This window comes from Haematobia irritans, chromosome 1 (genome assembly GCF_050003625.1).
Source record: "Haematobia irritans isolate KBUSLIRL chromosome 1, ASM5000362v1, whole genome shotgun sequence".
Classification (NCBI taxonomy): Eukaryota; Metazoa; Arthropoda; class Insecta; order Diptera; family Muscidae; genus Haematobia; species Haematobia irritans.
In genome coordinates, this window is record NC_134397.1 from 25,452,499 (window position 1) to 25,596,677 (window position 144,179).

General features: G+C 29.3%; 1 protein-coding gene across 1 annotated transcript; it reads right to left on the reverse strand.

Moving 5' to 3' along the window:
• Nucleotides 1–6,801: 6,801 nt before the first annotated feature.
• On the reverse strand, nt 6,802–107,971 carry TkR86C (Tachykinin-like receptor at 86C). The gene is made up of 8 exons (XM_075309349.1): nt 107,200–107,971; nt 55,614–55,759; nt 34,577–34,790; nt 27,897–28,031; nt 14,699–14,779; nt 14,053–14,400; nt 13,848–13,978; nt 6,802–7,522 (listed from the first exon to the last, which is right to left on the reverse strand). The coding sequence occupies exons 1-8, from the start codon at nt 107,379–107,381 to the stop codon at nt 7,263–7,265; spliced, it is 1,497 nt and encodes a 498-aa protein (XP_075165464.1). The 5' UTR covers nt 107,382–107,971; the 3' UTR covers nt 6,802–7,262.
• Between the last annotated feature and the right edge of the window lie 36,208 nt (nt 107,972–144,179).

The following is a 144,179-nucleotide window of genomic DNA, read 5'->3' on the forward strand; positions in this document are numbered from 1 at the left end:
GTAGCTGAAGCGGTGAGAAGGATACTGTAGCTGAAGGTGAGTCCGACCGCCGCCCATAGCACCGGAGGAGAGAGACCTCCCACGGCAGACAAGGGTAGTTTTGGCCCAACTAAGATCAGGCAATTGCAGCTGCCTCAATTCATACCTATCAGTGATTGCTGGCAGCGTAGCTGTCGGGTGTCCCATCTGTAATCAAGGGCCTCATGACACTCGTCACCTTTTTGCTTGCCCAGCTAAGCCTACCCGTCTCACTACCAGATCACTCTGGACACACCCCATCCTTGTCACAGAGTTCCTTGATCTGGCTACCGGCTGAACTACACAGGCATAGAACAAAATGGATGAAACTACATTAAAAACTGTTACAACAACAACAACTCGTTTAGCTTAATTCTGGTAAAAATTTTGTCGTAAAAGTTTTACGAAATTTGAATATATTTTGAAAAAAAAAAAAAACATTGCAGCACAAATTCCAATTTTCGCAAATGCCAATACGAACTTCGTGGACATAAACACATTAGCTTTGTTCGTGTATCTAATAATTTTTGATAGTTATTACAAATTGTTGCTGGAAGTCGATCGACATTTGAGAAGTAGAGATATTTTCAAAATTTCGCAATTTTTCTAGAATGAATTTAGATTTTTTTTCGACAAAATTTTAATAATTTATACCATTTTATTAATCCTTACCCTGTTTTTAACATATTTGAAACAAAAAATTTTAAAATTGCCCTTTAAAAGTATAAAAAAGCTAGTTATAAAAAATTGAATTAAAAGAACTTCCTGAGTAGTTAAAATAAAGAACATCTCTGGAAGGACATTTTTGGAAGTGCTTTTGAAGTTGTGCCTTTAGAAGTACTTGCAAATTTTTTGCTGGGTTGTTACTGCAATTCGATCGACATTTGAGAAATAGAGAAATTGGAAATGTTTGCTGGAGATTTTTTCCACAGCCAGAGAAGATATATGATCACCACAAGCTTGTTTCAAAATCAAAATGTTATTTTTGCACGGGGAACATGTAACATGTTTGTCGACAAAATGTACTTTTTATCGAAAATTGTGTGTCTGATTTCGACAATCATGTATAGTTGGCCGAAAAAAGAACATTTTTGTTCTAAAGGGTGATACGGTCAATTTTGTATTTAAAAAACCTGAACACCCCTCATTTTGAAGGTGTGTGTGTAGAATGTTGCTCCTATTTTGATTTGGGAATTCACTCTTCAGTTGTCAAAATGCCGTCCAAGCAAGAAGAGCAACGTATCAAAATTTTGCTCGCGCATCGCGAAAATCCGAGCTACTCGCACGCAAAGCTGGCAAATCAACCGTTACAAATGTAATTAAAGTGTTTGGGGAACGTTTGTCGACAGCCAGGAAGTCTGGATCGGGGGGAAATCGAAAACCGGAAGCCGCTGAGACGACAAAGAGAGTTGCCGGTAGTTTCAAGCGAAGCCCTAACCTCTCTCTCCAAGATGCCGCAAATAAGCTGGGTGTATCGTCTACAACCGTGCATCGAGCCAAAAAACGAGCCGGACTATCGACTTACAAGAAGGTAGTGACTCCAAATCGCGATGATAAACAAAATACGACGACCAAAGCGCGATCCCGGAGGCTGTACACGACGATGCTGAAGAAGTTTGACTGCGTGGTAATGGACGACGAAACCTACGTCAAAGCCGACTACAAGCAGCTTCCGGGACAGGAGTTTTATACGGCGAAAGGAAGGGGAAAGGTAGCAGATATTTTCAAGCACATAAAACTGTCAAAATTCGCAAAGAAATATCTTGTTTGGCAAGCCATCTGTACCTATGGCTTGAAAAGCAGCATTTTCATAGCTTCCGGGACTGTCAACCAAGAAATTTACGTGAAAGAGTATTTGAATAAACGTCTGCTGCCTTTCCTGAAGAAACACGGTTGTTCCGTACTGTTTTGGCCGGATTTGGCATCTTGCCATTACGGTAAAAAGGCCATGGAGTGGTACGCCGCCAACAACGTGCAGGTGGTTCCCAAGGACAAGAACCCTCCCAACACGCCAGAGCTCCGCCCAATTGAGAAATACTGGGCTATTGTCAAGCGGAACCTAAAGAAGACAAAAAAAAACTGCTAAGGACGAAGAAGGTGGACAAGGTGGACAAGGTGGCTGTACAAAATCTGATGGCAGGTGTCAAGCGCGAGGCCCGGCAATTCGGATTTGGAAAAGCGAAAGCCTAACTGAATATTTTTCCTGAATTTTATACTAATTGAACTTGAAAAAGAAATTTAATTTGATTTTTACAATAAACGATTTCACCGATTTACACGCGTTTTCCCTTGACCGTATCACCCTTTATATTCACCGTCAAAAAATAACATTTTGCCTTTGAAACATATTTGGTGTGATCATATTCCTTTTCTGCGATCGTTAAAAAAAGAGGTACAACAAAATTTCTGTAATATACAAATCATAAGCGACACATAACAGGTTGGCTGATAAGTCCCCGGTCTAACAAAGAAAAATACATTTTTTTGTCAAAATTCGTTTTTATTATTCAACATAGTTCCCTTCAAGAGCGATACAATGATTATAACGACCTTCCAATTTTTTGATACCATTTTGGTAGTACTCCTTCGGTTTTGCCTCAAAATAGGCCTCAGTTTCGGCGATCACCTCTTCATTCCAGCCAAATTTTTTCCCTGTGAGCATCCTTTTGAGGTCTGAGAACAAGAAAAAGTCGCAGGGGGCCAGATCTGGAGAATACGATGGGTGGGGAAGCAATTCGAAGCCCAATTCATGAATTTTTGCCATCGTTCTCAATGACTTGTGGCACGGTGCGGTGTCTTGGTGGAAGAACACTTCTTCTTCATATGGGGCCGTATTGTCGCGATTTCGACCTTCAAACGCTCCAATAACGCCATATAATAGTCACTGTTGATGGTTTTTCCCTTCTCAAGATAATCGATAAAAATTATTCCATGCGCATCCCAAGAAACAGAGACCATTACATTGCCAGCGGACTTTTGAGTCTTTCCACGCTTCGGAGACGGTTCACCGGTCGCTGTCCACTCAGCCGACGGTCGATTGGACTCAGGAGTGTAGTGATGGAACCATGTTTCATCCATGGTTAGCCCGATGTATCAGGCTCACTTAGACTATTCAGTCCATTGTGATACCACATTGGTGAACTTCTCTCTTATCACTGAGTGCTGCCCGATTCCATGTTAAGCTCAATGACAAGGGACCTCCTTTTTATAGCCGAGTCCGAACGGCGTTCCACATTGCAGTGAAACCACTTAGAGAAGCTTTGAAACCCTCAGAAATGTCACCAGCATTACTGAGGTGGGATAATCCACCGCTGAAAAATTGTCGGTGTTCGGTCGAAGCAGAAATCGAACCCACGACCTTGTGTATGCAAGGCGGGCATGCTAACCATTGCACCACGGTGTTTCATCCATTGTCACATATCGACGGAAAAACTCGGGTGTATTACGAGTTAAAAGCTGCAAACACCGCTCAGAATCATTCACACGTTGTTGTTTTTGGTTAAATGTGAGCTTGCGCGGCACCCATTTTGCACAGAGCTTCCTCATATCCAAATATTGATAAATGATATGACCAACACATTCCTTTGATATCTTTAAGGCCTCTGCTATCTCGATCAACTTCATTTTACGGTCATTCAAAATCATTTTGTGGATTTTTTTGATGTTTTCGTCGGTAACCACCTCTTTCGGGCGTCCACTGCGTTCACCGTCCTCCGTGCTCATTTCACCACGCTTGAATTTTGCATACCAATCAATTATTGTTGATTTCCCTGGGGCAGAGTCCGGAAACTCATTATCAAGCCAAGTTTTTGCTTCCACCGTATTTTTCCCTTTCAGAAAACAATATTTTATCAAAACACGAAATTCCTTTTTTTCATTTTGTTTTCACAATAACAAAAGTTGCTTCACAAAAGACGCTCTATCTCACAAACTAATTGACTTACAGACGTCAAGTTTTGACACGAATCATTTGAAGGTTGGTACTATATAAAAACAAGTATATACAGCAGTAAGTTCGGCCGGGCCGAATCTTAAATACCCACCACCATGAACCAAATATTAGGGTTTCCTTTGAAATTTCAGGAGGGCTTGAGGACTTGAGGACACAACCCGAAGATAAATTTAAAGATTTCACCTATGAGGACTATATCAGATTCTGAATTTATAAGAACCATTTTTGTTTGAGGTTTAAAGGAATCATTAACATCTCTTGTAAGTGTGCAAGAAAATTATAAAATAACGTCTTGATTTGAAATCTTAAATCTGTAGAAGTAAAATCTGGAAATTTTACATTGAGTTTCAAACAATTTTCATGATCAGTGCGCCTTCTACACCCTCAAGAAGTGAAGTCGGTCTATATGGAGGCATTACCAAATGGACCGATAAAAACTTAATCCGATACACGTTTTTGTGAGCCTAAAATACCAGAATATTTACAATTTCAGGCATATCAGATAAAAACTACGGTTTCTAGAAACCCAAGGAGTTAAATCGGGAGATCGTTCTTATGGGGGCTATACTAAAATATGGACCGATACGCACCATTTTCGGCACACCTCTTTGTGACCCGAAAATACCTCTAGATTTCCAATTTCAGGCAAATAGGATAAAAACTTCGGATTCTAGAAGCCCAAGAAGTAAAATTGGGAAATCGGTCTATATGGGGGCTATACCAAAATATGGATCGATACTCACCATTTTCGGCACACCTCTTTATGGTCCTAAAATACCTCTAGATTTCCAATTTCAGACAAATTGGATAAAAACTACGGTTTCCCAAGACCCCAAATCGGGAGATCGGTCTATATGGGGGCTATCCCAAAATATGGACCGATACTCACAATTTTTGGCACACGTATTTGTGGTCCTACAATACCTCTAGCTTTCCAATTTCAGGTAAATTGAATAAAAACTGCGGTTTCTATAAGCCCAAGAAGTAAAATCGGGAGATCGGTCTATATGGGGGCTATACCAAAATATGGACCGATACTCACAATTTTTGGCACACATATTTGTGGTCCTACAATACCTCTAGATTTCCAATTTCAGATAAATTGAATAAAAACTGCGGTTTCTATAAGCCCAAGAAGTAAAATCGGGAGATCGGTCTATATGGGGGCTATACCAAAATATGGACCGATACTCACAATTTTTGGCACACGTATTTGTGGTCCTACAATACCTCTAGATTTCCAATTAGAGGTAAATTGAATAAAAACTTCGTTTTCTATAAGCCAAGGAAGTAAAATCGGGAGATCGGTCTATATGGGGGCTATACCAAAATATGGACCGATACTCACAATTTTTGGCACACGTATTTGTGGTCCTACAATACCTCTAGATTTCAAATTTCAGGTAAATTGAATAAAAACTGCGGTTTCTATAAGCCCAAGAAGTAAAATCGGGAGATCGGTCTATATGGGGGCTATACCAAAACGTGGACCGATACTCACCATTTTTGGCACATCTCTTTATGGTCATAAAATACCTCCAGATTTCAAATTTCAGGCAAATTGGATAAAAACTACGATTTCTATAAGCCCAAGACCCCAAATCGGGAGGTCGGTTTATATGGGGACTATATCAAAACCTGGACCGATATAGCCCATCTTCGAACTTGACCTGCCTGCAGACAAAAGACGAGCTTGTGCAAAATTTCAGCACGATTGCTTCATTATTGAAGTCTGTAGCGTGATTACAACAGACAGACAGACAGACAGACAGACAGACAGACGGACAGACGGACATCGTTATATCGTCTTATAATTTCTCCCTGATCAAGAATATATATACTTTATATAGTCGGAAATCGATATTTCGATGCGTTACAAACGGAATGACAAACTTATTATACCCCCGTCACCATTCTATGGTGGTGGGTATAATAATATGTATTTAATACTAGCGACGCCATCTATGTGTCAGACCGGGGACTTATCAGCCAACCTGGTATTTCACAAAGTTAATTAGAAGTGTAATAAAAAATATAAATACAATTGTTGCTTTAATTGATTTAGAAGCTGTTCGTCGAAATGTTTGCTAATTTTCGCAAAGAGAGTACAATCCATTCTCACTCTATTGCAAGAGTTTATTGGAAAAGTATGTAAGGGCATCTATTCTATTATTTCAAAAGGAGATGGATTTGCCAAACCTTTTATCATTTGCCTAAAACATTTTGTTCATTTATCGATAACGCCTAGAGATATGCAAATGTTTTTAAATATTACCAACTAATTGGATTTGCCAAATTCATCTGCATTGCCAACACACTTAAATGACTTTCCAGTAAATGATTTCCTTTGTATTGTAGAATTTTGAAAATAAATCATGTTTTTCAATTATAAATATATATATTTATTGAAATATTTACATTTCAAATAGTTTAAAATTTATAGATTACAATCGAAATTGAATTTATTTACAAACGAAATAATAAATTAGTTAAAGTAATAGGATGAACGCAAAACAATAAATAAATACATTTTCAATTAACTAATTACTATTTATTATATAAATATTATATATAGTATTTTAAATAGACTCATATAATTATAAACAAAGTACATCAGCATTTTTTTATTTCTCTTGTAATTGTTCAATATATTGTACAATATTTTATGAATACCTTTATATGGAAATGTAAATATAATTTATTTTATTATTTATATACATATGAGTACAAACAATACATTAGTGTACATAAACACACAAACACATGCTGCAAACATTCCCTGACTGATTGGTTTTATAACCACATTACAATAAAATTAATTAACACTCAAAAGAGCTATTTAAAATTTAAATAGCTTATAATATATGTATCTCTGTATGGAATTAAAGCTTAAATTACTGTTATTTATTTAAATTGTCTTTTACAAAGAATATCGTTTGTTTTCTTATTTCATCTCTACATATACCTATAGTTACTATTTTAAAACTTTAGTTTAAAATCTCTATGTAGAAGTCCCATTTAAAATTCTTAAAATATTCAGTTCCTCAGGAAATCTGTTTTTACAACTTCATCATGTTCCATATCTTCCTGATTTAATTTCTTAAAAAATAACAACAAAAAATGTTTGTTTCCATAATTCTTTTCATGTAGAAAATATTCGATGTAATTTTATTACAATATCAATTGTTTGTCTAAGGTGAACGAAAACATAAATGGAATCAGCAAGTCGTTATACTTAAGGAATAAGTTTTAATGTTTTGTTTTTAATCTCTAATAAAACTATAACAGAAATTTATGACTCTATGGGATTATTGTCTTCATCACATGATATATATTTTATCTGTAATTTCTTTCTTTCCAGTCCATTGTGCACTGATATACAAATGGGTGACCCTCCGGGAGTCTTTACCGTAGTCTCAATACTGTTGTTGTGCTGCAATATATGACATGTATTGACCATACTATTTGCCCCATATTTTTCCTGCAGTGATGAATTTGGTATTTGAATTTGTGTCTCAATTGTACTGCGTTTCCAATACGGTTTGGTTTCAACTGAAAGTAATAGAAAAAGAAAAACAACAATACCAAGTTAGATGTATACATTGTAACTGTAATTCTAGATTCTTATAAGATAGTGTATTTGAGGATAATATCTATCTTATATTAATCAATCAATAATTCTACACAATCTAAAAAAAAAACAGTAAAACTATATCATTTTATGGTAACCTTTTCTGCAGCATTTTTTTCAAAAATTTCTTGTGTACAGAAAACTTTTTCAATATTTTTTTCAATAGAAAATTTTGTCAAAATTTTATTTCAATAGAAAATTTTGTCAACATTTTATTTCAGTGGAAAATTTCGTCAATATTTTTTTCAATAGAAAAGTTTGTCAAAATTGTATTTCAATAGAATTTTTTTTGGAAATTTTTAATTCTATAGAAAATTTTCTCTAAATTTTATTTCTATTAAAAATTTGCTCAAATTTTTATTTCTATAGAAAAATTTCTCAACATTTTATTTCTACAGAAAATTTTAATAAAATTTTATTTCTATAGAAAATTATGATACAATTTTATTTCAATAGAAAATTTTGTCAAAATTTTATTTCCATTGAAAATTTTTGCAAATTTTTATTTCTATAGAAACATTTGTCAACATTTTATTAAGGAAGCCATCATGGTGCAATGGTTAGCATGCCCGCCTTGCATACACAATGTTAGGTTAGGTTAGGTTAGGGGACAGCCCGATGTTTCAGGCTCACTTAGACTATTCATTGTGATACCACATTGGTGAACTTCTCTCTTATCACTGAGTGCTGCCCGATTCCATGTTAAGCTCAATGACAAGGGACCTCCTTTTTATAGCCGAGTCCGAACGGCATTCCACATTGCAGTGAAACCACTTAGAGAAGCTGGCCGTATATACTTGTTATACTCTTCGCCACACTGTGGAACAGGGTATTATAAGTTAGTGCATATGTTTGTAACACCCAGAAGGAGACGAGATAGACACATGGTGTCTTTGGCAATAATGCTCAGGGTGGGTCCCTGAGTCGATATAACCATGTCCGTCTGTCCGTCCGTCCGTCTTTCTGTGAACACATTTTTGTGATTAAAGTCTAGGTCGCAATTTAAGTCCAATCGCCTTCAAATTTGGCACATGTTCCTAATTTGGGTCAGAATAGAACCCTATTGATTTTGGAAGAAATCGGTTCAGATTTAGATATTGCTCCCATATATATCTTTCGACCGATATTCACTAATATGGACCCAGCAGCCAGAGTTTTATACCGATTTGCTTGAAATTTTGTACAAACATAACACTTAGTCATATAGTCAAGTGTGCAAAATTTGATTGAAATCGGTTCAGATTTAGATATAGCTCCCATATATATCTTTCGCCCGATATAGACTAATATGGTCCTAAAAGCCAAAGTTTTGGCCCAATTTGGTTGGAACTTTGCACAGGGAGTAGATTTAGCATTGTAGCTATGCGTGCTAAATTTGGTTGAAATAGATTCAGATTTAGATATAGCTCCCATATATATCTTTCGCCCGATATGCACTTATATGGACCCAGTAGCCAGTGTTTTATCCCTATTAGCTTGAAATTTTGCACAAGGAGGACAATTGGTAGTATAGTCATGTGTGCCAAATTTTATTGAAATCGGTTCAGATTTAGACATAGCTTCCATATATATTTTCGCCCGATATGGACTTATATTGCCCCAGAAGCCAGAGTTTTGGCCCAATTTGGTTGAAATTTTGCATTAGGAGTACAATTAGTAATATAGTAATGTGTGCCAAATTTGATTGAAATCGGTTCAGATTTAGATATAGCTTCCATATATAATTTTTTCTGATTTCGACAAAAATGGTCAAAATACCAACATTTTCCTTGTTAAATCGCCACTGCTTAGTCGAAAAGTTGTAAAAATGACTCTAATTCTCCTAAACTTCTAATACATATATAGCCAGCGATAAATCATAAATAAACTTTTGCGAAGTTTCCTTAAAATTGCTTCAGATTTAAATGTTTCCCATATTTTTATACCCTCCACCATAGGATGGGGGTATATTAACTTTGTCATTCCGTTTGTAACACATCGAAATATTGCTCTAAGACCCCATAAGGTATATATATTCTGGGTCGTGGTGAAATTCTGAGTCGATCTAAGCATGTCCGTCCGTCCGTCCGTCTGTCCGTCTGTCCGTCTGTCCGGCTGTCCGTCCGTCTGTGGAAATCACGCTAACTTCCGAACGAAAATAGCTATCAACTTGAAACTTGGCACAAGTAGTTGTTATTGATGTAGGTCGGATGGTATTGAAAATGGGCCACGTTTACGTATAGCCCCCATATAAACCGATCCCCAAATTTGGCTTGCGGAGCCTTCCGGAGCAGCAAACTTCATCCGATCCGGTTGAAATTTGGTACGTGGTCTAAGTATACGGTCTCTAACAACCATGCAAAAATTGGTCCATATCGGTCCATAATTATATATAGCCCCCATATAAACCGATCCCCAGATTTGACCTCCGGAGCCTCTTGGAGGGGCAAAATTCATCCGATCCGGTTGAAATTTGGTACCTGATGTTAGTATACGGTCTCTAACAACCATGCAAAAATTGGTCCATATCGGTCCATAAATATATATAGCTCCCATATAAACCGATCCCCAGATTTGACCTCCGGAGCCTCTTGGAGGAGCAAACTTCATCCTACCCGATTGAAATTTGGTACGTGGTATAAGTATATGGTCTCTAACAACCATGCAAAAACTGGTCCATATCGGTCCATAATTAGATATAGCTCCCATATAAACCGATCCCCAGATTTGACCTCCGGAGCCTCTTGGAGGGGCAAAATTCATCCGATCCGTTTGAAATTGGGTACATGATGTTAGTATACGGTCTCTAACAAGCATGCAAAAATTGGTCCATATCGGTCCATAATTATATATAGCTCCCATATAAACCGATCCCCAGATTTGAACTCTGGAGCCTCTTGGATGAGCAAAATTCATCCGATCCAATTGAAATTTAGTACGTGGTGTTAGTATATGGTCTCTAACAACCATGCAAAAATTGGTCCATATCGGTCCATAATTATATATAGCTCCCATATAAACCGATCCCCAGATTTGACCTCCGGAGCCTCTTGGAGGAGCAAAAGTCATCCGATGCGGTTGAAATTTGGTACATTTCGTTAGTATATGGCCTCTAACAGCCATGTAAAAATTGTCAAATTTTATTACTATAGAAAGTTTTGTCAAAATTTCATTTCTATAGAAAGTTTTGTAAAAAGTTTATTTCTATAGCAATGTTTGTCAACATTTTATTTCCATAGAAAATTTTGTCAAAATTTTATTTCTATAGAAAATTTTGTAAAAAATTTATTTCTGTAGAAAATTTTGTCAACATTTTAGTTCTATAGACAATTTTGTCAACATTTTATTTCTATAGAACATTTTGTCAACATTTTATTTCTATAGAAAATTTTGTCAACATTTTATTTCTATAGAAAATTTTGTCAAAATTTTATTGCTATAGAAAATTTTGTCAACATTTTACTTCCATAGAAAATTTTGTCAACATTGTATTTCTATAGAAAATTTTGTCAAGCTTTTATTTCTATAGAAAATTTTGTCAAAATTTTATTTCTATAGAAAATTTTGTCAAACTGAATTATATACGTATTTAATCGGCCTTTTTTTTGTTTAATATATACCCCTTATGGACTAACTTACAATTTAGAAGACAGTGTTAAAAAGTTTTACGATACCTTGCCATCGGCAAGTGTTATCGCAACCCAAGTAATTCGATTGTGGATGACAGCCTTTAGTAGAAGTTCCTACGCAATCCATGGTGGAGGGTACATAAGATTCGGCCTGGCCGAACTAACGGCCGTATATACTTGTTTTTACTAAAATTGTGTTCCACCCTAGTGCATTAGCCAACTTAAATTTTGAGTCTATAGATTTTGTAAAAGTCTATCAAATTCTGTCCAAATCGAGTGATATTTAAATGTATGTATTTGGGACAAACCTTTATATATAGCACCCAGCACATTTGACGGATGTGATATGGTATGGAAAATTTAGATCTACAAAGTGGTGCAGGGTATAATATAGTCGGCCCCGCCCGACTTTAGAATTTCCTTACTTGTTTTTCTATAAATTTTTTTTCTTTCTTTTTCTTATTCTTTTCTATAAATTTTTTTTCTTTCTTTTTTTTCTATAGAAAATTTTCTCAAAATTTTATTTCAATAGAAAATTTGTGAAGAACTTCTTAGTTGAAGAGGAATATTTTGCAATACATAGACGATTTTATCAAAATTTTATTTTTATAGAAAAAATTGTCAACATATACAATTTTTATATAAAATAATCTTTTTTACAGCAAAGTTTTCAAAACTCTTTTTCCTTTTTTTTCATTTTGTCAAAATTTTATTTCTATTAAAAATTTTGTCAACATTTTTTTTATAGATTTTTTTAAATTTTATTTCAGTAGAATATTTTTTCAAAAATTTATTTTTTGGAGAAAATAATTTTTTCTAAAGCAAATTTTTCAAAATTTTTGTTTCTATGGAAAATTGTGTCAGAATTTTCGTTTCTATAGAAAATTTTGTGAAAATTTTATTTCTATAGAAAATTTTGTCAATTTCTTTTATAGAAAATTATGTCAACATTTTATTTTTATAGTAATTTAGTATTTACAAAATTTTATTTCTATAGAAAATTTTGGCAAAATTTTACTTTTATAGAAAATTTTGTGAAAATTTTATTTCAGTAGAATGTTTGTTACAAAATTTTATTTCTAAAGAAAAAAAATCATTTTTATAGAAATTTTTGCAAAATTTTATTTCTATAGAAAATTTTTGCCAAATTGTATTCCTATAGAAAAATTTAACAAAATTTTATTTCTATAGAAATTTTCTGCAAATTTTTTATACCAAAAGAAATTTTCTCAAGATTTTATTTTTATAGAAAATTTGCTCAAAATTTTATTTCTATAGAAAAATTTTTTAACATTTTATTTCTATAGAAAAAATTTTTCAATATTTTATTTCTGTAGGCAATTTTGTCAAAATTTTGTTTTTATAGATAATTTTTGCAAAATTGTATTTCTATAGAAAAATTTAACACAATTTTATTTCTATAGAAACTTTTTGAATTTTTTTTTTCATAGAACATTTTGTCAAAATTTTATTTCTATAGAAAATTTTGTCAATTTTTTTTATAGAAAATTATGTCAACATTTTATATCTATAGAAAATTTTGGCAAAATTTTCTTTTCTATAGAAAATTTTGTCAAAATTTTACTTTTATAGAAAATTTTGTGAAAATTTTACTTTTATAGAAAATTTTGTGAAAATTTTTTTCTATTACAAAATTTTATTTCTAAAGAAAATGTTAGCAAAATTTAATTTTTTTAGAAATTTGTGCAAAATTTTTGTCAATCTGTATTTCTATTGAAAAATTTAACAAAATTTTATTTCTATAGAAATTTTCTGCAATTTTTTTATACCAAAAGAAATTTTCTCAAGATTTAATTTTTATAGAAAATTTGCTCAAAATTTTATTTCTATAGAAAATTTTCTCAAAATTTTATTTCTATAGAAAAATTTTTCAACATTTTATTTCTGTAGACAATTTTGTTCAAATTTTATTTCTATAGATAATTTTTGCAAAACTGTATTTCTATAGAAAAATTTAACAAAATGTTATGTCTATAGCAACTTTTTGCAATTTTTTGTTCATAGAAAATTTTCTCAAGAAAATTTATGGAGTACTTTTTAGTTTAAAAATTTTGTCAATATTTTATTTCTATAGAAAATGTTTTTGCAAAATCCATCTGATTTTGTCTTTGCTCTTGAATTTGTCTATCATCTGTCAGATGAGCGGGAAGTTAGTTGCAATACATATCAGCCACTCCATATAGTCTTATATACGTATCTGCACGCAGAGAAGGAATATGATCACCTCAAACATATTTTAAGAGCAAAATGTTATTATTGTATGGTGACCATGTAACATGTTTGTCAATAAAATGTTATTTTCTCGTCAAATATAACCTGCTTGCCAAATCAGATACATGATTTCCGAGAAAATAACATGGTTGCGAAAACCATTTTACATGGTCACCTCCCAAAAATAACATTTTGCTCTTAAAATATGTTTGAGGTGATCATATTCCTTCTCTGGGTGTGTATTGATGCAATGACTCGCCAACGAAGCGATAATCAGAACAACATACATATTTCGTTTTAGATTCAGTATAAACTGATTTTCGGATTCTAATCCTTTAACATTTAGACATAGATTTTGACCCGCCAAACGTGGCCTCTATTTTATATATATTTGTCTTCAACTTACCTTTCCTTCTGGAGCTATTTTGAAGTGAGTTGTTTTTAGTCATTGTCATGCGACTCCTCGGTGAGTTTATTTGTATGGCACCAGCATTAAAGCAGAAACAGCATATAGCCTTCTGGAAATACAATCGAAACCTGTGAAATTTGAAACGCAGGGGAGAAAAATATTTTATTAGTTCTCATCCAATTTGCATACAATTGCTACTCACCTCTTATTCATCCAATAGTATATGATTGGATTCACCATAGCATTGGACATGGCCAACCAATAAAATGCCAAATACATATGCTGTACATATTTGGCCGATGTCACTTGGTTGTTGTGGTAGGCATAGATGAAGAACAGATGATAGGGCAGCCAACAAATGGCAAATATCGAAACGATGGCTATGAACATTCGTACCACTTTCCTTTTGGATTTCATCGATTCCATTTGGCGTTCCGTTGTCTCACCTATAGAACGGCTACCCCATAATACACGACCCATCAGAGTGTAACAGATTAACATGACCACCATTGGTATGCCATAGGTAATAACCAAAATGATGATGTTGTAACTATTCCAGATGAAAGATAATAGATTAGACGGGTAACATGTGGCAGTGTCAGATTTGTAGCTATTACGGTATAGGAAGAAGATCCTTTGTAAAATTTGCCAAATATTTACAAATAATGATTATGGAACTCGTGTTCCAGCCGCCCCCCATCCTAATCAGTTTTACTTACTAAAGGATCTCCAAGGTATATATCCTTTGTGTATCATTGATATTTGCTTACTGATTATGATGTATGGGCACGTAACGTAATGCTATCTTGTGTGAATTTACAGAATGCCTTGGGTGTCTCGATACTTACGCATAATCCAAAATCGATGTGGGATATCGTCCATCCGGCCACAGCATGTAACAAACGGTCCGTTGTTTGCCATTGTAATACCTGTTGTGTGAAGAGAAGGCACCAGATTGTGAAGATATTTAATCAATGTTAGTTTGTTTATTCATTCCTTTGTCTTTGTCATCATAATTTTAAAAGGATGAGAATGTGGCTGAATGAAATCTTTATGTCATTATGTTATGCAAATGTTGTCACAACATGAGTGTGTACATTTAGGCTGATTCAATGCGAATATGTGATGAGATTTCCTGCTGGTATTTGAAAAGCCTAGTCGAGCATATGAAAATTTAATAGAGATTTTGTATGGAAACTAAGTCTACATCCAAGTCTTAGAAATATTCAATGACAAAAATACCTTTTAAGAATATTTTGTTAGAATTAAAATTGCAAAAATATTAAGGAAGGAATGCCTGAGGGAGGTAGGGCAGAGCTGATTTTACTTTATCATATACCAGCCTTGATAATGGCTGTTCTAATACATTTGTGATACTTTTTATTTATTTTTTTGTAAATTTTAATCCCGTAATCGCAATACTAAATTTGTGGTTACTAGTTTATTTTCCCTCCAAGTTAGAGGTGTGCACGTGACACGAAATTGTCGTGACTCACGAAAATTTTCGCGATTCGTGAGTCGTGAGTCACGCGCATGACAACAGCGTGAGTGTGCGTGAGCGTGATTAACAAACCAAAATGTCGTGCGTGAGTCACGAAAATAATATCTTCGTAAGTGTGCGTGAGTAACGAATTACACTTACGAAAATATTCCTGCTCACCAACATAAAACGCTTAAGAGTTAAATGCAATTACAATTTTAGTGACACCTAGGATGGTTTAATAACACTCTCGACTTTAATAATGCTCATGTTTTCAGATACTTCGGTTAAGTAAATTAATCATAAAATTATTCGTGAGTCACGATATTTTTCGTGAGACACGGTATTTTTCTTGAGTCACGACGTTTTCGTGCAAATTTTCTTTTCGTGAGTGTGCGTGAGCGTGAGTCCTACCAAAAAATATCGTGTGTGAGTGTGATTTTTCAGTCGTGAGTGTGCGTGAGCGTGAGTAAACTATTACTCACGTGCACACCTCTAGTCCAAGCAAACAAGTATGCATACGCCTAGAAGTATGCAAAGAAAAATTTCTATAGTACTTAAACTGGGTTACTCGCTTAAATTGTTAATTTTATGAAGACATTTTCATGAAATGAAGACAAAAGAGATTTTTGAAATTTTATCATTGATGTGGAGATACCCCAAGTAGTTTTCGGAAAAGGTAGATGGATGTCTTAATCTGCTATTTTTTGACATTTTAGACAGAGACATGTATTCTGATTGGTTCCAGGATCAATTAATTCTATATATTCTTGGTCGTGGTTAAATTCTGTGCAGATATAGTCATGTCAGTTCGTCTGTGTGGCGAAATAATGTTATTACCCGAACGAAAGTAGTCATCGGCTTGAAACTTGGCACAGATGGTTGGAATAGATATATGTTGGATGTTATTGGTATTGTAATTTAGGTATAGCCCCTATATAAAAATTTTGTCAAATTTTAATTTCTATAGAAATTTCAAATGCTTATTTCTATGGAAAATTTTGTCAAATGTTTATTTCTATGGAAAATTTTGTCAACATTTTTTTCTATAGAAAATTTTTGCAAAATTTTATTTCTATAGAAAATTTTGTCAATATTTTATTTGTATAGAAATCTTTTGCAAAATTTTATTTCTATAGAAAATTTTTGCAAATTTCATTTCTATAGAAAATTTTGTCTAAATTTTATTTCTATAGAAAGTTTTGTCTAAATTTTATTTCTATACAAAATTTTGTTAAAATTTTATTTCTATAGAAAATTTTGTAAAAATTTTATTTTTATAGAAAATTTTGTTAAAATTTTATTTCTATAGAAAACTTTTGCAAAATTTTATTTCTATAGAAAATTTTTGCAAAATGTTATTTCTATGGAAAATTTTGCCAATATTTAATTTCTATAGAAAATTTTGTCAAAATTTTATTTCTATAGAAAATTATATAGCCATGTCAATTCGACTGTATGGTGAAATTATGTTATTCCCCGAACGAAAGTAGCTATCGGCTTGAAACTTGGCACAGATGGTTGGAATGGATGTAAGCTGGATGTTATTGGTATTGTAATGTAGGTATAGCCCCCACATAAAAATTTTGTCAAATTTTAATTTCTGTGGAAAATTTTGTCAAATTTTTATTTCTATGGAAAATTTTGTCAATGTTTTATTTCTATAGAAAAATTTTGCAAATTTTTATTTCTATAGAAAATTTTGTCAAAATTTTATTTCTATAGAAAATTTTGTCAAAAATTTATTTCTATACAAAATTTTATTTCTATAAAAAATTTTTGCAAAATTTTATTTCCATGGAAAATAATAGCAAAATTTTATTTCTATAGAAAATTTGTGAAGTACCTTTTAGTTCAAGAGGAATATTTAGCAATACAAAGAAGATTATGTCAAAATTTTATTTTTATGGAACATTTTCTCAAAATTTTATTTCTATAAAAATTTTAGCAAATTTTTATTTCAACAGAAAATTTTGTGAAAATTGAATTTCTATAGAACATTTTTGCACAATTTTATTTCTATAAAAATTTTGTCAAAATTTTATTTCTATAAAAATTTTGTCAAAATTTTATTTTGATGGAAAATTTTTGTAAAATTTTATTTGTATAGAAAATTTTGTCAACATTTTATTTTTATAGAACGTTTTGTCAAAATTTTATTTCTATAGAAAATTTTGTCAAAATTTTATTTCTATAGAAAATTTTGTCAAAATTTTATTTCTATAGAAAATTTTGTCAAAATTTTATTTCTATAGAAAATTTTGTTAAAATTTTATTTCTATAAAAATTTTGTCAAAATTTAATTTCTATAGAATATTTTTGCAAAATTGTATTTTTATGGAATTTTTTTGTAAAATGTTATTTAAATAGAAAATTTTGTAAAAATTTTATTTCTATAAAAATTTTTGCAAAATTTTATTTCTATAGAATAGAACATTTTTGCAAAATTTTATTTCTACAGAAAATTTTTGCAAAATTTCATTTCTATAAAAAATTGTGTCGAAATTTTATTTCTATAGAAAAAAGAAATAAAATCGATGATTTGACAGTGGCAAAGGAAAAGAGACATGTTTGTACAATATTTATTTAGGCAGAGACCAACGATCACAAACTTTTTTTCGAAAGGTTCGAATGTGGTTCACTTTGGGTTTGGTGAACTACCCGAATTTATTCTGATAATTGGTTGATAGTTTTCCTGCAAGTAGAGGATGCTGATGAGGAATGTGGTAATTCCGAAACGTGCGTCCATCCAACCATCTTGCAGTCTATAGAGCAACATTCTTTTCCTCTGTTGGTTAAGCTACTCTAAAGCTACTAAAGCTGATATCAAAACAACAAATATGATTGAAGTACAACCAACAAAAACAAAATTTTTTTCTTTGTGAAAATTGAATTTCTATAGAAAATTTTTGCATAATTTTATTTCTATAAAAATTTTGTCAAAATTTTATTCCTATAGAAAATTTTGTCAAAATTTTATTTCTATAGAAAATTTTGTCAAAATTTCATTTTTATAGAAAATTTTTGAAAAATTTTATCTCTATAGAAATTTTTTGTCAAAATTTTATTTCTATAGACAATTTTATTTCTAAGAAAATTTTGGCAAAATTTTATTTCTATAGAATAGAAATTTTATTTCTATAGAAAATGTCAAAATTTGATGTCTATAAAAAATGTTGTCAACATTTACTTCAATAGAAAATTTTGTCAACATTTTATTTCTTTTTCTGGTTGATTATTGTTGACTTTTTTATTTAATTTTAAGCAATATTTTTCATAGTTTTGGCTATAGGTCGATTAAAAGGCATTAGATTGATGTTTTTTTTTTTGGTTATTTCGGTTGACTTCGTCAAAACTCTTTTCATGGAATTTACATGTATTCTGGTGTGCACAGTATGTATTCTTTTGATTTATACTTAACATTTTATTTCAATAGAAAATTTTGTCAATAGTTTATTTCTATAGCAAATTTTGTCAAAATTTTATTTCTGTAGAAAATTTTGTCAACAGTTTATTCCTATAGAAAAGTTTGTCAAAATTTTTTTTAAAGAAAATTTTTGCAAAATTTTATTTTAAATAAAATCTTTGCAAAATTTTATTTCTATAGTCAAAATTTTACTTCTAATGAAAATTTTGTCAACATTTTATTTCTATAGAAAAGTTTGTCAAAATTTTATTTTAAAGAAAATTTTTGCAAAATTTTATTTTTATAGAAATTTTTTACAAATTTGTATTGCTATAGAAAATTTGCACAACATTTTATTTCAACATAAAACTTTTGTGAAAATTTTATATCTATAGAACATTTTCATGGCATTTTATATCTATAGAAAATTTTGTCAAAATTCTATTTCTATAGAATTTTTTTTGTCAAAATTTTATTTCTATAGATATTTTTTTGTCAAAATTTTATTTCTATAGAAAACTTTCATGGCATAAATTTCCACAAAATTCAAAAAATATTTTTTTACATTTTATACTTTACTTCTCAGGACTTTCCACTAACTCAATTTTTGATAATTAAATTTCATATTATTCTAGGTTTTAAATTTAATGAACATATAGAATCTATAGAAAAAATTTTAAAAAACTTTGCCTCAACTTTACCAAGAATAGCACCACAATTGTTATTTTTGTTTTCAAAATTCCAACAAGTTTCTAGTTTCAAGTTAATTGGACATCACCATGTTAGCGATATCACTTCATGTACAATATCACAAGGATGTCATAATGAAATGGTGACACCATACCCTCTGAAGGTTTCAATGCTATGATATGTAGATATCATCGACAAAAAGAAGAAGACGGCCATAATAATTACGTATATTGAAGATGATATACCACATCAATGACGAATGACGAGGTTATTTATATGCGATAAAATCAGGGGTAAGGGATGAAGCGAAGATGGCAAATTAAAGAGAGAAATTTTATTGGTGAATTGAAGATGACAAAAAAATATTTGAATACTTTATGTTTGCTTTGAAAAACAAAGCCTAGACAATAAATCATAAAGGCACGTGTGTGTCTGGAGTATACAAAATGTATGAGGCCATATTTCAAAGGATACAAAGTCAAAAAGATCAGAAAGTCATGGTGTGGATTGAAAAATACCAAAAAATATTATACGCAATTAGAGGATCATAAAATAATTCACATTACAGCTCCAATTTCGATACCACAAATGAAAGGTTTGTGGAGTCACATATGTAAAATTCGCTTGTACATGTTTGTAAACTTGTCTCAAAAATGTCTTAAAGTCGCTAAACCAGGATTGAAATTCTATGAGCTGCTACTTACGTTAAAAATTCCTCAAGGAAGCAATCGTCAGTTTCCAATAGAAGATGAATTGTGTTAAACAGAGGCACATATATCGCCTGCCGACCACGGTTGCCACACTAGGTAGAATTCTACCAAAAATGGTATATTTTTTACTGTTTGGTAGATTGGTAGAATTCCTGATGACTTGGTAGATTTTGCAAAATATTACTCTCCAACTAAAAGGTACTTCACAAACTCTCTATATTTTTATTTTTCTATAGAAATAAAATGTTGACAAAATTTTCGATAGAAATAAAATTTTGACAACATTTTCTATAGAAATAAAATTTTGACAAAAGAATAAAAGAAATAATAAATAAATAAAGTTTTGACAAAATTTTCTTAAGAAATAAAATTTTGATAAAACATTCTATAGAAATAAAATTTTGACAAAATTTTTGTCTAGAAAATTGTGCCAAAAAAATTGGTAGAAATAAAATTTTTACAAAATTTTTCTCTAGAAATAAAATTTTGCCAAAATTTTCTATAGAAATAAAATGTTTCCAAAATTTTCCATAGAAATAAAATTTTGACAACATTTTATATAGAAATAAAATTTTGACAACATTTTCCATAGAAATAAAAATTTTACAAAATTTTCTTTAGAAATAAAATTTTGACAAAATTTTCTATAGAAATAAAATTTTGAAAAAATTTTCCATAGAAATAAAATTTTGACATTTTCTATAGAAATAACATTTTCACAAAATTTTCTATAGAAATAACATGTTGACAACAAATTCTGAAGAACTAAAATTCTGACAAAATTTTCTATAGAAATAAAATGTTGACAAAATTTTCGATAAAAATAAAATTTTGACAAAATTTTCTACAGAAATAAATACTTGACAAAATTTTCTATAGAAATAAAATTTTGACAAAATTTTCCATAGAAATCAAATTTTGAAAAAATGTTCGATAGAAATAAAATTTAGACAAAATTTTATATAGAAATAAAATTTTGACAAATTTTCTATGAAATAACATTTTGAAAAAAAATTTTGACAACATTTTCTATAGAAATAAAATTTTCTATAGAAATAAAATTTTTACAAAAATTTTTGAGAAATACAATTTTGGCAAAATTTTCTTTAGAAATAAAATTTTGGCAAAATTTTCTTTAGAAATAAAATTTTGACAACATTTTCTATAGCAATAAAATTTTGACAAAAGTCTCTACAGAAATAAAATTTTTACAAAATTGTCTATAGAAATAAAAACTTGACAAAATTTTCTGTAGAAATAAAAACTTGACAAAATTTTCTATAGAAACAACATTTTGACAATATTTTCTATAGAAATAACATGTCAACATGTCAAATTCTAAAGAACTAAAATTCTGACAAAATTTTCTATAGAAATAAAATGTTGACAAAATTTTCGATAAAAATAAAATTTTGACAAAATTTTCTATGGAAAGAAAAACTTGACAAAATTTTCTATAGAAATAAAATTTAGACAAAATTTTATATAGAAATAAAATTTTGACAAATTTTCTATAGAAATAAAATAAAAAAAATCTATAGAAATAAAATTTTGACAACATTTTCTATAGAAATAAAATTTTGACAAAAGTTTCTACAGAAATAAAATTTTTACAAAATTTTTTTGAGAAGTAAAATTTTGGCAAAATTTTTTTGAGAAGTAAAATTTTGGCAAAATTTTCTTTAGAAATAAAATTTTGACAAAATTTTCTATAGAAATAACATTTTGACAACATTTTCTATAGAAATAAAATTTTGACAAAAGTTTCTACAGAAATAAAATTTTTACAAAATTTTTACAAAATTTTTTTGGTAGAAATAAAATTTTGCCAAATTTTCTATAGAAATAAAATTTTGACACATTTTCTATAGAAATAAAAATTTGAAAAAAACTTCTATAGAAATAAAATTTTGACAACATTTTCTATAGAAATAAAATTGTCGCAAATTTTCCATAGAAATAAAATTTTGACATTTTCTATAGAAATAAAATTTTGACAAAAGTTTCTACAGAAATAAAATTTTTTTGGGAAAAAAATAGAAATAACATTTTGACAAAATTTTCTATAGAAATAACATTTTGACAACAAATTCTAAAGAACTAAAATTTAGACATATTGTTCTACAGAAATAAAATGTTGACAAAATTTTCTATAGAAATAACATTTTGACAAAATTTTCTATAGAAATAACATTTTGACAAAATTTTCTATAGAAATAACATTTTGACAACAAATTCTTAAGAACTAAAATTTAGACATAATTTTCTACAGAAATAATATTTTGACAAAATTTTCTATAGAAATAACATTTTGACAAAATTTTCTATAGAAGTAAAATTTTGACAAAATTTTCTATAGAAATAACATATTGACAACTAATTCTAAAGAACTAAAATTTTGACAAAATTTTGTATAGAAATAAAATGTTTACAAAATTTTCTATAGAAATAAAATTTTTACAAAATTTACCATAGAAATCAAATTTTGAAAAAATTTTCTATAGAAATAAAAATTAGACAAAATTTTCTATAAAAATAAAATCTTGACAAAATTTTCTATAGAAATAGCATTTTGACAAAATTTTCTATAGAAATAACATTTTGACAACAAATTCTTAAGAACTAAAATTTAGACATAATTTTCTGCGGAAATAAAATGTTGACAAAATTTTCTATAGAAATAAAATTTTGACAAAATTTTCTACAGAAATAACATTTTGACAAAATTTTCTATAGAAGTAAAATTTTGACAAAATTTTCTATAGAAATAACATTTTGACAACAAATTCTAAAGAACTAAAATTTTGACAAAATTTTCTATAGAAATAACATGTTGACAACAAATTCTAAAGAACTAAAATTTTTACAAAATTTTCTATAGAAATAAAATGTTGACAAAATTTTCGAAAGAAATAAAATTTTGACAAAATTTTCTATAGAAATAAAAACTTGACAAAATTTTCTATAGAAATAAAATGTTGACAAAATTTTCTATAGAAATAAAATTTTGACAAAATTTTCTATAGAAATCAAATTTTGACAAAATTTTCCATAGAAATCAAATTTTGAAAAAATTTTCTATAGAAATAAAACTTAGACAAAATTTTCTATAAAAATAAAATCTTGAAAAAATTTTCTATAGAAATAACATTTTGACAAATTTTTCTATAGAAATAACATTTTGACAACAAATTCTTAAGAACTAAAATTTAGACATAATTTTCTACAGAAATAAAATGTTGACAAAATTTTCGATAGAAATAAAATTTTCTATAGAAATAACATTTTGACACCATTTTCTATAGAAATAAAATTCTGAGAAAAAATTTTAGCAGAAATAAAATTCTGGACAAAAATTTCTATAGAAAAAAATTTTGACAAAATTTTTTTAAGAAATAAAATTTTGAAAAAAAATATGTGTTTTTTTTTTTGTAAAATTTTCTTTAAAATTTGGTAGATTATTTTTGACTCGAGTGGCAGACATTCTGCCGACTCTGATGTGTTCTCATACTTATGTTGGGTCTATGTATCTATATCTTTTAAATTACCAATATTTTATAGTAGCCCTCCCCAATATACTCATTTGTGTTCTCGTACATACAATACGCATAACCATACAACGAGTGTGTGCATATAAGTCGTCTTTTATGTTCGAGATGTTATTTTCAAATTTCCATGTAATTGGAAATTTGAAAAACAGACATATGAACTCAAAAATGGAAATGTATTTTGCAATAAAACTCAATCATATCATCTAACATAATAAAATCCATACTCAAATAGATATGAATGAATGAATGATGCATGGATGGATGCATAATAAAACCAACATCAAATTGCCTAGCCTGTTGATTATATATGTTGTACATATGTGAAATTCCAAGTATTTTAAATTTTCTAATATGGAATTGGCTTTGTGAAAGAATTTAACGAGTATCATAAAAATGATATATGAATTACACAATTCCTGGTAAGACTTTGATTTAATCGATTGTGTCATAGACTCAAAAAAAAGTTTGTGCATGTGCAAATTATATTGATATCTTAATACCTTCAAAAGTTGCAGAATTATTTTCAAACACAAGTGCGTAAAGTAGAAAGTTGAGCGGGGTCGACTATATCATACCATAAACCACCCCTATTGAATTAGTATACATAAGCATTTGGGGTGTATCATTGATATAGATTTGGGAGATAAACTGCATTTTCATATTTAAGAACAATAAGGGGGTACATGTTTATGGAAGCTTTATCTCAATTTTAATTTTTGTTCATATTTATTATATTTAAATATGATTGTGCACCTACAGATTTAGTATGCCATTAATATTGAGTCCATTATTGAAGACGAGGAAGTCCTCAATTAGCAAATAAGGCTTTTATGGCGAAATTTTGGAAACTCGGGCGATACATATATATGAGAGTTATATCTTAATCTGAGCCGATTTGCATGATGTTATGCAGATTTGGTTGACATTACTTTGTGCTAAATTTCTGTAAGATTGGTTAATAAATGAGGGTATTACGATCAAAAATAAGGTTATTAGGGGCAACATTTGGAAACTCGGGCGATACATATATATGAGAGTTATATCTTAATCTGAGCCGATTTGCATGATTCTTTGCACATATAGTTAGTATTATACAAGATAATATTTAGCCAACTTTAAATGAGATCGGTTAAAAAAATAAGAGTTTTATGGCCAAATATGTGAAAATTATTTGATACATATAAATGGGAGCTATGTCTAAATCTGAACTGATTTCGATGAAATTTTGCACACTTAAATGATGGTAAATGAGATTGTACGACAATCGGTTAGTAAAAAGCGCAGTGGACCCTTTTTATCGAATCGGGCGGTACATACTATATGTATGAGCTATATCTAAATTTGATCCAATTTTTTCCAAAATCAATCGTTTTTGGTCTTGTGTCAAAAAAACATCATGTACCATTAAAATCATCAAAATCGATTAATAAATGCGACCAGAAATCTGCGAATACCAAATACATGGAATGACGAACAGATGCTCAACAAGAACTAGACCAACTCAAGAGGCGCAGTTGGGAGATTCCATTAAAAATGGTAGATTTTTTACTGTTCGGTAGATTGTTTTGGTAGATTTTGCAAGACGTATTTCACAAATTTTCTATAGAAATAAAATTCGGGCAATATTTTCTATAGAAATAAATTTATAACAAAATTTTCTATAAAAAAAATTTGACAAAATTTTCTATAGAAATAACATTTTGACAAAATTTTCTATAGAAACCAAATTTTGACAATATTTTCTATAGGAATAAAATTTTGACAGAAATTACCATAGAAATAAAATTTTGACCAAATTTTCTATAGAAGTAAAATGTTGACAAAATTTTCAATAAAAATAAAATTTTGACAAAATTTTCTATAGAAATAAAATTTTGACAAAATTTTCTAAAGAAATAAAGTTTTGACGAAATTTTCTATAAAAATAAAATTTTGACAAAATTTTCTATAGAAATAAAATTTTGACAAAATTTTCTATAGAAATAAAATTTTGACAAAATTTTCTATTGAAATAAAATTTTGACTGAATTTTCCATAGAAATAACATTTTGACTGAATTTTCCATAGAAATAAAATTTTGACAAAATTTTCTATAGAAATAAAATTTTGACAAAATCTTCTATAGAAATAAAATTTTGACAAAATTTTCTATAGAAATAAAATTTTGATAAAATTTTCTATAGAAATAAAATTTTGACAATATTATCTATAGAAATACAATTTTGACAGAGTTTTCCATAAAAATAAAATTTCGACAAAATTTTCTATAGAAATAAAATTTTGACAAAATTTTCTATAGAAATAAAATTTTGACAAAATTTTCTATAGAAATAAAATTTTGACAAAATTTTCTATAGAAATAAAATTTTGACAAAATTTTCTATAGAAATACAATTTTGATAAAATTTTCTATAGAAATAAAATGTTGACAAAATTTTCTATAGAAATAAAATTTTGACAAAATTTTCTATAGAAATAAAATTGTGACAAAATTTTATATAGAAATAAAATTTTCACAAAATTTTCTATAGAAATAAAATTTTGACACAGTTTTCTATAGAAATAAAATTTTGACAAATTTTTCTAGAGAAATAAAATTATGACAAAATTTTCTATAAAAATAAAGTTTTGACAAAATTTTCTATAGAAATAAAGTTTTGACAAAATTTTGTGTAGAAATAAAGTTTTGACAAAATTGTCCATAGAAATAAAATGTTGACAAAATTTTCGAAAGAAATAAAATTTTTCTATAGAAATAATAAGTAGTTGGAGTAAGAGGCATTACTAAAAATCTGTTGGGTGGTCGGAAGTTGTTGAACAGTGGTTTATTTTGCTAATGATGAGTTAAAAATATTCTGAAACAAGTGAGTAAAGTAGAAAGTCGGCCAGGGACGACTATATCATACCTTAAACCTTAATTTATACAATAGAAGATGATAGCATTGCGCCAACTTTGAATAATATCGGTTAGAAAATAAGGATATTATGGCCAAATAGAAATAAAATTTTGACAAAATTTTCTATAGAAATAAAATTTTGACAATATTTTCTATAGAAATAAAATTTTGACAACATTTTCTATAGAAATAAAATTTTGACAACATTTTCTATAGAAATAAAATTTTGACACAGTTTTCTAGAGAAATAAAATTTTCACAAATTTTTCTAGAGAAATAAAATTTTGACAAATTTTTCGAGAGAAATAAAATTTTCACAAATTTTTCTAGAGAAATAAAATTTTGACAAATTTTTCTAGAGAAATAACATTTTGCAAAATAAGATTTTTTGTTTGGTAGTGTTTTGGTAAAATTTAATTTTTTGTGGCTCGGATGGCAACAGTGCTCAGGATTGATTTTCAGTCAATCGGTATGAGGTCTAAAATCAATATTTTTGCATATCAAAGTTATTATACCCTTACATCTGAACGAAACAAGGATCGACTTGATACTAGTTGTTGCTATTGATATAGTTCGAATAGTCAAATAGGCCATATCGGAACACATTTCGGTATAGCCCTGCTGTTAGCAGACTCTTAGAAGAGCAAATTTCATCCTATCTCATTTCAAAGTGATAACTGATGTCATTATAAACTCTCCAACAACGTATGTACATTGTTTTTAATTAATAGAACATTTTTGAGTATGAAATATCTGTATAATTTAGATTTTTAAACTGACAATTATATGACATGGAATCAATACCAAAATCCTTAAAGGAAGATTAAAATCTTTGGATACCAAAAATTTTTTTGAATGTATAGAAGATAGGAACATCATTTTATTAGACCTTTGTATGAATGGTACAAGTATATGTCGTTATTTGTCCACATGGATCCAACTCATAAAACCAAAAGACTAATCATCTCTGTTTCCTACATTTCCTTTCAACCATGGATACAATGAATATTTTTTTCAATAACCACTTACGCTTCTGTTTTCCACCCAAAATATTTTCAATTCTTAACCGATTTCTCTCTGGGAAATTGTAAATCCTATTGGAAATAATGCAAGTGTAGAGTATCAAACTTAATAAAGGCGTGACAATTTTCCACATCGAAATAAAATTCCCTCTGAGATGAATGGAATTTTGTATGCAACAGATGGTGGGTAAATTCTTCTTTATGTAATTGAAAGAGCTTTTCCGTCCAGTCCCAAATGGAATGAATGCTTGCAATTTTTGTTTTCATTTTCGTGTTTTTTGTTTACTTACCTCTTTGTCATGGTATTGGAATATAGTAGACATGGCGCCGATAGAATGCAGCTTAAAATCCATATTAAAGCCAATATGATGCGTACTTTCCTCCTTGAAGTCCTTCGCTTTAATGGATGCACAATGGCAATATACCTGCGAGGGGTGTGGGGGGAGGTAGAAAAAAAAAACAAATGGATTTTATGTCACAAACTGTTTACATGATTTATTGCAGGTTCCCTATACGGGGTCTGGGAGTTGAACAAAACATAAGTAATCAACTGTGACTCCATAAATTTCGCACCGCAAAACCGACATGAGTTGATTTGTGTGCTAAGGTGATGATGTTAATGTGTGGTTGGAGTATGAGGCATTACTAAAATTCTATTGTATGGTCGGAAGTTGTTGAACAGTGGTTTATTTTGCTAATGATGAGTTAAAAATATTCTGAAGTTAGTAGAAAGTCGGCCAGGGACGACTATATCATATCCTAAACCTTAATTTATGCAATAGAAGATAACATTGCACCAACTTTGAATATTATCGGTTAGTAAATAAGGATATTATGGTCACATTTATGCAAATCGGGTCATACATATATATGAAAGCTATATGTTAATGTGAACCGATTTGGATGATATTTGGTTAATTTTTTTTTTTTTTTTTTTTTTTTTAATATTATTTATTCATGATAATTCAATACAATGTTAACAATTTATTGCCCCAGCGCCTTATAGGCTTATAGAGGCTAATCTGACAACTAACTAAAGCTCAACTATTATTTATTAATTATCTGAATATTCAAATTCACAAAAATTCTTCTAGATTTTCTCTAATATACTTTTTCAATTTATCTTTAAAAGTAGATATTCCTGAAATATTCTTCAGACTGCGAGGTAAAGTATTGTAGTGACTTGGTCCAGCATATCGAATTCTTTGCTTCGTTACTTCCAACCGACATCTTACTGTTTTTATATCATTTGACTGCCTTGTATTTCGTCCACTACTCATAATTGTTCTTTGAAAAATGTTCGTTCTTCCACCGACTCCATTCATTACTTTGAACATGTAGAGCAATAATCCTTGCTTATATAATCCATATACCGGAATTACATTTTTAGCTTTATACTTTTACAAATCATATGAAGAGTATCTCAAAGACAAGTTATATACAAGCTTCAAGGCCTTATTTTGAGAACGTTGTAGTGCTTGTAACGCATTCGTATTTTTGCAGGCATAAATTATTGGCAGATAAGAAAGATGAGAATTTATTAGCGCCATGTAAATCATACTTTTTACTTCTATATTTAGCTTGTGTTTGAATTTATATAAAACCCCAGTAGCTGATGTTACTTTGGATCGTACAGATTCTATATGCATATCCCACGACATATTATGATTTAAAGTGATTCCCAAGTACTTTACATGTTGGGACTCATGAATTGGTACACCATCGACTAGAATGCACATTTCATCATGATTACTTCTTGCATGAGGTTTGAATCGTATAAATGTTGTTTTGCTAGAGTTCAACACTAATTTATTGACTCTACCAAACTCGGATAATAAGGCCGCATCGTATTCAATTTGTGTTTTAAGTACAGTGCCGTGATTGTAGTAATAAAATAAGCAAACGTCATCTGCAAATAAATATAATTTTCCATTGAAGCCTATTCTTTTCATGTCATCTATATATAGTTTAAATAACAAAGGTCCTAAGACGCTTCCTTGAGGTACACCGTAACGTATTTCCCGAAGATCGCTTTTAGAGTTGTTAATTTGCACATATTGATATCTTCCTTGTAAGTAGTCAGAGAACAGTTCAAGAGTTTTATCTTTTACTCCAAAATTTTCAAGTTTTCGGATCAGGATATCATGTTCAACCAAATCAAAAGCTTTTGAACAATCAAAGAAGACTCCTGCAACACCTTTATATGCCAAGTCAATTCCATTGTCCATAATATTGATTACCACATCTTCAGTACCAGAACCCTTTTTGAATCCAAATTGTCTTTCATAAAACATATCATGTTCAATTAGGTATTTAGAAAACTGATTAAATATCAACTTTTCAAAAATTTTGTCTATTACAGAGAGAAGCGATATAGGACGAAACTCTGTTATGTGTTTTGCTCCGGCGTTCTTTTGTATTGGTACAATTTTATGAATTTTTAAAACATTGGGATATTTACCAACTTCAATCATATCGTTAAAAATGTTTACCAATATTTCAGCCAATAATGATTTATTTGACAATAACATCTTTGATTGTATGTTGTCATGACCAGCGCTTTTTTTAATTTCAAGAGATTCTAATACCTCCCCTCCATTTCTCGTTTAGTTATAGTCTGAAGAGTAAAACTGTAGGGTGATTGTACCAGCGTACGAAAGCAATTGATGTCATCATTATTATATTGGGGTATATTATTTTTCAAAGCTGCAACAGATTCAACGAAATATTTATTGAATGCATTCGCTTTTTCACTATCCTCGATGACACATAATCCACTTTCAGTTACAACTTCGTTAAGCTGCTTTTCTGATCGTCCCAGTTGTTTATTGAGAAAGTTCCATATCTTTTTTATGTCACCATTACACCTTCCCAAGCTATTCATATAATATTCATTCATAAGAATACTGTTGCAATTTTTTATTACTTTGCTTAATCTTTTAAGGGTTGCATAATATTGATTTTTATCTCCCGATTTTCTTCTCTTCTTTAAAATTTTATTTTTCCAACGAATCAATGATCTGAGATTATCTGTAACCCAAGGGGTTAATTTTTCTCGTATACTAAGCGAGGCTTCGTTAACAGTTGTGCTCCTTTCCGCAGCTGAAGAAATAATTTGTAAGTTAAAACCATAGACGGTAATTTTGGCCTAAATTAGAGTAAGATCGGTTAATAAATAAGGCTATAATTACAACTTTTTGGAAAATTGGGCAATGTCCATATACGAGTATGTTAAAGTTATATCTGAATTTATACCGATTCCGATAATTCTCTGCAGGTATAGTAAGCACTATAGAAGATTAAAGTTTGCAAATTTGTGTAACCTTGGTTAATAAACACAGTACAACAACTCAATTCTGAGAATAGTATGTGAAATTATACCCAAAAAGAATAATTTCTGCATCATTCGTTTTGTCTTCTTAACTGCCGAAATAGTTTTAATATCGATTTAAAGTTACCACAAGCGTCAACTTCTGCTAGCATGGATATTGCCAATAATTGAAAAAATGTTCTGAATTTTGTTTTTATGCATATTATAATATTGCATATTATTTTATTTTCATAAAGTTTTTATAAATTAATTTTTTTTGCATGAAAATTTTTTATTTTTATTCTATTTTTTGAAATTCATACCATTACTCAATTGCGAATAAAAGCTAAACGCGTGCATCGATTTTCATGATTTTTGTCTCATTTTGCTCATAGGTTATGTGACTTAGAGAAAAAGTAACTACAATTGAAACTTATTTCCGTTTTGTATTTTTTTATGACCGGAATCCTGCGAATAAAATGTTGACAATATTTTTTACAAAAATAAAATTTTGACAACACTTTCTATAGAAATAAAATTTTGACAACATTTTCTATAGAAATAAAATTTTGACAAAATTTGCTATAGAAATAAAATTTTGACAAACATTTTTTATAGAAATAAAATGGTGACAAAATTTTCTATAGAAATAAAATGTTGACAAAATTTCTATAAAAACAAAATGTTGACAACATTTTCCATAGAATTAAAATCTCGACAAAATTTTCCATAGACATAAAATTTTGACAGAATTGTCTATAGAAATAAAATGTTGACAAATTTTTCATAAAATTTGAATTTGAATATAATAGCATTATATATATACTTAAAAGGATTATTTTCGCCTTATGACATGCACGATTGCCACTCCAAAAATAATCAATCAATTTTGAGAACATTTTACCAAAAAGCTAGCAAGCAAAAAATTTATTTTGCAAAATTGTATTTCAGTAGAAAATTTTGTCAAAATTGTATATATGTGGAAATTTTTGTAAAAATTTTATTTCTATAGAAAATTTTGTTAAAATTTTATTTCTATAGAAACTTTTGTTAAAATTTTATTTCTATAGAAAAATTTGTTAAAATTTTATTTCTATAGAAAAATTTGTTAAAATTTTATTTCTATAGAAAATTTTGTCACAATTTTTAATCGTAGAAAATTTTGTCACAATTTTTAATTTGTAAAAAAATTTTTGCAAAATTTTATTTCTATAGAAAATGTTTGCAAAATTTTAATTTTATACAAAATGTTTGCAAAATTTTATTTCTAAAAAAAATTTTGTCGAAATTTTATTTCTGTAGAAAATTTGGCAAAAATTTTATTTCTCAGCCAATGCTTCTTTCTCTTTTCATCATACATTTACTGTATGATTAAAATAAACAATAAGTAAATAAATAATTTTATTTCTATAGAAAATATTGTCAAAATTTAAAATCTATAGAAAATTTTGTAAAATTTCATTTCTGCAAAATTTTTTTGCAAAATTAGAAATACAATAGAAAATTTTTGCCAAAATTTAATTCTTTAGAAAATGTTTGCAAAATTTTACTTCTATAGAAAATGTTTGTAAAATTTTACTTCTATCGAAAATTTAGTCAAAATTGTATTTCTATGGAAAAATTCTTTCAAATTTTTATGTCTACAGAAAATTTTGTCAATTTTTATACCTTGCGTCACACTGTGGAACAGGGTATTATAAGTTAGTGCATATGTTTGTAACACCCAGAAGGAGGCGAGATAGACACATGGTGTCTTTGGCAATAGTGCTCAGGGTGGGTCCCTGAGTCGATATAACCATGTCCGTCTGTCCGTCCGTCTGTCTGTGAATACATTTTGGTGATCAAAGTCTAGGTCGTAATTTAAGTCCAATCGCCTTCAAATTTGGCACCTGTTCCTAATTTGAGTCAGAATAGAACCCTATTGATTTTGGAAGAAATCGGTTCAGATTTAGATATAGCTCCCATATATATCTTTCGCCCGATATGCACTAATATGGACCCAGCAGCCAGAGTTTATACCGATTTGCTTGCAATTTTGTGCAAACATAACACTTAATCGTATAGTCAAGTGTGCAAAATTTGATTGAAATCGGTTCAGATTTAGATATAGCTTCCATATATATCTTTCGCCCGATATGGACTTATATGGCCCCAGAAGCCAGATTTTTAGCCGATTTTGGTTGAAATTTTGCACTAGGAGTACAATTAGTAGTATAGTCAAGTGTGCAAAATTTTATTGAAATCGGTTCAGATTTAGATATAGCTCCCAAATATATCTTTCGCCCGATATGGACTAATATGGTCCTAAAAGCCAGAGTTTTGGCCCAATTTGGTTGAAATTTTGCACAGGGAGTAGATTTAGCATTGTAGCTATGCGTGCCAAATTTGGTTGAAATCGATTCGCATATATATCTTTCGCCCGATATGCACTTATATGGACCCAGAAGCCAGAGTTTTATCCCGATTAGCTTGAAGTTTTGCACAAGGAGTACAATTGGTAGTATAGTCATGTGTGCCAAATTTGATTGAAATCGGTTCAGATTTAGATATAGCTCCCATATACATGTGATTCTTATTTCGGCAAAAATGGTCTAAATACCCAAATTTTGTAAATTTTTTTTTTAAAAATCGCCGCTGCTAAGTCGAAAACGTGTAAAAATAACTGTAATTTTCCTATACTTGTAATACATAGCTATTGACCGATAAATCATAAATACACTTTTGAAAAGTTGCCTAAAAATTGCTTCCGATTTAAATGTTTTCCTTATTTTTTACTAACAATGTGGGTGGAACCTCAGGGGATTAGACTGAAATTTTAAGTCTACAGTTTTTAGGAAGTCTAACAAATTTTGTCCAGGTCGAGTCAGATGTACGTAAACGCATGTATAGGGGAACAGAAATCTTTATATAGCATCCAACACATTTGACGGATTTGATATGGCGAAAATGTGGATCTACAAAGTGGTGCAGGGTATAATAGAGTCGGCACCGCTCGACTTTAGACATTCCTTACTTGTTTTTTTCTAAAGAAAATTCCGTCAAAACTTTATGTCTATACAAAATTTTGTCGATTTTTTTTCTAAGCAAAATTTTGTCAAAATTTTATGTTTATAGAAATTTTTGTCAAAATTTTATTTCTTTAGAAAATTTTGTCAACATTTGATTTCTTAAGAAAATTTTGTCCAAATTTTATGTTTTGTCAAAATTTTATTTCTATAGAAAATTTTGTAAACATTTTATTTTTGTGGAAAATATTGTCAAAATTTTATTTCTATAGAACATTTTTGCAAAATTTTATTTCTATAGAAAATATTGTAAACATTTAATTTCTATAGAACATTTTTGCAAAATTTTATTTCTATAGAAAATTTTGTGAGAATTTTATTTCTATGGAAACATTTGTCCATGTAAAATTCATTACTTCTGGCCCCATTGTGTAGCACTTTTCGTCTTCTTATAAAAACATTATCATTCCTTTTTAACTACGCGTTGGCTGGGCTCCTATGCCGAAAAATATCAGAAATATCGTTTCTTAAATGGTAATCGTTTTTTCTTTTTATCCTCAAACCACTGTTCATCCAATTAGCTTTCACAAAACTTCACCAACTTGTTACAGAATCCCCCAAAACAAAAAAACAAGAAAAACACTTTCACGCTTACCTATCGAAGGATATGGCCACCAAAGTGAATACGGATGTTGAGACCGTTACATTTGCCATAAAATTATTGATGGTGCAATAAATTGTGCCAAATGGCCAGTCGGAATTGAGCATGAATATGAAATTGAAAATACAATTCAGTGATGACATGAGCAAATCGGCAATGCTCAGATTCAGTAAAAAGAAATTTGTTGCTGTTCTCATGCTCCGATGACCTGAAAAGGTTCAGACATAAAAGTGATTGATTAATATTGGCCAAAAATACATAAATACACACAAAAACTTGAAGTAGAAAAACAAAACTTTTACAAAACATTTCGCTTAGTAATAAAATTTATTATATACTGATTTCACAATGGAGTATAAAAATTAATCGATATGAACTGTCATTGACATAGTTATTTTTAGGTCTAAACTCTTATGTAGGTGGGCAAAAAAGTTTTTTTCGTATTTGTAATTAAACTTCAACTCATTCTTCATATTTATTATTAACTTTATTGAAATAAATATTTGTAACATTGTGGTCGACTAACTTTTGTTTTTTTTTTGGTAGAGACTTTAGCCATCTGCACTGAAAAAATATTGTCATGAGGCCAAAGATTTCATGTCCTTGAGGCCTTCAAAAAATGGGAGATGTTTTGCAATACTTTATTTTAAGGACGATTTATAGTTGAAACATAGCATGCTTTCTACTTGAAATCCGAATCTGAATTTGAAAATTTATGTTGTCGGTAACATAATTTTAAAAGATTTTGATAACATATAAGGAAAAAACATGAAAAAAAAAATAATTCAAAAATTTTTCTTAAATATATAGAAATAAAATTTTGACAAAATTTTATATAGTAATGAAATTTTGACAAAATTTTCTACTGAAATAAAATTTTGACAAAATTTTCTATTCAAATAAAATGTTGGTAATATTTCCTACAGAAATAAAATTTTGATATAATTTCCTATAGAAATAAAATTTTGCCAATATTTCTACAGAAATAAAATTTTGACAAAATTTTCTACAGAAATAACATTTTTACGAAATTTTCTATAGAAATTAAATTTTGACAAAATTTTCTACAGAAATAAAATTTTGACAAAATTTTCTATAGAAATAAAATTTTGATAAAAATTTCTACAGAAATAAAATTTTGACAAAATTTTCTATAGAAATAAAATTTTTACAATATTTTCTATAGAAATTAAATTTTGAGAAAATTTTCTATAGAAATAAAATTTTGATACAAATTTTTATAGAAAAAAATGTTGACAACATTTTCTATAGAAACAAAATTTTGACAAAATTTTCTATAGAAATAAAATTTTGATATAATTTTCTATAGAAATTAAATTTTGACAAAATTTTCTACAGAAATAAAATTTTGAGAAAATTTTCTATAGAAATAACATTTTGATAAAAATTTCTATAGAAATAAAATATTGACAAAATTTTCTACAGAAATAAAATTTTTACAATATTTTCTATAGAAATTAAATTTTGACAAAATTTTCTACAGAAATAAAATTTTGAGAAAATTTTCTATAGAAATAACATTTTGATAAAAATTTCTATAGAAATCAAATATTGACAAAATTTTCTACAGAAATAAAATTTTTACAATATTTTCAATAGAAATTAAATTTTGAGAAAATTTTCTATAGCAATGAAATTTTGATACAAATTTTTATAGAAAAAAAAAATGTTGACAACATTTTCTACAGAAATATAATTTTGACTAAATTTTCTACAGAAATAAAATTTTGACAAAATTTTCTACAGAAATAACATGTTTAAGAAATTTTCTATAGAAATAAAATATTGACAAAATTTTCTATAGAAATAAAATTTTGACAAAATTTTCTATAGTGCTAAAATTTTGAGAACAATTTCTAGACTTTGGGTATTGTGGGCATTTTTGAGATTTCATAAATCTTATTTATATGGGCTTAGTTGGGATTTGCGACAAAAAGTGCTGGCTTTATTTGAACTCTCTATCATATGGCCTTAACACCTTGAAATGAAACTTTCAAGAAAATAATCCTTTTTTCTAAATCGCTGCTTTATTCACTTTTAAAGCCTTGTTGACAATTTCCAGTTTGTTTATGACCATGTTGACATCCAAGAGAAATGCATCCCAACAAATAATAACTCTTGGTATGTCTCGTGCCATGATTGCACAGTTTCTTCTATGAGATTTGTTAAGTGAATGCAAGGATTGTGTGTTTACTTCAGTTGCTTTCTATCCGGCTATCTGTTGAATTTTTCAGGAGAAAAATGGTAATACTTTGAATCAAGGACAAATACGTGTCCCGTGGTATGTGCAACAATGTCCAGTACTTGTGTTGTGACCAAATTTAATAGAAACGGGGAATTATGGAATCTACTATTCACGGTAGACTTGTTCTTGCTACATGATGACAAATTTATTCATTTTCTGTTCTATTGTAGACGATGTCAATTTTTTATTTTCAAAAAAAAAATCCTTTTTCTGATTTTTTTTTATTTTCATAGAAAATTTTGTCAAAATTTTATTTCTATAGAAAATTTTGTAAAAATTTTATTCCTATAGAAAATTTTGTCAAAATTTAATTTCTATACAAAATTTTGTCAAAATTTTATTTCTATAGAAATTTTTGTCAAAATTTTATTTCTATAGCAAATTTTCTCAAAATTTTATTTCTATAGAAAATTTTCTTAAAATTTTATTTCTATAGAAAATTTTGTCAAAATTTTATTTCTATAGAAAATTTTATCAATTTTTTTCTATAGAAAATTTTATAAAAAATTTATTTCTATAGAATATTTTGTCAAAATTTTATTTCTATAGAAAATTTTGTCAAGATTTTATTTCTATAGAAAATTTTATCAAAATTTCATTTCTGTAGAAAATTTTATGAAAATTTTATTTCTATAGAAAATTTTATGAAAATTTTATTTCTATAGAAAATTTTATGAAAATTTTATTTCTATAGAAATTTTTCTCAAAATTTTATTTCTTGAGAACATTTTGTCAAAATTTTATTTCTTTAGACAATATTGTCAAACATTTTTTTTCTATAGAAAATTTTATTTCTATAGAAAATTTAGTAAAAATTTTATTTCCGTAGAAAATTTTGTCAAAATTTTATTTCTATAGAAAATTTTGTCAAAATTTTATTTCTGTAGAAAATTTTGTCAAAATTTTATTTCTGCAGAAAATTTTGTAAAAATTTTATTTCTATAGAAAATTTTGTCAAAATTTTATTTCTGTAGAAAATTTTGTCAAAATTATCAATTTTTTTCTATAGAAAATTTTGTCAAGATTTTATTTCTATAGAAAATTTTATCAAAATTTCCTTTCTATAGAAAATTTTATCAAAATTTTTTTTCTATGGAAAATTTTATCAAAATTTCATTTCTATAGAAATTTTTCTCAAAATTTTATTTCTATAGAAATTTTTCTCAAGATTTGATTTTTATAGACAATTTTGTCAAAATTTTTTTTCTATAGAATATTTTGTCAAATTTTTTATTCTATCGAAAATTTTTTTTCTATAGAAAATTTTGTCAAAATTTTATTTCTATAGAAAATTTTGTCAAAATTTTATTTTTATAGAAAATTTTATCAACATTATTTTTCTATAGGATATTTTGTCAAAATTTTATTTCTATAGAAACTTTTGTCAAGATTTTATTTCTATAGAACATTTTTATCAAAATTTCATTTCTATAGAAAATTTTATCAAAAATGTATTTATGTAGAAAATTGTATCAAAATTTTATTTCTATAGAACATTTTTTGAAAATTTTATTTATATAGACAATTTTGTCAATTTTTTTTTCTATAGAATATTTTGTCAAATTTTTTTTCTATAGAAAATTTTGTCAAAATTTTATTTTTAAGGACATTTGTTCAATATTTTATTTCCATAGAAAGTTTTGTCAAAATTTCATTTCATAGAACATTTCATAGAACATTTTTTAAAAAATTTATTTCTATAGAAAATTGTGTCAAAATTTTATTTCTGTAGAAAATTTTGTCAAAATTTTATTTCTATAGAAAATTTTATCAATTTTTTTCTATAGCAAATTTTATCAAAATTTTATTTCTGTAGGATATTTTGTGAAAACTTTATTTATATAGAAACTTTTGTCAAGATTTTATTTCTACAGAAAATTTTTATCCGAATTTCATTTCTATAGACAATTTTATCAAAATTTTATTTCTATAGAAATTTTTTTCAAATTTTTTTCTATAGACAATTTTGTCAATTTTTTTTTCTATAGAATATTTTGTCAAATTTTTTTCTATAGAATATTTTGTCAAAATTTTATTTCTATAGAAAAGTTTGTCAGAATTTTATTTCTATAGAAATTTTTGTTAAAATTTTACTTCTATACAAAATTTTATATATATAGAAAATTTTAACAAAATTTTATTTCTATAGAAAATTTTTCAAATTTTTTTTCTATAGACAATTTTGTCAAATTTTTTTTCTATAGAATATTTTGTCAAATTTTTTTCTATAGAATATTTTGTCAAAATTTTATTTCTATAGAAAATTTTTTCAGAATTTTATTTCTATAGAAATTTTTGTTAAAATTTTACTTCTATACAAAATTTTATTTCTATAGAAAATTTTTTAAAAATTTTATTTCTGTAGAAAATTTTTTCAAAATTTTATTTATATAGAAAAATTGCTCTTTCACAATACTGAATTTCAAAAAAAAAAAAAAAAAAATCTTGTTTTTCTCTACCTCTGAAGCAGATGACCTTAAACTCGTGAAATATGTATTTCATAAAGTGTATACTCTTTTTAAAGTATCTGCTTGAGGTCTCATTTACTTTTAAAGCCTTCTTGACAATTTCCTGGTTGTTTACTGACCATGTTGACATCAAATAGAAATGCATCTTAACAAACGTGGATAACCCTCGATTTCTTTCCTGTCAAGATTTCCAAGGATCTTCTATGACATTTGTTGAACGAATGCATGGATTATATCGATGTCTACATTCCAAAGTGCGTTAAGTCTAAAAAGTGAATTTTACAGGAAACAAATTTTGTTTTTTGAAATTTCTCAAACCCCGTATAAAATAGAAATTCCCTTATTTTCGGTCTTAAAATCATATTTTTTTATAAATTTTTGTTAGTATGTACGAACTCAAAATAGTGATAATAGAACATGGCTAAAAATGACTTAGACCACTTTAGACCGAACAAAGCCTTTTGCCATTTTTGGATTGGACATTTTTTAAAATTTTAGACACAGGCTAAGTACAATATTAAACATAGGTTAGGTTAGGTGGCAGCCCGACGTATCAGGCTCACTTAGACTATTCAGCCCATTGTGATACCATATTGGTGAACTTCTCTCTTATCACTGAGTGCTGCCCGATTCCATGTTAAGCTCTATGACAAGGGACCACCTTTTTATAGCCGAGTCCAAACGGCGTTCCACATTGCAGTGAAACTATTAAGAGAAGCTTTGAAACCCTCAGAAATGTCACCAGCATTACTGAGGTGGGATAATCCACCGCTGAAAAACTTTTTGGTGTTCGGTCAAAGCAGGAATCGAACCCACGACCTTGTGTATGCAAAGCGGGCATGCTAACTATTGCACCACGGTGGCTCCCAATAATCGTAATACTTTTGATAGATATAAATTCGAAATGTTGACAGGACGCAATTCACATCAATCCGAATAAAAAACAGCGAACTCCATCAAAACATGCTAAGTCGACTTAGCGTACTCTGGAATGAGGGCATCTATATATTGACTTCAGTTTTATTCCTAGTAGTGCGACGCTAAAGCATCTGTGCATGTTTTCTAGAAAAAAAAAACTTGGTAATTCTTTGAATTGAGGACAAACTCTGGTCAAGTAGCATTTGCAACAATGTCCTGTATTAGAGTTGTTAACAAAAATTGTTGATTTGTTGCAAAGGAAGCATGTTGGTGTTTTTCTTTTTACTTTGATGCGAAATTGTATTACGAAATCTACCCTGTGCTGTTTACTTCCTCTTGCTTCATGCTGAAAAAATTTAGTTATTTACTGTTTTATGCAGTCTATTGCAGACGATGGTCATTTGTTAAAATTTCAACAAAGTTTTATTTTTGATAATGGTCGTTTTTTGGACATTGGAAGATTGTTTTAATTAAACGACTTTTTGAAACGTAATTGTGTAAAATACTCGTAAATATCGGATATTCAATATTCAAAAGATTCGATAACGAAATCAGAAATTATAGGTTGCTTACGTTACGTTACGACAAGTGTTACTTATGTTGCGGTAACACTTGTCAATGGCAACACTTGTCAGAAAGACAGAATAAATACCTATATAAGCCTCTCTAGTTCTTGAGGACTCTCTAGAGTCCTCTATCTATAAATAATTATGTTCCGATATGATTATTAGACAGCCAAATTTCAACCGGATCTGGTGAAATTTGTTCCTCTATATAAGACTCCAGAAATCGGTTTATATGGGGGCTATTTATAATTATGGACGGATATGGGCCAATGTTCGTATGGTTAGAAAAAAACAGAAACTGACATCACGTATCAAATTTGCTTTTCCAGGAGGGCCAAGAAGTAAAATCTGGCGACTGATTAATATGGGATCTATATATATGCCCAGGAAAAGAAAATTGGAACTTGTTCCACAAACATTTCTGTTAAAGCGCATCCCGGAATCCCCATCAATTTTTTCAACTGCCGATGCAGTCTTTTTGGACAAGTCGACAAACATTTCTTTTAAAGCGCATCCCGAGACCTCCTATCGATTTTTTTTTTCACTTCCGATGCAGTCCTTTTGGACAAGTCTTAGAAAGTACGGACCGTTTAGAGTGAAAATTTAAGTTTTGGACAATTAAAATTCGCAAAACGACTATAAAATCGATAAACATAATAAAAAATTCTTCCCCGCTGGGATTTGAACCTGTGTCGTTTGACTTTTTCACATCCATGAAAGTTTTTTTTGAAAAGGTTAAGCAAATTACGATAATTTTTAATTTTTTTTGTTGATTTTTAATGGAAAAATTATATTTATACAAAAACATATGCGAAAAAAAACAAAACAAAATTAAAACGATGTATAACATAAAAAAACAATATTTTTTAGAAAAATATTTAATAAAACAAGTATATACGGCCGTAAGTTCGACCAGGCCGAATCTTATGTACCCTCCACCATGGATTGCGTAGAAACTTCTGCGAAAGACTGTCATCCACAATCGAATTACTTGGGTTGTGGTATCTTAAAACTTCTTAACATCGTTTTCTAAATTGTGAGTTAGTCCATATGATTATGGACTGATATGGACCACTTTTGGCATGGTTCTTGTAGTAATACCTACCGATGGCAAGGTATCTTAACACTTCTTAACATCATTTTCTAAAAGTTATGTATAGGTAAGTCTACAAATAATTACGAATCGATATGGACTTTTGCGCGGTATGTGGAGAGCCAGAATTGAAATATGGGGGTCGCTTATATGGGGGTCGCTTATATGGGGGCTACAATTATGAACTTGATATGGACCAAATTTTGTGTGATTGGGGATCGATTTATATGAGGGCTATATATAACTATAGACCGATATGGACTAATACCTGCATGGTTATTAGAGACCATATACTAACACCACGTACTAAATTTCGCTTATCCACCGGAGGTCAAATCTGGGGATGGGTTTATATTGGGGCTATATATAATTATGGACTGATATGAACCAATTCCTGCATGGTTGTTGGATACCATATACTCATTTAGTACCAAATTTCAACCAAATCGGATGAATTTTGCTCTTCCAAGGGGCTCCGGAGGTCAAATCTAGGGATCGGTTTATATGTAATTATGGACCAATTTAGAACAATTTTTGCATGGGTGTTTGAGGCCATATATTAATACCACGTACCAAATTTCAACTGCATCAGATGAATTTTGGTCTTCCAAGAGGCTCCGGAGGTCAAATCTGGGGATCGGTTTATATGGGGACTATATGTAATTATTTACCGATGTGGACCAATTTTTGCATGGATGTTAGAGACCATATACTAACACCATGTACCAAATTTCAGCCCGTTCGGATGAAATTTTCTTCTCTTAGAGGCTCCGCAAGCCAAATCTGGGGATCGGTTTATATGGGGGCTATATATAATTAATACCGATGTGGACCAATTTTTGCATGGTTAAAGACCATATACTAACACCATTTACCAAATTTCAGCCGGATCGGATGATATTTGCTTCTCTTAGAGGCTCACAAAGCCAAATTGGGGGATCGGATTATTTGGGGACCAATGTGGACCAATTTTTGCATGGTTGTTCGAGACCATATACAAACACCATGTACCAAATTTCAGCCGGATCGGATTATATTTGCTTCTCTTAGATGCTCAGAAAACCAAATTGGGGGATACGTTTATATGGGGTCTATATGTAAAAGTGGACCGATATGGCCCATTTGCAATACCATCCGACCTACATCAATAACAATTACTTGTGCCAAGTTTCAAGTCGATAGCTTGTTTCGTTCGAAAGTTAGCGTGATTTCAACAGACGGACGGACATGCTCAGATCGACTCAGAATTTCACCATGACCCAGAATATATATACTTTATAGGGTCTTAGAGCAATATTTCGATGTGGTACAAACGGAATGACAAAGTTAATATACACCCATCCTATGGTGGAGGGTATAAAAAACAATATTTTTTTAGAAAAATATTTAATAAAAAAAATCCCGCTAGAGATTCTTTATTTTTTCATTCATAATAATAAAGAACATCTCAGGAAGTAGTTATAACGTCATGCCATGGTGTCATTTTAGGCTCATGCCACAAACATTTCAATAAACGTTTTGATGCATCGTGTTCAATGGCATTTGTTGTTGTGGTGTGGTGGCAACAGACCCAGGTTCAACCCCCGGTGGAAGAGAAGTTTTTACAATTTGTTAAAATTAAATAAAAAGAAAATAAAAGTGTAACAAAAAATACTGATAAATATAAAAAGTGAAATTGGAAAACAATTTTTTTAGTTTTTTAAATTTCTTCATCCAAATGAACTTCCAAGGCACAACTTCTAAAGCAATGCAAAATGATCCAAAAATGGAATACTTTCGTCCTATGACAAGCCCATGTAAAATTCATAGGAGATGATCCAAGTTTGCACTACTTCCGGATCCCAAATTGGGGATCCAAACAACTTTTTTGGAAGCTCTTTTGTTGCTGGGTGATTATGGATCAATTTTTGCAGATAAACAACACAACCCCTATTTCAGCTAAAGGGAAATTCATCTTGGGGATGGGTTTCTATGAGGGCTATATATAATTATAGACCAATTTGAGCGTGGTTGGTAGAGATCATATATTGACATCGTGTACCAAATTTTAACAAAACCGCATGAAATTTTCTCATCGAAGAGGCCTCGCAATCCAAATCTGGAGGTCGGTTTGTATGGGGGCTATACCTAAAAGTGGTCTGACGAGGCTCATTTGCAATACTGATCTACATCAATAAGAATTACTTGTGTCAAGTTTCAGGTTGACAGCTTGTTGTTTTTCCGAAGTTAGCGTTATTTTAACCGACGGACGGACGGAGGAGCATCAGAATTTTACAACGACCCAAAATATATACTTTATAGGGTCTAAGACCAATATTTTGATTTATTGCAAACGGAATGATAAGGGTAATATATCGCCCATCCTGGTGGAGGATAAAGGTTAGGTTAGGTGCCAGCCCGACATTTCAGGCTCACTATTCTGTCCATTGTGATACCACAGTGGTGAACTTCTCTCTTATGATTGAGTGCTGTCCGATTCCATGTTTAGCTCAATGACAAGGGACCTCCATTTTTATAGCAGAGTCCGAGTCCTTTTTTATAGCAGAGAAGCTTTGAAATACTCAGAAATTTCACCAGCATTACTGAGAAACCTGAAAACCCTTTTGTATTCGTTCGAGGCATGAATCGAAGCCACGACTCTTTGTATGTCGTTTAGTGACGATCAACCGTTTTCCAATATAAACAAAATGCGATGCTGCCCCATTCTCTTATATAGACCGAAGCTTTCGTCAATTGTGGAATATCGTGTTTCCTCACATATTTCTGATTGACTCTTCCATTATGAGAGGGGATTTCTTTCACCATTTTCCCCAGGTCTCAACATGAGGAAGTCACTTTCGAAGTGACAGTTTGTTGTCAGGACTGTTGGTCCGTTTTCATTATCCATTACATTGTCTAGATTTTTGTTGCTACCCAGATTTTCGATGTCCTCTTGCTGATCTTTGGCTATTTGGCCAGATGCACTATTTTGGTTGATAAATGATTAACATACCGTTCCTTCCGTCTAGCGTATTTTGGCTATGTTGGCATAGAACGGTGGTAACGTGCACATTTCTTCTTCTGCAAAGATATGACCATCTTTGGCTTTCCCGGGTTTGACGGGGTAAATGTATTCGTCTTCATCGTTTTTGGCCCAAACTTTCCTTTCCGCTTTCCATTAGATTTTGCTTGCGTGAGATTTATTTGGGGGCAGTAATTAGTCTTTCCAATAGATTTGAAGGAGGAGTGCTTTTTTGTTTCTCTCCTGGCGTTTTCAGTGTTATGCTCTTCCGGAGATCTTAGCCTCTTTCCCATATGATTGGTTGGAGTTTCAAGTTTTCCTTTCGGAGCATCTTGATTGACGTTCATCATGGTTCATTCTTTTCAACTATCGTCGCTTTGTCCTGCATAATCTCTTCCTTCTCGTCGCCAGTCTTGTGTGTGTCATCGCTGAATCCATCGACATTTTTACTGACCTCGTCGCAAGTTGAGTTTTCCAAGATGGCCAAGATATTGATGCCTTCATTTATATCCAAGTCGAAATCAAATTATTTCGGAGGGCGGATAGGGCCTAATCTCCCCTGAGCCTCGTCATCTCATGGCTTTTTATAACGGCTACGAAACTAGTCTTTCAAGCAGAGATGGTCTGTATCAAACTTTTTTAGGTTTGCGACTGTCGCAAAGTTGTAAACGTCACATACGCGTCGTAAATGTAGAAAAAGTAACAAAAGTCGCAAACTGAAAATACTTTAGTCGCGTCAGCTAGGCAGCGAATTCGATGATATCCAAGACGATGGTATGTGCGAAGAAGTTTCAATTCCTAGGAATGTTCAAAATTGTCCGTTTTAGTCCCCACATTTTCCTTATTGCCTTTTGCACGAGTACAGGGTAACCGAGGATTTTCTCGTCCTTTCTTAGCTTTAAGTTCAGTCTCCTGTCCAATATAACCCCAAGGTATTTTGCACACTCACCAACGGGAATTTCGATACCACCTAAGAAAATAGGCTTGACTTTCACAAATTTCTGCAGAAACTCACAGCGAATGCTGTCAAACTAAATTGAAAAATTTTCAGGATTTCTTCTATTCAAAATTTGGTTTTCTATAGTAGTTTTACGACTTTTGCGACATACGTATTATACCGTCGCAAAAGTCACAGTTTATGACAGGCCAACCCTGCTTTCAAGTAACATTATCTTCTACTATAGGTGCCAAGTTGCCTACACCTATAAAAGCTGTGCTTGTAACTTTTTTCCTCATTAAATTGTATGAGGTCTACGATTGCCTGAACTCGACGCTTCGAGACACGGTCGCCGGCTGTGGGGCACCTGCGCTCTGTACAATAAGATTGTCATCCTTTCATGTGTTGTGTCAGTTTTGGTCCGCAGGGGGCTCTAATGAGCCTTCTGAGATAGATGCACTTAAACATCCATCCTTTCCCCCTATCCGCTACCTGGCTGGGGACACGACCGTCAGGAGACTGAGCACTGAGTAGTTCCACAGTGATGGAACTATGTCCAATTATTTGTCGATGAATTAAAAAAAGCGACCCACTCGACGAAGAAGATGATAAGATACCGGCTATAGCTTCCCACTTTTCCATAGCTTGAGTAGACTAACTGGTCTACGAGTTACGACCCTATCCTTGAGCTCTCCTTAGATTACTCCATGTTTGCAGTAGCCATCAGCGATCGCAGCTACCACATCCATTCCTTCATACGCGTTTACGAGTTGTTCAATAAGGATTTTTTTCTCGTTATAGAACTCGATGCTTGGAAACTAACCACTTTAGGACGATCAATGGAACTTCTTTGAGATCCGCAGATTTTGGTTTCCATTGTGTGGTAAAAAATTAACCTCTTATGGTTTCCCATAGGAGAAAACCAAATTAGGTAACACGTCACCAGCGAAGCAGTCTAATTTTTTTTTGTGCATCGAAAAGCTCTTGCACTTTTTGGAACTTTAATGGCTTTAGTCCAATTTCTTTTTTCAAGATGTGCAGCATACAATCTAAATGGCTTCTTTATAAAATTTTGATCTTATTCTTTTTAATATCATATCCTAAAACAATAGTGGAATCTTTAATTTTTAAATAAATTTCCAATAGATAAATATTCAATTGGCATCATACCTTTCGAAGTTTATTTTCGTACTACAAATGCAAATAAAGTTTTCCCATCCCTGTTTCAGGGAAAATCTCGGACAATGTGTCCCACTGCCATCCTTTGCTTTAAATCCCCAAATTCTTCCTTCCATATAACCTCATGCATATACGTATTTGCATTTTCTTATATTCCTTGTGTTTGTTGAAATGAAAATCCCATGAAATTCTAGATAATGCCACCGTTTTATGGTATTCGTAAATGTTTCTAGCACTAAACAATCGTTTGTTCTTTACACAAATCTATGTTTATGAGATACTTTTCGCGAATTTAATGTGTTTTTGGAATAAGATGGCAATGGCAAATATTTTGATTGTTTTTATTGATATTTCATTTGAATTTCTTTTGGTTTTACAAAACAAATCGCAAGACATTAGCGTAAACCTTTCACCACTACTGTTGAATGGGCTATAACAGTTGTGGCTAACATTATTGTATTTTGTGGAGTCCATCCAACTTTGAATATCGTATTTGTAAAAATGAAATTAGAATATAAATTGTCGTTTTTGGATTTAACCATTTTTTATATACAAGGTTGCTCATATGTATTGTAACCAATTTCAGGTTTTTATCATTTTTAAATCGCTAGTCTTACAGCTGAATGATTTACTTCAGTGAAAGTCCTTCGTATTGTTGACCATCAGTTTGATCTATTGTATTCAGAAATAAAGCTATCGGCGAGGGAATTCAAGCGTGATAGTGTGATTGCTTTATATTTGGTTGAAGAGCCACAAGCGATTATAATTAGAGCCTTCCAACATTTAAATGAGCAAAAAATATTTTGCTTTTATTTTTACTGACAGTGTTGCATCGCGTCCGGAAAATGGTTAAAGAAAAAGGCAACACCATCAGAAATGATACGAAAAGAGAAGGTTAGATTTGATCGAAATCCGCGTCTTAGTGATAGAAATCAAGCTGAGCCTAAGGCGTGAAAGGATGCAACATATAATGAAAAATGAACTAAAGCCATTAAAGTTCCTAAAAGTGCATCGGTGAGCACAAAAAAAAATTAGATTGGAAAAAGCCAAGGAGGTGTTTCGTTTACACGATAGTGGTCAGTTACCGAATTTAGTGTTCTGCGATGTGAAGCCATTTCAAATTGAGCAGTTTCTGAACACGCAAAATGATCGGGGTTACTTGCCAAAGAGATCCTCTGACAATTTACAACTTCGATAGGCAACAGAGGTCAAGCGCCGCCGATGATAATGGTGTGGGCTGCCATAACTGCCAATGATCCCTACCCGCTTATTTCGTCGATCGTGGAGACAAAATAAATGCAGAAGATTATGTCCAAAAGACAGTAAGTAAGACAGCCCTGGGCAGACAAATATTTCCGCTAAAGACAGTGGATATTCTACCTGGACTCAGCTCCATCTCACTCAGCACGCATCAATCAAGAATAGCTTAAACAGAAGGTTCCTCATTTCATTTCTACTTCATAATGGGCAAATTGTATTTCTATACAAAATTTTGTCAAAATTTTATTTCTAGAAATTTATGTCAAACTATCATTTCTATAGAAATTTATGTTAAAATATCATTTCTATAGAATTTTATTTTTCAAAATTTTATTTCAATAGCAATTTTTTTTCAAAACTTTATTTCTATAGATTTTTTTTTTAAATTTTATTTCTATAGAGAATTTTTTCAAAAGTTTTATTTCTATAGAAAATTTTCTGGAAATTTTATTTCGATAGAAAATTTTCTCGAAATTTTATTTCGATAGAAAATGTTGGCAAAATTTTATTTCTTTTAAAAATTTCATTTTTGCTGAATTTTTTTTTCAAAGGTTTTATTTCTATAGAAAATTTTCTCGAAATTTTATTTCGATAGAAAATTTTGTCAAACTTTTATTTCTATAGAAAATTTTTTCAAAATTTCATTTTTGCAGAAAATTTTCTTAAAATTTTATTTCTTTAGCAAACCTTTGCAGATTTTTTTTCTACAGAAAATTTTCTCGAAATTTTATTTTGGTAGAAATTTTTCTTGAAATTTTATTTCCATAGAAAATTCTATCAAAATGTTTTCAACATTTTATTTCTCTAGAAAATTTTTTCAAAATTTTATTTCTATAGAAAATTTTGTAAAAATTTTATTTTTATGAATAATTTTTTTAAATTTTTTTAAAAGTTTATTTCTGTAGAAAAATTTGTCAAACTTTATTTCTATAGAAAATGTTTTCAAAATTTTATGTTTGTAGAAAATTTTCTCGAAATTTTATTTTGGTAGAAATTTTTCTTGAAATTTTATTTCCATAGAAAATTCTATCAAAATGTTTTCAACATTTTATTTCTCTAGAAAATTTTTTCAAAATTTTATTTCTATAGAAAATTTTGTAAAAATTTTATTTTTATGAATAATTTTTTCAATTTTTTAAAAGTTTATTTCTGTAGAAAAATTTGTCAAACTTTATTTCTATAGAAAATGTTTTCAAAATTTTATGTTTGTAGAAAATTTTTTTCAAAATTGTATTTTGTAAACAACTTTGTCAAAATTTTAATTTTGTAGAATATTTTGTACAAATTTTATTTCAAAATATTACTTTATAGAAAATTTTGTCAACATTTTTTTTTTCTATAGAAAATTTTCTCAAAATTGTATTTCTTAATTTTTTTTTTTCAAAATTTTATTTCAATAGAAAATTTTATCAAAATTTTATTTCAATAGAAAATTTTTTCAAAATTTTATTTCTATAGAAAATGTTGTCAAAATTTTATTTCTATAGAAAATTTTGTCAAAATTTTATTTCTATAGAAAATTTTGTCAAAATTTTATTTGTATGAAAAATTTTGTCAATATTTTATTTCTATAAAAAATTTTGTCAAAATTTTATTTCAATATTTTATTTCAAATTTTCTCAAAATTGTATTTCTTAAAAAATTTTTTTCAAAATTTTATTTCAATAGAAAATTTTATCAAAATTTTATTTCTATAGCACATTTTTGCAGATTCTATTTCAATAGAAGATTGAAATACCTCTTAGTTGGAGAGAAATGTTTTGCTAAATCTACCTCAAGAATTCTTCCAAATAATTAAATAGTAAAAAATTCTACCAACTATGGTACTTGTGCGTTGGACCCGTTCTAAAATTTCTATGTTGCATTTCCTCTCCATAGATGTCCACCAGAATATCTACGCGTCAATGTCAGATTTGGGCTTATTAAGCTCTCGTATATCAAGTGCGTTACCTTTGGATTCAGAAACCAATTGAAGCCCTGCAAAATACTCAATTTATTTATCTTATTGGGCAATTTTAGTTCTTCTAATGAATAGGTATAATTCTGTCTTTTCCTGGGTCCTGCCCAGTCATATACCATCCTTAGGACCCCTTCTGTTCTCCTGCAGAATGTGTTAGGATACATTCCTTGCAGAAGTATTATAACACACGGCTTCAAAATCCTCTCGTGTACATGTCCTAATTATAATTCCACCTTTTTTGGACAAAGATGATTTTCGAAATTTCTCCTTAATATTGGTAAATTCTATGACCTAAAATTTAGGTTACATAATCTTTGATATTAGGGTCATGTGTTTTTCATTGTATATAGTTTAAATTGCTTATTGTAAAAGAAAGCTATGTTATTTAAATATCACTTTTCAAGAGATCACAAATGCTTTACGACTTAATGTACATTTACGACTTTAATCATTATAAAATTTCTGATAGTTTTCCTCTGGCAATGAAAGGAAACATTTACTAGTATTCCATGGATGTTTAAGAACCTTGAAGAGCAACTGGTAATAAACCAACTGTTTGTTTGTGACAAAATACACTTAGGGTATGGCCACACTAGACAAATATTTGAACAAAAAGGAGTGTCAAACTTTCTTCTTGGAGCACATTCGAAATATCTGAATACTGCTTTTAGAAAATACTGTTATGTAATTTATCCAATATGAGATGAAAAATTGTTTGCTGGTTTTACTGTGGCGACGAATTTTGAGTTTTGTCAAATATTTGCCTAGTGTGACCATTAGCTGCTATATGGTGCATGCTCAAGGATTTATTACCATATGCGAAAAGTTTACCATACAGCATATAATGCAGGTTTGCATTAATGTTCCACGAGCATGGTTGCCGCAGTCGGTGGAATTCTACTATAAATGGTAGATTTTTTACAGATTGATAGAATTCTTGATGTTTTGGTAGATTTTTCAGAATCTTACTCTCCAACTAAGATGTACTTCAATTTTCTATTTATGGAAACACAATTTTGATAATTTTTTCTATAGAAATAAAATTTGGCAAAATTTTCCATAGAAACAAAATTTTGCAAAAATGTTCTGTAGTAATAAAATTTTACAAAAATTTTCTATAGAAATAAAATTTTGACAAAATTTTCTATAGAAATAAAATTTGGACAAAATCTATATATATAAAATTCAATTTATGTTTGTTTATTTATTTGTTTGTTTGTTTGTTTGTATGTACCGAGTTGGCTCCGAAACGGCTGAACCGATTTACTTGAAACTTTCAGAGATCGTAGGGGGCGTTCATGTGGTGAAAATAGGGTACCTCATTTTTTGACACCTGGTCGCGGAGGGGACCTCCCCTTTGTCGGACTTTTTGAAAATTGGACCAAAGTTGACCGATTTGGTTGAAGATTGGGGTTGGCATCTAGACAAAGATCCGCTACTTTTTATTTCGATATTTGGTGGCGGAGGGGGGCCTCTCCTTTGTTCGACTTTTTTTAAAATACAATGAAAAAACTAAAATTCTCTAAATTATCTGAGATTTACAGAGAACATGTGGTGAGGTTATGGAATTAATATGGGGTACCTGATGATTTCATATGCGGACGGGGAGGGGGACCTCCCCCTTGCCCAACTTTTTGAAGCTTGGAACAAAATTATGCGATTTGCTTGAAATTTTCATTGAATGTTGGGGTTGGCATGTAGACAAAAATCCGCTACATTATTTTCCGATATTTGGTCGGGGAGGGGGACCACCCCTTTGCCCAAATTTTGTTTTTTTTTTAAAGTTCAAACAAAACTAAACTCCCCCGACTGAAATTTTACAAAAAAAAAATGGGTTACGAAATTTATATCAGGTTCCTGATTTTTTAATAAAAATAAAGGGCATAGGGAGACATCCGCTTCTCTTAAGTACATACAGAGAAACAATTAAACTTTACCGAGTTACTTGAAATTTACAGAGGACTGGGGAGAGGTCGTAACCTCCGTCAACCGTAATAGTTGATACCTGATTTTGTGATATTTGGACGGAAGAGAGGCCGCCCCTTTAGGCTTATAATTTGCTTGACATTTTCTGGGACGTTTACAAAAGATACGCTTTTCGACATTTGGTCGGGGAGGAGGTCCTCCTCTAAAACTACAAAAAAATTTAAGTTTTCTTGAAATTTACAAAAGCAGTGGGGGAAGGTTATGAACGAAGAGACAACCTTCCTTGCCCCACACTTGAAGGAAAGTTTCAAGAATTTTCAGGGAAGGTTAGGGGTGTCGATATTGTATCGGGGAAAGTGACGTCCCTTTAAAACAATAGAGCAAAATTTAAACATCTCCGATCTACTTGAAATTTACAGGGACGTGGCAGGAGGTGATTAAATTTATACATAATTTTTAAATTAGTATATGATTTTTCGATATCTGGTTGGGGAAGGGGAAAATTGAAATAAACTTTATCGATTTACTTCGATAGAATTTATAGGGACCATTAAGTAGTTGCGAAATTAATATAGGGTACGTGATAGTCCGATATCAGGTCGGAGTGGAGCGAAGGTGGGGAGAGGGTTCCCTTTTGTCCGTTTTTTTTTTCATAAATTGAAAGTAGAGGGTTGTCCGTAAATGGGAACTCGGTACATAATTTTATGATTTTTGTACAGGCTTCTGCCAGACTTCTTTTTAGTCTTCATTTTAGTAAAGAGAGGGTTCCCTTTTGTCCGTTTTTTTTCTTAAGTTGAAAGTAGAGGGTTGTCCGTAAATGGGAACTCGGTACATAATTTTATGATTTTTGTACAGGCTTCTGCCAGACTTCTTTTTAGTAAAGAACTTAAATTTACATGAAATTGGCAGCCAACGTAGAGGGTGCATCATTTTCCAACATTTTAGCAAATGTTAATGTGGTAAATTTTTTTACTACTTTTGCTTTTTCCGATTTATTGTATGGGAAACAGTAATTCTTTGTATGTTATTATAATATAGTGCTTAATTTTCAGATATGTTGAGGAGAAGGATACCTTTCCTTGACAAACCCCACTTAAAATTCACAAGAAATATAGAAGATTGTCCAACTACTTGAATACAGAACATTATTAAAAAAATTTGGAGGAAAGGGTACACCCTCTCCCGCCGTATTTGTACCTATAAACGAAAAATCAAGTAGTCCGATTTGTTTAAAAGAATTGAAATCTTTTCGAATTTGTTTTCAGCACGAAGGATATAGTTGACTAAGTTAATGCAACATGTTCCTCCAAATACGCTTCGGAAGGCGCAGCGAAGCGGGCCGGGTTACGCTAGTCTTCTATAGAAATAAAATATTGACAAAATTTTCTATAGAAATAAAATTGTGACAAAATTTTCTATAGAAATAAAATTTTGACAACATTTTCTGTAGAAATAAAATTTTGACAAAATTTTTTTGTAGAAATAAAATTTTTACAAAATTTTCTATAGAAAAAAATTTTGACAAAATTTTCTATAGAAATAAAATTTTGATAAAATTTTCTATAAAAATAAAATTTTGATAAAATTTTCTATAGAAATAAAATTTTGCAAAAATTCTCGATAAAAATAAAATTTTGACAAAATTTTCTATAGAAATGAAATTTGACAAAATTTTTTATAGAAATAAAATTTTGACAAAATTATCCATAGAAACCAAATTTTGCAAAAATGTTCTGTAAAATTAAAATTTTGACAAAATTTTCTATGGAAATAAAATTTTTACAAAATTTTCTATAGAAATAAAATTTTGACAAAATTTTCTAGAGAACTAAAATTTTGACAAAATTTTCTATAGAAATAAAATTTTGACAAAACTTTCTATAGAAATAAAATATTGACAAAATTTTCTATAGAAATAAAATGTTGATAAAATTTTCTATAGAAATAAAATGTTGCAAAAATTTTCTATAAAAATAAAATTTTGACAAATTGTCTATAGAAATAAAATGTGACAAAAATTTTTATAGAAAAAAAGTTGACAAATTTTTTTATAGAAATTAAATTTTGCAAACATTTGCTATAACATAGAAATAAAATTTTGATAAAATTTTCTATAGAAATAAAATTTTGGCAACATTTTCTATAGAAATAAAATTTTGAAAAAAACTTTCTATAGAAATAAAATATTGACAAAATTTTCTATAGAAATAAAATTTTTACAAAATTTTCTAAGAAATAAAATTTTGACAAAATTTTCTATAGGAATAAAATTTTCTATAGAAATAAAATGTTGACAAGATTTTCTATAGAAATAAAATTTTGACAACATTTTCTATAGAAATAAAATTTTGACAAAATTTTGACAAAATTTTCTATAGAAATAAAATTTTGACAAAACTTTCTATAGAAATAAAATATTGACAAAATTTTCTATAGAAATAAAATTTTTACAAAATTTTCTATAGAAATAAAGTGTTGATAAAATTTTCTATAGAAATAAAATGTTGCAAAAATTTTCTATAAAAATAAAATTTTGACAAATTGTCTATAGAAATAAAATGTGACAAAAATTTTTATAGAAAAAAAAGTTGACAAATTTTTTATAGAAATAAAATTTTGCAAACATTTGCTATAACATAGAAATAAAATTTTGATAAAATTTTCTATAGAAATAAAGTTTTGACAAAATTTTCCATAGAAACAAAATTTTGCAAAAATTTTCTGTAAAATAAAAAATTTTGACCAAATTTTCTATGGAAATAAAATTTTGAATAAATTTTCTGTAGAAATAAAATTTTTACAAAATTTTCTATGAAATAAAATTTTGACAAAATTTTCTATAGAAATATAATTTTGACAAACTTCAAAATACAGTTTTTTATGTGAAGTTAAGTAGATTTCTTTAAATTTTTTTAGACAATTTTTGGCACGAGTGGCAACCATGTCCACGAGTAATCTTTATAGTTTGCCATTTTTATGTATGTTGTTTTTCCACCTTTCTGAATAGGAAAGTTAAAAAAAAACAGTATTTCTATATTTACATTGAATGGTGTATAAATAAATTAAACTTTACAGATAACGAGATGAACTCTAACATAAATGTAATCAATTTATATGAAGCAAGTTTCTGACATTCATTCTTTGGGGATATGTGGTAGCTTTTATTAATGCTTTAAAGCAACATAAAATGTGCAAAGGAAATAAAACGAAGAATTTTAACTTTGTTTTATTAAAAATTCTTCATTTTAAAGTAATTTGTTCTTAATTTTGCATAAATGACTTGTCCAGTACTTTTCTTCTTAGTGAAAGTTGCATTAGCTATTTTAAAATGTATCTATCTTGGTATTATTGGTAATGGGATAATCATGTTTTGCAAACTCATCGCAACTCATCTTCACGATCATCTATCTCGTTATCACTTTGACTAGTGCAAATGCCATCATTTACTCTATCTTACCTGTCACTATCCAGAGGACGATGCAATTGCCAGCAATGGCCACAAACAACATGAAACCAAATACTAAAGCCCATATTGTTTTCTGTTCCCATGGCAGCTCATAAGGTCGGGTGGGTGATGGAAATAGACATTCGATAAGAAAATCTCTGGAATGAAAGAAATGAAATATTGTGTGGTTATCTGTAGAATGCAATGTCCTGAAACGGAAAACCCATATCTACTAAGTTTCGATTTTAGTCCAGTATAATTGGAAAAGTTTTACAATTCAAAAATGACTTCCAGGAATACAAAATTTACTGGATGATTGCAAGAAGATTTTTCGTTCCGGTTAATGAAAAAATATAAGAAGTAAGAGGTACTTCACAAATTTAATACAGAAACACAATTTTAAAAAAAATTTTCTATAGAAATAAAATTTGGACAAAATTTTTATAGAAATAAAATTTGTATAAAATTTTCTTAGAAATAAAATTTTGGCAAAATGTTCCATAGAAATAAAATTTTGAGAACATTTTCTATAGAAATAAAATTTTAAGAAAATTGTATATAGAAATAAAATTTTAGCAAAATTTTCTTTAGAAATAAAATGTTGAGAAAATTTTTTATAGAAATAACATTTTTCAGGAAATTTACTGTAGAAATAAAATTTTGAGAAAAGTTCTATGGAATAAAAATTTGAGAAAGGTTTCTAAAGAAATAAAATTTTGGCGAAATTTTCTATAGAAATAACATTTTGACAATATTTTCTATAGAACAGTTTGACAAAATTTTCTATAGAACAGTTTGACAAAATTTTCTATAGAAAAAATGTTGAAAAAATTTTCTATAGAAAACAATTTTGACAAAATTTCTATAGAAAAAATGTTGACAAAATTTTTTATAGAAATCAATTTTCACAAAATTTTCTATTGAAATAAAATTTGGACCAAAATTCTACAGAAATAAAATTTTGACAAAGTTTTCTGTAGAACTAAAATTTTGACAACAGAATCTATAGAACTAAAATGTTGACAAATTTTTCTATAGAAATAAAATTTTGACAAAATTTTCTATGGAAATAAAATGTTAACAATATTTTCTATAGAAATAAAATTTTGACAAAATTTTCTATAGAAAAAAATGTTAACAAAATTTTCTATTGAATTAAAATTTCGACCAAATTTTCCATTGAATAAAATTTGGACAACATTTTCTATGGAAAAAAATTTTTACAAATTTTTCTGTAGAACTAAAATTTTGACAACAAAATCTGTAGAAATAATATTTTGCCAAAATTTTCTATAGAAATAAAATGTTGACAACATTTGCTATAGAAATAACATTTTGGCAAAATTTTCTATTGAAAAAAATTTTAACAAAATTTTCCATTGAAATAAAATTTGGACAAAATTTTCTATAGAAATAAAATTTGGACAAATTTTTCTATAGAAATAAAATTTGGACAAATTTTTCTATAGAAATAAAATTTGGACAAGTTTTTCTATACAAATAAAATTTGGACAAAATTTTTCGATAGAAATAAAATTTTGACAAAATTTTCGATAGAAATAAAATTTTGACAAAATTTTCTATAGAATATAGAAATAAAATTTTGACAAAATTTTCTATAGATTTTGACAAAATTTTCTATAGGAATAAAATTTGGACAAAATTTTCTATCGAAATAAAATTTTGACAAAATTTTCTATCGAAATAAAATTTTGACACAATTTTCTATGGAAATAACATTTGGACAAAATTTTCTATAGAAATAAAATTTGGACAAAATTTTCGATAGAAATAAAATTTTGACAAAATTTTCTATGGAAATAAAATTTTGACAAAATTTTCTATAGATATAAAATTTTGACAAAATTTTCTATAGAAATAAAATTTGGACAAAATTTTCGATAGAAATAAAATTTTGACAAAATTTTCTATAGAAATAAAATTTTGACAAAATTTTCTATAGAAATAAAATTTTGACAAAATTTTCTATAGAAATAAAATTTTGACAAAATTTTCTATAGAAATAAAATTTTGACAAAATTTTCTATAAAAATAAAATTTTGACAAAATTTTCTATAGATATAAAATTTTGACAAAATTTTCTATAAAAATAAAATTTGGACAAAATTTTCTATAGGAATAAAATTTTGACAAAATTTTCTATCGAAATAAAATTTTGACAAAATTTTCTATGGAAATAAAATTTTGACAAAATTTTCTATAGATATAAAATATTGACAAAATTTTCGACAGAAATAAAATTTTGACAAAATTTTCTATAGAAATAAAATTTTGACAAAGTTTTCTATAGATATAAAATTTTGACAAAAATTTCTATAGAAATAAAATTTGGACAAAATTTTCTATAGAAATAAAATTTGGACAAAATGTTCTATTGAAATAAAATTTGGACAAAATTTTCTATAAAAATAAAATTTGGACAAAATTTTCGATAGAAATAAAATTTTGACAAAATTTTCTATAGAAATAAAATTTGGACAAAATTTTCTATAGAAATAAAATTTTGAAAAAATTTTCTATAGAAATAAACTTTGGACAAAATTTTCAATAGAAATAAAATTTTGACAAAATTTTCTATAGAAATAAAATTTTGACAAAATTTTCTATTGAAATAAAATTTGGACAAAATTTTCGATAGAAATAAAATGTTGACAAAATTTTCTATAGAAATAAAATTGTGACACAATTTTTATAGAAATACATTTTTTACAATATTTTCTTTAGGAATAACATTATCATAAAATGTTCTATTGGAGTAAAATTTTGATAAATTTTTGGTATTTGTTTGGTTTTTTCTCGACTGGAAACCGTGTTTGCAACTGTATCCTATCAGACCACTTTATGGTAAGGCCTCATACAAACCGACCACCGCTACAGGTGATGTACTAACATTGTTTTCCCTCTAACCATCATGCAAAAACCGGGCCATAATCAGCCCCCAAATAACCGATTCACAAAGTTTTGACTTCTGAAGGCTCATGGAGGATATAATTTAATCCGATCCGTTTGAAATTTAACCCTCTAATTGTGGTAAGAAAATTGGTTCATATCGGTTCATAATTTTTTATAGAATCCTGATATAGAATCGGGCAGCACTCATTGATAACAATGAAGGTCATAACTTGTGGTACCACAATGAACTGAATACTTAAAGTGAGCCAAAAATTAACGGGCTACTACAGCTAACCTAAAAAAAAAAACGAAAAGTATTCTTCCTTTAGCCAATCATTTAATTTGTTTTTTGAAGAATGCAAACAGAACTCTTTCGCGCAGCTACCATTGCACATTTGCATGTTTTTTGTTTAATGTCATGGCTTTTATGTGATATTCAAGGGACAACACCATTAACAATGTTGTTGTTACCATTTCATTCTGGGATGAGTGTGAGTGCATATGTCGAGTTCCAAGCAAACTTTCAGTATTCATTTTATATAGCATCTCTTAAAACAAACAAGTTTCAGTCCCAAAGGTGGAAAAACGTCAGGTGATGTGTAGTACAAAAAATAAAGAACGATGATAAATGTTTTTGCAAACAGAAAAGAAAGGGTGAAAAAAACAAGAGAATTTTCAACGAAATGGTTTGGGTTTCGTCGTTAAAACAAATATCATTTCCATACTGACAGCATTTGGCAATAACTTAAAATGCACAGTGGGATAGATAGTTTGCTCCAAAATAATGCCAATAACCATAGTGGATTGTATTCTGGAAAAATCCATTTGCGATAAGAAATATGAAGCAATATTTTGAGCGTGTTATTTATGGTGTTTACGATGCGACGAAAAGGTGCAACATTTTCGAGATTCATTGATTTTCCATAGAAATAAAATTTTGACAACATTTTTTACAGGAATACATTTTTGACAAAATTTCTATAGAAATAAAATTTTGACAAAAATTTCTATAGAAATAAAATTTTGACAAAAATTTCTATAGAAATAAAATTTTGACAAAATGTTCTATAGAAATAAAATTTTGACAAAATTTTCTATAGAACTAAAATTTTACAAAATTTTCAATAGAAATAAAATTTTACAAAATTTTCGATAGAAATAAACTTTTGACAAAATTTTCGATAGAAATAAAATTGCGACAAAATAGAAATTAAATTTTAACAAAAATTTCCATAGAAATAAACAAATTGATAAAATTTATTATAAAAATAAAACTGTGACAAAATTTGGTATAGAAATAAAATTTTGACAAAATTTTCTATACAAATAAAATTGTGACTTAATTCTCTTTAGGTATAAAATTTTGACAAAATTTTTTATAGAAATACAGTTTTGACAAAATTTTTTATAGAAATAAAATGTTGATAACATTTTCTATAGAAATAAAAATTTGAAACCATTTTCTATAGAAATCAAATTTTGACAAAATTTTCTATTGAAATTAAATTTTGGCAAAATTTTCTATAGAAACACAATTTTGACAAAATTTTCTATAAAAATAAAATTTTGACCAAGTAAAATTTTGACAAAATTTTCTATTGAAATAACTTTTTGACAAAATTTTTTATAGAAATGAAAATTTTCCATAATTTTCTATAGAAATAAAATATTGAGAAAATTTTCTATAGTAATAAAATTTTGACAAAATTTTCCATATAACTAAAATTTTGACAAAATTTTCGATAGAAATAAAATTTTGACAAAATCTTCTATAAAAACAAGTATATACGGCCGTAAGTTCGGCCAGGCCGAATCTTATGTACCCTCCACCATGGATTGCGTAGAAACTTCTACGAAAGACTGTCATCCACAAATTTCAACTCACATGGTTGTTAAATATCATATACTACCACCACTTACCAAATTTCAATCAGATCGGATTAATTTTGCTTCTCCAAAAGGCACCGGAGGTCAAATCTGGGGATGGGGTTTATATGGGAGCTATATATAATTATGAACTGTTAGGAACCCATTCCTGCATGGTTGTTGGATACCTTATACTAACATCTCGTATCAAATATCAACCGAATGGGAACAATTTTGCTCTTCCAAGGTGCTCCGGAGGTCAAATCTGGGGATCGGTTTATATGGTGCCTATATAATTATGGACCGATATCGACCAATTTTTTCATGGGTGTTTGAGGCCATATATTAACATCACGTACCAAATTTCAACTGAATCAGATGAATTTTGGTATTCCAAGAGGCTCCGGAGTTCAAATCTGGTGATCGGTTTATATGGGGGCTATATATAATTATGAACCGATGTAGACCAATTTTTGCATGGTTGTTAGAGACCATATACTAACATCATGTACCAAATTTCAGCCGGATCGGATGAAATTTACTTCTCTTAGAGGCTCTGCAAGCCAAATCGGGGGATCGGTTTATATGGGGGCTATATATAATTATGGACCGATGTGGACCAATTTTTGCACGGTTGTTAGAGACCCTATGCTAACACCACGTACCAAATTTCAGCCGGATCGGATGAAATTTGCTTTTCTTAGAGGCATCGCAAGCCAAATTTGGGGGTCTGTTTATATGGGGGCTATACGTAAAAGTGGACCGATATGGCCCATTTGCAATACCATCCGACCTACATCAATAACAACTACTTGTGCCAAGTTTCAAGTCGATAGCTTGCTTCGTTCGGAAGTTAGCGTGATTTCAACAGACGGACGGACGGACGGACATACTCATATCGACTCAGAATTTCACCACGACCCAGAATATATATACTTTATGGGGTCTTAGAGCAATATTTCGATGTGTTACAAACGGAATGACAAAGTTAATATACCCCTCATCCTATGGTGGAGGGTATAATAAAACTGTGACAAAATTTGGTATAGAAATAAAATTTTAACAAAATTTTCTATGGAAATAAAAAAAATTGACAAAATTTTCTATAAAAATAAAACTGTGATAAAATTTGGTATAGAAATAAAATTTTGACAAAATTTTCTATAGTAATAAAATTTTGACAAAATCTTCTATAGAAATAAAATTTTGACTAAATTCTCTATAGGTATAAAATTTTAACAAAATTTTTTATAGAAATACAATTTTGACAAAATTTTCTATAGAAATAAAATTGTGATAAAATTTTCTATACAAATAAAATTTTGACAAAATTGTCTATAGAAGCACAATTTTGACAAAATTTTCTATAGGAGCACAATTTTGACAAAATTTTCTATAGGAGCACAATTTGACAACATTTTCTATAGAAATAAAATTTTCTATAGAAATAAGAATTTGAGAAAATTTTCTATGGAAATAAAATGTTGACCAAGTAAAATTTTGACAAAATTTTCTATAGAAATAATTTTTGACAAAATTTTTCCATAATTTTCTACAGAAATAAAATATTGGGAATATTTTCTATAGAAATAAAATTTTGACAAAATTTTCTATAGAAATCAAATTTTGACAAAAAAGTTATTTAGACGAATAGGAGAGTGTTCTACTTTTATATTCATTTTGCTTGTTCTTGTTTTGTTTTAATAGTGTAGTTTTCCGCTGAGTATCATGATGTAGAAATATCTTCGCACATTTAATTTATCCCAGTGTGCAATGAAAGTTTCCACTATGAAGATATTGTGCATTTATCCTACAGCACCCCTTTCGTATATGTGAATAATTTATGGTGACTTATTTTATGCTTGCTTACGCAAAAATTGATTTTCTTTATATTTTCTAATATTGCAGAGCCCATTGTTGGTAATGGCCAAGAATATACAGTTTTTGCGAAATTCAAAAATAAATTTTGAAGAGTTCTCAAAGGCAATATTTAATGGTGGAGAAACATGAGTTTTTAGAAATATGACCGGTATTAGGTTGTGATAAAGCAACATATCCGGATAACTATATGAATATATTATATATTATATTACCGCTGAATCATCTTGGTGTGGATATCAAAATCAAAATGTTATATCGTGCACTTTGTTAGTTTTGCAGAGCGTTGGTGAGAAATGACAATATTGGAGGAACCATTTTCGAAAAAAACCTCATCTTCAGTTATGAGGAAAATTTTCACCACAGAGGGTTTGATAGTATGCAGAATTTTCACATTTAGATGTATCATTATCCAAGGGTCAACTTAAAAAAAACGTGAAGGTATAATGAACTTTTTATGGACTGTATTGGTAACTGGGTTATGGACGATATTTGGTTTCTAAAGTAACATATGATGCCACTTCTCACACAGGTAACGAAACAATGTTTCCTTTTAAGAGACAAAATCAACGGTCGTCTTCTTCCACGTGGATTGATGGATTGAAAACCAGAACAGTCTCTGTGAATAGTGGCTGTCAACGTGAAACTACACTAACAAAAACATGCCCAGTTCCAAAGAGTTTGTCTTTACTTTAATGGTCTTGGTATTATTTCCGAGCCAAAGAAGCGGAGAATTCAAGTAAGGATACTTTTAAATTCTCTTTTAAATTTGGGTTTGCGTACTTGAATCTATGAAGCGAAATTTTAATTTTTCGTTTTTTCTTCATATGCTATCAATGCCCTTTAAAACCATGTTAACTACAAATTCAATTTCCAAATTCAGACTCGATTTCCAGTAGAAACTATCATAGGTTTGTAGTAAAAAAACGTCTTTAAAATAAAGTATTGATAAACATGTCCTATTTTTGAACACTTATTTGCTTTGTAGTCAAAATGCAAAAGGACAACAAATTAGAAAAAAATCATTAGTTTTAAAGATCAAACGACTTCATTGAAAAGTTTATCGGCTTTTGGACAAGGAAACAAACTTTTTATTCGAGACATGCGTCTTCTATCTAAGCAAAATTTGCATTCGTATTGGAAGAACATGAAATCTTTGGCCTCACGACAATATTTTGTCAAAATTTTATTTCTATAGAAAATTTTGTCACAATTTTATTTCTATAGAAAATTTTGTAAAAATTTTATTTTTTACAGAAAATTTTGTCAACAATTTATTTCTATAGAAAAATTTGTCGACATTTTATTTCTATAGAAAATTTCCAAATTCAGGCTCGATTTCCAGTAGAATTTATCATTGGTTTTGAACACTTGTTTGCTTTGTAGTCAAAATTCAAAAGGACAACAAATTAGAAAAAAAATTTCGTTAGTTTTAAAGATAAAACGATTTCATTGAAAAGTTTATCGGCTTTTGAACAAGGAAAAAAACTTGTTATTCGAGACATGCGTCTTCTATCTAAGCAAAATTTGCATTCGTATTTTAAAAACATGAAATCTTTGGCCTCACGACAATCTTTTTAAAAAAATTTATTTCTACAGAAAATTTTGTCAAAACTTTATTTCAATAAAAATTTTTGTCAAAATTTTATTTCTATAGAAAATTTTGTCAAAATTTTATTTCTATAGAACATGTTGTCAAAATTTTAATTCTATAGAAAATCTTGTCAAAATTTTATTTCTATAGAACATTTTGTCAAAATTTTATTTCAAAAGAAAATTTTGTCAAAATTTTATTTCTATACAAAAATTTGGCCAATTTTTTTTCTACATAAAATTTTGTCAAGGTTTTATTTCTATAGAAAATTTTGTAAAAATTTTATTTCTATAGAAAATTTTGTCAAAATTTTATTTCTATAGAAAATTTTGTCAAAATTTAATTTCTATAGAAAATTTTGTCAAAATTTTATTTCTGTAGAAAATTTTGTCAAAATTTTATTTCTATAGAAAATTTTGTCAAAATTTTATTTCTATAGAAAATTTTGTCAAAATTTTTTTTCTATAGAAAATTTTGTAAACATTTTATTTCTATATAATATTTTGTCAAAATTTTATTTCTATAGAAATTTTTTTCAAAATTTTTTTCTATAGAAAATTTTTTCAAATTTTTTTCTATAGAAAATTTTGTCAAAATTTTATTTCTATAGAAAATTTTGTCAATTTTTTTTCTATAGAAAATTTTGTCGAAATTTTATTTCTGTAGAAAATCTTGTCAACATTTCATTTCTGTAGAAAATTTTGTCAACATTTCATTTCTATAGAAAATTTTGTCAAAATTTTATTTCTATAGAAAATTTTGTCAAAATTTAATTTGTGTAGAAAAATTAGTCAAAATTTTATTTCTATAGAAAATTTTGTCAAAATTTTATTTCTATAGAAAATTTTGTCAAAATTTTATTTCTATAGAAAATTTTGTAAAAATTTTATTTCTATAGAAAATTTTGTCAAAATTGTATTTCAATAGAAAATTTTGTCAAAATTTTATTTCTATAGAAAATTTTGTCAAAATTTTATTTCTATAGAAAATTTTGTCAATATTTTATTTCTCTAGAAAATTTTATTAAAATTTTATTTCTATAGAAAATTTTGTCAAAATTTTATTTCTATAGAAAATTTTGTCAAAATGTTATTTCTATAGAAAATTTTGTCAAAATTTTATTTCTATAGAAAATTTTGTCAATTTTTTTTATAGAAAATTTTGTCGAAATTTTATTTCTATAGAATATTTTGTCAACATTTAATTTCTATAGAAAACTTTGTCAACGTTTTATTTCTATAGAAAATTTTGTCAAAAGTTTATTTCTATAGAAAATTTTGTCAAAAATTTATTTCTATAGAACATTTTGTAAAAGTTTTATTTCCATATGTATGGTCTTCTCCCACGTGGTGTCGATGTCATTTTGTACCCGAAATCATTAGATATGTCACCATTGGACTTCATCCTTTGGGGTGGTTGTAAAGGAAAAGGCGTTCGCTGATAAGGCTGAAACAAATGAAGAGCTAAAAACTGTGTTAGTTCGGCACATTAACGGCATAGATTTTCAATAATAACCTAGCATTATCAGAAATGTTGACCAAAGGATAAAGTACACCTTTATCTATGTTCAAATGTTGCAATACCAATTTGGCGTATATATGGTCCCATAGGCATGATTTACAAGAATTCCCATCGAATATAATGCACCATGTAATTTTATTACACACACTGGACTTTAGTGATTTCATGTCATGGAATACAATCACATTCACCATCAAAAATTACTTGCAATGAAAATGACACTCAGTTTAACACATAAATCATACGAACATCCTTGAAGGTTGTAGCAAATCCTTTCCACTTTTAATCAATGTTATCACCCCTAATATTCTAATAACGACATGAAGACAATGAATGCTCGTTTTGATTTTCTATTCTATAGCTACAGCAATCAATGACCGTCTATCTCCTTTTAGGGGGTTGGGGGCGGAGAAAAACGAATTTACTTGAAATTGTTAAACAAAGACTAAGCCAAGAAAATCCTAAACTAACATCTAGACATAAACTAGGACCTAAAACACACATAAACGAGAAAGGATTATTTCTATTCATCTAGTGTTGATGATGATTTCTGTGGATATCCAACGATGCGTATCAAATTGATATCGTAAGCAAGCGTAACGAATTTATGGACAAAAGGGAAAATCAATTTACCAGACATCCGTTTTCTTATATTGCACAATGGGCGATTATTGTTTGGAAAAATGTTCCACGATTTAATCAATACCCAGCAAAAAATTGCAATTTCTTCTAAAGGCACGAATTTAAAAGCACTTCCAAAAATGTCCTCCCAAAAATGTTCTACATTTTAAGCACACAAAAAGTTCGTTTAATTCAAATTATTATAAATTATTATTATATATTAAATTTTAGGTTAAAAACAAAGGATTTAAGAATAATGCTATAGAAGAAAATTTGGACAAAATTTCCTATAGAAATACGATTTTAACAAAATTTTCTATAGAAATAAAATTTTAACAAAATTTTCCATAGAAATAAAATTTTGACAACATTCTCTATAGAATTAAAATTTTGACAACATTTTCTATAGAAATAAAATTTTGCCAAAATTTTCTATAGAAATAAAATTTGACAAAATTTTCTATAGAAATAAAATCTTGACAAAATTTTCTATAGAAATAAAATTTTGACAAAATTGTCTACAGAAATAAAATTTTGACAAAATTTTCTATAGAAATAACATTTTGACAAAATTTTCTATAGAAATAAAATTTTGATAAAATTTTCTATAGAAATAAAATTTTGACAAAATTTTCTATAGGAATAACATTTTGACAAAATTTTTAATAGAAATAAAATTTTGACAAAATTTTCTATAGAAAAAAAATTTTGCTAGATTATGTTTGGCTCGAGTGGCAACCATGATTATGAACCGATATAGACAAATTTTTGTGTGATTGGGGATCGGCTATATATAACTATAGACCGATATGGATCAATTTTGGCATGGTTATTAGCGGCCATATACTAACACCACGTTGCAAATTTCAACCGGATCGGATGAATTTCGCTCGTCCAAGAGGCTCCGGAGTTCAAATCTGGGGATCGGTTTATATGGGGGCTATATATAATTATGGACTGATATGGACAAATTTTTGAATGATTGTTAGAGACTATATACTTATACCATTTACCAAATTTCAACCGGATCGGACGAAATTTGCTCCTCTTAGAGGATCCGCAAACCAAATCTGGGAATCGGTTTATATGGGGGCTATATATAATTATGGACCGATATGGACCAATTTTTGCATGGTTGTTAGAGACCATATACTTACACCACGTACCAAATTTCAACCGGATCGGATGAAATATGCTTCTCTTATAGGCTCTGAAAACCAAATTTGGGGGTCCGTGGTTGTTAAGGACCACATACCAACACCAGGTGCCAAATTTCAGCCGGATTGGATAAAATTTGCTTCTCTTTGAGGCTCCGCAAGCCAAATCGGGGGATCGGTTTATATGGGGCTATATATGATTATTGACCGATATGGACCAAGTTTTGCATGGGTGTTAAAGACCATATACCAACACCATGTACAAAATTTTAGCCAGATCGGATGAAATATGCTTCTCTTATAGGCTCTGCAAGCCAAATTTGGGGCTCCGTTTATATGGGGGCTATACGTAAAAGTGGACCGATATGGCCCATTTGCAATACCATCCGACCTACATCAATAACAACTACTTGTGCCAAGTTTCAAGTCGATAGCTTGTTTCATTCGGAAGTTAGCGTGATTTCAACAGACGGACGGACGGACATGCTCAGATCGACTCAGAATTTCACCACGACCCAGAATATATATATATATATACTTTATGGGGTCTTAGAGCAGTATTTCGATGTGTTACAAACGGAATGACAAAGTTAATATACCACCCATCCTATGGTGCAGGGTATAACAAAGGACTTAATGAAATGCTGAATCCATTCTAGAAAAATTGCGAATTTTTGACAATATTTGTGGTCAAACATTTCAAGAAGCGTTAGAATACATAAAAGACTATAAAAATTATAAAAATTATTTATTTGGCAAAATATCACAAAATTTTTTAATTCACATCCAAAATACTGAATTTGGATCACACCTTAAAAAGGGCCGCAAATTCAGTGCACCGGCTGTTGAAATGGTAGACATTCGTCCCATGACAAGTCCATAATAAATTAATCGCTTCCACGCCAATTTTGCACTACTTCCGGATCCAAAAAGCACATTTTCAGTACTTTTTTGGCGACGCTTTTTTTGCTGGGAAGTTTAATTTATCCCCCATCCTATGGTGGAGAGTATAAGAAGTGCTCAAAATTATAGTATAGGACGATTTAGTACGATTTTATTTTAAGGCATCGATCACAGAACCAAGATTTTCTAAAAAAAACTAAAAAACAAGTATATACAGCAGTAAGTTCGGCCGGGCCGAACCTTAAATACCCACCACCTTGAACCAAATATTAGGGTTTCCTTTGAAATTTCAGGAAGGCTTGAGGACTTGAGGACACTTCCCGAAGATAAATTTAAAGATTTCACCTATGAGGACTATATCAGATTCTGGATTTATAAGAACCATTTTTGTTTGAGTTTTACGGGAATAATTAACATCTCTTGTAAGTCTGCAAGAAAATTATAACATAACGTCTTGATATGAAATCTTAAATCTGCAGAAGTAAAATCTGGAAATTTTGCATTGAGTTTCAAGCAATTTTCATGAGCAGTGCGCCTTCTACACCCTCAAGAAGTGAAGTCGGTCTATATGGAGGCATTACCAAATGGACCGATAAAAACTTAATCCGATACACGTTTTTGTGAGCCTAAAATACCAGAATATTTACAATTTCAGGCAAATCGGATAAAAACTACCTCTAGATTTCCAATTTCAGGCAAATAGGATAAAAACTTCGAATTCTAGAAGCCCAAGAAGTAACATCGGGAAATCGGCCTATATGGGGGCTATATCAAAATATGGACCGATACTCACCATTTTCGGCACACCTCTTTATGGTCCTAAAATACCTCTAGATTTCCAATTTCAGACAAATTGGATAAAAACTACGGTTTCTATAAGCCCAAGACCCCAAATCGGGAGGTCGTTTTATATGGGGACCATACCAAAACATGAACCGATACTCACAATTTTTGGCACACGTATTTGTGGTCCTACAATACCTCTAGATTTCCAATTTCAGGTAAATTGAATAAAAACTGCGGTTTCTATAAGCCCAAGAAGTAAAATCGGGAGATCGGTCTATATGGGGGCTATACCAAAACATGGACCGATACTCACCATTTTTGGCACACCTCTTTATGGTCATAAAATACCTCTAGATTTCAAATTTCAGGCAAATTGGATAAAAACTACGATTTCTATAAGCCCAAGACCCCAAATCGGTAGGTCGGTTTATATGGGACTATATCAAAACCTGGACCGATATAGCCCATCTTCGAACTTGACCTGCCTGCAGACAAAAGACGAGTTTGTGCAAAATTTCAGCACGATTGCTTCATTATTGAAGACTGTAGCGTGATTACAACAGACAGACAGACAGACAGACGGACAGACGGACATCCTTATATCGTCTTAGAATTTCTCCCTGATCAAGAATATATATACTTTATATAGTCAGAAATCGATATTTCGATGTGTTACAAACGGAATGACAAACTTATTATTAATTCAAAAGTGGCACAACATCTCAAAAAGGTGGCACAAAACTGTAAAAAGTGTGGATTTTAGTGGCACAACAAAAAAGTAGCACAAAAGTATCAACGCTTAAACTATAGACACTATAGAGGCACATCGGTAACACTGTTCGGGTAAATAAGCAAGCGATATCTGAATATGAAAAATTTGTACATAAATCAATAGGGATTTTTTAAGTGATAGTCTAGTTTGTGTGGTTTTATCGCATGTGGAAACCGGAGTATCCGCGGATTCTAGGTGAACAAATGACTTACTCTATTAGGAGCAGTGTTACCAGTATTGGGGATTTTTCCCCAAATCGGGGATATTTTTATGTAGATGGGGACAAAATTTTTGAGTTGGGACTGGGGGATTTGGTGGGGAATTTCCACAAAATTTTGGGGATTTTTGTGTGGAAAATTTCGAAACCTGTTCAGTATAATTAATCAGAGTAAGAACTATGATTTATATGAAATTATTTACTTCTTAAAAAAAGTTTTAAAAAAGACTTAACCCATTTCCTGCCATTGTACTCGCTTGAGTACAGAGAATTGGCAACATTTAATATCGCAGAACTTTGTTTATAAATGAAATTAGGCAACATTTCTTTTTGTTTTTATGTTTTTTTTTTTGTGATTTTTTTAATATGTTTTAACTTAAGTTCAGTGTAAATATATAAATGAATTTAACATTTTTTTTATTTTAAATTGTTTTGGCGTGTAATGGGTTAAAGAAGTACATAGATTCTCCAAAATAAACTTTTCTCCACTTTATTCCACGGCATTTATTTGTGTGGTCCAAGAGCTTCTTTACAATTTACTCTTTTTCCTAATAAATTTTTTTTACTATTGTGAAATTATTTCGTAAGGAGTCATCTGCGTACATCACTGATTTTGAAATATCATATCGGGACAATAACGCTTTTTGATCGATAAGCCAATTTTATTTCTTGACTATATGTTGACCGAACTCCCATTTTTATTTCTCGAGCATTTAGACGAGGATTTGCAAAAGATGACTTGATGACTCTTCATACCAATAATTAACTCTTATGGGGGCTCGTATCGGATGATATTTTGAGCACCCGCCTCCTGGTTTTGTGTTTTGAAATCTTCATCTTTTTGTAACTCGCAAACTGGTATAAGAAAAATTGCACATTTTTCTAATTTTTAAATTTTTACGGATTTTCTATAGCAGAGTCTCTTCGCTTACTTTAAAAAAAAGCTTGCCAAAAATTTATTGGGGAATTTTAAATTAAATTGACGATTTTTTGGGATAAAAGCGTTCCATTTTGGGGACAAGAGCCCGGAAAATACTGGCAACACTGATTAGGAGTTCAAATCACTGAGGAGAAGGGAAATCTAAGAATGATTTCTTGTTCCAGGGATCCGTTTGAAAATGGTGACACATCAGGTATGGCCAGGAGTGCGACAATCCCCCTACCATGGAGTATAAATTAACAAAAATGTAAGATCTAATATTGGCAATCAAACAATATGAGCGGTCTTCTTCTTATTCAAAAAAAAGGCCAAAAGTCAACTTTTACCAAAATATTGCCTTTAATGCTCTTTTAACGAAAACATCCACATTGTGTTTCAAATAATCCATAATCTCAGTAATAGGTTTGTTTACTCGATACAAAGCTGCGTAGTAAAACTGGCATTTGAAAGAAAATACTCATCGACACTGCTTCGACATTTGAGTTGTATTAGTTGACTTTATCCTCATGGTCACCAAACTTCAATGCGTTGAACCATCAATTCATAATGAAACTTGAGTACACATCGGTTTGTCCATGGTCGGTATTATATAATAGTCACAAGAAACTCAATAAGTCATCATTATGAAATGAATGAAACGGATTCCGGAAGTTAGAAGATCATAACAAAAGATATTGACAAAAGGAAATTTTAAGAAGAGATATTAAAGGAAAGTCAATCAAAAGGTTGGCTTAATATGGGCAAAATGTGAATAGGCTTCATATACCACATTGTGAAAATATTCAATTAAATTCGAATCAATTATCAGAAATGTAAGAAAATCAATTATATAAGGCCAGACCGAATCATGTGTGCTCTCTACCATAGATTGCGTACGAAATTCTACTAAAGAGTGTCATTGACAATCGAATTACTTGGGTTGTGGTAACAGTTGCCATTGTCAATGTATTTTAAACCTTATTGACATTATCTTTTAAATCTGAAGTTGGTTACAATATATATGAGCTACACTGCATATTGACATTACATTAGGTTTTCTTAGGTGTAGTTGCAGGCTCACTTAAACTGTTCCCTTCATTGTAATACCACAGTGGTTAATTTCTTTCTTATCTCCAAGTGCTGGCCGATTTCATCTTTAGACATCTTTATAAGCGAATTCGAATGTTATTTCATATAACGATGCAACCATTTGGAGAAGCTTTGAAATACAAAGAAAGTTGCGCTGAACAACTTTTGGTCTTTGCCTTTGATCTTTGAGACTAAAGTCCGCTACTAACTCCTCCGTAACTACAATTCCTCTATTGAGAACTTCGGTCCTATACGTTTCATACTGAGACTTCGAGTCTATAATTCTCTGAGAACTTCGGTTTTACAGTTGCTCTACTAAGATTTTCGGGTGTACCGTTCATTTACTAAGACATACGGCTTACCCTACTTAAATCTCGCGTGTACACTTCCACTATTGAGATTTTCAGTTCCAACGCTCCCCTACTAAGACCTCCTAGCTTACAGTTGGCCTACGGAAATCTTCAAGCCCGCCCTATTAAGAAATATGGCATACAGTTTCCTTTATAAGTCATTCGGCCCTATATTTCTCTGAGACTTTCAAGTCTATAGTTCCCCTATTGAAACAGTGGTGTTAAGCGTTCCCCTGGCCTACAGCTCCCTTACTGAGATTTTTGAGCTTAAAGTTCCGCTACTGACACTAACAGACCTACAATTCCCCCATTGACAGCCTCGGGCCTGTATTTCAAGTACTGAAACTTTCGAGTCCAAATTTCTACGAGGCTTTCCAGTCTACTGAGATCTTCGGGTTTAAATTTTACCTACTGAAACATATGACTTACAGTTACCGGGCGGAAATCTTCAGACCTACACTTGCCCTATTGAAAAATATGGCATACAGTGTCCTTTAGGGTCTGTAATTCTCTAAAACCTTCGAATCTACAGTGCCCCTTCTGACAACTTCGTGTTTAATGTTCCCCTGCTGAATACTTCGGCCTTATAGCTCCTCTAGTGACACCTTTGAGCCTAAAGTTCCGCCATTGAAATCTACGGACCTCCATTAGAACTTCGGGCCTGTATTTGACGTACTGTATTTCACTTATTTCTCCGAGACCTTCCAATCTACAGTTGCTCTACTGAGATCTTCGAGTCTACCATTAATCTACTGGACAAAGGGCTTACAGTTCCCCTATTGGGACTTCGAGTCTACAGTTCCACTATTGAGATCTTCAGGTCCAACGCTCCCCTAGCAAGACTTTCGAGCTTAAAGTTCCCATCGAAGATCTTCGGACCAACACTTCTTCTACGGAGTTATATGGCATACAGTTACACTACTGACTCTTTCAGGCCTATATTTTTATGAGACCTTAGAGTCGACAGTTCCGCTACTAAAAATTTCAGGTTCAACTTTACAATGTCTCACATTCCCCACACAGACACCTTCGGATTTATAGTTTTTTCATTAAGGTCTTCAGCCCTTCACTTCCCCTGCAGAGACTTTCGAATACACACATTCCCTACTGACTCTTTCAGGCCCATATTTCTCTCAGACCTTCGAAACAGTTGCTCTACTGAGATTTTCAATGCTAACGCTCCCATACTGAGACCTACAACGTTAGAGTTCCTCTACTAACACCTTGGGGCGTACGGCTTCTTTACTTAGACCTTCAGGCCTTCCCCTAAAGAGACTTTCTAGTCCACAGCTCCTTTACACAGGTATTCGGGCCTATATTTCTGCTGCGGACAAATATAGCTCCTTCGGGCCTATAGCTCCCCTACTGAGGCCTTCGGCCACACATTCTTCTTATTGAGAACCTTACTTCCCATACTGAGACTTAAGGTCCCATATTTCTCTGAGACCTTCGAGTCTACAGTTACTCTACTGAGACCTTCGGGTCTAACGTTCACTTATTGAGACATACGGATTACACATCCCCTACTGAAACTTCAGCTCTAACGCTCTCCTACTAAGACCTTTGAGCTTAAAGTTCCATCGAAGATCATAAGGCCTATTCTTTCCTTACTGAGAAATAGGTCATACAGTTCCCCTACTATATTTCTCTGAGACCTTCGAGTTTACAGTTATCCTTCTGAGATCTTCGTGCTTAACGTTTTCCTGCTGATACCTCCGGGCTTCTTTACTGAAATCTTCAGGTCTACATTTCCCCTATTGAGACTCGCAACCCTACAGCTTAATTTCGGAGACATTTGGACCTATACTTCCCCTATAAGGGATACGCTTACCCTACTGCCCATGTTTCTCCGAGACCTTCCCTATTACTGTGAGACCTTCGAGTCTACTGTTGTTCGACAGAGATTTGCGGGTTCTTCTACTGAGACTATTGAGTTTGCAGTTCCACTATTGATATCTTCAGGTCTAACGCTTCCCTACTAAGACAGTAGAGCTTACAGTTCCGCTACTGATACCTTGGGATCTACAATTCCCATAGTGGGAACTCCAGCCCTTCCCTGCCCATATTTCTCCGAGACCTTCCCTATTACTCTAAAACCTTCGAGTCTACTGTTTTTCAACTGAGATTTTCGGGTCTACTGTTCATCTACTGAGATATATGGCGTACAGTTCTCTTACTGAAGCCTTTGAATTTATAGTTCCACTATTAATATCTTCAGGTCTAACGGTTCCCTGCTAAGACATTATAGCTTATAGTTCCGCTAGTAATACCTTGGGGTCTACAATTCCCATATTGAGAACTTCAGCCTTTCCCGTATTGAAACTTTCGATGCCATATTTCTCTGAGATCTTCGAGTATACAGTTGCTCCAATGAGATCTTCGGGTCTAGTGTTCACGTACCGAGACATATGGCTTACAGTTCCCTTACTGAAACCTTTGGGTTTTCAGTTGCACTATTGAGGTCTTCAGGTCAATGCTCTCCTACTAAGACTTTCGAGCCTACAGTTCCCCTCATGGAGATCTTCAGGTCTACACTTCTCTACTAAGAAATATTCTTCCGGTCTAAGGGATCCCTACTAAGACATTATAGCTTATAGTTCCGATAGTGATACTTTGGGGTCTACAATTTCCATAATGGGAACTCCAGCCCTTCCCATACTGAAACTTTCGGTGTCATATTTCTCGGAGACCTTCGAGTATACGGTTGCTCTAATGAGATATTCGGGTCTAGTGTTCACGCACCGAGGCATATGGCTTACAGTTCCCTTACTGAAACCTTTGGGTTTTCAGTTGCACTATTGAGATCTTCAGGTCAATGCTCTCCTACTAAGACTTTCGAGCCTACAGTTCCCCTCATGGAGATCTTCAGGTATACACTTCGCTACTAAGAAATATTCTTTAGGTCTATCGGTTCCCTACTAAGACATTATAGCTTATAGTTCCCCTAGCGATGCCTTGGGGTCTACATTTCCCATATTGGGAACTCCAGTCCTACCCATACTGAAACTTTCGGTGTCATATTTCTCGGAGACCTTCGAGTATACGGTTGCTCTAATGAGATCTTCGGGTCTAGTGTTCACGTACCGAGGCATATGGCTTACAGTTCCCTTACCGAAACCTTTGGGTTTTCACTTGCACTATTGAGATCTTCAGATCGATGCTCTCCTACTAAGATCCTTCGAGCCTACAGTTCCCCTCATGGAGATCTTCAAGTCTACACTTCTCTACTGAGAAATTTGGTACACAGTTTCCCTACTCAGACTTTCGGCCCTATATTTTTCTGAGATAGTTGGCCTACTGCGTTCTTTGGGTCTAAAATTCCCCAGGCTTACAGTTCCCCTACTGACACCTTCAGGTCTACACTTCCCCTACTGAGACATTCGAACCTACAGCTCGCCTAGGAGATATTCGGACCTACACTTGCCTATATGGCATACAGTTTCCCTACTGAGTATTTCGGGCCTATAAGTCTCTGGGACCTTCGAGTCTACATTTGCCCCACTGAGATCTTCGGATTTAACATTCCCCAGGTTTACATTTCCCTTACTGACACCATCAGGTGCACACTTTCTCTACTGAGACTTTGGAGCTTACAGCTCCCATACGAAGATATTCGGATCTATACTTCCCCTATACATTTACCCAACAAAGTCTTTCAGGTCTATATCCCTCTGAGATTGTGGAAAACTTCATTGGCTAAATTTTAATGAAATGCGGCAAGAATATTATATAGGCATTTGTATATGCGTGAGCGGAATTAAAAGAAAAAACAAACATTATTTTCAATCCAAAATTGCCAATTAAAAACTGGGTTCTCCATGGTCGATTTTTATTTTTTTCTGCTTCTACTCATATGTGATTTATCAACAACCGAAACACACCAATAGTAAGAAACATAATTGAATTTTAACAGCATTAGAAGCATAAACCTCCATTTGAAATTTTACAAACGTGCTTGGTGCTTAATACAGCCCATTTAATGTCGTCTCTCTTGTCCTTCGTACACTCCTCTTTGTTCGTTCGAATGATAAAAATGTCATAACTCTGGAAACATTCGACCTCCTGTCACGGACAAGTGGCGATTTAAATGACATTAACAACTGGTTCTACCCCCATGGAATAATAACAATTCCAGCATTGTTGCACGAAACCATTGATGGAGGGAAGAACAATTAGACATTGTTATTCCAAGTTGATGAGGAAAAAGGAATTCCTGGGAAATGGTAGTAGCATTGTAATAGGATGTGATCTTTTCACTTTAACCCAACGCGCTTACATATTTACCGCCCTCCAAATGAATAGCCACCATTTCAAAGGCTATTACTGGGAAATCCATTGTCCGTTTATATTGAGATTTTCAATAGAATTCTCTGTGGTCTTGGGAAAATTGAAAATTACGGGAAATTCGCTGGTTCTATTTTCATTCATTGGTGGATTTTATAAGCATCTCAATAATGAAAAGGGGATTCCATTATGAAAGAGTAATTTTCCCCACAGCTTTTCACAAAAACGTCAATGAAATTTAAAGATGAAACTGATTTCTAACAAAATGACTTGCAAACACGGTTGCCACTCGTGTCAAAAATAATCTACAAAAATTTGGAGAAAATTTTACCGAAAACAGCCAAATAAAAAATCTTTTTTGCAAAAAATTTTTCCTATAGAAAATTTTGTCAACATTTTATTTCTATAGAAAATTTTGTCAAAAAAATTCTACAGAAAATTTTGTCAAAAAAATTCTATAGAAAATTTTGTCAAAAAAAAATTCTATAGAAAATTTTGTCAAAATTTCTATTCTACAGAAAATTTTGTCAAAATGTTATTTCTATAGAAAATCTTGTCAAAATTTTATTTCTATGGAAAATTTTGTCAAAATTTTATTTCTATAGAAAATTTTGTAAAAACTTTTTTTCTAAAGAAAATGTTCTCAAAATTTTATTTCTATCGAAAATTTTGTCAAAATTTTATTTCTATAGAAATATTTGTCAACATTTTATTTCTATAGGAAATGTTGTTAAAATTTTATTTCTATACAAATTTTTGTCAATATTTTATTTTTATAGAAAATCTTGTCAAAATTTTATTCCTATAGAAAATTTTGTCAAAATTTTATTTCTATAGAAAATTTTGTCATCATTTTATTACTATAGAAAAATTTGTCAAAATTTTATTTCTATAGAAAAATTTGTCAAAATTTTTTTTCTAGAGAAAATTTTGTCAAAATTTTATTTCTATAGAAAATTTTGTCAAAATGTTATTTCTTTAGAAAATTTTGTCAAAATTTTATTTCTTTTGAAAATTTTGTCAATATTTTATTTCTATAGAAAATTTTGGAAAACGTTTATTCTATAGAAAATTTTGCAAAAATGTTATTCTATAGAAAATTTGGAGAAAATTTTACCGAAAACAGCCAAATAAAAAATCTTTTTTGCAAAAAATTTTTCCTATAGAAAATTTTGTCAACATTTTATTTCTATAGAAAATTTTGTCAAAAAAAATTCTACAGAAAATTTTGTCAAAAAAATTCTATAGAAAATTTTGTCAAAAAAAATTCTATAGAAAATTTTGTCAAAATTTCTATTCTACAGAAAATTTTGTCAAAATGTTATTTCTATAGAAAATCTTGTCAAAATTTTATTTCTATGGAAAATTTTGTCAAAATTTTATTTCTATAGAAAATTTTGTAAAAACTTTTTTTCTAAAGAAAATGTTCTCAAAATTTTATTTCTATCGAAAATTTTGTCAAAATTTTATTTCTATAGAAATATTTGTCAACATTTTATTTCTATAGGAAATTTTGTTAAAATTTTATTTCTATACAAATTTTTGTCAATATTTTATTTTTATAGAAAATCTTGTCAAAATTTTATTCCTATAGAAAATTTTGTCAAAATTTTATTTCTATAGAAAAATTTGTCAACATTTTATTACTATAGAAAAATTTTTCAAAATTTTATTTCTATAGAAAAATTTGTCAAAATTTTATTTCTACAGAAATTTTGTCAAAATTTTATTTCTATAGAAAATTTTGTCAAAATGTTATTTCTTTAGAAAATTTTGTCAAAATTTTATTTCTTTTGAAAATTTTGTCAATATTTTATTTCTATAGAAAATTTTGGAAAAAGTTTATTCTATCGAAAATTTTGCAAAAATGTTATTCTATAGAAGATTTGTGATGTACCTCTACGTTGGAGAGGTACGTACCCGTGCTTGCAAAGGTTAGGAGATAGGGAAGACTTTTTGTTATATTTGTGTTGCGAATACCTATATATTTTTTGCTTTATAATTTTCATATAGCTCTCTATTATGCCGCCTTATAATTTCTGCAATCACATTACTACATTTCATGTAAAATTAAAGCTTAATTCCTGGAATTTCTAAGCCAACCAATAATAGCCTTTGTACTCAACACCGGATATTTGTCTTGCCATTTAATGACGACCATGGACAAAGAGAGACCAGTGTACTCTTGCAATGTTAATCTCGTAATGGTTTGATTTACTTAGCCATTCTGTCTAAACGGAAGCATGTCAACTCCTTAGCGTGCAAATAAAAGTCAATGGGCGTAAATTCATTTCCTGCTGCTATTGCCCATAATTGTAGTTGGTTTAATTCTCCAAAAGAAACTTGAATTTATTTAAGTGTCAACACATTCGTTTACTTATTTCCTTGTGGTAAAAAAAGATGTAGATGACAATGTTGTTATGAAACCCATAAATGTCGTCTTAAGTAAATTTAGTAAAACGAATTAAAGTTTTTGTAAGGTATTAAGTGTCAGCGAAGCAATGATTACCATAGTGAATTTATCAAGCATAAGGCATAATGTTCATAGGAAAATATAGATAAGAAATTGTGAACTTTTAGGCCTTACAAAGTAGCTGATATGTATTGGAACCAACTTTAGGTCCCTAATAGTCTAAACCGCTCATCTGAAAGTTAACAGATCTATTCCATTAAAGATACTTTTATTTTTTATTTGCTCTATTGAGATCTTCAGATCTAACGCTCCTCTATAAACATCTGCAAGGTTACGTTCCCCCTTCAAAGATAACATGAAATTTACAGCTCTTTTACTGAGTCCTTCAGGCATACGCTTCCCCTACAGAGACTTTAGCAGATCTTCGGACCTAAATTTCTCCTACGCAGAAATATAGCTACTGCGGGCCTCCTACTAAGACCTTTGAGGTACAGTTCCGCAACTGATACTTGTGAGCAAAGAATTCCGCTATTGAGACTTTCGGGCCCATATTTCTCTGAGACTTTCAAGTTTATTGTTGCTCTACTGAGATTTTCTGGTCTAACGTTCATCTGAGACCTTCGGTTTTATTGAGATCTTAAGGTCTAACGCTCACCTACTAAGATACTTGAGCTTATAGTTCCCATCGCCAAAAAAAAATTGTCAAAATTTTATTTCTATAGAAAATTTTGTCAAAATTTTATTTCTGTAGAAAATTTTGTCAAAATATTATTTTTACAGAAAATTTTGTCAAAATTTTATTTCTATAGAAAATTTTGTCAAAATTTAAAGAAAATTTTATCAACATTTTATTTTTAAAGATAATTTTATTTTTATAGTGAATTTTGTCAAATTTTATTTCAATAGAAAATTTTGTCAAAGTTTTATTTCTATAGAAAATATTGTCAAAATTTTATTCCAATAGAAAATTTTGTCAAAATTTTATTTCTACAGAAAGTTTTGTCAAACTTTTATTTCTAAAGAAAATTTTGTCAAAATTTTATTTCTATAGAAAATTTTGTCAACATTTTTTTTCTATAGAAAATTTTGTCAAAATTTTATTTCGATAGAATATTTTATCAAAATTTTATTTCTATAGAAAATTTTGTCAAAATTTTATTTCTATAGAAAATTTTGTCAACATATTTTCTCTATAGATAATTTTATCAAAATTTTATTTCTTTAGAAAATTTTATCATAATATTGTTTATATAGATAATTTTGTCAAAATTTTATTTTTATAGCAAATTTTGTCACAATTTTTGTTTCTATAGAAAATTTTGCAAAATTTTATTTCTATAGAAAATTTTGTCAAAATTTTATGGTTATAGAAAATTTTGTAAAAACTTTATTTCAATAGAAAATTTTGCCAAAATTTTGTTTCTATAGAAAATTTTGTCAAAATTTTATTTCTATAGAAAATTTTATCGAGATATTGTTTCTAAAGATAATTTTGTCAACATTTTATTTCTATAGAAAATTTTGTCAAAATTTAATTTCTATAGAAAATTTTGTCAAAATTTTATTTCAATAGAAAATTCTTTAAAAATTTTATTTCTATAGAAAATGTTATCAAAATTGATATATAGATAATTAAAGATAATTTTCTTTTTATAGAAAATTTTGTCAAAATTTTATTTGTATAGAAAATTTTGTTAAAATTTTGTTTCTATAAACAATTTTGTTAAAATTTTGTTTCAATAGAAAATTTTGTCAAAATTTTATTTCTATAGAAAATTTGTCACATTTGTATTTCTATAGAAAATTTTGTCAACATTTTATTTCTATAGAAAATTTTGTCAAAATTTTATTTCTATAGAAAATTTTGTCAAAATTTTATTTCTATAGAAAATTTTGTCGAAATTTTATTTGTATAGAAAATGTTGTCAAAATTTTATTTCTATAGAAAATTTTGTCAAAATTTTATTTGTATAGAAAAAGTTGTCAAAATTTTATTTGTATTTAAAATTTTGTCAAAATTTTATTTCTATAGAAAATTTTGTCAACATTTAATTTCTATAGAAAATTTTGTCAAAATTTTATTTATATAGAAAATTTTGTCAAAATTTTATTTCGATTGAAAATTTTAAAGAAATTTTATTTCTATAGAAAATTTTGTCAAAATTTTATTTCTAAAACAAATTTTATCAAAAGTTTATTTTTATAGAAAATTTTGTGCAAATTTAATTTCTATAGAAAAGTTTGTCTATATTTTTTTTCATTAGAAAATTTTGTCAAATTTTTATTTCTATAGAAAATGTTATCAAAATTGATGTATGGATAGTTATAGATAATTTTCTTTTTATAGAAAATTTTGTCAAAATTTTGTTAAAATTTTGTTTCTATAGGAAATTTTGTGAAAATTTTATTTCTATAGAAAATTTTGTCACATTTTTATTTCTATAGAAAATTTTGTCGAAATTTTATTTCTGTAGACAACTTTGTTAAAATTTTATTTCTTAGACAATTTTGTCAAATTTTTATTTTTATAGAATATTTTGTCAAAAATTTTATTTCTATAGAAAATTATGTCAAAATGTTATTTCTATAGAAAATTTTGTCAAATTTTTATTTTTATAGAAATTTTTGTCAAAATTTCATTTCTATACTGAATTTTGTCAAAATTTTATTTCTATAGATTATTTGGTCAATATTTTCTTTCTATAGAAAATTTATCAAATTTTTTTTCTATAAATGATTTTGTCAAAATTTTATTTCTATAAAAAAATTTGTCAAAATTTTATTTCTATAGAAGATTTTGTCAAAATTTTATTTCTATAGCAAATTTTGTAAAAATTTAGTTTTTATAGAAAATTTTGTCGAAATTTTATTTCTATAGACAATTTTGTCAAAATTTGATTTTTATAGAACATTTTGTCAAAATTTTATTTCTATAAAAAAATTTTATCAAAAGTTTATTTTTATAGAAAATTTTGTCAAAATTTAATTTATGTAGAAAATTTTGTCAACATTTTATTTCAATAGAAAATTTAGTGAAAATTTTAGTTCTATAAAAATTTAGTCAAAATTTTATTTCTATAAAAAATTTTGTCAAAATTTTATTTCGATAGAGAATTTTGTCAAAATTTTATTTTTATAGAAAATTTTGTCAAAATTTTATTTCTATAGAAAATTATGTCAAAATTTTATTTCTATAGAATATTTTGTCGAAATTTTATTTCTATAGAAAAATGTTATCAAAAGTTTATTTTTATAGAAAATTTTGTCAAAATTTAATTTATGTACAAAATTTTGTCAACATTTTATTTCAATAGAAAATTTAGTCAAAATTTTAGTTCTATAAAAATTTAGTCAAAATTTTATTTCTATAAAAAATTTTGTCAAAATTTTAGTTTTATAGAAAATTTTATCAAAATTTTATTTATATACAAAAATTTATCAAAAATTTATTTCTATAAATAATTTTGTCAAAAATTTATTTCTATAAAAAATTTTGTCAAAATTTTATTTCTATAGAAAATTTTGTCAAAATTTTATTTTTATAAAAAATTTTGTCAAAATTTTATTTCTATAGAGAATTTTGTCAAAATTTTATTTTTATAGAAAATTTTGTCAAAATTTTATTTTTATAGAAAATTTTGTCAAAATTTTATTTCTATAGGAAATTATGTCAAAATTTTATTTCTATAGAATATTTTGTCGAAATTTTATTTCTATAGAAAAATAAAATTTTGTCAAAATTTTATTTTTATAGAAAATTTTATCAACATTTTATTTCTATACAAAAATTTATCAAAAATTTATTTCTATAAATAATTTTGTCAAAATTTTATTTCTATAAAAAATTTTTTCAATATTTTATTTCCATAGAAAATTTTGTCAAAATTTTATTTTTATAGAAAATTTTGTCAAAATTTTATTTCTATAGAAAATTTTGTCAAAATTTTATTTCTATAAAAATTTTTTTCAAAATTTTTATTTCTATAAAAAATTTTGTAAAAATTTTATTTCTATAGAAAATTTTGTCAAAAATTTATTTCTATAGAAAATTTTGTCTAAATTTTATATCTATAAAAAATGTTGTCAAAAATTTATTTCTATAGAAAGTTTTGTCAAAATATTATTTCCATAGAAAGTTTTGTCAAAATTGTATTTCAATAAAAAATTGTGAAGTACCTCATAGCTGGAGAGGAATATTTTGCAAACTCTACAAAAAATCTACTATTGTTGGTTAGGTTAAAGTGGCAACCCAATTAAGTTTCAGGCTCACTTAGACTATTCAATCCGTTGTTGGTAGAATTATACCAATTGTGACAACCGTGAACAAAACCCAACCAATTGAAAAGTAATTTTTCCTTTCCCTATCAATGTCTTTCGCAAAAGTTTCCATCTTGCCATCCATGGCCGAGGGTACCACAAACTCGACCCTATTGATATGATTTAATTCCATTGTTTTATTTTATTTATACAAAATTCTTAGATACATTTATCATACAAATTAAATTCTTAAACAAATTGCAAACTAATCTCTACAATAAAACAAAGTTTACTCTTTTCAATTTTTCTTGTTTTACTTGTTATGATTTTATTTTTTGTGCTACAGACATTCATCTTCTCTGCACCCCTTCCATCTAAGCAATTCCATAACAACAAAAGAGAGGCACATTTATAAAGATGTCAGAAGATAAAATGTTAAAAGCATTATCATAAAAATTCATATGAATATCGTAGTTATCTTTGGAAATAATTTTCTTGGAATTGAGAAAGTTTTTAAAAACAGGAATGTCGCCACAATATGTGAATACAAAAACAAGCGAACACCATGGAAACATAAAATTATGTTTTTCATTTCGGTATTCATTCAGGCGTAAATGATTGCATCATAAAAAATAAAATGAAGAAAATAATCCTAATTGTTCCTCAGTTTAATTTAAGATAGGATAAATCACTCAGAATGTTCACAAAAGCTTGTGGTAAATTGAATTTGAAAAAAGCATAAAAGAAACATAAGATAAACTTGATTTTATCCATGTGTGCATCTTTATTTGCAAACATATATTTTATGGCTCGAATTAAAGGCAAATCAAAAAGAGTCGAAAGTTGGCCGATGCCGAATCTTATGTATCCTCCACTGATATAGTGTGCATGGTTGTTGCTATTCCAGGAGGCTCCAGAAATCTCAGTTAAATTAAAGATTATTTCTTCAAATGAAAAATATTTTGTCATTACTAGGACAATCTTTTTTTTCAGTGTAAACAAGACGAAATCAATGCAAAACTCCGAACTTAGGTCAATATATTTTTCAGAGTACATAATATGAAATTCTTGCCAAACTCCCACGTTGACTTTTTATTAAAAAAAATCTTATCTCTGAAGATGGAAGAAAAATATAAAACATATGTTTTGCTCTAAGTTAATTAATGAATTAATTATATTCTCATTAACATTAATGTCAGATTTCGTTTCCTTTTGGACAAAATTATATTTGTTCATATTAAGTTTGACACCATAGAGAAAACCTTCTTGTTGATGAAAGATGCGAATACAGAGTCGGAAACAAGGGGAGGGGATATTCGCATGACTTAATGATTTCATACACATTACAAGAGATAATCCAAAGCAAAAAAATCCCTCAACTAAATATGCAAAATTCTCCAAATAAGTATTAGACCATTTTTATACCCTCCACCATAGGATGGGGGTATATTAACTTTGTCATTCCGTTTGTAACACATCGAAATATTGCTCTAAGACCCCATAAAGTATATATATATTCTGGGTCGTGGTGAAATTCTGAGTCGATCTGAGCATGTCCGTCCGTCCGTCCGTCTGTTGAAATCACGCTAACTTCCGAACGAAACAAGCTATCGACTTGAAACTTGGCACAAGTAGTTGTTATTGATGTAGGTCAAATGGTATTGCAAATGGGCCATATCGGTCCACTTTTACGTATAGCCCCCATATAAACGGACCCCCAAATTTGGCTTGCGATTGCTCTAAGAGAAGCAAATTTCATCCGATCCGGCTGAAATTTGGTACATGGTGTTAGTATATAGTCTCTAACAATCACGCAAAAATTGGTCCATATCGGTCCACTTTTACGTATAGCCCCCATATAAACGGACCCCCAAATTTGGCTTGCGATCGCTCTAAGAGAAGCAAATTTCATCCGATCCGGCTGAAATTTGGTACATGGTGTTAGTATATGGTCTCTAACAATCATGCAAAAATTGGTCCTCATCGGTCCATAATTATATATAGCCCCCATATAAACCGATCCCCAGATTTGTCCTCCGGAGCCTCTTGGAGGAGCAAAATTCATCCGATCCAGTTGAAATTTCGAACATGGTGTTATAATGTGGTCTCTAACAAACACGCAAGAATTGGTCCATATCGGTCCATAATTATATATAGCCCCCATATAAACCGTTCCCCAGATTTGATCTCCGGAGCCTCTTGGAGGAGCAAAATTCATCCGATCCGGTTGAAATTGGCAACATGGTGTTAGTAAAGGGTGATTCTTTTGAGGTTAGGATTTTCATGCATTAGTATTTGACAGATCACGTGGGATTTCAGACATGGTGTCAAAGAGAAAGATGCTCAGTATGCTTTGACATTTCATCATGAATAGACTTACGATCTGCCACAACGTCGAATTTTCAGTGAATGGGCCCTAGAAAAGTTGGCAGAAAATCCGCTTTTTTATCGACAAATTTTGTTCAGCGATGAGGCTCATTTCTGGTTGAATGGCTACGTAAATAAGCAAAATTGCCGCATTTGGAGTGAAGAGCAACCAGAAGCCGTTCAAGAACTGCCCATGCATCCCGAAAAATGCACTGTTTGGTGTGGTTTGTACGCTGGTGGAATCATTGGACCGTATTTTTTCAAAGATGCTGTTGGACGCAACGTTACGGTGAATGGCGATCGCTATCGTTCGATGCTAACAAACTTTTTGTTGCCAAAAATGGAAGAACTGAACTTGGTTGACATGTGGTTTCAACAAGATGGCGCTACATGCCACACAGCTCGCGATTCTATGGCCATTTTGAGGGAAAACTTCGGAGAACAATTCATCTCAAGAAATGGACCGGTAAGTTGGCCACCAAGATCATGCGATTTGACGCCTTTAGACTATTTTTTGTGGGGCTACGTCAAGTCTAAAGTCTACAGAAATAAGCCAGCAACTATTCCAGCTTTGGAAGACAACATTTCCGAAGAAATTCGGGCTATTCCGGCCGAAATGCTCGAAAAAGTTGCCCATAATTGGACTTTCCGAATGGACCACCTAAGACGCAGCCGCGGTCAACATTTAAATGAAATTATCTTCAAAAAGTAAATGTCATGGACCAATCTAACGTTTCAAATAAAGAACCGATGAGATTTTGCAAATTTTATGCGTTTTTTTTTTAAAAAAAGTTATCAAGCTCTTAACAAATCACCCTTTATAAGGCCGCTAATAACCATGCCAAAATTGGTCCATATCGGTCTATAGTTATATATAGCCGATCCCCAATCACACAAAACTTGGTCCATATCGGTTCATAATCATGGTTGCCACTCGAGCCAAAAGTAATCTACCAAAATTTTATGTTTATAGAAAACATTGTCTAAATGTTATTTCTATAGAACATTTTGTCAAAATTTTATTTCTATAGAAAATTTTGTCAAAATTTTATTTCTGTAGAAAATTTTGACAAAATTTTATTTCTATAGAAAATTTTGTCAAAATTTTATTTCTATAGAAAATTTTTTCCAAATTTTATTTCTATAGAAATTTTTTTCCAAATTTTATTTCTACAAAAAATTTTGTCAAAATTTTATTTCTGTAGAAAATGTTGTAAAAAGTTTATTTCTATAGAAAATTTTGTTAAAATTTTATTTCTATAAAATTTTTTTTTTTTGTCAAAATTTTATTTCTATAGAAAATTTTGTCAAAATTTTATTTCTATAGAAAATTTTGTCACAATGTTATTTCTTAGACAATTTTGGCAAAATTTTATTTCTATAGCAAATTTTGTCAAAATTTTATTTGTATAGAAAATTTTGAAAAAATTTTATTTCTGTTGAAAATGTTGTAAAAATTTTAGTTCTATAGAAAATTTTGTCAAAATTTTATTTCTATAGAAAATTTTGTAAAAACTTTATTTCTATAGAAGATTTTGTAAAAATTTTATTTCCATAGAAAATTTTGTCAAAATTTTATTTCTATAGAAAATTTTTTCCAAATTTTATTTCTATAGAAATTTTTTTCCAAATTTTATTTCTACAAAAAATTTTGTCAAATTTTGGAAAAAGAAAAAAAAAAAGAAGAGGAGGCACGCTCAAAATAAACCCAGCCATGTGAATTCAAATCGATGATTTGACAGTGGCATAGGAAAAGAGATATGTTTGTTTCGAATTTATTTCGGCATAAGCCGGCTATCAATGTAAAACCTTTTTTCGGAGGGTTCAAGTGTGGTTTTTGTTGGGTTTAATAAACTGCCTGAATTTATTCTGATAATTGGTTGATAGTTTTGCTGCAAGTAGAGGATGCTGATGAGGAATGTGGTAATTCCGAAACGTGCGTCCATCCAACCATCTTGCAGTCTATAGGGCTTTGCCCAAATAAATTTGACAAACATTCTTTTCCTCTGTTGGTTAAGCTACAATTGTAGTTTAGTCAATGTATGGTTTTAAGCTGAAATAAAAAACAACAACAATGCTTAAAGAACAAAACCAACAATAACAAAACAAAACAAAATTTTATTTCTGTAGAAAATGTTGTAAAAAGTTTATTTCTATAGAAAATTTTGTTAAAATTTTATTTCTATAAAAAATTTTATTTTTTGTCAAAATTTTATTTCTATAGAAAATTTTGTCAAAATGTTATTTCTTAGACAATTTTGGCAAAATTTTATTTCTACAGAAAATTTTGTCAAAATTTTATTTGTATAGAAAATTTTGAAAAAATTTTATTTCTGTTGAAAATGTTGTAAAAATTTTAGTTCTATAGAAAATTTTGTCAAAATTTTATTTCTATAGAAAATTTTGTAAAAACTTTATTTCTATAGAAGATTTTGTAAAAATTTTATTTCCATAGAAAATTTTGTCAAAATTTTATTTCTATAGAAAATTTTGTCAAAATTTTATTTCTGTTGAAAATTTTGACAAAATTTTATTTCTATAGAAAATTTTGTCAAAATTTTATTTCTATAGAAAATTTTGTCAAAATTTTATTTCTATAGAAAATTTTTTCCAAATTTTATTTCTATAGAAAATTTTGTCAAAATTGTACTTCTATAGAAAATGTTGTCAAAATTTTATTTTGTCAAAACTTTATTTCTATAGGAACTTTATAGAAAATTTTGTCAAAATTTTATTTCTATAGAAAATTTTTTCCAAATTTTATTTCTATAGAAAATTTTGTCAAAATTGTACTTCTATAGAAAATGTTGTCAAAATTTTATTTTGTCAAAACTTTATTTCTATAGGAACTTTAAACTTAATTATATACGTTTTTTATCGGCCCTTTTGTAGTTTAATATATATCACGTATGGACTATGTGGTATATATTACGTTGTTAGGAAGATTTAAGATACCTTGCCATCGGCTTCAGTAGAAGTTTCTACGCAATCCATGGTGGAGGGTACATAAGCTTCGGCCTGGCCGAACTTACGGCCGTATATACTTTTTTTTAGTTCCTTTTTTATTTTTAATGCAAAAATTCAATTTCAGTGAATTTGAAAATAATTTTTTTTTAATCGAAAATAGTATTAACATATTTACATTTTAAGGGTAATGTGCACTGTCTCTTTTAAGATATAGAAAAAATTCTTACGTCTTAAAATTTTAACCGAATTCAAGTTGGTTGAATTTAAAATATCATAACGCAGTTTTGAACAATATGTTTTTCTGGAAAATCTTTAGTACTTCTGTGTAAACTGAAACCAAAATGGAAAGAAAATTGAAATGAAATTTTGCCCGAAAATTCAAAAACTAGTCTGGTAATTCATTTTTACCTGAAATAAAAAGAATGTTGCTAAAAAATTTGTGTATTGTAAAAATATCTCTATGCTCTAGTATAATCAAATCTATGTTTAATGAGCACTGTATCTTTTAAGATAAATCACTATTTTGGCAAAAAAAAGCGTAAAAAAGCAAAATTTTGAAACAAAATTGTTTTTACCATTTTGCATATAATTATATTTTTTTTGGAGGAATCGGTATTCTTGAGCATTTAAAGATTAAGGAAAATTTGCCTTAACGGAAGGACGTAAATTTTAAATATTCGTTTTTTAAATTAAAAAAAATATATTTTTTTTTAATTAATATTTTTTTTATTTAAATGAAATTTGTCATTAAATTGTGTAAATTGCTTATACTAAAATTTAGGTTGTATACTCTTTCATATTATGTAAATAGTCTAAGGTCCTCTTCAATTTATGATGTCTAAGCTCCTGTTCTGTTTTGGGGTGTGATATTACAATTTCCCTTTGAAGGAAAAACAAACATGAACAACAAATCACTACTCATGATTTTAATATTTATGCTCGAAGCATTATCGAAAATTGCTTTCAAATAACTATGACGTTGTGATAGTAACCCAGAGTAGCGTATTAAAGACAAGTGGGTGTTGCCCCTAATAACTACAGATTTTTTCTATATATATTTTTTTTTGTTGTGTGGTTTCCCTTTGATGTGACCACAAGATACTCTCTCATGCATATTTGTGCTTATCATAAAATGGCATTAATAAGCATCTGTTTGAAATTGGAGATGTTCATAATATTTTATTACACAATAATAAAAGTTATATTCCAACTTGATGATGTTTTGTGTTTATTACATGAAAATCTGTCATTTATTATTGGGCTCGTGTTTGGTTTATATTGTGTGAGGAGGCACAAGACATTTAAATAACCACAATTTTGCCAGGGTATAAATAAAAATAAAAAAACAACAAAAGTTGTAAAAAATAAAACAACTTTTAAGACCCCATTTATAGATTATGTTCGATTTTTATGTGACACTTTAACTTGTGACTATTGTAAATTGAAAAGTTCGAATCGTTTGATTTATGTGTCAAAATTTTTCAGTTAAAAAGAGGTCACATATGAATATAAATATTTAACTAAGGGGAGAAAATGGAGTACTAATATTGATTGGATTTTGGTACATATAAAAAAATTGGGCAAAATGGATATTTTTTGTCTATTCCAAAAATCATGACGTCAAAAAAAGGACGGAATGAAATAATCATTTCGAGGAAAATTTTAAAATTCTAGATTAAGAATTGTCCAAGAAAAGAGCCAAGGTTTTACTTCGTAAAGGTGCACGAAAGTGTCCAATTATCTAATTTGGTTTGCTCCAATAAGAAACCATTCCAAATTGAGCAAAAAAATCTTCTTGAAGCAAAGACAATAAAGATTTTTTTAATTAAAATTTCATTATTTTAAAGAAATCTGTCTTTAATAGTGCGTACATTGCGCATCCTTAATTTGAGTTTACGTAATCTTTAAAACCACGGAAATATTTTTTCGGTGTATTTGTTAACGCTTTTTAGCTTTGTAGCCAAGTTGAAAAACGTCAATAAATTTAAAGACTATTTCATTAATTTTGAAGATTTTTTCAGAAGTGTTAAAGCCAAATAGGTAAAGTAAAGCGACATTTTTTTCATGCTAGGATACACAATTTTGAGTCGAATCTCTTCACTAAAGATAAATAAGGATAAAACAATTACATTGAAAAATTTATCGAGGGAAAAAACTTTATATCAGAGAAATGCGTCTTTTATGCTAAGTAATATTCGTTTTAGCATTTTAGGCACATGAAATCTTTGGCCTTACCACAATAATTTTTTCAGTGTACCTGTAAAGCTGGTTTGCTTTTTCACAAACGTCCTTATTTTAAAGAAGTCGGATTTTTGATTTCGAATCAATACCAAAACTTTTAAGTTAAGAACAAAATCTGTATTTGGTTGGTAATTACGGTTGCCACTTTTGGTAGAATTCTACCAAAAATAGTAGATTTTTTAATGTTTGGTAGATTGGTAGAATTCTTGATGTTTCTGTAGATTTTGCAAAACATTCCTCTCCAACTCAGAGGTGCTCCAATTTTGTATAGAAATTAAATTTTCATAAAATTTTCTTTAGAAATCAAATATTGTAGAAATTATAGAAATAGAATTTTAACAAAATTTTCTATAGAAGTAAAATTTTGACAACATTTTTTTATAGAAATACAATTTGTAGAAACCCAAATTTTTTATATAAATAAAAACAAAATTTTCTATAGAAATAAAATTTTGACAACATTTTTAATAGAAATAAAATGTTGACAAAATTTTCTATACAAATAAAATGTTGACAAAATTTTCTATAGAAATAAAATGTTGACAAAATTTTCTATAGAAATAAAATTTTCACAAAATTTTCTCTATAAATAAAATTTGGTAATTTTTTTTACAGAAATTAAATTTTGACAGAATTTTTATAGAAGTAAAATTTTCGTTTTGTTGTTCTTGGTTTTGTTCTTTAATCATTGTTTTTTTGATTGCAGCTTAAAACCATACATTGACTAAACTACAAGTCTAGCTTATTTTATTTCGGCATAAGCGGGCTATCATGTAAAACCTTTTTTCGGAGGGTTCAAGTGTGGTTCATTGTTGGGTTTAATGAACTGCCTGAATTTATTCTGATAATTGGTTGATATTTTTGCTGCAAGTAGAGGATGCTGATGAGGAATGTGGTAATTCCGAACCGTGCGTCCATCCAACCAACTTGCAGTTTTCTAGAGAAATAAAATTTTGACAAAATTTTATATACTTTCGTTTTGTTTTTTATTGTTGGTTTGTACTTCAATCATATTTGTTGTTTTGAACTCAGCTTAAAAACCATTGCGTTGACTAAACTACAAGAGTAGCTTAACCAGAGGAAAAGAATGTCAAATTTATTTGGGCAAAGCCCTATAGACTGCAAGATGGTTGGATGGTGGCACGTTTCGGAATTACCACATTCCTCATCAGCATTCTCTACTTGCAGCAAAACTATCAACCAATAGAAATAACATTTTTACAAAATTGTTAATAAAAAAAATTTTTGACAAAAAAGTTATTTTTTTTTAAATAACCACAAATATATTGAAAATTTGAAAGAAATATTTTTTTTGTTTAATTTGGTAGATTTTTTCTTCAAATATGGAAGGTTTTTTTTGGCACGAGAGGCCACAGTAGATAAAAATAGTTTTTTTTAGTGTTTCCTCTCCAACTGAGAGGAGCTTCAAATTTATATAAAATAAAATTTTCACAAAATTTTCTATAGAAATAAAATTTGGTAGAATTTTTTATAGAAATTAAATTTTGACAAAATTGCCTATAGACAAATTTTCCATAGAAAAAGAATTTTGACAAATATTTTTATGGAAATAAAATGTTGACAAAATTTTCTATAGAAATAAAATGTTGACAAAATTTTCTCTAGAAATAAAATTTTGACCAAATTTTTTATAGAAATAAAATGTTAACAAAATATTCTATAGAAATTAAATTTTGACAAAATTTTGTATAGAATTAAAATTTTGACAAACTTTCCTATAGAAATAGAACAACATTTTCTATAGAAATAATAATTTGCAAAATATTTTACAGAAATTAAATTTTGACAAAAATTTAAATATAAAAAAAAAATACAAAATTTTCTATTACAATAAAATTTGAACAAGATTTTCTTTAGAAATAAAAACTTGACAAAATTTTCTACAGAAATAAAATTTTGACAAAATTTTCTTTAGAAATAAAATTGTGACAAAATTTTCTATAGAAATATAATTTTGACAACATTTTCTACAGAAGTGGAATTTCGACACAATTTTCTATAGAAATAAAATTTGGTAATATTTTTGGCAGAAATAAAATATTGACAAAATTGTGTATAGAAATAAAATTTTTACAAAATTTTCTATAGAAATAAACTTTTCACAAAATTTTCTATAGAAATAAAATTTTGACAAAATTTTCAATAGAAATAAAATGTTGACAAAATTTTCTATCGAAATTAAATTTTAATAAAATTTTTATAGAAATAACATTTTGACAAAAATTTCTCTGGAAATAAAATTTTGACAAAATTGTTTATAGAAATAAAGTGTTAAAAAAAATTTCTATATAATTACATTTTGGCAAAATTTTCTATAGAATTAAAATGGTGACAAACTTTTCTATAGAAATAGAATTGTGGCAACATTTTCTATAGTAATGAAATTTTGTAAAATATTTTACAGAAATAAAATTTTGACAAAATTTTCTTTAGAAATAAAATTTGGACAAAAGTTTCTTTAGAAATAAAATTTGGACAAAATTTTCATTAGAAATAAAAATTTGACAAAATTTTCTACAGAAATAAAATTTTGACAAAATTTTCTTTAGAAATAAAATTGTGACAAATTTTTCTATAGAAATATAATTTTGACAAAATTTTCTACAGAAGTAGAATTTCGACACCATTTTCTATAGAAATAAAATTTGGTTATATTTTTGGCAGAAATAAAATATTGACAAAATTGTGTATAGAAATAAAATTTTGACAAAATTTTCAATAGAAGTAAAATTTTGACAAAATTTTCTATAGAAACAAAATTTTATCAAAATTTTCCATCGAAATTCAATTTTAACAAAATTTTTATAGAAATAACATTTTGACAAAATTTTCTCTGGAAATAAAATTTTGACAAAATTGTTTATAGAAATAATGTGTTAAAAAATTTTCTATAGAAATTACATTTTGGCAAAATTTTCTATAGAAATTGAATTGTGACAACATTTTCTATAGCAATGAAATTTTGTAAAATATTTTACAGAAATAAAATTTTGACAAAATTTTCTATTAAAATAAAATTTGGACAAAATTTTCTTTAGAAATAAAATTTGGACAAAATTTTTTTTAGAAATAAAATTTGGACAAAATTTTCTTTAGAAATAAACATTTTACAAAATTTTCTATAGAAATAAAATTGTGACAGAATTTTCTATAGAAATAAAATTTTGACAAAATTTTCTATAGAAATAAAATTTTGACAAAATTTTCTATAGAAATAAAATATTGAAAAAATATTGTATAGAAATAGAATTTTGACAAAGTTTTCTATAGAAATAAAATTTTGAAAATATTTTTAATAGTAATAAATATTTTCACAAAATGGTTTATAGGAAAAAATTAACATTAACATAACATTTTCGTTAGAAATAAAATCTTGAGAAAATTTTCCTTAGAAATAAAATTTTACAACATTTTTTATAGAAATAAAATTTTAACAAAATTTTTAATAGAAATAAAATGTTGACAATATTTTTAATAGAAATAAAATGTTGACAAAATTTTCTATAAAAATAACATTTTGACTAAAAAAATTATATTTTTTTAAATATCCACAAATATATTGAAAACTTCAAAGAATGTTTTTTTTTAATTCGGTAGATTTGTTGTAAAATTTTTTTGGGATTTTTTTTTGCACGAGTGGCAACGTTGTTTGTCAGTCAGTAAATAAGTTGAATGGTATAAAATCACCCGGCTACAACGTTTCTGGTCTCCCCCCTTTTCCCATAAATTTTCATTGTATATTTTCCTTTTTTATTTGCAGTTTGTAATGAAACAAATAGGGCCCCATCAATAAATCGAGTAGAGTTACTTATATCCATTTGGATAATTGTATAAGTATTCAATACCAATATTTCAAGTTGGAAATGACCTATAAAAGACTATCACCTTAGCTGCTGAATGTTTCAAAGCAACAGAATAGAACAAAAAAATCATCTTATCATAATGACATTACTAGAGAGTAAAAGTAAATTTTACAAAAAAAAAAAAAAAAACTGGTCAATATATATAGAGACGCTTGTAAATGGTTATTGGTTAAATTTTGTACCGAGCAAAGTTTGCCTTTACCCTGTTTTGTTGTTTTTATTGTTATTGCTATGCTTGCTATTTGTTCCCTTAGCAAAGCAAGCAAACATTTGGTGTGGGGAAAACCTTAAGACCTTAAGGTGGTAGCAAATGCTTGTAGTTCTTTTCTCACAATCTTGTTAGAGTTAGACACGAATCTAAATTTAGCCAACAACCCCGAGTGAATTTTGGAAAATGGTTGTTGTAAAAATGTTTTCATTTATGTCACTTGAATGCTTATTTTTGTTTGTGTTTTTGTGTCATTCACAAAGTGTATCCTAAATATTGACGATTCCCCTACGGAAACATGCCAATATTTTGTGTATTTTTATATTTGTACGGAATGGTAATGGAAACCATTAAATTTACATATCTTGGTGACAGAATTTTTGCGCCTCATCAGCTGAGATATTTTCTTTTTTTTTACTGATAGCAATCTCAATACTGATTGGGGTTATTCAAGATCCCTAGAGTATTTGTGTTTTTGGGTTTGTTTGTGAGTCAATTTAAAAATTTGATTCAAATCACAAATTTATGAAATAGATTGGCAAATTACCATAGCATGGCAAATTGTTAATACCATTCTAAGAATGATATCAAAGACAAGATTATTGAATTAGTATTTTTATAGTTAGTGCAGTTTTGTTTTATCCTTCAGCATAAAATACAATGGTAGAAATGGTTTATATTAGCCAAAAATTTAGTGAAAATATTAAATATTGGATCCAGAATTGGTGCAAAATTGGCACAGAAGCGACGAATTTAACATAGGACGGATGCCAACCATTTCAACAGCCGTTACACTGCATCACTTCTTAAGGTGTAATCCGAATTCAGTGTTTCGTATGTGAACTAAAAAATTTTGTGATATTTTGCCAAATAAAAAATTTCCATATTTTTTATGATTTTTAATGCATTATAACGCTTGTCTGAAATGTTTGAAATTTTCAAAATTGGGAATGGATTTTTTCGAACAAAATTTGAATAATTTCAAATTCTTACTCCTTTTTGAAACAAAAACAAAGGTGAAATTAATCATAAAAAATGTGAAAAACTAAAATAAAGAACATCTTGGGGAGGATATTTTTGGAAGTGCTTTTAAAGATGTGCCTTTAAAAGAACTTCCACTTTTTTTTTGCTGGGAAATAGTGCCACCATGGCATATGATTACCTTCTCTGTGGTTTTCAGTAGGTTAAGCTTTTAAAAAATTTAATTTAAAAATTTCTTTTTATACCCTGCACCACACTGTGGAACAGGGTATTATAAGTTAGTGCATATGTTTGTAACACCCAGAAGGAGACGAGATAGACACTAGAGGTGTGCACGTGAATAATATTTTACTCACGCTCACGCACACTCACGACAGAAAAATCTTACTCACGCACACTCACGCACGATATTGTTTGGTAGGACTCACGCTCACGCACAATCACGAAAAGAAAATTTGTACTCACGCACACTCACGCACGAAAATACCGTGACTCAGGAAAAATACCGTGACTCACGAAAAATATCGTGATTCACGAAAAATGTCGTGACTCACGAACAGAGAATGAAGCCGCCGAGTCGCGCCGCCGATTTCAGTCGCCGCCGACCATTTTTTGCCAGTCGACGCCGCCGCCGAATATGTCGACTCATCTCGACTGAAATTTAGCCGCCAAGTAATCAAAAATATCGATTTAAATCAGAAAAATTTTTATTAAATTGTCGTATTTTTTCCAAAATTTTGAACACAACCAATCATATATAATCTGCTATAATAATTTAGCAAAAATTTAGCTCAGAAAATTTTAACGAAAAGTAAATTTGTTTGTAAGATGATAGGTTGTACAACTAATCTCATTACCATTCGATTAACTTCAAATTTATTTGAAATTTTATAATGGATAATTGTCCGCCGCCGAGTGAACAAATTTATATCGGCTCAGCCGTTAAGCCGCCGCCGCCGGAGGCAAAAATTTAGTGTCCGCCGCCGCCGACAAAAATGGGTCGGCTTCATTCTCTGCTCACGAACAATTTTTTGAGTAATTTACCTTAGCGACGTGTCTGAAAACATGAGCATTATTAAAATCGAGAGCGTTATTACACTCTTAACATCCCAGTTGTCACTAAAATTGTAAATGAATTTAACTCTTAAGCGTTTTATGTTGGTGAGCGGGATTATTTTCGTGAGCGTAACTCTTTACTCACGCACACTCACGAAGATAATATTCTCGTGACTCACGCTCACGCACGACATATTGGTTTGTTAATCACGCTCACGCACACTCACGCATTTGCCATGAGCGTGACTCACGACTAACGCGTGAGTCACGAAAATTTTCGTGAGTCACGACAATTTCGTGTCACGTGCACACCTCTATTAGACAAATGGTGTCTTTGGCAAAAATGCTCAGGGTGGGCTCCTGAGGCAATATAGCCATGTTCGTCTGTCCGTGAACACATTTTTGTAATCAAAGTCTATATATATATATATATATATATATATATATATATATATATATATATATATATATATATATATATATATATATATATATATATATATATATATATATATATATATATATATATATATATATATATATATATATATATATATATATATATATTTTTGAAATCGGTTCAGATTTAGATATAGCTCCCATATATATCGTTCGTCCGATTTACACTCATATGACCACAGTGGCCAATCTTTTACTCCGATTTAATTGAAATTTTGAACAGGGAGTAGAATTAACATTGTAACTATGCGTGCCAAATTTGGTTGAAATCGGTTCAGATTTAGGTATAGCTCCCATATAAAGCTTTCGCCCAATTTACACTCATAGGACCACAGAGGCTAATTTTTTGCTGCGATTTAGTTGAAATTTTGCACAGGGAGTAGAATTAGCATTGTCGCTATGCGCGCCAAATTTGATTGAAATCGGTTCAGATTTAGATATATCTCCCATATATAGCTTTTGCCCCATTTAAAGGGTGATACGGTCAAAATTTGGTCAAGGGAAAACGCGTGTAAATCGGTGAAATCGTTTATTTAAAAAATCAAATTAAAATCAAATTCAATTCAAGTTCAATTAGTATAAAATTCAGGAAAAATATTCAGTTAGGCTTTCGCTTTTCCAAATCCGAATTGCCGGGCCTCACGCTTGACACCTGCCATCAGATTTTGTACAGCCACCTTCTTCGCCGCAGAAAGCCAGTTTGCCTTGAACTGCTGCTCGTCCTTAGCAGTTTTTTTGGTCTTCTTTAGGTTCCGCTTGACAATAGCCCAGTATTTCTCAATTGGGCGGAGCTCTGGCGTGTTGGGAGGGTTCTTGTCCTTGGGAACCACCTGCACGTTGTTGGCGGCGTACCACTCCATGGCCTTTTTACCGTAATGGCAAAATGCCAAATCCGGCCAAAACAGTACGGAACAACCGTGTTTCTTCAGGAAAGGCAGCAGACGTTTATTCAAACACTCTTTCACGTAAATTTCTTGGTTGACAGTCCGGGAAGCTATGAAAATGCTGCTTTTCAAGCCACAGGTACAGATGGCTTGCCAAATCAGATATTTCTTTGCGAACTTTGACAGTTTTTTGTGCTTGAAAATATATGCTACCTTTCCCCTTCCTTTTGCCGTATAAAACTCCTGTCCCGGAAGCTGCTTGTAGTCGGCTTTGACGTAGGTTTCGTCGTCCATTACCACGCAGTCAAACTTCGTCAGCATCGTCGTGTACAGCCTCCGGGATCGCGCTTTGGCCGTCGTATTTTGTTTATCATCGCGATTTGGAGTCACTACCTTCTTGTAAGTCGATAGTCCGGCTCGTTTTTTGGCTCGATGCACGGTTGTAGACGATACACCCAGCTTATTTGCGGCATCTCGGAGAGAGAGGTTAGGGTTTCGCTTGAAACTACCGGCAACTCTCTTTGTCGTCTCAGCGGCTTCCGGTTTTCGATTTCCCCCCGATCCAGACTTCCTGGCTGTCGACAAACGTTCCCCAAACACTTTAATTACATTTGTAACGGTTGATTTGGCAACTTTTAGCGATTTTGCCAGCTTTGCGTGCGAGTAGCTCGGATTTTCGCGATGCACACACACCTTCAAAATGAGGGGTGTTCAGGTTTTTTAAATGCAAAATTGAAAGAAATACGTCAAGTTTATATTGACCAAATTTTGGCCGTATCACCCTTTACACTCATATGACCACAGAGGTCAATTTTTAACTCCGATTTAGTTGAAATTTTGCACAGGGAGTAGAATTAGCATTGTAGCTATGCATGCCAAATTTGGTTGAAATCGGTTTAGATTTAGATATAGCTCCCATATATATGTTTTTCTGATATCGACAAAAATTGTCAAAATACCAACATTTTCCTTGTAAAATCGCCATTGCTTAGTAGAAAAGTTGTACAAATGACTCTATTTTTCCTAAAAGTATAATTGAAAATTTTTTTGTTTTAATTTCTCTATACAATACATATCTATTTATGGGTTCATTAAACTTTGACTCAAATCCAAGGAAAAATTCCACTAAAAGTTAGTTGGAAACTACATATGAAAGTACATGGGCGCTCTTATAAAATTACAGGAAATACATTTCATCTTAAGATAATTTTTTGATGAATCAAATTAATTGAAAATGGAAATCCTTAAAAAATTTAATGCCTCAGTTGATAATTTAAAATAATAATTTTTTTTTTAAATTTTTAATTGAATCGATACAAAATTTACTAAATGCGTTAAAGAAATCAGTTATTTTTTAAATCAAGTGTATTTTTAGTTAATTCCGTGACTAATACTATTATTTTTGTGATTTTGTGAGGCAATTTCAAACAAAAAATTATTGAATCAATTAAGTTCGTGATTGAATCAGAATTTTTTTTCTGTACATACTGGGGGTCTATATTTTTGTTATGGTTTTATTTTTCAAATAATATAGTATCCCAATTAGTTAACAAATTTTCGAATTGAGATTTTATATTCTTCTCATTTTGTATATTTATGCGAGGTCAAAAGATAATAAAGGATCTTCTTAGCAACTCATAAAACTAATCTAATCATCAAAAAGTTTGTATATCTGTATTCACATACATCCTCCACATAAATAAAACTCTGTGTCATAATTAAGAGAAACTTAATTTTCTTAATGAGATGAATGGAAGCTATGTCTTAGGAAAAACAAAGTTATGCTATTAAATTTGTAATGGAACCTAGGCAAAATGTTTTTTTTATGTATTCGAAGTTTAATGAACTCATTAAAAAGCAGCACCCAGGCCATTACATGCTTAATCAAAGCTATAAACACTTAATTTAATAATGAAACAAAGATACACAAAATTTGATATTTTCGGAGAGAAAAGTAATTCGATAATTGGAAGGGAATTCGAATAAATTGTATTTAATGTATCCTTAAGATAAACATTAAAAGTGTTTTTTGTGTGTGATGTGAGAAAACATTTTTGTGAGTATTTAATTTTGATATAAAAGGGAATTTATATTGAAATATAACAAGTATATACTGCCGTAAGGTCGGCCAGGCCGAATCTTAAATACCCACCACCATGAATCAAATATTAGGGTTTCCTATGAAATTTCAGGGTGATTTGAAGACAAATCAAACAGAGCAGTTCAACCAATACACTTCCCGGAGATAAATTTAAAGATTTTACCTATGAAGACTATATCAGATTCTGGATTTGTAAGAACCATTTTTGTTTTAGAGGAATCATTAATATCTCTTGTAAGTGTGCAAGAAAATTATAAAATAACGTCTTGATTTGACATATTAAATCTGTAGATTTTCACCCGAGAAGTAAAATTTGGAAATTTTACAATGAGTTTCAAGCAATTTTCATGATCGGTGCGCCTTCTATACCCTCAAGAAGTGAAATTTCAGGCAAATCGGATAAAACTACGGTTTCTAGAAACCCAAGGAGTTAAATCGGGAAATCGTTTTTATGGGGGCTATACTAAAACACTGACCGATACTCACCATTTTTGGCGTATCTCTTTATGATCCAAAAATAATTCTAGATTTCGAATTTCATACAAATTGGATAAATTCGGCAGGGCCGAATAGTAAATACCCTAAACCATGAAACCCCTACACAATTTTTTTTGGAAAAATATCCTTGCAATAGATTGTCATATATTTCCATATATATAGACAATATGACGACTTAATCTGGGGACCAGAAACCGTTAATATCAGAGTGATTGATATGTATTACAACAACGGTTGCAACTCGAGTCACAAATAATCTACAGAAGTTTGGAGAAAATTTTACCACACAAAAACAAATATTTTTATTTCTATAGAAAATTTTTACAAAATCCTATTTCCATAGAAAATTTTCTCAAAATGTTATTTCTAAAGAAAAATTTCTGCAAATTTTATTTCTATAGAAAATTTTGTCAAAATATTATTTCTATGGAAAATGTTGTCTAAATTTTATTTCTATAGAAAATTTTGTCAAAATTGTTATCTCTATAGAAATTTTCGTCAAAATTTTACTTCTAAGAAAATTTTCTCAAAATTTTATTTCGTTAGATAATTTTCTCAATATTTCATTCCAATAGAAAATTTTCTCAAAATTTTATTTCTATAGAAAAATTTCTCAAATTTTTATTTTTATAGAAAATTTTCTCAAAATTTTATTTCTATAGAAAATTTAATCAAAACTTTATGTCTCAAAATATTATTTCTATAGTATTTTTTTCAAAATTTTATTTCTAAAGAAAATTTTCTCAACATTTTATTTCTAAAGAAAATTTTCTCTAAATTTTATTTCTATAGAAAATTTTCTCAAAATTTTATTTCTATAGAAAATTGTTCAAAAATTTTATTTGTATAAAACATTTTCGTCAAAATTTTACTTCTTAGAAAATTTAATCAAAATTTTATTTCGTTAGACAATTTTCTCAACATTCTATTTCTATAGAAAATTTTATAAAAATTTTATTTTTTTAGAAAATTTTCTTAAAATTTTATTTCTGTAGAAAATTCTGTCAAGATTTTATTTCTAATTTTGTAAAAAATTTTACTTCTATAGAAATTTTTCTCAAAATTTGTTTTCTATAGAAAAAATTTTTCAAAAAATTTTATTTCTATAGAATATTTTCTCAAAATTTTACTTCTGTAGAAAATTTTCTCAAAATTTAGTTTCTATAGAAAATTTTTTTATATAGAAAATTTTGTCAAAATTTTTATTTCCATAGAAAATTTTGCCTAATTTTTTTATTTCCATAGAAAATTTTGTGCAATTTATTTTTTTATAGAAAATTTTCTCTAAATTGTATTTCTATAGAAAACTTTCTAAAAATTTTATTTCTATAGAAAATTTTTGATTTCAGCTTAAGAACAAACCCAACAATAACAAAACAAACCTAATGAAAAAAGAGGAAGCACTCTCACAATAAACCCAGCCAACTGCACTCAAATCGATGATTTGACGGTGGCAAAGGAAAAGAGATATGTTTGTACGAATTTATTTCGGCATAAGCCGGCTATCATGTAAAACCTTTTTCGGAAGGTTCAAGTGTGGTTCATTGTTGGGTTTAATGAACTGCCTGAATTTATTCTGGTAATTGGTTGATAGTTTTGCTGCAAGTAGAGTATGCTGATGAGGAATGTGGTAATTCCGAAACGTGCGTCCATCCAACCATCTTGCAGTCTATAGGGCTTTGCTCAAATAAATTTGACAAACATTCTTTTCCACTGTTGGTTAAGCTACACTTGTAGTTTAGTCAATGCATGGTTTTAAGCTGAAATCAAAAACAACAACATTGATTAAAGAACAAAACCAACAATAACAAAACAAAACAAATTTTATTTCTATAGAAAATGTTGTCCAAATTTTATTTCTATAGAAAACATTGGCCAATTTATTTTGTTTTAGAAAATTTTCTCAAAATTGTATTTCTTAAAATTTTATCCATATTTTATTTCCATAGAAAATTTGGCCAAAATTGTGTTTCTATAGAAAATTCTGTTAAAATTTCGTTTTTATAGAAAATTTTCTCAAAATTTTATTTCCATAGAAAATTTGGCCAAAATTGTATTTCTATAGAAAATTCTGTCAAAAATTTCGTTTTTATAGAAAATTTTCTCAAAATTGTATTTCTTTAAAAAATTTTGTCAAAATTGTTATCTCTATAGGAAATTTTGTCAAAATTGTTATCTCTATAGGAAATTTCGTCAAAAATTTATTTTTATAGAAAATTTTGTCAAAATTGTTATCTCTATAGGAAATTTCGTAAAAATTTTATTTCTATTGAAAATTTTGTCAAAATTTTATTTCTATAGAAAATTTGTGAAGTACCTCTTAGTTGGAGAGGAATGTGTGGCAAAATCTACCAAAACATCAAGAATTTTACCAAACAGTAAAAAATCTACTATTTTTGGTAGAATTCTACCAACTGTGGCAACCGTGTGGGTTATCCCCTCTCAGTAATACTGGTGACGTTTTTGTGCTTGTGAAAAATTTCTCCATAATGATGTCATTACTGAAGACGGTGTCGTGATCGCAACAGCAAAACAAACCACCAGATGGACAGACGGTCATGTCAGTTCGTAGATTTTCACCCTGATCGAAAATCGGTAGCCACCGTGAAACAATGGTTAACACACCCGTCTTGCATACAAAGGGTCATGGGTTCTGACCTAATTTTGACCTGACACCAAAAGTTTTTCAACGGTGGATAGGTTAGTTTAGCTGGTGACATTTCTGTAAGATGGTGCATCGTAATGGGAAACATCGTTCGGACTCCTGATTATAAGGGATATATTCACCAATTTCTTGTTATTACAATGGATTGAATTGTCTAAGTGAGCCTAAAAAAGCCTATTTCGGTGAGTTACGAAAAGAATTGGCAAATTTATTATATCTTCATCATAAAAAAAACTTGGTAAATAGGTATTCTAATCTTACCATAAATAATTCCATGGGAAAATGTTTTTGTTTATTTATACTTTGGAAAGTTCTAAAACTTACATTCAATTTGGCAACATATGTTTATTCTGTTATTTATTTTGGACATCTTCCAATATACGTACAACTTTTACTGACTTTAGAAAACTCCATTGCAAATACTATCAAATATGGGTGATGATTATGACTCCAACACTGCTTGTTTGTCTGGAAATTTTCCATACACATTTTTGGGACACCTCATTAACATAATGCAAACCATGGCTTATGAATTTTTTTCTTTCTTTCCAATGGTGTAGTGGAATTTCAATGAGGCACTGAATAAATAAGTTTGACCATAATTTCATATTCGATATTTGAAAAATGTGAATTTGACGTAGGTATTTTTGTATTCAACAATTCTTATAATGAATTGTGCAGCCATTATTGAAATGGCATTGCATTTTAATTTTCTTAATAACAACAATGAAATTGAACTCTTATTAAAATACAAAAGAAAAAGGTTAGATAGGTATCCTAATATTATCGTAAAAATTCCAAGTAATAATATCAATTTGTTTTTTTTAATGAATAAATAATGAGCTTGACCATATAATTGCATATTCCATATTAAAAAAAAAAAAAAAAATATGTGAACTTTAATCCGTTGAATTATTTTTGTAATTAAACGATTCTTATAACGGATTATGAAGCCATTATTGAAATGGCATTGCATTTTAATATTATTAATAAGCACAATGAAATTGAACTCATATTAAAATATAACAGAAAATCTATCCTAATATTATCGTAAAAATTTCTAGGAAAAATATTAATTTTTTTGTTTTTTAACTTTCACATATTGGCGCTAGTTAAAATTGCCAAAAAAAAAACAATCCAAGGGATATTAATAAAGATTAAATTTTTGTTAAAATTTTCTTCAAATTTTGGTATATTATTTTTGGCACGATCTTTTCTTAATGTAGACTTTGTAAAACTTTAAAAAATGTTTATGTATACGTATTTTTCCCAAAATTTGACAACAGGTCGAAAGCATTTTTGATTACTGACTACAAATTGCATTACATTTAGTACAAAGCGTGGTACTCTAGGTTGCGTACGTTCCCTTCGATCTATTCATGTAAAGTATTGACAAGATCTTTTAAAGAAATAAAATTTTGACGAAATTTTATATAGAAATAAAATGTTGTCAAAATTTTTTATACAAATTGAAAATTTTGACAAAATTTTCTATTGACATAAAATTTTTACAAAATTTTCAATAGAAATAAAAGTTTGACAATATTTTCTATCGCAATAACATTTTGAAAAAATTTCTAAAGAAATACAATATCGACACAATTTTCTATAATAATAAAATTTTGACAACATTTTTTATAGAAATCAAATTTGGACAACATTTTCTGTAGAAATAAAATTTTGACATAATTTTTTATACAAATATCATTTTGAAAAAATTTTAAATGGAAATAAAATTGTGACAAAGTTTTGTATGGAAATAAAAAATTTTTATAAAATGTTATTTCTATACAAATATAAATAACATTTTGTCAAACATTTTTTATAGAAATAATTTTTTTACAATTTTTTTTTTGAAGAAATAAAATGTTGACAAAATTTTTTAAAGAAATAAAATTTTGACAAAATTTTTTGGGAAATAGAGTTTTGATAAAATTCTCTAAAGAAATGAAAATTTGACAAATGTTTGTAAAAACCTAATTTTTGACAATATTTTCCATAGAAATAAAATTTTGACAAAATGTTCTATATAAATAAAATTGTGACAAACTTTTATATAGAAATAAAATTTTGACAAAATTTTCTATAGAAATAACATTTTGACAAATCTTTTTAAAGAAACAAAATTTTGACAATATTTTCCATAGAAATAAAATTTTGACAAAATTTTTTTTAACAGAATAAAATTTTAACAAAATTTTCTATTAGAAGAACATTTTAACAAAATTGTCTACAAAACAAATTTCGGAACGTATTTCTTATAGAAATAAAATTTGACAACATTTTCTATAAAAATACAATTTTGACAAAATTGTCTATAGAAATACAATTTTGAGAAAATTTTCTATTAGAAGAACATTTTTACTAAATTTTTTATAGAAATAACATTTTGACAAAATTGTCTATAGAAATGAAATTTTTACAAAAATTTTTTATAGAAAGAAAATTTTTACGAAATTTTCTATAAGAATAAACTTTTTATAAAATTTTCTATAGAAATAACATTCAGACAAAATTTTCTATATGAATAAAAATTTGATAAAATTTTTTATCAGAATAAAATTTTAACAAAATTGTCTACAAAACAAATTTTGGAACGAATTTCTTATAGAAATAAAATTTGACAACATTTTCTATAAAAATACAATTTTGACAAAATTTTCTATTAGAAGAAAAATTTTACGAAATTTTCTATAAGAATAAACTTTTTACAAAATTTTCTATATAAATAACATTTTGACAAAATTTTCTATAAAAATATCCTGGAAACCAGTTTCTGTTAATTGTCATATGTTGTAGTTGACTATAGAAACAATAAGCATTGTTCGACTGTTCACCACTTAGGTGAATTCTAACAAATTAGCTTTCTAAAAATAAATTTCGTGTTGTTGCATTACTATGTAACAAAAAACGAAATAAAAATAAGATTAAGGGACTTGTAAGTTATATGAAAAGATGATGTACAGTGGGAGAAAAGATGATTCAATTTGTAAGAGGAAATTTCCCAAATGTTTTCTCCATAAGGAGTTAGCATAAAGGGCCCAAAATTGAGTTATCTCTCCCAGCCAGATCTATACTAAAGGCTGTGGAAAGGTTCATTCGCCCGAACCGAAACATGTACAGTCCAGGCGTGTATAGATTTGTATCTGGCGTTTTCTTTTCAATGGCTCTATTAACCATGTTCCTTAATCTATATCTGTCCATAAAGCTCGAATAAATTGTATAATTAGATATAATGCATTTGGACGTCAATTGCCTGTTTCGATATCAGGCTAACATGTAATATAATAAAAATAAAAATTTGACAAAATTTTCTATCAGAATAAAATTTTAACAAAATTGTCTACAAAACATATTTTGGAACGAATTTCTTATAGAAATAAAATTTGACAATATTTTCTATAAAAATACAATTTTGACAAAATTTTCCATATATAAATATTTTGAGAACATTTTCTATACAAATAAAATTTTGAAAAATGTTCTTGTTACCTAAATTTGTATACGTCGTATTCGTGTCCATCGATCTTGTTGTAATGTAGACTTTTTAAAAATGTAAAATGACTATAATCCTTACAAATTGCATTTCATTTAGTACAAAACCTAGTACTCTAGGTCGTATACGTGTCCTTTGATATATTCATGTAAAGTATACGCATGGGTGAACGATAGACGATGATTGGAAAATGATTGAAGATTGTTGAGAATACGACTAGTATATATGCATGTTTTTTTGTTTGTACTTACTTGGCATCGTTAATACTATCCAAATTATCCTTATTGTCAATAATGCCAGACAGCAGGCCAATGATCTCTGAACGATTGAGGTTATTCAATAGTGTGATATTGACAATTGAGACGAGGTCAAAACGTTTCACAGCCAAAATGGTGCAATTCACCAAAAGTTCCATATCCACATTTTCTGACATATTGGCAATATGCTCTGTTGCTATATACGAGTTTATGACAATTTTTGGTTGCACTATTGTGGTTTTTGTGGTTTCTCGGGCCAATGAGCAATTTAATAGGTTTGGGGTGTAAATAATAATTTATGGTCATTTAGAGCACTCAAGTGTTTCCCCATATAATTAAAATTCGAAACATAAAAAAGAAAATGTTTCAGTATTTACTGGTTCAGTTGAGATGTCATAAGTAAACTTTTTTGGTTTGGCCATTTGTTTTAACTTTCAATTTTCCACCCTTCTCTTTTGCTGTTGATGTTGCTGTTGTTGTTGTTGTTTCGGTTGTATTTTTATAATGAGAAACGGTTTCCGCAATATGCGGTGGATGTTGGTTTTCATTTTTGCTTTATTAATTTTCCAATTACATGGAGTTAGAATAATTTTTGCTATATTTTATTTTACTTCCTGTTACACTCTAATTTAGTTTTATGTTTTTGTGGTGTTGTTGTTTGTTTCAAAACCACATTTTGTTTTAAATTACTTTTGTGTTGCCATTTATTTGGAAATCCATACACGTCCTTTTAGGTCCTTGGTGGCATGTCACATTGTTGTATTCGATGGACTATATGGGACATGAGCAAATATGTCTATTAAAAAATCTTGAATTGAATTTGTTTAAAATTGATTTGGGTTGGTTGAAAAATGTAATTACAAATTCTCTTACAGACTTGAAACCACTATATCAATGGATCATTCTTATCGCTACAGTTTGATATGTCAAAATTATGATATGGATCAAAAAAATGCGAAGAAAATCCGTACACAGAAAAAATATGGCAAAATATTTCAAAAAAATTGATGGAAGTTGAAAAAGTACACAGAAACAAAATATATGCAATTACGAAAGTAAATGATCCTATTAATTCAATAACGAAAATTATAGTTTAAATTACACAATTAATTGGAAATTAAAATTATTCTTGATTAAAACATTAATTGATTTCTTCGGCAAATTTTTCATTAGATTTTTGCCAGCAAAAGTCAACTACTTTTTTAAATCGTAATCTTAGTATTGGTATTTCTTTATCTTTATATTAGATAATTTTCTTTCGGAAATAATTTTATGATCGAAAAATTCATAAAAAAATTAAACTGTTAAATTACAAGAAAGAAAACTATTTAATTTAAAATTAAAATAATTAAAAATAAATAATAATAATAATAAAATTGATTGCTTAAGTTCAAGAACTTAATTGAGTTTTATGACAGTAATTGAACCAAATAAAAAAAAAATAGTTTGATTTTTTTAATTAAGAAGTTAACTAACTTAACACTAAGTTATTGGACCGAATTACAAATTGAATTGAGTTTTGCGACAGAGATTAATTAATTTTTTAATCCAGAATATATTTTTTTTATTTGTAATTTATTCTGCGATTGATACTATCATTGTTATGATCAATGCAATTTCACTTAAAAATTTAGTGGATGAATTAACTTATTGACTGAAATTTAAAAAATATGTTTTTTGTGTATATAAAAAAAGTGCATAGAAAAACAGTCCATTATGGTGATACCATTTAGAGAAGCATTCAAACCCTCATCAGCAATACGGATAGGGAATAAAGCAGCACTGAAAACTTTTTTGGTGTTCGGCGATTGAATCCATGAGCGGGTATGCTAACCATTGCACTACGGTTGCTTCAAAGAATAGGGTAACTACTGTGCCATTTGGTTATGAAAAATTGCATGAAAAATATATGGTCCTGTAAGTATAGACGTGTACGCAGAGAAGGAATAGAGTCACCTGCTGGAGCAAAAAAAAAAAAAAAAAACAAGGATATACGGCCGTAAGTTCGGCCAGGCTGAAGCTTATGTACCCTCCACCATGGATTGCGTAGAAACTTCTACCGAAGACTGTCATCCACAATCAAATTACTTGAGTTGCGGTAACACTTGCCGATGGCAAGGTATCTTAAAACTTCCTAACACCGTAATATATACCACATAGTCCATACGTGGTATATATTAAACTAAAAACGGACGATTAAATACGTACATAATTAAAGTTTCTATAGAAATAAAATTTTGACAACATTTTCTATAGAAGTAAAATTTGGATTATTTTTGGCTCGAGTGGCAACCATGATTATGAACCGATATGGACCAATTTTTGTGTGATTGGGGATCGGCTATATATATAGACCGATTTGGGCCAATATTGGCATGGTTATTAGCGGCCTTACACTAACACCACGTTGCAATTTAAATCGGATCGGATGAATTTTGCTCCTCCAAGAGGCTCCGGAGATCAAATCTGGGGAACGGATTATATGGGGGCTATATATAATTATGGTCCGATATGGACCAATTCTTGCATTGTTGTTAGAGACAATATTCTAACACCACGTACCAAATTTTAATCGGATCGGATGACTTTTGCTCCTCTAAGAGGCTCCGTAGGTCAAATCTGGGGATCGGCTTATATGGGGGCTATATATAATTATGGACCGATATGGACCAATTTTGGAATAGTTGTTAGAGACAATATTCTAACACCAAGTACCAAATTTCAATCGGATCGGACGACTTTTGCTCCTCTAAGAGGCTCCGGAGGTCAAATCTGGGGATCGGTTTATATGGGGGCTATATATAATTATGGGCCGATGTGGACCAATTTTTGCATGGTTATTAGAGACCATATACTTACACCATGTACCAAATTTCAGTTGGATCGGATGAAATTTGGTTCTCTTAGAGGCTCCGCAAGCCAAATCGGGGGATCGGTTTATATGGGGGCTATATGTAATTATGGAGCGATATGAACCAATTATACATGGTTGTTAGAGACCATATACTAACACCATATACCAAATTTCAGCCGGATCGGATGAAATTTGCTTCTCTTAGAGCAATCGCAAGCCAAATTTGGGGGTCCGTTTATATGGGGGCTATACGTAAAAGTGGACCGATATAGCCCATTTGCAATACCATCCGACTTACATCAATAACAACTACTTGTGCCAAGTTTCAAGTCGATAGCTCGTTTCGTTCGGAAGTTAGCGTGATTTCAACAGGGGGATGGACGGACGGACGGACATGTTCAGATCGACTCAGAATATATATACTTCATGGGGTCTTAGAGCAATATTTCGATGTGTTACAAACGGAATGACAAAGTAAATATACCCCCATCCTATGGTGGAGGGTATAAAAACAGACCTGAAGATCCTATTGGGCTCTGTTAAATCAGGTGGTGAAATCATTTCGATTGTATCGTTGATCATAGGTTAGATTAAATACAATGGTAGTCAGTTGTTACAGAATTCACCATATGTGGTGCCACTAAGTCTGTGTATAGTCTAAGAGTATATGTAACATCAGATAGTAACAAACCACAATTAAGGAGAGGTTACTAAAATGCTCTTGAAAATATGTTGACTCTCATTTCGAATAAATACTATCTCTGTCAATGAGATTTTTCTTATCTCCTTTCTGGAGAGTAAAATATGTTGAGAGCGTGAGTTGGGGAGAGAATATAATAATTTTGGCAAAGGCCTATTCATTCATAACGTAGGTCTTAACCAAAAATTCACCCCTCTGAATGGGGAGAAAACAAACCCTTGGCCACAAAAATGTTATTTTCTCGCAAAATATAAAATTGTTGTAGAAGTCAAATACATAATAATGTTCGCGAAAATAACATTGTTGCGGCAAACATGTTACATGTTCACCGTCCAAAAATAACATTCTGTTCAAGGAGGTGATCATATTCCTTGTATGGGTGTGGTGGCGATGTGAATGATATTCCTTTTAAAAGTGCAATTGCAACGTCCTATTATCTCTATCACTAACAAATTTAGGACTTTTGAAGAATCCCCGGGGCTTCAATACTAACCTTAGAACATTTTTCCAATAATATTTGGCACTTGTTTTGACCCCGAGGTCAATGAATATGAGAGGCTAGCGACCATTATCATAGGCGCTACTTAATTTCTGGTGGCCAATCAAAGGAGTAAATTTTTTATTTTAAAGGGTGATTCTTTTGAGGTTAGGATTTTCATGCATTAGTATTTGACAGATCACGTGGGATTTCAGACATGGTGTCAAAGAGAAAGATGCTCAGTATGCTTTGACATTTCATCATGAATAGACTTACGATCTGCCACAACGTCGAATTTTCAGTGAATGGGCCCTAGAAAAGTTGGCAGAAAATCCGCTTTTTTATCGACAAATTTTGTTCAGCGATGAGGCTCATTTCTGGTTGAATGGCTACGTAAATAAGCAAAATTGCCGCATTTGGAGTGAAGAGCAACCAGAAGCCGTTCAAGAACTGCCCATGCATCCCGAAAAATGCACTGTTTGGTGTGGTTTGTACGCTGGTGGAATCATTGGACCGCATTTTTTCAAAGATGCTGTTGGACGCAACGTTACGGTGAATGGCGATCGCTATCGTTCGATGCTAACAAACTTTTTGTTGCCAAAAATGGAAGAACTGAACTTGGTTGACATGTGGTTTCAACAAGATGGCGCTACATGCCACACAGCTCGCGATTCTATGGCCATTTTGAGGGAAAACTTCGGAGAACAATTCATCTCAAGAAATGGACTGGTAAGTTGGCCACCAAGATCATGCGATTTGACGCCTTTAGACTATTTTTTGTGGGGCTACGTCAAGTCTAAAGTCTACAGAAATAAGCCAGCAACTATTCCAGCTTTGGAAGACAACATTTCCGAAGAAATTCGGGCTATTCCGGCCGAAATGCTCGAAAAAGTTGCCCAAAATTGGACTTTCCGAATGGACCACCTAAGACGCAGCCGCGGTCAACATTTAAATGAAATTATCTTCAAAAAGTAAATGTCATGGACCAATCTAACGTTTCAAATAAAGAACCGATGAGATTTTGCAAATTTTATGCGTTTTTTTTTAAAAAAAAGTTATCAAGCTCTTAACAAATCACCCTTTATTTCGATTATGTCCCTTGAGATGCCTCTGATTTATCATTCATATGAATCAAATAAGTGCGTACACACACAAAAAATTTTTTAATAACGAAATGAATTGATGCAATAAATTTTTAATTGAAATGTCTTCCATCAGCCGGATCGGATGAAATTTGCTTCTCTTAGAGGATCCCCAAGCTAAATTTGGGGGTTCGTTTATATGGGGACCATACGTAAAAGTGGATAGCTTGTTTCGTTCGAAGTTAGCGTGATTTCAACAGACGGACGGACGGACGGACATACTTAGATCGACTCAGAATTTCACCACGACCCATAATATACATATATACTTTATGGGTCTTAGAGCAATATTTCGATGTGTTACAAACGGAATGACAAAGTTAATATACCCCGATCCTATGGTGGAGGGTATAAAAATAATTGTTCCAAATAAAAAAATTAATTGATACAATAACAAGTATAAACGGCCGAAAGTTCGGCCAGGCCGAAGCTTATGTACCCTCCACCATGGATTGCGTAGAAACTTCTACTGAAGACTGTCATCCAGAATCGAATTTTTTGGGTTGCGGTAACAATTGCCGACGGCAAGGTATCTTAAAACTTCCTAACACCGTAATATATACCACATAGTCCATACGTGGTATATATTAAACTAAAAAAGACCGATTAAATACGTATAAAATTAAGTTTAAAGTTTCTATAGAAATAAAATTTTGACAAAAAAAATTTTGGCAACTTTTTCTATAGAAGTAAAATTTGGAAAAAATTTTCTATAGCAATAAAATTTGGATAAAATTTTCTATAGAAATAAAATTCTGACAAAATTTTCTATAGAAATAAAATTTTGAAAAAATTTTCTATAGAAATAAAATTTTGACAAAATGTTCTATAGAAATAAAATTTTGACAAAATGTTCTTTAGAAATAAAATTTTGACAAAATTTTCTATAGAAATAACATTTTGACAATGTTTTCTATAAAAATAAAATTTTGGTAGATTATTTTTGGCTCACGCGGCAACCATGATTATGAACCGATAAGGACCAATTTTTGTGTGATTGGGGATCGCCTATATATAACTTTATGGTATTGGTCCGATATGGACCAATTTTGGCATGATTATTAGCGGCCTTATACTAATACCACGTTGCAAATTTCAACCGGATCGGATGAATTTTACTCCTCTAAGAGGCTCCGGAGGTCAAATCTGGGGATCGGCTTATATGGGGGCTATATATAATTATGGACCGATATGGACCAGTTTTTGCATGGTTGTTAGAGACAATATACTAACACCATGTACCAAATTTCGGCCGAATCGGATGAAATTTGCTTCTCTTAGAGGATCCGCAAGCCAAATCTGGGGATCGGTTTATATGGGGGCTATATATGATTATGGACCGATGTGGACCAATTTTTGCATGGTTATTAGAGACCATATACTAACACCATATACCAAATTTCAGCCGGATCGGATGAAATTTGCTTCTCTTAGAGGCTCCGCAAGCCAAATCGGGAGATCGGTTTATATTGGGGCTATATGTAATTATGAACCGATATAGACCAATTTTTGCATGGTTGTTAGAGACCATATACTAACACCATGTACCAAATTTGAGCCGGATCGGATGAAATTTGTTTCTCTTAGAGGCTCCGCAAGCCAAATAGGGGGATCGGTTTATATGGGGGCTGTATATAATTATGGACCGATGTGGATCAATTTTTGCATGATTGTTAGAGACCATATACTAACACCATGTACCAAATTTCAGCCGGATTGGATGAAATTTGCTTCTCTTAGAGGCCTCGCAAGCCAAATTTGGGGGTCCGTTTATATGGGGGCTATACGTAAAAGTGGACCGATATGGCCCATTTGCAATACCATCCGACCTACATCAATAACAACTACTTGTGCCAAGTTTCAAGTCGATAGCTTGTTTCGTTCGGAAGTTAGCGTGATTTCAACAGACGGACGGACGGACGGACGGACATGCTCAGATCGACTCAGAATTTCACCACGACCCAGAATATACATATATACTTTATGGGGTCTCACAGGAATATTTCGATGTGTTACAAACGGAATGACAAAGTTAATATACCCCCATCCCATGGTGGAGGGCATAAAAATAATTGTTCCAATTAAAAAAATTAATTGATACAATAACAATTTTTGATTAATTTTTGTTTCAAATAAAAAAAATTGTTGAACCAATAAAATTTTTAATTTAATATCTTTTTTTAAATTCAATTAAAATTTCATTTGGAAAAATTTTGGCAATATTTTTTTTTTCTGTGTACTATGTGATTTTCACGTAGAGTTGCTGTAGGGTATCATATAATTGTTTCCAATTTGGTTAAACTACTAATAACATATTATGTTTTATTGTATGCATTAAAGATATTATTATATTCTTTTATTATATATAGTTTTAATGTTTTTAGTCATTTCTCAAAAAAAAAAAAAAAAAAAACAAAAAAAAAAAAGAGAAAACATTTTCCCATTCTAATGTCATTTTTATTGTGAAATTAAATGTATTGTATCTCTTCAGATATGCTACAAGACATTATGCCTTTGTTGTGATTAATTCACCTTTTATTTCATTTAATTGGATCAATTGACATTAAATACATTTGTAGACGCTCAAATCCATTTCAAAGCTATTTGGTTGCAGAGATTTCATTATATATTCCAATGTTATTATCTACATTTTATTGGCGCGAACATAATAATACGCATCATTTAATTGGAATAAATTAATTTTGTATTACGGGGATGTTTAGAAAGACATTCAATCACTTCATTGTTGTTAGTATGGGTATTTTTAATTTTGTTTTTAATTGTTATTTTATTTTATTATTAAAATAATGAAATTTTAGAATTTTTGGCATGGGTATTTTTTAATTTGTTTTATTTTTTTCTCATATTAGTTTTATTTTTTTAGAATTTTTTCTATCGGAGATTTATTATTATTTTTTTTTCATTTTTTATCACTACCATATTTAATTTCGACTTCTTACAATCACTCACTGTTAGACACCTTCTAATTGGATGTTTACATTTTTATACCGGTAGTTTAAAAATAAAACAATGGATTTAATGATAATTACTGAAATTATGAAACAATTATTTTTACTAAACACTTTCACTTTCTACAATGGTTTTTGTTTTGTTAATTGTAAGCGGCTGCTGCCGTTTGCTTTGATAAATAAAATTGGAACTTTCTTCTTTAATTAAAATTTACACAAAATTCTCAATTTAATTTTCTATGCGATTAAATTTTAATTTTAAAATTTTCGGTCAATTTTATGCGCTAGCATCAGCCGTAAATGATGACAACCGTTATTTAACTGATAAAAGTGCTGTTTGGGAGCATCCTAAATCATAGGAATGAATATATCACAGATACTGTTAAACTACCTGTTGTGGGCGATATGAATGTAGAGAGCTTACAAAACATGCCACTGTTAGTGTTTTATTAACAGAGAAATGTATTTGCAGTATCATGGCATTAAAGAGTAGTGAGTGACTGAGAGTATGTATAGAATACAGTGAGTTCCTATAAAATGTTACAAACATAACTCTCCAAAGAGTAAAGGGAACTCTCATTCATTGGCTACTGTTATTATTGTATGCAGCAGAAGAGTTCATTGCAAAAGACCCATATAAAACGCCTATAAGAACCATATGTTGATAGAATTTTTCTCTGGAAATGTCTCTTGGATATTTTTATAACATTTTGTTGTTACTTAACCTTACCTTAAAGCACAATCTCCTTGTGAGAATGTTATGTTAGCTTCCAGATACAAAGTTGACGGTATGACACCATTAACCAAACAAAGCGTATTCAAGTAAATATTTTTAACAGCAGGATGTTTTTTTTTTTTGTTTAGCACAGCATGTTAATGGGATAATTATACAAATATCGAAGTTTTAATTTTTTTTTCAAAACTTTTAAAATAAAAACCACACACTTTAATACATTTACTTTTTTTGTGGGGGTTTGTTGAGTAAGTGTTTTCGTAGAATGGGTTTCCAGGCATTGCATATTAAATTAGTTTATAATTAAATTTATACAAAAGTTGAAATATGTTTACAAAGAACCGTTCGCATCACAAAAGATCTGTGTTACAATAGCTAAGGCAAGGCGGTTAACTATAACTAGAAAATTTATCCGGTTCATATATTAGCCCCCCTGTGATTGTGATCCTTGCAGGAGTTAGTGAACTTACTTCATAATAAAATGTATTTGCAACTAAATTATGAGGGACTCTTTTTTCATTTTGAGTCTGTTTTTGAAATTATGTGTCAATATACGAAAATCTCTTTGCCAGTCGAAATCTAGGAAGATTTCGAATCGACTACGTACCTTTGTTGGTTAAATAAAAAATATAGTCGAATCGAATAAAATGATCACATTAGAGATTAGTTTAGAAATTGGTGACAAAATTGGAATTAAAGCAGGAAGTCGTTTCGTTCCTATATAAATATTTTTGTTCAAAATGTTTAAGAGCTACAAGGTAGTTGATGTGAAATGCATCCAATTCGAGGTCGAGGTATTTTTTTTTACTTACTCCCTTGTTCGTATATCCACTTCAATTACATTTTTACAACAAATCCACGAACGTGAAGACTTGGTGTCCTGAATCCTACACCCATGACAAAATGGTTATTGAATTTTCCGCAGGCTTGCCTATACTCATACGTGGGCTGAGTCAATCTAGCCATGTCCGTCTGTCTGTGAACATATTTTTCTGATCAAATTCTAGGTCGCAGTTCTAGTCTAATCGACTTCAAATTTGTCACCAGTATATGTTTTGGGTCAGAATAGAGTCCTATTGAAGAAATCGGTTCACATTTAGATATAGCCCTCATATAAATCTTTCACCCCATATGCTCTTATATGGAAGCCAGAGTTTTACTCCAATCTACTAAAAATTTTATACAAAGAGTAGAATTAGTGTTCTAGCAATACAAAAAATATCGAAATTTTATTCCTTTATCGCAAATTTTTGTAAAATTTTATTTATATGGAAAATTTTGCCAAATTTTATTTCTACGAAAAGTTTTGCCAAAATTTTATTTTTATGGAAAATTTTTGCAAAATTTTTTATCAAAAATTTTGAATTTTGCCCACAGAGTGTTATTAATATTTTTAACAATGTGTGCTAAATTTGGCTAAATTGGTTCAGATTTAGATATAGCTCCCATATAAATCTTTTGCCCGATGTACACTCATAACATATGAACACATTTTCCAAAGTTTTACTTCGATTTACGTGAAATTTTGAACAGGGACTAAAACTATCACTTTAGCTATGCATACCAAAGTTGGTCACCTAGTTTTAGTCGATTCAGATTTAAATATGGCTCCCGCCCGATTTAGATTCACGAGAAAATAGAAATTTTGAAATTTTGCATTAAAATTTTTAGCAATGTGTGCTGAATTTGGTTAAAAGAGGTACAAATTTAAATATAGCCCCAACAATATAAAGTTTATTCGATGGGAGACATATTGTCTAAATTAATCCAATTGACTTGATATTTCACATTTTTTAAAAAATTTTATTTTTATAAAAAAATTGTCAAAATTGCGTATCTATAGAACATGTTTGCAAAGTTTTATTTGTATAGAATATTTGTGCAAAATTTTATTTCCATAGAAAATGTTGTCAAACTTTTACTGCTATAGAACATTTTTGTAAAGTTTTATTTCTATAGAAAATTTTGTCAAAGTTTTATTTCTATAGAAAATTTTGTCAAAATTTTATTTATATGGAAAATTTTGTCAAAATTTTATTTCGTTACAAATTTTTGTCAACATTTTATTTCTATAGCAAATCTTGTCAAAACTTTATTTCTATAAAAATTGTCAACATTTTATATGTGTAGAACATTTTTGCAAAATTTTATTTGTATAGAATATTTGTGCAAAATTTTCTTTCTATAGAAAATTTTGTCAAACTTTTATTTTTATAGAAAATTATTGCAAAATTTTATTTCAATAAAAATTTTTTCAAAATTTAATTTCTGTCGAAAATTTTGTAAAAAATTTATTTCTATGGAAAATTTTGTCAACATTTTATTTCGTTAAAATTTTTTGTCAAAATTTTATTTTTATAGAAAATTTTGTCGAAACTTTATTTCTATAAAAAATTTGTCAAAATTTTATATTTATAGAACATTTTTGCAAAGTTTTATTTGTATAGAATATTTGTGCAAGATTTTATTTCTATAGAAAATTTTTTCAAACTTTTATTTTTATAGAAAATTTTTGCAACATTTTATTTCAATAAAATTTTTTTCAAAATTTTATTTCTGTAGAAAATTTTGTAAGAAATTTATTTCTATGGGAAATTTTTGCGAAACTTTATTTCTATAGAAATTTTATTTCTATAGAAATTTTATTTCTATAGAAAATTTGGTCAAAGTTTTTATTTCTGCAGACACTTTTGTCAAAATTTTATTTCTATAGAAAATTTTGTCAAAACTTTATTTTTATAAAAAATTTGTCAAAATTTTATATCTATAGAACATTTTTGCAAAGTTTTATTTGTATAGAATATTTGTGCAAAATTTTCATTCTATAGATAATTTTGTCGAACTTTTATTTGTATAGAAAATTATTGCAAAATTTTATTTCAATAAATATTTTTTTAAAATTTTATTTCTGTAGAAAATTTTGTAAAAAATTTATTTCTATGGAAAATTATTGCGAAACTTTATTTCTATAGAAATTTTTTGCGAAATTTTATTTCTATAGAAAATTTTGTCAATTTTTTTTTATTTCTGCAGACATTTTTGTCAAAATTTTATTTCTATAGAAAATTTTGTCAAAACTTTATTTTTATAAAAAATTTGTCAAAATTTTATATCTATAGAACATTTTTGTAAAGTTTTATTTGTATAGAATATTTGTGCAAAATTTTCATTCTATAGATAATTTTGTCAAACTTTTATTTTTATAGAAAATTATTGCAAAATTTTATTTCAATAAATATTTTTTTAAAATTTTATTTCTGTAGAAAATTTTGTAAAAAATTTATTTCTATGGAAAATTATTGCGAAACTTTATTTCTATAGAAATTTTTTGCGAAATTTTATTTCTATAGAAAATTTTGTCAATTTTTTTTATTTCTGCAGAAATTTTTATCAATTTTTTTTTTTCTATAGAAAATTTTTTCAAAACTTTATTTTTATAAAAAATTTGTCAAAATTTTATTTCTATAGAACATTTTTGCAAAGTTTTATTTGTATAGAATATTTGTGCAATATTTTCATTCTATAGAAAATTTTGTCAAACTTTTATTTTTATAGAAAATTATTGCAAAATTTTATTTCAATAAATATTTTTTCAAAATTTTATTTCTGTAGAAAATTTTGTAAAAAATTTATTTCTATGGAAAATTATTGCGAAACTTTATTTCTATAGAAATTTTTTGCAAAATTTTATTTCTATAGAAAATTTGGTCAAAATTTTTTTATTTCTGCAGAAATTTTTATCAAAATTTTTTTTTCTATAGAAAATTTTATCAAATTTTTTTTTCTATAGAAAGTTTCTTTATTTCTATAGAAAATTTTATCAAAATTTCTTTAGAAAATTTTGTAAAAATTTTATATCTAGAGACCATTGTATCAAAATTCTATTTCTACAGAAAATTTCGCCAAAATTTTATTTCTACCGAAAAATTTGTCAAATTTGTACTTCGATGGAAAAATTTCGTAAAGTTTTATACCCATAGAAAATTTTGTTAAAATTTAATTTTAAAATCGTCGCCAACAAAGTAATGAAAATGTTCTTTTTGGATCTGGAAGTAGTGCAAAATTGACGCAGAAGCGATGAATTTAACATGGGTTTGTCATAGGACGGAAGTCCTCCATTTCAACAGTCGTTGCACTGAATTTGCATCACTTCTTTAGGTGTGATCCTAATTCAATGTTTTGGATGTAAATTAAAAAATTCTGAGATATTTTGTCAAATAAATATTTTTTTTGTTATAATTTTTAATGGATTTTAACGCTGGTCGGTAACGGTTGACCTCAAATATTTTCAAAAATGCACAATTTTTTAGCATTTTTTTTTCGACAAAACTTAAATGATTTGTACCATTTTAAGAATTCTTACCTGTTTTTAACCTATTTTCCTGGGTTGTTAAAATAAAGAACATCATTGGGAGTGCATCTTCTGGAAGTGCTTTAAAAGTTGTGTCTTTGGATTTATCAGAATAAATTCGGGTAGTTCACTAAACACAAAATAAACCACACTCGAACCTTCCGAAAATTTCTATAGAAAATTTTGTCAAAATTTTCTTCCTGTGGAAAATTTTTGCACAATGTGATTTTATCGAAAATTTTTGTAAAATTTTATTTCTACAGAAAATTTTGTCAAAATTTTAATTCTATAGAAAATTTTGTCAAAATTTTATTTCCATAGTACATTTATCGAAATTTTATTTCTATAGAAAATGTTGTCATAAGTTTGTCAAAATTTCATGTGTAGAGATAATTTTGTCAAATACTTAAACAGACAGACGGACATCGCTAAATCGAATCAAACTATTGGTCTAATCAAACTATTGGTCTAAAACCGGGTCTCAGACTGCCCTCAGATATTCTCAGATGTTTCTTAAAGTAGTTTAAAGTACATCAATTATTTTCAGTTTTTTGCTGAGACACGTGGATCATTGAAAAAACCCGGATTGCTTTATTGATATCCTTAAAAGAATGACATACCAAAGAGCTGAACAATCTGGCCAAGTAATAAATATCCAAATTATCTCTACATATCAAAAAACTGTAACTGAACCATTTTTTATTTCTATAGAAAATTTTGTACAAAACTTTATTTATATAGAAAATTTTATCAAAGTTTCTTTAGAAAATTTTGTCAAAATCTTATTTCTACAGAACATTTCATCAAAATTCTATTTCTATAGAAAATTTCGCCAAAATTTTAATTCTAAAGAAAATTTTGTCAAATTTGTACTTCAATGAAAAAAATTTGTAAAATTTTATATCCATAGAAAATTTTATTACTATAGAACATTTTGTAAAATTTTAATTTCTATAGAAAATTATGTCAACATTTTATTTCTATAGAAAATTTGTGCAAAATTTTATTGCTACAGAAATTTTTGTCAAAATTTCTATAAATGTTTCTACAAATTATAAATGTTATTTTGATCTCAGCTTAAAAACCAAGGCGTTGACTAAACTACAAGAGTAGCTTAACCAACAGAGGAAAAGAACGTTTGTAAAATTTATTTGGGCAAATCCCTATAGACTGCAAAATGGTTGGATGAACGCACGTTTCGGAATTACCACATTCCTCATCAGCATCCTCTACTTGCAGCAAAACTATCAACCAATTATAAGAATAAATTCGGGTAGTTCACTAAACCCAAAGTGAAAAAATGGTTGGCATGGCCGCCTTGCATACACAAGGTCGTGGGTACGATTCCTGCTTCGACAGAACACCAAAAAGTTTTTCAGCGGTTGATTATGCCACCTCAGTAATGCTGGTGACATTTCTGAGGGTTTCAAAGCTTCTCTAAGTGGTTTCACTGCAATGTGGAACGCCGTTCGGACTCGGCTATAAAAAGGAGGTCCCTTGTCATTGAGCTTTACATGGAATCGGGCAGCACTCAGTGATAAGAGAGAAGTTCACCAATGAGGTAACACAATGGACTGAATAGTCTAAGTGAGCCTGATACATCGGGTTGCCACCTAACCTAACCTAACCTAAACCCAAAGTGAGCCACACTTGAACCTACCGAAAATTTCTATAGAAAATTTTCTCAAAATTATATTTATGTGGAAAATTTTTGCACAATGTGATTTTATCGAAAATTTTTGTAAAATTTTATTTCTACAGAAAATTTTGTCAAAATTTTAATTCTATAGAAAATTTTGTCAAAATTTTATTTCTATAGAAAATTTTGTAAAAATCTTATTTCTATAGAAAATTTTGTATATTGTATTTTGTGTATTGTATATCTATGGAAAATTTTGTTAAACGTTTATTACTATAAGAAATTTTGTCAAGTTTTTATTTCTATAGAAAATTATGTCAAAATTTTATTTCGTTAGAAAATTTGTGGATTTCTGCAGAAAATTTTGTTTCTTTAGAAAATTTTCTACAAATTTTATTTCTATAGAAAATTTTGTTAAAATTGTATTTGTATAGAAAATTCTGTCGAAATTTTATTTCTATAGAAAATTTTGTAAAAACTTTATTTCTATAGAAAATTTTGTCAAAACTTTATTTCTATAGAAAATTTTGTCAAAACTTTATTTCTATAGAAAATTTTGTATATTGGATTTTGTGTATTGTATATCTATAGAAAATTTTGTTAAAAGTTTATTACTATAAGAAATTTTGTCAAGTTTTTATTTCTATAGAAAATTATGTCAAAATTTAATTCGTTAGAAAATTTGTGGATTTCTGCAGAAATTTTTGTCAAAATTTTGTTTCTATAGAAAATTTTCTACAAATTTTATTTCTATAGAAAATTTTTTCACAATTTTATTTTATCGAACAGTTTTGTAAAATTTTATTTCTAAGGAAAATTTTGTAAAAATTTTATTTCTATAGAAAATTTTGTAAAAACTTTATTTCTATAGAAAATTTTGTCAAAACTTTATTTCTATAGAAAATTTTGTATATTGGATTTTGTGTATTGTATATCTATAGAAAATTTTGTTAAAAGTTTATTACTATAAGAAATTTTGTCAAGTTTTTATTTCTATAGAAAATTATGTCAAAATTTAATTCGTTAGAAAATTTTCTACAAATTTTATTTCTATAGAAAATTTTTTCAAAATTTTATTTTATCCAACAGTTTTGTAAAATTTTATTTCTAAGGAAAATTTTGTAAAAATTTTATTTGTATAGAAAATTTTGTCAAAACTTTATTTCTATAGAAAATTTTGTATATTGTATTTTGTGTATTGTATATCTATAGAAAATTTTGTTAAAAGTTTATTACTATAAGAAATTTTGTCAAGTTTTTATTTCTATAGAAAATTTTGTCAAAATTTTATTTCTTTAGAAAATTTGGGGATTTCTGCAGAAAATTTTGTTTCTACAGAAAATTTTCTACAAATTTTATTTCTATAGAAAATTTTTTCAAAATTTTATTTTATCGAACATTTTTGTAAAATTTTATTTCTATGGAAAATTTTGGCAAAAGCTTATTTTGTTAGAAAATTTTGTCAAAATTTTATTTCCATAGAACATTTTGTGGAAATTTTAGTGCTATCGAAAAAGTTGTCAAAATTTTTTATCTATAGAAAATTTTGTCAAATACTTTAACGGGCAGACGGACATCGCTAAATCGATACAGAATTTAATTCTAAGACGATCGGTATAACATACGATGGGTCTCCGACTGTCCTAAAATAACCTCAGGGGTCCCCTAAAGTAATTTAAGGTATACCAATTATTTTCGCTGTTTAACTGAGACACGTTGATCACTGAAAAAAAAACGGATTGTGTTATTGATATCCTTAAAAGAATCACATACCAAAAATCTAAACAATCTGGCAATGTAATAAATATCCAAATTATCTTTACATATCAAAAAACTGTAACTGAACCTTTTTCCTGGCTAATGGCAAAAGGGAATCTGTTGCTCATTTAAGTTGGTCTGTGCCATTTGGTAAGAGGAAGCAATTTCAAATATCTATGAGTTTTGACCTTGTGAATGTCTGATGTCGTCCCCCTCTCCCCAGTAACGTAGTATGAAGAAGAAATGGAAAAACTGTTTAATAATTTTGACATAATTTTTTATCACCTGTCAACAACTTTTGTAGAAGTCTATGATTACTCATCCTTCCGGACTTCCATCTTAAATTTCATTTATATCATTTACTAGGTTTAGCCAAGTTATAAGGACTTTATGACCTTTTGTATCACTTTTGATGTCCCAGAATAATCATTTGTGTGCTATGTTTAAGGCTAAGGGACTACGAAATGCTAGCTGGCTCTTAAATTTTGTACAAATTTTTTAGTTTAAACTCAAAATGGCTTTTAAAGACCATTTATTTTTGTGGGTGTTTTATTTTTGTATTCCCTCCTAAAGTGGCTAGTGTTAATAGCCTGATAGTGGCATTGAAATTCATGACAATAGAACTTAATCGTTAACACCATAAATTGTTGCAGGCGATAAATATTCTCTGACATTGGGAATTTGGCCAATGATATTTCCCAAGCTTATCCTTTTTATGCATCGAAACATTCCTTAGAATATCCTTTTGCTATGATAGAAATACATATATGAAATTTGTACAAGATTTCTATATGCAATCAAAAAGCCTTGGAATTGGATGTGGAGCATGGTTGAATTCTATTGATTTCTCTTTAAAATTTGAATTGTATTTGTTAGCTTTTTTTCAAACTAATTTTAGCAATATTCCATGAAATCGTTAGAGTGCTATTTCCTAGGAAATTCAATGACATAGGAAATCGTATTAATATGAAAAGCCCACTCTAAGGCATCACGTACCGAATAATAGCAATTGTATTTAAATATACCACTGAATGCTGTTTATTTTGAGCCTACTTGAGTGTGTTTTTTTTTTCTCAATTGCCATTTAGGTAACGACATCAAATATTGCTGCGAAAAAGCAGGAAATTACAAATAAATTGAATTACCTACTGCCTACAAATTATGTTAATTGTATCCTTTGTACGATATGATTAAATTTAACTTTGTACGTGTGCAGTAACAAAAAACGTCGCATTTAGAAATCAATTGGGCTTAGGTCGCATAATTAGCATATAAAGAAGCATTATTTTATTATGTATTGCAAAGTTTTTTTTAATTTAAATGATATTAGGAGTGAGATTGAAAAATTTTTTTTTTATCTCATTACACTGAAAACAAAAATTATTGACTTAATAGGAAAGAATATGCTAACTGAATTTAAGGATGCTCAATTTTCACAATACTAAGAACAAATTTCTTTAAAATAATAAAATAATAAATAAACAAATAAATAATCAAACTAGAAATATTAAATCAATGATTGAAATTTAAAAAATTTCAATTAAACAAGTATATACAGTAGTAAGTTCGGCCGGGCCGAATCTTAAATACCCACCACCATGAATCAAATATAATAGTTTCCTCTGAAAACTCTTCGTCGATGCGGGTATCTTGATAATATATGTAGGATTTCTGGGGGTTTGATGGCAGATATTCTTCCGAGCAGATCAATTCAATTAGTACACTTTCCGAAGATAAATTTAAAGATTCTACCTAACATATGAAGACTAGATCAGATTCTGGATTAAATTGTAAGGGCCGATGTTGAATGTGAACTACACCTAAACTCCAAGTTTTTTTCCGAATTTTATTTGACATTTCTCTATTTCAGACTTACTCAATTTGAACCATGGAGAGATACACAATCCAACAATGTGTTAAATGGTTCCAAGAAATGGCAACAGTGGATGATCAATTTTCGAAGAAAACCATCTTCAGTGATGAGGCACATTTTCACCTCAGTGGATTCGTCAATAAACAGAATTGCCGCATTTGGGCGAATGAGAATCCAAGAGTGATTGCCTAAAAACCAATGCAGCCACAAAGAGTGACTGTTTGGTGCAGTTGATGGGCTGGCGGCATCATCGGACCGTATTTTTTCCAAAATGAGGCCGGTCAGGCAGTTACTGTGAATGGTGTTCGCTATCGTGAGATGATAAGGAACTTTTTATGGCCCGAATTGGAAGATATGGATGTGGACGATATGTGGTTTCAGCAGGACGGTGACACTTGCCACACAGCTAACGAAACAATGGCTCTTTTGCGCAACAAATTCAATGGCCGTGTTATCTCACGTAATAGCGATGTCAATTGGCCGCCAAGATCATGTGATTTGACACAGTTGGACTTTTTTCTTTGGGGTTATTTGAAACAAAAGGTGTACATCGATAAGCCAGCAACAATTCAAGAGCTAAAAGATGGGATAATTCGGCACATTAACGGCATAGAACCTCCATTATGCCTCAGAGTCATCGAAAATTTGGACCATCGGATGAAGGTGTGCCACCGAGGTCGCGGCCCCCATTTGGCCGATATTTTGTTCCATACATAATTGAGTTATACTAATATATCATAATAAAATAAAATTACAATAATTTCCTAAATAGTTTGTGTTTTATTCAAAATCAACATCGGCCTTTGAAATTTTAACCACCCTTTATAAGAACCGATTTTTTGGAATTTTAGAGAAATCATAAACATTCCAGCAAAAAGATTTGGAAGTTCTTCCAAAAGCACAACTTTAAAAGCACTTCCAGAAAATGCACTCCCAATGATGTTCTTTATTTTAACTACCCAGGAAGTTCTTTTAATTCAATTTTTTATATCTTTATTTTTTCATAGTTTTAATGAGTAATTTTAACTTTTTTTGTTTCAAATAAATTAAAAACAGAGTAAGAATACATAAAATGGTACAAATCATTTAAATTTTGTCGAAAAAAATGCTAAATCCAATCTGAAAAAATTGTGCATTTTTTAAAATATTTGACGTCAAACGTTTTCCATTAAAAATTATAAAAAATTATTTATTTGACAAAATCTCACAGAATATTTTAATTTACATACAAAACATTGAGTCTGGATCACACCTAAAAAAGTGATGCAAATTCAGTACAACGGCTGTTGAAATGGAGGACTTCCGTTCTATGACAAGCCCATGTTAAATTCATCGCTTCTGCATGAATTTTGCACCACTTCCGGATCCTAAAAGAACATTTTCATTACTTTTTGGCGACGTTTTTTGCTGGGATATCGTGTAAATGATGAAAGAAACCTTGATTTGAAATCTTAAATCTGTAGATTTTTACTGCTATTATTTAAGTGATATTGAGGAGTAAAATCTGGAAATTTTACTTTTAGTTTCAAGCAATTTTTATTATTAGTGCTCCTGTTATACCCTCCAGAAGTGAAATCGGTCGATCGATCAATGTCTTACATACGAGTAATGAACGGGTAGAAATAAATGCGATACAAATTTTTGATGGTCTAAAATATAAGTATATTTACATTTTAAAGCAAAGTGGATAAAAACTATAGATTCTAGCAGCCCAAGAAATAAATCAGGGAGGTAGGTCTATATTGGGGCTATAACAAAACATGGACCAACCCTCAAAATTTTCGATACACCTCTTAATGTTCCTCAAATACCAATTCCAGACAAATTGGGTAATAACTACAAATTGTAGAAGCCCAAGGAGTAAAATCGGGCGATCAGTCTATAAGGGGGCTATACCAAAACTTGGACCGATACGTACCATTTTCGACACACATCTTTATGGTTCTAAAATACACACCTCTTTATGGTCCTAAAATATGGTCCTAATTTCTTGCAAATCGGATAAAAACTACGGATTCTAGAAGCCCAAGAAGTAAATTTGGGAGATCGGTCCATATGGGGGCTACACCGAAACATGGACCGATTCACACATATTTGTGGTCCTAAAACACCTCTAGATTTCCAATTTCAGGCAAATCGAATGAAAACTACGGTTTCTAGAAGCTCAAGACCCCAAATCGGGGGATCGGCTTTTATATGAGCTATATCAAAACCTGGACCGATACATCCCATTTTCTGCACACCTATTTCTGGTCATAAAATACCTTTAGATTTCAAATTTCAGGCAAATCGGATAGTAAATACAGTTTCTAGAAGCCCAAGAAATAAAATGTGGAGATCGGTCTATATGGGGCCTGTACGAAACCATGGACAGATACGGACCATTTTCGACACATCTATTTGTCGATTTCCAATTTTAGGCAAATCGAGTTGTAAATACAGTTTCTAAACGCCCAAGAAGTAAAATCGGGAGATCGGTCTATATGGGGTCTATACCAAAACATGGACCAATATGCACCATTTTCGACACACCAATTTTTGGTCCTAAAATACCTCTAGAGTTTCAATTTCAGGCAAATCGGATCGAAAAAATACAGTTTCTCGACGCCCAAGAAGCAAAATCCGGAAATCGGTCTATATGGTGGGTATACCAAAACATGGACCGATAGGCACCATTTTTGGCACACTCATTGATGGTCCTAAAACACCTCTAGATTTCCAATTTCAGGCAAATTGGATAAAAACTACGGTTTTTAAAAGCCCAAGACCCCAATTTGGGAGGTCGGTTTATATGGGGACTATATCAAAACGTGGACAATAATCCGATAAATATAGAAATTATAAAGATTCATTTTAATATTGATCTACCACAACGGTTGTCACTCGAGCCGAAAATAATCAACCAAAATTCGGAGAAATTTTTTTATTTATATTTAAAATTTTTCGAAATTTTATTTCAGTAGAATATTTTGTCAAAATTTTATTTCTATAGAAAATTTTGTCAAAAATGTAGTTCTATAGAAACTATTGTCAAAATTTTATTTCTATAGAAAATTTTGTCAAAATTTTATTTTTTATAGAAAACTTTGTCAACATTTTATTTCTATTGAAAATTTCATCAAAATTTTATTTCTATAAAAAAAATTTGTCAACATTTTACTTCTATCAAAAAATGTTGTCAAAATTTTATTTATGTTGAAAATTTTGTCAAAATTTTATTTCTATCGAAAAGTTTGTCACAATTTTATTTCTATAAAAAAATTCTATAGAAAATTTCGCTAAAATTTTATTTCTATAGAACATATTGTCAAAATTTTATTTCTATACAAAATTTTGTCAAAATTTTATTTCTATAGAAAATTTTGTCAAAATTTTATTTTTGTAGAAAATTTTGTTAAAATTGTATTTCTATCGAAAATTTTGTCAAAATTTTATATCTATAGAAACTTTTGTCAAAATTTTATTTTATAGAAAATTTTGTTAAAATTTTATTTCTATTGAAAATTTCATCAAAATTTTATTTCTATAAAACATTTTTTTTTTTATTGAAAATTTCATCAACATTTTATTTCTATAGAAAATTTTGTCAATATTTTATTTCTAGAGAACATTTTGTCAAAATTTTATTTCTATAGAAAATATTGTCAAAAATTTTTTCTATAGAAAATGTTGTCAAAATTTTATTTCTATTGAAAATTTCATCAAAATTTTATTTCTATAAAAAAATTTTGTCAAAATTTTATTTCTATAAAAAAATTTTGTCAAAATTTTATTTCTATAAAAAATATTGTCAAAATTTTATTTCTATAGAAAATTTTGTCAAAATTTTACTTCTATAGAAAATTTCATCAAAATTTATTTCTATTGAAAATTTCATCAAAATTTTATTTCTATTGAAAATTTCATCAACATTTTATTTCTATTGAAAATTTCTTAAAAATTTTATTTCTAAAGACAATTTTGTCAAAATTTTATTTCTATAGAAAAGTTTATCACAATTTTATTTCTATAAAAAAGATCTATATAAAATTTTGCTAAAATTTTATAAAAATTTTATTTTTATAGAAAATTTTGTTAAAATTTTATTTATATTTAAAATTTGTCAAAATTTTATTTCTATAGAAAAATTTGTCAAAATATTGTCAAATTTTTTTCCCATAGAAAACTTTATTTCTATAGAAAATTTTGTCAAAATATTGTCAAAATTTTTTTCCATAGAAAACTTTATTTCTATAGAAAATTGTTACTTCTATAGAAAATTTTGTCAACATATTATTTCTATAGAAAATTTTTTCAACATTTTATTTCTATAGAAAATTTTGTCAACATTTTATTTCTATAGAATATTTTTCTACAGAAAAATTTGTCAACATTTTATTTTTATAGAAAATTTTTTCAAAATTTTATTTCTATAGAAAATTTTTGTCTAAATTTTATTTCTATAAAAAATTTTGTAAAAATTTTATTTCTATAGAAAATTTTGTCAAAATTTTATTTCTATAGAATATATTGTCAAAATTTTGTTTTTCTAGAAAATTTCATCAAAATTGTATTTCTATAGAAAACTTATGAAGTACCTCTTTATAAGATGGCCGAACTCACATTTTCATATCTTCGGCGTTTTGGAAACGATCACCGCTTGCTTGGTGTTGTGGTTTAAAATCTTGATTTTATTGTAGCGTGCCAGCTGCTTTGACAAGATTTGAATTTTTTATTTTAGTTTTTAAATTATTACTGATTTTCTACAGCAGAGCCTTTTCCCTTATTTTTGTTTTTTTTTTTTAACTTTTCGAAAACGTATTTGGCATTTAAGGCATTGAAATTTAAATTTGGGATTTTAGGAGACGAAAGCATCATATTTTGGCCACAACAGCCAGAAAACCACTCATGTAGTCGACTTTCTATTTTACCCTCTTATTTTTTAATGAATACATATTCAACTTTAAATTAAATTTCTTAACGGCAAATATTTTAGTGATATTTTTTCTGTATGTACAATAATTCAGCTAAGCCATGAATAGATATTCACTATTTAACAGAGGTTTAGAAAATAAGTAAGTAGGTTATTAAAAGACCACAAGATAAATACCAAGGGATATTGAAATAAATTGAAAATAATCGCCATCAAATAGAGTTTCTATTAAGCAAAATCTTATATTGTCATCGCCTCAACCTCCCATTGGTCTTGCCAGTGCTTCAGTGTGGAAAACATGTGTCCACAAGTTTTCCATAGACTCGTTAAAACGTAAACACTTGCCACGAATAATTGAAGTTGCTTGGCTTGGCGTAAACAACATTGAATTATTTGCTTCAGAGCAAGAATTGTTATCTGACCACGTTGGAATTTATTTCTATTATTCTGGGAATACAGAAATAAAATATAATCCACCAGTTTTATGGCCAGTGCTTCCGAACGAATCCCTTACTGAGATCTCTTTGAGTATTCCCTTGTTGGATCGACTGGAGGAGTTTTGAGGAAAAAATCTCTCATGGCCAGTAAACGTAATGGAGGAGGGGTCATAGCGCACTGTGTGGCATTAAGAACCAAGGATTCAGTTTCTTATGTCTGCTGACATTTGTAAGTAGGAGGTATAATGATGTGTTTAATGGCAAGGATTGGATGGTAGTTACTGTTGGAAACTATTGATTGAGTATCTGTTATGGTATTGAGTGAATGTGATTTGCAAATGCGAGTGCATCATTATTTTCCCAGAATAGCCTTAGGGAGAGAGAAAGTTCATCCGAATACTTAAATTTCAATTAGTATGAAATTTATTTCCCTGAACTGTTTGTTATTCCCAAATTAGCTGGTTAAACTCAAATAAATTCTGGGTATTAAATAAATAAGGTAGCAAACTGTTTAAGTAAGGTATATACAGTGGGGAGCAAAACTGAGTGCATGTTTTCACTTTTTGTAATATTTATTAAATAGAAAGTGTCTAGTAAGACCCACAGAGTTTGGGTCGTTGATGACTAGAAATAAGTTAAATGGTCAGATGAAACAAAAATAAACCGTTTTTATTCTGATGCAATAGAACATTACTGGTAATGACATCCGAACATTACTGGTAATGACAAAGTCTCCAAAAACATCATATCACACAAACCGTACAAAATAGAGGGGGAAGCTTCATAGTATGGGGATGACAGCACACTTGGCCGTTGGTTAGTGATAAGGAATCATGAAAAAAGGAGACTACTTTGATATTGTGCAATCAAATTTGTCCGAGTTTGTAACTACCTTGAGGATCAAGTTGTATTGTATTGTATAGTTGTAAAAAGACGGCAGGCCCAGGCATACTTACAAAATAGCAAGGAAATGGTTGTCGGAGCACAGTTTTGAAATGCTCAAAAGGCTACCACAAAACCCCAATTTCAAACTAATTGAGAATTTATGGTCTCTGGTTAAAAGGTGCTTAAGATTATACCAGAGAGCACCAACAAATTAGCGATGAGATCTAGTGCCAAGTTCAGCGCAATTAGTCGGATATTCCAAAAGAAATAGTAAAAAAAACTTTGTAGAACTTAGTAAAAACATAATTAGTAAATAAAGGACTATGGGCTAAATACTAAGACATTTGATTTTAATGTATTATGCATAAAGTGCAAAATTGGATTCAGACTTACCTTTATTGTAATAAATGCAATAGTAAAGGTATGTAATTTATCTATATGTACAGTTTTGTTTATCAGGAAATAAAGTATAAATGAAATAAATTTTGTAGCAATTGGACTCAATAGATGATTTTTATTAAGCAAAGAAAAGCATACTCCTAAGTGGTCAATATGCACTGATTTTTGCATCCTTTATTTTCCCCTACTATGCTTTCTATCCCTTCATGGAATAAAATCGGCAGACTGGTGCATATGAGGGCTGCATGGAATATATGTATGGATATATGTACAATTTGGCGCAGGTATATTTGTACTCATAACTGGTAATGGGAGTTTTTGCTGGGATACGCTGAAATCGGATCACACCTTAAGAAGTAATGCTTATACAGTGCAAACGCTGTTGTGTAGTTTTGGAATCCGTATATGGCTTTGCGGCTTGGATTCGCCAAGAGAAAATAAATAAATAAAATAAATAAAAATGGTGGACATTCGTCTTATGACAAGCCCATGTTAAATTCAGCGCTTCACCACTTCCGGATCCCAAAAAAACATACTTACTACTTTTTTGGCGACGCTTTTTTGCTGGGATATTATGATCCTTCCAATAAGCGAAATTTTTTTGGGTGTATAAATATCACCTTGAATTGTAAATGTGTCGAATTTAAAATGTATTAACGATTTAGCAACAAGGGAATGGACCAACACGAAAATTAAAATGTTTAAAGATATAGAATATATGGAACGTTTTGTAAAAAAAAATTCGTTAAAATTTTATTTCTATAGAAAATTTCGTTAAAATTTTATTTCTATAGAAAATTTCGTTAAAATTCTATTTCTATAGAAAATTTTGTCAAAATTTTATTTCTATAGAAAATTTTGTCAAAATTTTATTTCTGTAGAAAATTTTGTCGAAATTTTATTCCTATAGAAAATTTTCTCAAAATTTTAATTCAGCATAGAAATAAAATGTTATTAAAATTTTATTTCTACAGAAAATTTTCTCAAAATTTTATTTCTATCGAAAATTTTCTCAAAATTTTATTTCTATGAAACAATTTCTCAAAATTTTACGTCTATCAAAAATTTTGTCAAAATTTTATTTCTATCGAAAATTTTCTCAAAATTTTATTTCTATCAAAAATTTTCTCAAAATTTTATTTCTATAGAAAATTTTGTAAAAATGTTATTTCTATAGAAAATTTTGTAAAAATTTTATTTCTTAGAAAATTTTGTAAAAATTTTATTTCTTAGAAAATTTTGTAAAAATTTTATTTCTATATACATTTTTGTCAAAATTCTATTTCTATAGAAAATTTTCTCAAAATTTTACTTCTAGTGAAAATTTTGTCAAAATTTTATTTCTATCGAAAATTTTCTCAAAATTTTATTTCTATCAAAAATTTTCTCAAAATTTTGTTTCTATCAAAAATTTTCTCAAAATTTTATTTCTATAGAAAAGTTTGTAAAAATAATATTTCTTAGAAAATTTTGTAAAAATTTTAATTCTTTAGAAAATTTTGTCAACATTTTATTTCTATAGAAAATTTTGTGAAACTTTTATTTCTATAGAAAATTTTCTCACAATTTTATTTCTACCATTTTTAGTAGAATTCTACCAACTGTGACAAGCGTGCTTAGTCGATCGGTATAAAATTAAATTCAATATTTCTGGTAGGAAATTTTTTGGCAGATCAAAGTTATTATACCCTGACCACTTAGGGTTTTTCTCAAAATTTTATTTCTATTGAAAATTTTGTCAAAATTTTATTTCTATAGAAAATTTTGTCAAAATTTTATTTCTACAGAAAATTTTGTCAAAATTTTATTTCTATAGAAAATTTTCTCAAAATTTTATTTCTATAGAAAATTTTCTCAAAATTTTATTTCTATAGAAAATTTTCTCAAAATTTTATTTCTATAGAAAATTTACTCAACATTTAATTTCTATCGAAAATTTTCTCAAAATTTTATTTCTATCGAAAATTTTCTCAAAATTTTATTTCTATCAAAAATTTTCTCAAAATTTTATTTCTATAGAAAATTTTCTCAACATTTTTTTTCTATAGAAAATTTTGTCAAAATTTTATTCTATAGAAAATTTTGTCAAAATTTTATTCTATAGAAAGTTATGTCAAAATTTTATTTCTATAGAAAATTTTGTCAAAATTTTATTTCTATAGAAAATTTTGTCAAAATTTTATTTCTATAGAAAATTTTGTCAAAATTTTATTTCTATAGAAAATGTTGTCAAAATTTTATTCCTATAGAAAATTTTGTCAAAATTTTATTTCTATAGAAAATTTTGTCAAAATTTTATTTCTATAGAAAATTTTGTCAAAATTTTATTTCTATCGAAAATTTTGCCAAATTTTATTTCCAAAGAAAATTTTCTCAAAATTTTATTTCTATCGAAAATTTTCTCAAAGTTTTATTTCTATCAAAAATTTTCTCAAAATTTTACTTCTATCAAAAATTTTGTCAAAATTTTATTTATATAGAAAATTATGTCAAAATTTTATTTCTATAAAAAATTTTCTCAAAACTTTACTTCTAGTGAAATTTTTTTCAAAATTTTATTTCTATAGAAAATTTTGTCAAAATTTTATTTCTATGGATATTTGGTCAAAATGTTATTTCTACAGAAAATTTTCTCAAAATTTTATTTCTATCAAAAATTTTCTCAAAATTTTATTTCTATCAAAAATTTTCTCAAAATTTTATTTCTATAGAAAATTTTGTAAAAATGTTATTTCTATAGAAAATTTTGTGTAAATTTTATTTTTATAGATACTTTTGTCAAACTTTTAATTCTATAGAAAATTTTCTCAAAATTGTACTTCTAGCGAAAATTTTGTAAAATTTTTATTTCTATCAAAAATTTTCTCAAAATTTTATTTCTATAGAAAATTTTGTAAAAATTTTATTTCTATAGAAAATTTTGTAAAAATTTTATTTCTATAGAAAATTTTGTCAAAATTTTATTTCTATAGAAAATGTTCTCAAAATTGTACTTCTAGTGAAAATTTTTTCAAAATTTTATTTCTTTAGAAAATTTCCTCAAAATTTTATTTCTACCAACTGTGACAAGCGTGCTCAGGAGGTAATTCTTAGTCGATCGGTATAAAATTAAATTCAATATTTCTGGTAGGAAATTTTTTTGGCATATCAAAGTTATTATACCCTGGCCACTACGTGGTTTGTCAAAATTTTATTTCTATAGAAAATTTTCTCAAAATTCAATTTCTATAGAAAATTTTCTCTAAATTTTATTTCTATCAAAAATTTTCTCAAAATTTTATTATACAATTATTTTTCGAGCTTTATGGACAGATATAGATTAAGGAACATGGTTAATAGAGCCATTGAAAAGAAAACGCCAGATACCAATCTATACACGCCTGGACTGTACATGTTTCGGTTCGGGCGAATGAACCTTTCCACAGCCTTTAGTATAGATCTGGGAGAGATAACTCAATTTTGGGCCCTTTATGCTAACTCCTTATGGAGTATAAAAATTTTATTTCTTTAGAAAATTTTCTCAAAATTTTATTTCTACCATTTTTGGCAGAATTCGGTATATATTTTATGTAGACTCCATAAAATATATACCGAATTCTGCCAAAAATGGTAGAAATAAAATTTTGAGAAAATTTTCAATATTTCTGGTAGGAAAATTTTTTTGGCAGATCAAAGTTATTATAACCAGACCACTACGTGGTTTAGGATATAAAAATGATCTCAAAATGTTTGCGGGTTTTAACTGTGTTGACAAACTCTGTTACGATTTCTGTCAAATACTTGCCTAGTGTGATCGTATCATAATTCTCTTAAATTTGTGGTGCGATAAAAACTTTTCTTATATGTTTTCGCAAATAAACTATTATCGTCGTTGTTTAAAATATATCCTATTACAAAAAAAAAAAACGCTATCTCTTCGAATATCTTTATCGCATGTTCTACTCCTTCGCTCGGCACGCTATACTATAACAAATTAATACAATAAATTATGGACATTCTCATTACAGCTTTAATGTACGAACATTTATTTGATATTACACTACACGCCACACATGCAATAGGTTAAATCCTCATTTCATTTCATTCCTTTAACATGTTTTAATTTTATAAATGAGTTGTATTTTGCTTTGCCTCTTGCCTGGTAATTATTCGCTTCCCAAAGGTATAATGATAGAGGTGTAATGACCGTTACGAAGAGGTGGATCAGTTTTTTCCCTTAAAACCACATACTTGTGTTTTTAAAACAAATTTAAAGTACATAGAATACAAATTAAAAAAAGACTATCCCATAAAAATAATGCCAGTATTCTGGGCGATGGAAATTAATCATAAACCATAAAGAGGATGGATAATAGTGTACAATCAGCCAGGTCATTACGTGGCTTTTCGTGAGATATAGTCAGACAGTGCATGAGTGTGCAGTTAGTGATTACCACTGTGTGTTATGTATTCGATATTAAACGTGATACAATATCAACCATTTTCATGTTACTCTGTGGATGTTTGCATAGAGGAGACCTAGAGTTGATTGTGTTACATAAAAATACATAAAGTGCAATGTATGAGTAGTTTATATTAAAATTGAAGGGATTCTTCATGAGAGGCCTTTAGTTTAGACTCGAAAAGTGAACTTTTCGACAAAATTTCAAAATTTGGAAAAATCTACATTTTAATTTTTGGAAAATTTGAAAAAAGGAATTTTTCCCCTTGGCGACATTTGCAAAAGTCTACTTTTCGATTTGGAGATTTTTTCCAAGTTTGAAAAAGTCGAATTCTATATTTTAAAACAGTGTTCGAAATGGCTCCGAAGCTCCGGCTCAGCACTTTTTATACCCTTCACCACTACTGTGGTACAGGGTATAATAAGTTTGTGCATTTGTATGTAACGCCAAGAAGGAGTAATCATAGACCAACCTTTTAGTATACGGATCGGCTTAGAATTAAATTCTGAGTCGATTTAGCGATGTCCGTCTGTCTGTCTGTCCGTCTGTCTGTCCGTCTGTCTGTCTGTCTGTTGATGTATTTTTGTGTGCAAAGTACAGCTCGCAGTTTTAGTCCGATTGTCCTAAAATTTGGTATATGGCCCTGTTTCGGCTCAAAGACGATCCCTATTGATTTTGGAAAAAATCGGTTCAGATTTAGATATAGCTGCCATATATATTTTTCGCCGATCTGGTCATAATTGGCGTGTATATCAACCGATCTTCCTCAAATTCCGTACATCCGAATATTTTATGGGTCTCGAAAAACTTGCAAAATACCAGCCAAATCGGTTCAGATTTAGATATAGCTCTCATATATAGCTTTCGCCCGATTTACACTCATTTGCCCAAAGAGGCCAATTTTTAACTCCGATTTGGTTGAAATTTTGCACAGGGAGTAGAATTAGCATTGTAACTATGCGTGCCAAATTTGGTTGAAATCGGTTCAGATTTGGATATATCTCCCATATATAGCTTTCGCCCGATTTACACTCATATGACCACAGAGGCCAATTTTTAACTCCTATTTAAATGAAATTTTGCACAGGGATTAGAATTAGCATTGAAACTATGCGTGCCAAATTTGGTTGAAATCGGTTCAGATTTGGATATATCTCCCATATATAGCTTTCGCCCGATTTACACTCATATGACCACAGAGGCCAATTTTTTGCTCCGATTTAGTTGAAATTTTGCACAGGGAGTAGAATTAGCATTGTAGCTATGCGTGCCAAATTTATATATAGCTTTCGCCCGATTTACACTCATATGACCACAGAGGCCAATTTTTAACTCCGATTTAGGTGAAATTTTGCTCAGAGAGTAGAATTAGCATTGTTGCTATGCGTGCCAAATTTGGTTGAAATCGGTTCAGATATATATATAGCTCCCATATATATGTTTTTCTGATTTCGACAAAAATGGTCAAAATACCAACAATTTCCTTGTAAAATCGCCACTGCTTAGTCGCAAAGTTGTAAAATGACTCTAATTTTCCTAAACTTCTAATACATATATATCGAGCGATAAATCATAAATAAACTTTTGCAAAGTTTCCTTAAAATTGCTTCAGATTTAAATGTTTCCCATATTTTTTTACTAACATTGTGTTCCACCCTAGTGCATTAGCCGACTTAAATTTTGAGTCTATAGATTTTGTAGAAGTCTATCAAATTCTTCCAGATCGAGTAATATTTAAATGTATGTATTTGGACAAACCTTTATATATAGCCCCAAACACATTTGACGGATGTGATATGGTATCGAAAATTTAGATCTACAAAGTGGTGCAGGGTATAATATAGTCGGCCCCGCCCGACTTTAGACTTTCCTTACTGGTTTTTTACTAACATTGTGTTCCACCCTAGTGCATTAGCCGACTTAAATTTTGAGTCTATAGATTTTGTAGAAGTCTATCAAATTCTTCCAGATCGAGTAATATTTAAATGTATGTATTTGGGACAAACCTTTATATATAGCCCCAAACACATTTGACGGATGTGATATGGTATCGAAAATTTAGATCTACAAAGTGGTGCAGGGTATAATATAGTCGGCCCCGCCCGACTTTAGACTTTCCTTACTGGTTTAAAAAGGGCTGTTCAGTTTTTTAGCTCTTGCTCTCGGAGCCCTATGAAAAAAGTGCCAAAACGAATGAGCGGCACTGAAAAATAGGCTCTTTTCGAGCTAATTTAAACGAAAAACTCTTGCTCATACAGTTCTTTCATATGTGACACAAAAAATGTGTAGTATGTTAGTATGTGTGACACAAATTGCAATTGGTGATACCATATGTATATTTTTTTAAGTTGAAATACAAACGAATGAATGTGAAAGTGGTCCGATATAGCCTATTTGCAATTCAATCCTAGAAACTTTAATAACAACCAATTGTACAAAGTTTCAAGTCGATAGCTTGTTTCGTTTGGAAGTTAGCGTGTATTCAACAGACGGGCGAGCGGACGGACATCGCTAGATCGACTCAGAATTTCACCATAAGCCAGAATATATCTTCTTTATGGGGTTCTTAGACCAATATTTCCATGTGTTACAAACGTAATGAAAAAGTTAATCCTATGGTGGAGGGTATAAAAAATAACGTTTTTTAACATATGTCCCCACCTTGGGGATTTTTGATACCAATTTTGGGAATGGTATATTGAGTAATATCTCTAATTTTCTGTGCAAAATCCATTACAAACCATATTGATATCATAATTAGTTCAAAAGTTATGAAGGTTTTCATTTATATTTTTAATTCTTAGAAATTTTATTTAAAAACAAGTAAATATATACGGCCGTAGGTTCGGCCAGGCCGAATCTTATGTACCCTCCACCATGGATTGCATAGAAACTTGTACTAAAGACTGTCATCCACAATCGAATTACTTGTGTTGCGGTAACAATTGCCGATGGCAAGGTGTCTTAAAACTTCTTAACACCGTCTTCTCAGTAGTCCATATGGAGTATATATTAAACAAAAAAGGCCGATTAAACGTATATAATTCAGTTTGGCAAAATTTTATATAGAAATAAAATTTTGACAAAATTTTCTGAAGCAATCAAATTTTGACAAAACTTTCTATAGAAATTAAATTTTGACAAAATTTTCCATAGAAATAAAATCTTGACAAAATTTTGCATACCACTACAATTTTGACAAAAATTTTTATAGAAATAAAATTTTGACAAAATTTTCTCTAGTAATAAAATTTTGACAAAATTTTCTATAGAAATAAAATTTTGGTAGATTATTTTTAGGGATCGGCTTTATATAACTGTAGACCGATATGGGCCAATTTTGGCATGGTTGCTAGTGGCCATATACTAGTGCAATGTACCAAATTTCACCACGTACTAAATTTCAACCGGATCGGATGAGTTTTGCTACTCCAAGGGTCTCCGGAGGTCAAATCTGGGGATCGGTTTATATGGGGGCTACATATAATTATGGACCGATATGGACGAATTCCTGCATGGTTGTTAGCGACCATATCGAACACCATGTACCAAATTTACAAATAAAAAATTGAGGTGTCTAGAAGCCCAAGAAGTCAAATCGAGAGATCGGGGTATATGGGGGCTATGCCAAACCGTTGACAGATACACACCATATTCGGCACACATTTTTATGGACCCAAAATACCTCTAGATTTGTAATTTCAGGTAAATCGGATAAAAATTGCGGTGTTTAGAAGCCCAAGAAGTAAAATCAGGAGATCGGGCTATATGAAAGCTACACCAAAATGCCTCTAGATTTCTAATTTCAGGCAAATCGAATAGTAACAAGTATATACGGCCGTAAGTTCGGCCAGGCCGAATCTATGTACCCTCCACCATGGATTGCGTAGAAACTTCTACGAAAGACTGTTATCCACAAATTTCAACTCACTCGGATGAAATTTGCTCCTCCAAAACCAAATCTCGGGATCGGTTTATATGGGGGCTATAAATGATTATAGACTGATATGGACCACTTTTGGCATGGTTGTTAAATATCATATACTACCACCACGAACCAAATTTCAACCAGATCGGATGAATTTTGCTTCTCCAAAGGGCACCGGAGGTTAAATCTGGCGATCGGTTTATATGGGAGTTATATATAATTATGGACTGATAGGAACCAATTCCTGCATGGTTGTTGGATACCATATACTAACATCACGTACCAAATTTCAACCGAATCGGATGACTTTTGCTCTTCCAAGGGGCTCCGGTGGTTAAATCTGGGGATCGGTTTATATGGGGGCTATATATAATTCTGGACCGATATCGACCAATTTTTGCATGCGTGTTTAAGGCCATATATTAACATCACGTACCAAATTTCAACTGAATCAGATGAATTTTGGTCTTCCAAGAGCCTCCGGAGGTCAAATCTGGTGATCGGTTTATATGGAGCCTATGTATAATTATGGACCGACATGGACCAATTTTTGCATGGTCATTAGAGACCATATACTTACTTCATGTACCAAATTTCAGCCAGATCGGATGAAATTTGTTTCTCTTAGAGGCTCTGCAAGCCAAATCGGGGGATCGGTTTATATGGGGGCTATATATACTTATGGACCGATGTGGACTAACCACTAACACCATGTACCAAATTTCAGCCTGATCGGATGAAATTTGCTTCTTTTAGAGGGTCTGCAAGCCAAATTTGGGGGTCCGTTTATATGGGGGCTATACGTAAAAGTGGACCCATTTGCAATACCATGTGACCTACATCAATAACAACTACTTGTGCCAAGTTTCAAGTCGATAGCTTGTTTCGTTCGGAAGTTAGCGTGATTTCAACAGACGGACGTACATGCTCAGATCAACTCAGAATTTCCCCACGAATCTTAAAGGATTTTCTACCAAATTTGGCAAACTTGACGCTACTATTAAAAATATACTCCTTGAAGCAAATCGGAGTAAAATCCTGTCTTCTGGGGCCAACATCGAAACGAACGCTTCGTGGAGAACTAATTGCATTTAAGGCCGACCTTTATCTTTCATCCAGTATTTATTTATTTAAGGACTTTTTATATCATTTAAGCAACAGGCCTAAATTCAGTGCTAACTAAAAGGCCCATACATCGAATTCTTCCCCTGATATTTTCGATATTCTCGTATTTCATCTATAGTAACTTTTTACGAAATTAATTTGAAACCATGACTCAATAGAAAAAGTCTATCATGTCTAAAGGGAATTTAACGAATTCAATATAATAAATGTCAAGCAAAGTGTTGGAAATTTGGTATCACATATTGTATTCACTTGATTATAATCGAAAAGTGAAAAAAATAAGAGGAAGTTTTTCAAACCTCTGTTAAAATAAATACTGTTATAAATGTATATATATATTTTTAAAATTTAAAAAAATAAATATTTTTTTTTCACTTGATTGGGTCATACAGGCACCATTATAACAGAATTGTAAACTTATGTATGAGTAGAAACCCATAATAAATAATTTACATTTTTATATTATGTTAAGTTTTAAGTTTTTGCAAACTGAATATTTTTTGATGTACTACCTATGGAAACATGATTTTGGGCCACTATGGTTTGTTTGGTTTATAGTGCAGAATTAAAAATAATGTGCTATAAATTTGTTTTGTTCGATACCTCACCTACCGCATAATCTCTAGCTATCATTTGTCAAGAAAATATGAATATTTTACAAATAAATTGGATGGGGTTTCATTCATGGTTGCCACTTGTGCGACAAATAATCTATCAAAATTTGGAGAAAATTTTACCAAAATCTAACAAATTAAAAAAAAAAAATAGCTGATGGCCTTTGTAGCTAATGCCATTTCTTTTTTCTTTACACATGCCTTATATTTACTATATGTAAAGTAAAATAAATAAATAAAAAAATTTTTGAGTGGTTGACGATCTAACACGAAGGATAAAATGTTTAAAGATAATTAATTTTTAGAAAGTTTTGTCAAAATTTTATTCCTATAGAAAATTTCATTTCTATAAAAAATTTTATGATCTATAGAAAGTTTTACGATAATTTTGTAGCTCTATACAATTTTGTAAAAATTTTATTTCTTTAGGAAATTTTATCAAAAATTTTTTTATATAGAAAATCTTGTCAAAATTTTATTTCTATAGAAAATTTTGTTAAAATTTTATTTCTTTGGAAAATTTTGTCAAAATTTTATTTCTATAGAAAATTTCGTCAAAATATTATTTCTATAGAAAATTTCGTCAAAATTTTATTTCTATAGAAAACGTTATCATATTTCTATAGAAAATTTTGTTAAAAAATAAATTTTGTCAAAATTTTATTTGTGTAGAAAATTTTGACAACATTGTATTTCTATAGAAAATTTTGTCAAAATTGTATTACTATAGAAAACTTTGTCAAAATTTTTTTCTACAGAAAATTTTGTTAAAATTTTATTTCTATAGAAAATTTTGTAAAAAAAATTTATTTCTATAGAAAATTTTGTCAAAAATTTTATTTCTATAGAAAATTTTGTCAAAATGTATAGAAAATTTTGTTACAATTTTATTTCTATAGACAATTTTGTAAAAAATGTATTTCTATAAATTTTTATCAACATTTTATTTCTATAGAAAGTTTTGTAGAAATTTTATTTCTATAGGAAATTTTGTCTACCAACAGTAAAAAATCTACCTTTTTTGGTAGAATTCTATCAACGGTGGTAACCTTGGTTGCTTTTCCACATTTTTCTAACAAAGAAACTCACAAATTGAGCTTAGCATTTTTCTTTGCCAATGGTTATTTGGAAATGATTTTTCATCACATATTTCACCAATCAGTGTCATCTGTGTCAAAAATATCTCCATTAAAATATGTAAGCAACCATTATGTGTCTGCATATGAAAGAATTGGCCAATTGAAAGCATCTTGTTATCATCAAATTGTCAGCTACTTAAATAGCATGTCAAGGTGACGATCAGACCTTGAATGTTATTCACATTAAACAGTTTATAATACCATGACAAATTGAATGTAGCATAATTTATTCGTATAAAAATTATACACTTTGACAAGAAATAAAATGTGGGTTCATTACTCGGGACATCGTGATGAGGGTGTGACAAAGATATGTCCCAACAAAGAAGAAAAAAGCGAGATTGTCATATAAAGCCTTTGGAAAAATCATCTCGGTATTAGTTCGTGATTATTTCTAACAATGTCCGTCAGTCATTGGTTCATGAATCATGATTTTCTAGATTAAAATTGTGGTCGCAAGTAAACTTCGATTACATTTTCCCAACCCTCCTAGGGAGATAACATAGTGCAAGGGCTAACAAGCTGGCCTTGAATAGAAGGGGTCATTATTATACCAAGTATTGAGCAGTCGGAGGAAAGGAGAATACCTTTCAGAA

Bases quoted from the DNA above. Each gene is read 5' to 3' on its own strand.
- TkR86C (XM_075309349.1), bottom strand. From the start codon at position 107,381: ATGTCAGAAAATGTGGATATGGAACTTTTGGTGAATTGCACCATTTTG. The intron at 34,791-55,613 runs GTAAGATAGAGT...GAACCTTTTCAG, and splicing joins CGTCCTCTGGATAGTGACAG to GTCATCGGAGCATGAGAACA. The intron at 14,401-14,698 runs GTAAGTATCGAG...CATCTGGAATAG, and splicing joins ACATCGATTTTGGATTATGC to TTACAACATCATCATTTTGG.